Source organism: Pristiophorus japonicus, chromosome 23, assembly GCF_044704955.1.
Source record: "Pristiophorus japonicus isolate sPriJap1 chromosome 23, sPriJap1.hap1, whole genome shotgun sequence".
In the NCBI taxonomy this organism is placed as follows: Eukaryota; Metazoa; Chordata; class Chondrichthyes; family Pristiophoridae; genus Pristiophorus; species Pristiophorus japonicus.
The window spans coordinates 10,192,455-10,336,633 of NC_091999.1; positions in this window are offsets into that span (position 1 = coordinate 10,192,455).

The following is a 144,179-nucleotide window of genomic DNA, read 5'->3' on the forward strand; positions in this document are numbered from 1 at the left end:
TTTACTATTTATAGAACTATTGAAGACTTTTGAATTCCCGTTTATTTTATCTGCCAACCTAATTTCATTTTCACTCTTTGCCCCTCTTATTTTCTTTTTCACTTCCTCTCGGAACTTTCTGGATACAGCCTGATTCTCCCTTGTATTCTGAACATGTTACAGGCTCTTTTTCTGCTTGAGCTTACTCTCGATCGCTTTTATCATGCAGGGAATGGTGCTTTTAATTGTCCTAACTTTCTTTCTCACGGAAATGTTCCTCGCCTGTACCGAACCAACTCCACTTTAAAGTCAGCCTATAGTTTGAATGCAGTTTTGACAGCCAATTTTGATTTAAATTTATCCGGGCCAGGTCGGCTATCAGCCAACTGAAATTGGCCTTCCGCAAATTAAGTACATTAGACTAGATTGCTCCCTGTCCGCTTCCATAGCGAATCTCAAACTTACGATGCTTTGATCACAGTTACCTAAATTTTTCCCGACTGAAACTTGGTCCACTGATCCCACCCATTCCCCAGGACCAGATTGAACAATGCCTCCTTCCTCGTAGGGCCGGAAACGTAGTATATTTAGTAGTTCATGGAATGTGGGCGTCGCTGGAAATGCCGGCATTTATCGCCCATCACTAATTGCCCTTGAGAAGATGGTGGTGAGCCGCCATCTTGAAAAATAGAAACATAGAAACATAGAAAATAGCTGCAGGAGTAGAGCATTCGGCCCTTCGAGCCTGCACCACCATGCAATATGATCATGGCTGATCATGAAACTTTAGTACCACATTCCTGCTTGCTCGCCATAACCCTTGATCCCTCCAGCCTGAAGAGCCACATCAACCTCCCTTTTCAATATATATAATGAACTGCCTTCACCAACTTTCTGTAGTCGTTAATTCCACAGGTTCACAATTCTCTGAGTGAAGAAGTTTCTTCTCATCTCGGTCCTAATTGGCCTTATCCTTCGACTGTGACCCCTGGTTCTCGACTTCACCAACATTGGGAACATTCTTCCTGCATCTAACCTGTCCAGTCCCGTCAGAATGCGATATGTTTCTATGAGATCCCCTCTCATTCCTTTAAATTGCAGTGACTATAATCCTAGTCGTTCCAGTCTTTCTTCGTGTAACAGGTCTGCCATCCCGGGAGTCAGTCTGGTGAACCTTCGCTGCACTCCATCAATAGCAAGAATGTCCTTCCTCAAATTAGGAGACCAAAACTGAACACAATATTCCAGGTGAGTCCTCACTAAGGCCCTGTACAACTGCAGGAAGACCTCCCTAATGCTATACTCAAATCCTCTCGCTATGAAGGCCAACATGCCATTTACCTTCTTCACCGTCTGCTGTACCTGCATGCCAACTTTCAATGACCGATGTACCATGACACCCAGGTCTCGTTGCACCTCCACTTTTCGTAATCTGTCACCATTCAGCTAATATTCTGCCTTCCTGTTTTTGCCGCCAAAGTGAATAACCTCACATTTATTTACATTATCCTGCATCTACCATGCATTTGCCCACTCACCTAACCTGTCTAATTTACCGTGCAGCCTCTTAGCATCCTCCTCACAGCTCACACGACCACCCAGCTTAGTGTCATCTGCAAACCTGGAGATATTACATTCAATTCTTTCGTCTAAATCATTGATGTATATTGTAAATAGCTGCGGCTCCAGCACTGAATCTTGCGGTACCCCACGTATCACTGCCTGACATTCTCAAAAGGACCCGTTTTTTCCTACTCTTTATTTCCAGTACTCTATCCAGGTCAATACATTACCCCCAGTATCATGTGCTTTAACTTTGTGCACTAATCTCTTGCGTGGGACCTTGTCAAAAGCCTTTTGAAAGTCCAAATACACAACATCCACTTGTTCTCCCTTGTCCATTCGATTAGTTACATCCTCAAAAAATTCTAGAAAATTTGTCAAGCATGATTTCCTTTTCATAAATCCATGCTGACTTGGACGGATCTTCTCAGTGCTTTCCAAATGCGCTGCTATTTCAACTTTAATAATTGATTGCAACATTTTCCCCACGACAGATGTCAGGCTAACCGGTCTATAATTCCCTGTTTTCTCTCTCCCTCCTTTTTTAAAAAGTGGGGTTACATTAGCTACCCTACAATCCATAGGAACTGATCCAGAATCTATAGACTGTTGGAAAATGAAGAAGAATGCATTCACTATTGCTAGGGCCACTTCCTTAAGTACTCTGGAATGCAGAATGTCAGGCACTGGGGATTTATCGGTCTTCAATCCCATCAATTTCCCGAACACAATTTCCGGACTAATACAGATTTCCTTCAGTTCCTTCTTCTCGCTAGACCCTCCTTCCCCTAATATTTCTGGAAGGTTATTTGTGTCTTCCTTAGAGAACCACATCAGTTTGTGTGCTGAGGGTACTGTTAGGGAGGGGTTGCCAGTGCTTTGCCCCAGTGATGGTGAAGGAATGGCGATATACTTCCAAGTCAGGATGAACGGGAACTTGCCGACTGTCCTTGACATTCTAGGTGATAAAGTCGCGGGTTTGGGATGTTCTGCCGAAGAAGCCTTGGCGAGTTGCTGTAGTGCACCTTGTAGATGGTGCACACTGCAGCCATGGTGCACCAGTTGTGGAGGAACTGAATGTTTAAGGTGGCAGATGGGCTGCCAATCAGACATGCTGCTTTCTCTTGGATGGTGTAGAACGTTTTGAATGTTGTTGGAGCTGCACTCTTTCAGGAATGTGGGGAGTATTCCATCACACTTTTGATTTGCGCCTTTTAGATGGTGGAAGTGCTTTGGGGAGTCAGGATGAGGCGCAGTCGCCACAAAATACCACGCCTCTGACCTGCACTTGTTGTGACCGTTATTTATGTGGTTGGTCCAGTTAGGTTTCTGGTCAATGGTGATCCTCAGGACATTGATTCCGTTCTGGTTATGCCCTCGTTTGCTCCAGATAGTCATTAGGTAGCGCAAATATTACTTTTCACTTATCAGCCAAAGCCTGAATGTCATCCAGGTCTTGTTGCAATTGGGCATGGACTGCATCATTCTTTGAGGAGTTGCGATGGCACTGAACACTGTGTAGTCATCAGCAAACATCCACACGCCACACTTCTGAACTTATCATGGAGGGTAGATCTTCGATGAAGTCACTGAAGAAGGTTTGGCCTAGGACACTGCCCTGAGCAACTCCTGCAGCGATGTCCTGGGGCTGTGATGATTGTCCTCCAACCACCATAACCATCTTTTTTTTGCTGGAAATGTCTCCAGCCAGAGGAGAGCATCCTCCTGATTTCCACTGATTTTCATTTGTTGGGTTCCTTAATGTCACACCAAGTCAAATGCTGCCTTAATGTCAGGGGCTTTCATTCTCACCTCATCTCTGGAATTCAGCTCTTTTGTCGATATTTCGAACAAGGATGTAATGATGTCTGGAGACGAGTGGTCCAAACTGGGCATCGGTGAGCTGGTTATTGGTGAGTAATTGCCATTTGATAGCACTGTTAACGATACCTTCCATCATTTTGGTGATGATTGAGAATAGCCTGCTGGGATGTTAATTGTCTGAATTAGATTTGTCCTACTTTATGTGGACAGGACATACCTCGGCAGTTTTCAAGATTGTTGTAGGTCTATCAGAAGAGCTTTACTCGAGGCTCAGCTAGTTCTGGAGCACAAGACTTCAGGCCGACAATCAGGATGTTGTCGGAACCGCTAACCTTTGCAGTATCCTGGGAGCTCAGCCTTTTTTTGAGATCACGCGGAGTGAATCGAATTGGCTGAAGATTGGCTTCTGTGATGGTGCTGACCCCAGGCCGATATGGATCATCCATTTGGCACTTTTCGCTGAAGATGGTTGCTAATGCTGCAGACTTGTCTTTTGCACTAACGTATTGGCTCTGCCATCTTTTCAGATGTGGATATTCATGGAGCCCCCATCTCCCGTTAGTGGTTTAATGCTCCACCACCATTCATGACGAGATGCAACAGGACTGCAGAGCTTTCATCTGATCCTTTGTTTGTGAGTTCGCTTAGCCTTGTCTATGGCATGCTGCGTCCACGTTTTAGCGTGCATTTAGTCTGTATTGCAGCTTCACTAGGGTGGCATTTCATTTTTATATACATCTAGTGCTGCTTTTGGCATGCTCTTCTACAGTCAACTGTGAACCAGGGTTGTTCCCCTGGCTAAATGGCAATGGTAGATTGAGGAATATGCCAGGTCATTAGGTTGCAGATTGTGGTGGAATACAATTCTGCTGCTGCGTCATGAGCTGCAAGACCTGTTCTGAATCTATCCCATCTCGCCTCTTGGTTATGCCAAACAACACGATAGAGGATGTCCCTGGTGTGAAGATGGGACCTCGTCACCACAATGACTTTGCAGTGACCACTGCTGCCAATGCTGTCATGGACAGATGCATCTGCGACAGGTGGATTGGTGAAGACGAGGTCAAGTTGTTATTATTCCTCTTGTGATTTCACTCGCCACCTCCGGCAGGCCCAGTCTGGTAGCTATGTTCCCAAGACTCGGCCAGCTCGGCCAGTAGTGGTGCTACCGAGCCAATCTTGGTGATGGACATTAAAGTCTCCCACCCAGATTCCATCTGATCAAGAAAGTTCTCCTGAACACTCAATGAATTTCTTCCCCCTCTCTGCCCTTTATGCTATTACTATCCCAGACTATATTAGTATAGTTCAAGACTTCCGTTATCACTACTCTATAGTTCTTGTACTTCTCTGTAATTTACCTGCAAATGCCGCCGTCTACATCCTTCCCACTATTTGGCGGCCTATAGAAAACACTCAGTAGTGCAATTGCAGCTCTGTTATTTCTTATATCTAACCAAAGAGAGTCTGTGCTTGACACATCCAGTATATAGCTTCCCTCCAGCACTGTAACATTCTCCTGTACTAATACTGCTAACACAACTCCTTTCTTTACTTCCCATTCCTGAACACCTATATCCAGGACTAATTAAAACCGAATCCTGCCCTTTTGTCATCCACTATCGCCACAACTTCATATTCTCATGTGACTATTTCCACCTGCTGCTCACCAACATGATTAACCAAGCATTGTGCGTTTATCTGTATGAGATATCCTTGTATTCTCTCTTCGTCTGACCACCACCGAATAACTTAATATTTCTTACTCTAGTGCTACCTGTATTCTTCCATCTAATGGTACATCTTGGTGCCCAACCCCCTGCAAAATTGGTTTAAAGCCTCCCAACAGAACGCGCAACCCACAAGCCCCCGGCTGGGGAATATTTGTCCCGGAAGTTGAGGTGCAACCTTCCTGCCTTTACTGGTCCCACTTCCCCTGGAGTGCGTCCCAATGTACCAGGAATCTAAAGCCGTCCCTCTTGCACCATCTTTCCAGACATGCATTGCTCTGCTCTCTCCTACTTTTGCTATATAAACTAACTCGTGGCACCGAGAGTAATTTGGAGATTATTACCATTGAGGTGATGCATTTCTAATCTCGTTCCGAGATCCTAAAATATGCAGGAATTCATCCCTCTGTCCACCATGATTAGGTTTTACAACAGCTGTCTACGTGCTCTGCAACACTGTTCCTGTGATCCCCACCACGTCCAGGTTTGTGAACTCTCTTCATACACTCTCTCACCGTGTGTCTGTAATCCCCATCAATGTGTAGATTTTTGAACTCTCTCTGTGCTCTGTGTTACTGTGTGCCTGTAATGCAAAACATGTTCAGGTTTTAGTCCGACTCTCACTGCCCCTTCCCCTTGCTCTCCCCCCCCCCCTGACTCTCCACGTCCCCACCCCTGCTCTTCCCCTCCCCGCGCTCTCCCGCTCTACTTCCTCCCACTGCTCTTTCCCTCTCATTGCTCGCCCCCTCCCTCCCTCCCTCCCTCTCCTTGCTCTTAACAGATAATGGAATAAGAGATTATGCGGACCAGGCAAGGAAGTGGACCTGAGTACACAATCGGATCAGCCATGATCGGATTAAATGGCTCAGCAGGCTCGTAGGGTCGTATGGCCTACGCCTGCTCCTATTTCTCATATTCTCATGTTCCCTCCATGCACTATATCAGTGCGTATGTTTAATCCGCACCATGATCAGGTTTTAGTGCGGCTCTCTCCCTGCTCTGAATCACTGTGTGTCTGTAATCCCCACTATGCCCAGGTTTTCGAACTCGATCCGTGCTTTGTGTCGCTATGTGTATGTAATCCCCACCATAATCAGATATTAGCATGGCTCTTTCCCTGCTATCTATGACAGCTTATGTGTATTCACCACCATAATTAGGTTTTTGTACGGCTCTCTCCGTGCTGTGTATCAGTGTACTGTGCGGCAGCTCAGTGCACAGTAATACACAGCGGGGTCCCTCAGTTGCAATTTTGCGATGTTGAACGGCTGATTTTCTCAGCACGATCGATCGAAGCGGAAATTCGGCGACCGGTAGCGTTTTCTTTATTCCCCTCTCTTGAAATGATTCTCTGAAGCAGGTATTTTGCAGCCTGCCCTGGGGACTGACAGTACCAGTGTACTGTGCACTGACAGGCACCTGGATATTCACAGCTTAAATAACGGTGTAACCGACAGTAGAAGTATCTAGAGGCGGACTCTGGGACACGAAGGAACTAGAAAATGGAGGATAAAAATTGAATAAGGTTGTTTATTTGACTGCTATTTACCCGCGGACAGTGGTCATTCAGAGGAAAATTCTGCCTCTCACGGTAATGGTATTTTCATTTGAAGCCTGCTACAAATTTATTCACTCTCAATGTCGAAAGAATAAGAACGGGAGTTGAGAACGTTTTTTAAGCAGCGAGTTGTTATGAACTGGAATTGATTGCCTGTGACGGTGCTGGAACCAGATTCAATTGTAACATTCAAACTGGAATTAGATCAATACTGGAAAAGAAAACATTTGAAGGGATATGGGGAAAGAGCAAGGGGCTGGGACCAAGTGACAGCACCTTCACGAGCAGGCACCTACACACTTGGTCGAATGACCTCCTTCTGTGCTGTATGATGTTATGATTTTTAGTACATTTATCTTTCTATTTTTCTTGGTGCCAGATAAACCCGAGGTAACATAGTAATTCTCCTCCTCACTTACAATGATGATTGACCCAGAGGAGTACGGCTGTGTTATGCCATTGAGCACAGCAAGATCCATCAAAAAGCAGTGTGGTTCATCAACACCGATTAAGCAAACTGAAATGTAGTGGGTTAAAGGCCAAGTGTTTAATCTAGCCTTATTCTTAACGGGAGCTCCTGCCTGCCTTTAACTATATTTCACTTTTCTTCCATCAATGGGGCAAATATTACGCCATTTAAATATAAGTTGAATTATTTACAGCTAGTTTCATTTTATTTCCACATCTGGGTCGCTGACTTTGTGCCGCTTGTGGTTTTCTTGCCAGCCTGAGAACTTGTTCCAAAGTCTCTCAGTTGTCGGTTAAGTTTCAGTGTGTGCAGCTTCCGCTGTGTTTTTACTGTTACTCAACGGGAACTGGCTCTTCAAATATTCTGACAATTGAAATTCCTCAGGCCCATTGGATGAGTCAATCCGATTTGCCCCGTGTGGTGTTTTCTCTGAGTTTTACATTCTACAGAATCTGCAGAAAAGGAACAGGTCAATCGACTCAACGAGTCAGTTTTGGTGTTTATACTCCACACGAGGCTCCTCCCACTCGAATTACCTCTTCCCACTCTGAACCCGTGTTCATCCATTCCTTTCTTCTCATGTGTTTTTCAAGACTCCCCTTAATTGCATCAAAGCTATCTGCTCCAACTTGTCCATGTAGAAACATGGGAACATATAAATTTACAGCGCAGAAGAAGGCCATTTCGGCCCATCGTGTCTGCACAGGCTGACAAAGCGCCACATGGCCCTTGGTCAGCAGCCCTAAAGGTTACGTATATACCTATGAACAATGACGGAAAGGAAAAGAGCACCCAGCCAAATCAATCCGCCTCACACAACTGCCACACCCCTTATATTGAAGCATTCTACACTACACCCCTTCCGGAGCCATGTTATCTCCTGGGAGAGGCAAAAACCAGAGAAAATCGCAGGACAATTTAGGGAGAAAAAATCTGGGGAACATTACTCTCGGGCCCATCCAGACGATCGAAATTAGTCCAGGAGATCAAGCTGGCGGTATTCTTTTTGCTGCAGTAGTTACCATAATATCTGTATCGTCCAACAAAAGGTCATCCAGTCTAATCCCAATTACCAGCTCGAGGTCCGTAATTCTGCAGTTTACCGCATTTTAAGTGTCCATCCAACCATCTCTTAAAAGTGGTGAGGGTTTCTGCATCCACCACTCTTCCTGGCAACGAGTTCCAGATCCGCACAACCCTCTGTGCAAAGAAGCACCTCCTCAAATCCTCTCTAAAACTTCCACCAACCTCTTTAAATATATGCACCTCGTTATGGAACCCTCCCCTAATGGAAATAGGCCCTTACTATCCACTATGTCCAGGCCCCTCAATATTTTGTACAACTCAATGAGGTCTACTCTCAACCTCCTCTGTTCCAATGAGAACAAACCCAGCCTATCCAATCTATCCTCATCTCTAAGATTCTCGGTTCCAGGCAGCATCCCAGTAAATCTCATCTTCACCTTCTCTACTGCAATCCGTCCTTCCTATAACAGAGCAAACAGAACTGCACGCAGTAACCCAGCTATGGCCTAACCAGAGTATTATACCATATAAGCATAACTTCACTGCTCTTATATTCTATGCCTAAGTCAATAAAGGCAAGCATTCCGTATGGCTTCTTAACGACCTTATCCGCCTGGCCTGCTGCATTCACGGATCTGTTGACAAGCACTGCAATGTCCCTTTGTTCATCTACACTATTAAGTGGCCTACCGCCTAATGTGCATATACTTTCCTTAATAGCCCTCCGAAAGTGCATCACCTCACACGTCTCTGATTTAAATTCTATTTGCCACTGCTCTTCCCACCTGACCAGTAGATTGCTATCCTCCTGTAGCCCATGACTTTCCTCCTCATTATCAACCACACAGCCAATTTTAGTGTTGTCCGCAATTGTATTAATCATACTCCGTACATTCAAACCTAATTCGTTGATAAACACCAAAAAGCAAGGGACCCAGTACTGAGCCCTGTGGAACACCACTGGAAACATCCTTCCAGTCACAAAAATATCCACCACTCATTACACTTTGCTTCCGACCTCCAAACCAATTTTGGATCCAACTTGCCACTTTGCCCTGTATACCATGGGTGGTAACCTTCATGGCAAGTCTACCATGTGGGACCTTATGAAAAGCCTTTCTAAAGTCCATATATACTGCATTGTACGCACTACCTTCGTCGACCCTCTTGATAACCTCCTCAAAAAATTCAATCAAGTTCGTCAAACACGAACTTCTCCTCATCAAATCCGTGCTGACTCTCGCTAATTAATCCTTGCCTTTCCAAATGAAGATTCATACTGTCTTTCAGGGATTTTACAATATTTTTCCCACCACTGAGGTTAGGCTGACAGGCCTCTAATTACTCGACCTATCCCTTTTTTCCTTCTTAAACAAGGGTAGTACATTAGCAATCCTCCAATCCTCCGGCACCATGCCCAGATCCAAAGAGGAGTGGAAAAAGATGGTCAAGGCCTCTGCTGTTTCCTTTTTTACTTTGCTCAACAGCCTGGGATGCATTTCATCTGGTCCTCTGGATGTATCTAATTTCAAAGCTGTCAAACCACTTAATACTTCCTCGCTCACTATATTTATTTCTTCCAGAGTATCACACTCCTCCTTGATAGCAGTATCTGCATTGTCCCTTTCCTTTCTGAAAACAAGTGCAAAGTATTTATTAAGAACCTGACCAACATCTTCCGCCTCCACACAAAGATTACCCTCATGGTCTCTAATAGGCCCTACCCTTTATATAGTTACTATCTTACTGTTAATATCTTTATAGAACATCTTAGTTTTCCTTAATTTTATTGGCCAATAATTCCTCGTACTCTCTCTTAACATTCCTAATAAACTTTTTAATGTTTCCTCTTAACTTTCTATAATCCTCTCAAGATTCTATAATATTTAGCTGTTAGGATATGATAAAAGCGTCACTTTTTTTCTTCATTCTCCCCTGTAAGTCCCTAGACATCCAGGGAGTTCTAGAATTAATTTTCCCAGCCTTTTTTTTTAAGGGCACATGTTTGGCTTGAGCTTTCCTGATCTCCTCCTTGAATGCTTCCCACTGTTCTGACACTGATTTATCCACAAGTAGCTGTTTTCAGTGCACTATGGTCAAATCACTCCTTAACTTAGGGAAATTTGCTTTACCCCATTTTGGAACTTTTATTCCAGGCGTATTCTTGTCCTTATCTATAACCAACTTGAATTTGACTGAATTATGGGCTGTGGCACCCAAGTGCTCTCCCACTAATACCCCTTCAACCTGCCCAGCTTCATTCCCCAAAACTAAATCTAAGACCACCTCCTCTCCTGTTGGGCTTGCTATATGCTGACTAAAAAAGTCCTCTTCAACGCATTTCAAGAATTCCGCACCCTCTTTACCCTTCACACTAAATTTGTTCCAATCAATATTTGGATAGTTAAAATCCCCTACTATAACTACCCTATGTTTTTTCGACTTCATAGCAATTTGGCAACATATTTCCTCCTCTATCTCCCTCCCACTGTTTGGGCGTCTATAATGCAAGCCCAGCAGTTTGATCGCCCCTTTTTTATTGTTCAATTCGACACATATGTCCTCATTTAATGATTCCTCTAACATATCATCCCTCCTCACCGCTGTAATAGTTTCTTTAATCAATACTGATATGGCAGGGGGATGGGAATCAATGCAGGGAGACAGAGGGAAACAAAAAGGAGGCAAAAACAAAAGACAGAAAGGAGATGAGGAAAAGTGGAGGGCAGAGAAACCCAAGGCAAAGAACCAAAAGGGCCACTGTACAGCAAAATTCTAAAAGGACAAAGGGTGTTAAAAGAACAAGCCTGAAGGCTTTGTGTCTTAATGCAAGGAGTATCCGCAATAAAGTGGATGAATTAACTGTGCAAATAGATGTTAACAAATATGATGTGATTGGGATTACGGAGACGTGGCTCCAGGATGATCAGGGCTGGGAACTCAACATCCAGGGGTATTCAACATTCAGGAAAGATAGAATAAAAGGAAAAGGAGGTGGGGTAGCATTGCTGGTTAAGGAGCAAATTAAGGCAATAGTTCGGAAGGACATTAGCTTGGATGATGTGGAATCTATATGGGTAGAGCTGCAGAATACCAAAGGACAAAAAACGTTAGTGGGAGTTGTGTACAGACCTCCAAACAGTAGTAGTGATGTTGGGGAGGGCATCAAACATGAAATTAGGGGTGCGTGCAATAAAGGTGCAGCAGTTATAATGGGTGACTTGAATATGCACATAGATTGGGTTAACCAAACTGGAAGCAATACGGTAGAGGAGGATTTCCTGGAGTGCATAAGGGATGGTTTTTTAGACCAATATGTCGAGGAACCAACTAGGGGGGAGGCCATCTTAGACTGGGTGTTGTGTAATGAGAGAGGATTAATTAGCAATCTCGTTGTGCGAGGCCCCTTGGGGAAGAGTGACCATAATATGGTGGAATTCTGCATTAGGATGGAGAATGAAACAGTTAATTCAGAGACCATGGTCCAGAACTTAAAGAAGGGTAACTTTGAAGGTATGAGGCGTGAATTGGCTAGGATAGACTGGCGAATGATACTGAAGGGGTTGACTGTGGATGGGCAATGGCAGACATTTAGAGACCGCATGGATGAACTACAACAATTGTACATTCCTGTCTGTCGTAAAAATAAAAAAGGGAAGGTGGCTCAACCGTGGCTATCAAGGGAAATCAGGGATAACATTAAAGCCAAGGAAGTGGCATACAAATTGGCCAGAAATAGCAGAGAACCCGGGGACTGGGAGAAATTTAGAACTCAGCAGAGGAGGACAAAGGGTTTGATTAGGGCAGGGAAAATGGAGTTCGAGAAGAAGCTTGCAGGGAACATTAAGACGGATTGCAAAAGTTTCTATAGATATGTAAAGAGAAAAAGGTTAGTAAAGACAAACGTAGGTCCCCTGCAGTCAGAATCAGGGGAAGTCATAACGGGGAACAAAGAAATGGCGGACCAATTGAACAAGTACTTTGGTTCGGTATTCACTGAGGAGGACACAAACAACCATCCGGATATAAAAGGGGTCGGAGGGTCTAGTAAGGAGGAGGAACTGAGGGAAATCTTTATTAGTCGGGAAATTGTGTTGGGGAAATTGATGGGATTGAAGGCCAATAAATCCCCAGGGCCTGATGGACTGCATCCCAGAGTACTTAAGGAGGTGGCTTTGGAAATAGCGGATGCATTGACAGTCATTTTCCAACATTCCATTGATTCTGGATCAGTTCCTATCGAGTGGAGGGTAGCCAATGTAACCCCACTTTTTAAAAAAGGAGGGAGAGAGAAAACAGGGAATTACAGACCGGTCAGCCTGACATCGGTAGTGGGTAAAATGATGGAATCAATTATTAAGGATGTCGTCGCAGTGCATTTGGAAAGAGGTAATATGATAGGTCCAAGTCAGCATGGAGTTGTGCAAGGGAAATCATGCTTGACAAATCTTCTGGAATTTTTTGAGGATGTTTCCAGTAGAGTGGACAAGGGAGAACCAGTCGATGTGGTATATTTGGACTTTCAGAAGGCTTTCGACAAGGTCCCACACAAGAGATTAATGTGCAAAGTTAAAGCACATGGGATTGGGGGTAGTGTGCTGACATGGATTGAGAACTGGTTGTCAAACAGGCAGCAAAGAGTAGGAGTAAATGTGGACTTTTCAGAATGGCAGGCAGTGACTAGTGGGGTACCGCAAGGTTCTGTGCTGGGGCCCCAGCTATTTACACTGTACATTAATGATTTAGACGAGGGGATTAAATGTAGTATCTCCAAATTTGCGGATGACACTAAGTTGGGTGGCAGTGTGAGCTGCAAGGAGGATTCTATGAGGCTGCAGAGCGACTTGGATAGGTTAGGTGAGTGGGCAAATGCATGGCAGATGAAGTATAATGTGGATAAATGTGAGGTTATCCACTTTGGTGGTAAAAACAGAGAGACAGACTATTATCTGAATGGTGACAGATTAGGAAAATTGAGGTGCAACGAGACATGGGTGTCATGGTACATCAGTCATTGAAGGTTGGCATGCAGGTACAGCAGGCGGTTAAGAAAGCAAATGGCATGTTGGCCTTCATAGCGAGGGGATTTGAGTACAAGTGCAGGGAGGTGTTGCTACAATTGTACAGGGCCTTGGTGAGGCCACACCTGGAGTATTGTGTACAGTTTTGGTCTCCTAACCTGAGGAAGGACATTCTTGCTATTGAGGGAGTGCAGCGAAGGTTCACCAGACTGATTCCCGGGATGGCGGGACTGACCTATCAAGAAAGACTGGATCAACTGGGCTTGTATTCACTGGAGTTCAGAAGAATGAGAGGGGACCTCATAGAAACGTTTAAAATTCTGACGGGGTTAGACAGGTTAGATGCAGGAAGAATGTTCCCAATGTTGGGGAAGTCCAGAACCAGGGGACACAGTCTAAGGATAAGGGGGAAGCCATTTAGGACTGAGATGAGGAGGAATTTCTTCACCCAGAGAGTGGTGAACCTGTGGAATTCTCTACCACAGAAAGTTGTTGAGGCCAATTCACTAAATATATTCAAAAATGAGTTAGATGAAGTCCTTACTTCTAGGGGAATCAAGGGGTATGGTGAGAAAGCAGGAATGGGGTACTGAAGTTGCATGTTCAGCCATGAACTCATTGAATGGCGGTGCAGGCTAGAAGGGCCGAATGGCCTACTCCTGCACCTATTTTCTATGTTTCTATGTTTCTATACCACAATCCGCCTCCAATTTTTTACACCCTCTCTATTTTGTCTAAAAATCCTGTAGCCAGGAATATTGATCTGCCAAATCTGCCCCTCTTTCTGCCATGTTTCTGTCATGGATATAAAGTCATATCCCCAAATGCCTACCTGTGCTCCTAGCTCATCCGCCTTACTCGCTATTGTAATGACTCAAGGGTCTGCTTATTGTAAACTCACTCAGGAGCAACCTGATCCATCTTTATTCTAGCTCAATTGAGCCTGCATGACGAAGACACCCAGCTTATATACAGGTGTCTAAGCAGACATGCCACATGCGTACAGCCCGATGTCTTCCGACCGCAGCGCCCTGTGGCGTGTGGTCACCCCCAAGCATTAACACATAACAGCTATACTCCTTGCATTAAAGTTTGTAACATTCATCACAGGAAGACCTCCTTCCTCACTACATAGTAAGCCCTGTAACCTCGGTCTTACAGATTCGCTTTCTAGATTCTTGCTATCCAATTTCTGCTTTACTTCCTTCGCTTTTGAATTCGTTCTCAGGTTCCCAATCCCATGCCAAGCTAGTTTAAACTCGCCCCAACAGCACCAGCAAATCGCCCCGCGAGGATATAGGTCCCGGCTCTGTTGTGGTGCAACCCATTCCGTTTGTACAAGTCCTATCTCCCGCAGAAGCAGTCCCAATGCGTCAAGAATTTAAAGCCCTCCCTCCTACACCAACTTCCAGACAAGTGTCAATCCTCTCTAATCGTCTATTCTTCTACTCATTAGCACATGGCACCGGTGGTAACCCGGAGATTACTACCTTTGAGGTCCTACCCTTTAATTTTCTTCCTAGCTTCCTGAATTCTTACTGTTTCCTATGTCGTTGCTCTTGATGTGGATCACGATCTCTAGCTGTTTACCATCCCCCCCAAAATGCCCTCCATCTGTTCTGTGATATCCTTGACCCTGGCACCAGGGAGGTGCAAAACCCTTCGGGAGTCACGACTGCGGCCGCAGAAACGCCTCTCTGTTCCCCTAACTATAGAATCCCCTCTCACTAGGCCTCTTTTGTTCCTCGTGCCTCCTAATTATATAGCTGAGCCACGCATTGTGCCTTGGAATTAGCTCGACTCCCCAGAGGCACCATCGTCCTTACCAGTACTCAGAAATGAATATCGGTTTAAAAGCGAGATGAACTCATGGGGGGATTCCTACGCTACCTGCCTAGCACACTTACCACATCTGTTGGTCATGCACTTCCCCTCTACCTGCACCCCTTTAAGCTGCGGGGTGACCATCTCCTGAAACGAACTATCCACGTAGCTCCCAGCCTCGTGGATGCACCGTATTAATGCCACCCGCTGCTCCAGGTCCGAAATGCGGCAGCGAGTTCCACATTCTGAATCATCTCAGTGTAAATAAATTCTTCCTAATGTCTTTATTTGTTCTGTTAGTGACTATCTTGTATTTGTGGCCCATTGTTCTGGTCTCACCCATAATGGAAACAGTTTCTCTACGCGCATCCCATCGAACCCTTCATAATTTTAATAACCTTTTTCAGGTCAGCTCGTTTTCTTTTCTTCTCCAAGAAAAGAGCTCCCGCCTGTTCAAACTTTCCACAAATGTGAGGATTTCAGCTGTGGTCTTTTTTCAGGAGTGTTAGAATTCCAAAGTTGAGAGAATGGCTGGAGCCCAATAACAGCCCGTCCCTCCAGTAAAGCTCACTCCCCTGGTATCAGGTTGTGCTTTGAACGGCCCAGAGACCGATGTCTCTACACCCGCGTCTGGCCGGTGAAGACAGATATTTCTCTCCTTTTCGCTGCACGTATCGGACCGGCCGCTGCTAATATCGGCTGGGCCAGTGCATGTATTGGACCCATCGCAGCAGATATAGTACCGGCCGCCACATGTAACGGATAGGCCGCTGCAGATAGAGCACCGGCCGCCACATTTAACGGACACGCCGCTGCAAGTATTGGACGGATCGCTGAATTGCTGCCTTCACTCTCCCATTACTTCATTCACACTGCCCGACTCTGAGAGCGATCCGCTGCCCAGAAGAAAGCTCTGTGCCCTCCCCAACTCCTACCCCCAATACCAACACTGCTCGCAGGGAGAGGCTTAACTCCCTCAGTCATGGTTAACACCGAGAGCGGAGTCCGCCTTGTCGACAATCTGTGCTCAATTACAGCAACTGCTGATCAGTGAGAGAGAGAATCTGAAACATTACTTGGACATCCTGAGGTTCCCGTTACACCAATGATGATGCAATTGGGGGTCAGACTACGACAGCCTGCCTGCATCATGGACGTCTTTCATCTCTTATCTCCAGACCGGAGACCCACCTCAATTCATATTCTACTCCTCGAAAACTGCAATGGAAAGGCTCTATTCGGTAACAGCTCTGTTTTACTTCGAAGGAGATAAAGGTGATATTGATCACAATACTAAACTGACGGTGAATATTAACTGGGAAAGCCTGTACCACAGCGTGGTTTGGATTCACTTACCGGCTGTGACAGTCACCACAGTCCCCGATCCATCCACATAATCATACTTCCAGTTGGCATTAGTATCCAGCACAGTGGCACAGGTCTCAGTCACCCCGACACAAAAACCACCGACACCTCAATCTGCCGGCCACACACCACCAGACATTAGGCGCTAGCCAACTATTCCAGTGATCAATAATCAACATTTGTTTTCTACAGTCCCCATCCATTCAATTTTTTCCTTGTGAGATTCTGAGCTCCTGGTAAAATTCCCTTGGAACACAGACCGGCGATAGGTGCTTCACATTAATGGAGAAAATATCAGGGAATGATAATAGAAAGCAGGAATTACACACTGAAATTAAACTAGATTACAGCGACAATATGATCAAACCTGCAATTTAGGATCCGGGCCCGGGGAATTTATGCTTTAATTGTATACAGGGTTTTGCTCAGGTCTCTTCCACTGTGATGTTCCTGAAAACACACTGCTTCACTTCGGCATAAAATCTCTCGGTAATCGGTGAGATGTTGGGACATGAGGTGCATGGCTGCGTCTGCGTTCCCGGTTCCAGCTGTTAGAACAGGATCCCTTCTGGTGTTGGGGACTTGCAATTGCGCTCAGTCAATCCCAATCGCCATTCATTGACACCAATGCCGGGAAAGGCATCACCGCCCGCACACACTCAGCATTTACAAAACTCAAACTGTTAACTGCAATAATCAAATCTGATTATAAATGAGACTGTGGGGCAGACGGTGCAAGGCGGAACTGCGTGTTTAACGACGCTTTTCACTGGTTTCTGTCACAATCTTCAGTGAGAGATTTTGTATCGCGGGAAGCCAAGGCCCATCACTGTGTATTATTGTTGTACTGAGCTTTACAGTAATAGATGGCGCTGTCGTCAACTCGCACATCCCTAATTTCCAGCGAAAATGTCTTTTTAGCCTCATTCGTCCTCATAACAAATCGCTCGTCGCTTGAGACCTGCTCCCACTCTGTCCCGGTCTGGGTTTGTCTGAAGAATGCCCCATCGGTAAAAGGATAAAGCCATAATCGACCATAGAAAACGCAGGTGATGGTGAGAGACTAACATTCCTGCCTGGTCACCGCTGGCGGGGTCTGTACCACTGACTGACTGAAAGAATCTGGAAATTAAACGGAGAGAGTTTAATGGATCTTCTGAACTGAACCACACAACGGAGCTAAAACCCAGATAAAGTCTGCAATTCGGAAGGACACAGCAGCTTTATATTAAATCCACACAATGTCTATCTGTCTGATCCGTACTCACGGGGGAAACAATTACACAGGGCGAAAACAAGCAGGATTCCCATCGCTGTTCTGCCAATAACGGATGGTTCATATGACGGGGCGCTGGAGATTGTAGCCCTGGACTGCTTTTGGAGACTATCGCTCAGAGCGGGACTGAAACACTGTAGAGGATGAAGTGATTTGTAGAGGGCAGTATTCCGGTGATCAGTGATGGGTTGCACGGTCCCACGATCTCTCGCTGTGATCTGTGTGAGAAAGCCATCGGTTTAACGAGGGACCTGCAGCTTTCTGTCGCTTCATTTTGTCTCTGAGCCCGATGAGAAAGCCCCGCCCACATTAGTCTGATGTTCAGGGGCAGAGTTCTTTCAGCCCTCCATGGCCGATTTATTAACTCACTGAATCAAATCCCAACCTCCATTCAGCCAGGAGCTGCCGTGTTGTTGGTACTTTCTGACTGCGGGTATCCTGAAGAGTGAGAGAATCTCTGAGTAGATTGGACACCGAATCCTGGAATTGCAGGAGGAGGACGCCGCTCATCAAAGAAATCAGTGAAAGATGGATTGAACCACGGGAAAGGAAAGAAGAAACTCTACTGGTCCCTGTGGAAACAGATGCATAATAAATTTACCTCCAAGGTGAACTATGACACGGCAAAATATACATTTTTACGGTGAGGAAAACAATTCTTTACACAGGCAGAGGAAAGAAACGTGGACTGATTGCATGAATTGTATAACAGCGGCTTTGACGACGTGACAGGAAACAGAGTCTTTGTGAACGGCTGTTTATCAGACTGCAGGAGGGTATATAGTGGTATTCATCAGGGTCTGTACTAGGACAACTGCTTATCTTGATGTATATTAATAACTTATACTTGAGAGTACAATCCATAATTTCAAGATTTGCAGCTAACACAACATTTGGAAATATAGTGAACAGTGAGCAGGACAGCGATGGACTTTAAGAAGATATAGACAGGCTGTTGGAATGGGTGGACACGTGGCAGATACAATTTCTCGATCCAATTTGACTTCCTGAAGCGACAGAGGACAGAGCTCCCGAGAAGACAGCTAGGGCCAGCCAAAGTGCCTTATGCCAGTCCAAGTGCATGCCTCCCCGCCGAATTGCTTTACCCAGTCCAAGTGCATACCTTCCCCAGCCGAAGTGCCTTAACCTAGTCCAAGTGCATCCTACCTCCAGCCAATGTGCTTTACCCCAGCGCAAGTGCATCCTACCGCCGCCCCGACCCCACCATTGATGGGGCATTGTGTACGCATTGTTAATAGGTTTATTGGGTATAAAGTGAATAGTGACAGTGTCGTGAATTCTGGATTTCATCCACTCCAACGACGTCCCTTGTCGGTGGTTAGAAGTACGTGATCCGTTTTCCCTGAGTTATCTTTCTACCCTCCGATCCTGCCGCACGCTTGTCTCTCCCTCCCCAATAACACTCTCTCTCGCTCTTTCCCCCAGTCTCTAACTCCCCAAGCCTCTCTCTCTTCCAGTCTCTATCTCCACAATGTATCTCACAGTCCCCTCAGCCTCTCTCTAGTTTACCCACCAGTATCTCTCTCTCTCTCCACAAGCCTCACTCTCTCACTCTCTCCCAGTCTCTCGCTCTGCCCCAGTCTATCTCTATCTCGCTCTCTCCCAGTCTCTTTCGGTCCCCCCAGTCTCTCTCTTCTTCTCCCGCCACCTGTCTGACTCTCTCTTCCACCCCCTTTCAGCCCCACTGCTTCACTGCCCGCCGCCGCCGTGCTCGGCCTCCCATCGCTGTTCGCCGGCCCTCTCGTCCCCCCTCAGCTGCTCTCGGTCGCCCGCCGAGATCAGGTCCACAATCTCGAGCCTCCGGTCCTGCATCTCCGCACCACGTGAATTGAATGATTCGGGGACGGGTGCAGTGGCGATGGTTGACAGATGCCCCACGTTGGGTGGAGGGGGGGCGAGTGGGGGCGATATTGACAGATGAATATCTTTCAAAATAAACTACAGTTCAAATAGTTAAATTTTATAAAGCTTCTTTCGGTTTTCCTTGATTTTACTTGCCTAAATCTTTGCAGGCCCTCTCTTTGCTCGTTTAATTTCACTCTTGCACTTTCTATATTCCTGCAGGGATTCTGCAGTATTGAGCCCTCTACAACCGCCATAAATTTCCATTTTGTTGCATTTTCTACCCTGTATGCCCCTTGACATCCAGGGGGCTCTAGATATGTTTTCCCACCCTTTTTGTTTAAGGGACAATGCTAGTTCTGAACTCTCACGATCTCCTCCTTGAATGCCTGCCCCCGCTCTGACACTGATGTACCTTCAAGTAGATTTATCCATTTCACTTTAGCTGAATCACATCTCAGCTTAGATATATTGGCTTTTCTCCAATTGGAAACTTTGATTTCTTGTCAATCTTTGTCCCTTTCCATAACTACCCTAAATCTAACTGATTATAATCACTACCATGAAAATGCTCTCCGACTGATACCCCTTCCATCTGCCCAACTTAATCTCCTGAAACTAAGTCCAGAACGCCGACTCTTGTTGGGCTTGCTACATACTGGCTAAAAAGGTTCTCTTGAATGCATTTTAAGAATTCTGCTCCTTCTATGCATCTCACATGAATTCTATCCCAGTTAATATTAGGCCAGTTGAAATTCCCGACTATAACTGCCCTATTATATTTGCATTTCTCAGAAATTTGCCTAAATATTTGCTCTTCTCTCTCCTTCTGACAGTTTTGCGAGTCTATCGTACACTCCCAGCGGTGTGATTGGCCCACTGTTTTTTCAGTTGAACCCATATGGCCTCATTTGATGATCCTTCTATCATATGACCCCTCCTCACCGCTGTAATTGCCGCTTTAATTAATATTACGACACCCTCCGCTTTTATAAGTTGAAGAAATACATTTCTGCATTCGTTTGGCCGGCCTCCTATCTTCCCTTGGAAAAATCCGCCTTATTTTTGCGCTTTTGTCTCGATCAACATAAAACACAGAACCTGTTTTGTGCGCTGTCTGTACTCGTACAGATCGGGGTTACTAGACCTCGTTGTATCGCTGCAGTCTATTTTCACAACACCCGTTCAGTCACATGGAGCGCAGTCTAAGTCTGTGGCACCGAATCTGCCTGAATGTCCCCTGAAATAAAAGTGAACTTTGAATACATTACTGAGTTAGAAGGTTTATTAACATGACATTAGTGCAAACAGAAAAATGGCATAGCCATCTCTACCGAACACTAGCCACAATATAACGAGGTGGCGGTATGGCATGTGCTCTATTAGAGCTACACCTAAAACCCCTTGGACCAGGTGTTCTATTTCCCCTAGCAATAATTTATACTGATAAAGTGAGCAACGCCTCGATAGGAAGGTGGAACAAAAGGCGAGGAAGTATCGAGTGCAATGCCATTTCTGCTAATATGAACCGAATATTTTAACTGGGTAACAGCATTTTAAATATTCCACTACTTCAGTTCACTTTCTGCTGAAACCCTCGTCCGTGTTTTTGGTATGTCTAGGCTCGACTATTTCAATTCACTCCGCGCCGACTTCTCATCTTGCACCCTCAGGAACCTTGAGTGCGTTGAAAACACGCCAGCCCATGTCCGAACACCCTCCTGATCACGTTCATCCATCATACCTTGCTCACTGACCTACATTAACTCTTGGTTTGACAACGCCTAGATTGTAAAATCCTTAACCTTGTTTTCAAACCGCTCCATGGCCTCGCCTCTCCCGACCTCTGTAATCTCCTCCAGCCTCACAACATTCCGGGATCTCCACACTGCTGCAGGACTCCTGTTGGAAATAAAAGCAGATTAAAGAGATTTGGATAGGTTAAGCGAATGGGCTAAGGTTTGGCAGATAGAAGAAAATGTCGGAAAATGTAAGGTCATTCACCTTGGGAAAAAAAACAGTAAATCTGATTATTATTTGAATGGGGAGAAATTACAACATGGTGCGGTGCAGAGGGACCTGGGGGTCCTTATGCATGAATCACAAAATAGTAGTTTGCAGGTGTAACAGGTAATCAGGAAGGCGAATGGAATGTTGGCCTTCATTGCGAGAGGGATGGAGTACAAAAGCAGGGAGGTCATGCTGCAACTGTACAGGGTATTGGTGAGGCCGCACCTGGAGTACTGCGTGCAGGTTTGGTCACCTTACTTAGGGAAGGATATACTAGCTTTGCAGGGGGTACAGAGACGATTCACTAGGCTGATTCTGGAGATGAGAGGGTTATCTTATGATGATAGATTGAGTAGACTGGGTCTTTACTCGTTGAAGTTCAGAAGGACGAACGGTGATCATATAGAAACATTTAAAATCATAAAAGGGATAGACAAGATAGATGCAGGGAGGTTATTTCTACTGGTCGGAGAGACTAGAACTAGGGGGCACAGCCTCAAAATACGGGGGAGCCAATTTAAAACCGATTTGAGAAGGAATTTCTTCTCCCAGAGGGTTGTGAATCTGTGGAATTCTCTGCCCAAGGAAGCAGTTGAGGCTAGCTCATTGAATGCATTCAGATCACAGATAGATAGATTTTTAAGTGTCGAGGAAATATTTAGCTTAAATTCACTCAGGCGGAGACTTTCAGAACTGCACTTCGAGAGAATTTATTTTAAAATGCGAGATATATCTCGGAGAGCCTGCTTGGACCGTACCAAGGCAAAAACTCTGAATTCTACAGAAAACTTGTTCCATCTTTATACAGAAAAAAAAAGGAATTCTATCTCTACAATTGACAACTACATTATTCAGGAACATTACCAATTCTAAACAGGGCACAAAGGTCAGTTTACACAGCCCAACAGTATCTTGTCTCGTCATTATTCAATCTTTTCGAGGGTCAGCAGGATCATCACTAAAAGCCCCTCTTATCTGTTTTCGCATATCAGAGAAATCAGTTTGTCCAGGCAATGGGGGTATCTTAACATATACAAATACCAGATGTACAGCCTTCATGTTACCTGTTCTTTTCTAACAAAGAAGAGACATCAAGTATTTTCTGGCCTTGCAGGATTCTGCAGTCTCAGCACAGAATTAAACTTACTAAAAGGAAAAGAGAAATTTAACCCCTTCCTATATCGTGAACTAAAGTTCTTCCACAACTCCCTCCTTGTTGATCTTTTATCTTTAATGGTCAACATGCTTTCCTTCTTAGATAGAAAAGGGAGGTTCATACCTCTCGGGGTAAGGTCTCATCTCTAAACATTCTTTTTCATTATAGTCATCTAACTGTCCCTCTATTCTGTTTAACCTTCCTTTCACGATCACATTTTTCTGCTCTATTTTTTCTACTAGGTTCATTACTTGTCCTAACAGGGATCTTACTTTCAGCCCCATTCCACAGACAATTAGCAGCAGAATCAGCAAAATTACACCAAGTACTACTATCGGGTGTATTGCCAGTTTTAATACTGCTGTTGCCCTGGGGGACCAGCCTAGGAATATGTCCCACCAGTGATGCGCTGTTATAGAGGTAACTGTGTTTGCTATTCGTACTAATTGTCCCTTTTTAAAACTCATTTCTATCTCAAATTGGTGAATATCTCTGCCCCGCTTGGACAATGCCTTTTCTATTTCTTTGTCATTTTGTATTAAATTATGCAGTCGGGTTAAATTAATTGTAGGGGGTAATGGTTCAATTCTGTGCACCGTTAAATACTTCTCCACATTTTTCCATTGCCCAAAAGTATAAGTTCTTTTTTCTTCTGGGTTATATAGAGTGTAAACTCCTTTCACACAAGTATTAATAGGAGGTATATATAAAATCCCGTCTAAGTAGACGGGTTTATTTCCTGTTAGGCAAACTTCGTTTTGGCCTATCTCTTAGACCTCTGTGTCATTGGCTTGTTTTAGTTCCCACTTGCATATTCCTGTCGAGTGCTGTAAAGAACATGGTTCGTGGATGGCGGTTCGGTAAGGACAAACCATCCCGAATGGCCATTTAACACATCCCCTGTCATGATGTGTTAGATTCCTTTCATCGACCCAGTCCCCTTTAAATTTTGGATACCAAAATTTCTGTCCGAATAATTGGGGTATTACTTGATACTGACACCAAATTTCCTTCTTAGTCATACTTATTATTTCCATTGTGATATTACATCCGTCTATATCACAGCTAGTGTATTTTTCTTGAGGTTTGAGGGCAAGATCTGGAAACTTATTTCGTTGCTTGATTCCCAGTAACCTTTCCCAGGTCTCAGCGTGGAAAGATAGTATTTTCCTTTCTAACTCGGCTCTCAATAACTGTCTGATAGTCTCCTTAAACATGCAGCTGGTGTACCAATTTACCCCTTTCTGTTCCCTCATCAGGTTTTCTATTTCCTTTTCTATTTCTTTACTTTGCCTCCATGTCATTTTGTCTGTTATGTAGCCAGATACCTGTAGTTGCTGTAGCCCTTCATCCCACGCATTTCTCAACTCTATACTCTCTCCTATTAGTCCTCCTACAACCTGGATTTTGTTTTGCAGGGTTTCTATATCTATTGTGTTCAAGGCTCCCATTCCTACTCCTACCCCACCTAATACAGTTCCCAGCACGTCTCGCTTTTTTCTCAAGGATCGGTCCAGTGTGACTTCAACACTGGTCGTGTTGCAACCATCCCTCTCCCTTAGCGGATATAGGATTTGTATGGTTAAATTTACTATACCTGGGGATCTTACTACCGATATGCAGGTGGTCAATATCCGTTTTAAATGGCCCGGATCTCTGGGGGAATGCCTATTTTTATTATGTGTCCACTGTTTAATATATGTTCCCCCATGTAGTATTTTTGTACGGTTCATGCACTTTACCCATCCTCTGTTTTCTATTTTAAAATGACAATCTTCTTCGGGGTCACAAAACGTGCCATTAGTTTCTTGGCTCTCAGCTATTTCTCCTTTCCATATTTTACCTTCTTTTATAAACCTTTCTTCTGTTTTAACTCTTCCCACTGCCAGAAGAATTAACATACCCAGTGTCCCCTGATAGTTTTGCCAGGAGTCCTTCCTCATCTTCCTCCCTTTGTTTTCTTCTATAATGCTCCTGAACCAATTCGTTAAAATAATAGCTTACTAGTACAATAGTAACAGTGATCCACAAGATAAAGACCCAAATTGGTATACAGGCAAGTTCTGACATCTAGCTTGATACTTCGGGGTATTATGCTCTTAGTCCAGTCTGGCTCGGTAGAAACAAAAGGGGATGAGTACAGTTCTTTTCGGGGTGTGTCCGCCCTAGCTCGGTATTTCTTCTTCTTGCTGTGTTTCGTCTGGAAGGTAGTATTTACATTGGGTGGCGAGTATCCAATTTGGATGTTTTTCCAGTTTCAGGGCGGTTCTTGTTGTGAGGATTATCTGATATGGTCCCTTCCATCTAGGAGAAAAAGATTCCTTGTTTAGAGTTTTCACTAATACTTGCTCTCCCGGCCTGAAAGGGTGCATGTTTCCCTCTGACGGAGGTATTTGGGTCTGTTTTATTCGCTCATGCAGGCTTCTCGCTATTTCACACATGGCCTGAGCATATTTTAGCGACTTTTCGTCATTCCAAATTAATGCTACCTTTTCTGCTCCTAGTGGCGGTTTTACACCAGTAGGCATTGGCCTTCCTAATAAGGCTTCATGGGGTGTCAAACCAGTATTTCGGTTCTTTTGGTTTCTTATGGTATATAGTACCAATGGAAGGGCATCTGGCCATTTTAGTCCTGTTTCTTGACATACTTTAGTAAGGGTGGATTTTATCACTCCATTGACTCTTTCCACCATGCCTGAGGACTGAGGTTGATACGGTATGTGCAATTTCCACTGGAAACCTAGCGCTTCGGCTAGATTCTGCACTATTTTTCCTGTAAAATGTGTTCCTCTGTCACTGTTGATTCCCATAGGTATCCCATATCTTGGCACTATTTCTTTAAATAGGATCTTCACTACTGTTCGGGCATCATCCTTCCTTGTTGCATATGCCTCTACCCACCTTGTAAATATATCTACTATTACTAATAGATACTTAAAGCCTAATACTGGAGGCATGTGGACAAAATCAATTTGCATATTTTCAAAGGGCATGCTTGGTTGGGGTAGATGGTCATATTCTGCGGGCGTCTTTCCTCTATTGTTTCGTTGGCAAATTTGGCAGGTTTTAGCAATTTTCTCAATATTACTGTTATTCCTGGTGCATACCATTGCGCATTGATAGCATGTATCATCCCTCCTTTGCCCATGTGAGCCTGACCATGAGCTAGGCGAGACAAGGGCAAAAACAAAGACCTGGGACATACAGTTTGTCCGTCAGGATGGGTCCAGATATTATTTTTTAAAAAACATCCTTGTTTCTCCCATGTTTTTCTTTCCTGCACTGTAACTTGTTGCTGTGCTATTTCAAGTTGTTGGGCGCTCAGTGTTGGCAGAGGGGAGACTGAGGCTGCCTGTAGGCAGCACGTCTGTTCCAAAGCGGCTCGTCGGGCCGCCTCGTCGGCCCTCCTATTTCCTATTGATACTTCATCTTCACCAGTTGTGTGGGCTGCGCATTTAATAACAGCAACCCTTTTTGGCAATTGAATGGCATCTATCAGGTTAAGCACTAATTGTGAGTGCTTAATATGCTTCCCGCCAGAGGTGATGAAGCCTCTGTTTTTCCATAGTTGTCCAAAATCATGGACTACACCAAATGCATATCTTGAATCGGTATATATATTAGCAGATTGATTTTTAGCTAATATACATGCTCTAGTTAGGGCGAACAATTCAGCTGCCTGTGCCGAGGTTGCGGGGGGCAAGGCAAATGCCTCAACAATTTCATATCGGTTCACAATAGCATAGCCTGCCAGGAGCAAATTGTCTGATGGTCTGTGAGACGACCCATCTGTATAAAGAATGACATCGGGATTGTCCATTGGTTCCGTAAGCAAATCTGGTCTAGGCATGGTAGCCATCTCCACTGTTGACAGACAGTTGTGCTGGTCTGGGTCCTCTATTTCTCTAGTGGAGCTGGTAGGAACAAAAACAACAGGGTTTACTGCAGGCGCACGGCGAAAAGTGTAGTTAGGGTGTGACAACAGCAGCACCTCGTAGCCTGTCCTTCGGGATGCTGTGAAATGCTGAGTTGCTGCGGAATTCAACAATAACAGCACCGCATGCGCGGTGATAACAGTGCATGGATAGTCCAATACAATTGGTACTGATTTTTCCACCATGACCGCAATAGCGGCTACAGCACGCAGACAAGCAGGCATTCCTCGTACTACTGGGGGGAGCATTACCGAATAATAAGCAACTGGTCTATTTCCCCCACCATGTTCTTGGGTTAACACTGCTGTTGCGAATCCTTCTTTTTCATTCACATACATTTGAAAAGGTTTCGAATTGTCTACAGTATCCCACCATCCCTAGAAAAGATAAGACATCCTTCTTTGTCCTTGGTGTGGGGGTGTTTTGGATGGTTTGAATTCTTTCAGGTCCCAGCTGCCTCTGCCCCTGGGATATACGAAACCCTAGGTACTGCACTTGGACTTGGCAGAATTGTAACTTTTGCAGTGAAACCCGATGCCCTCTTTCACATAGGTGCTGTAAAAGCTTTAGAGAGTCTTGCATACATAGTTCGGAAGTCCCAATGCTGGAGCGTTAGTAATATCATTTTTTAACTGTTTAAATCCTTCTTCCCTCTCAGGGGTCCATTCCACTTTAGGTGGGGCTTCTTTTAGGGCAGCTGATCGTAGAGCCGCATCCCATTCCCGATAGTCGGGGATCCATTCAAACCCGTGGCTGGAGGCCACGAGAAGATCGTCAGCGTATTGTAATAGCACCGACTGATCTGATAATGAGCAGTCCTCGAGGTCTCTTTTTACGGCTGCCGCATAAACTGCGGGGCTTTCGGTATACCCCTGGGGCAGCCTAGTCCACGTATACTGTTGTTTTTTATACGTGAAGGCAAACAAATATTGACTTTCCTCTTTTAAAGGGATGGAGAAGAATGCCGAACACAGATCTACTACAGTAAAGACAGTAGCTGTGGGTGGGATTGCGGATAGTATGATGTTGGTGTCCGGTACCACAGGGGTGATAGGGACTACTATCTTATTTATAGCTCTTAGATCTTGTACAAATCTCCACTCATTTGGTCTATTAATCTTCGGGATAGGCAGTATCGGCGTATTACACGGGCTCTGTGTCTTTTTCAGGACGCCTTGCTCTAACAGTGCTAAGATGACTGGCTCTATCCCTTCTTCCGCCTCCGGTGGCAGTCTGTACTGCCTTATACTTGGTAATACAGCATTTTTTATCAACTGTACCCTATGGGGCACCGCAGAATAGACTTGTCCAACATGGTTTTTATGTTTAGCCCAGAGTTCGGGGGACAGTTGACTCAGTGCCATTGGTAAGTTAGGGCTAGTTTGTCCGGGGGGTTGCTGTTTTTCAAACGTAGCATCGTGCCCTTTTCTCTCCCAGTGGAGAATTCCTCTGTCACGGGTGATAAATTCTACCCGTATATTCTGCAGTTCTATCATCGCCCATGGTTGATAATCTGGTCGCTGTCTTTTCTCTTCTATGTCTAAGATCATCCCGCCCATGTCTTTAGGTTTTGCTGGGGGCTTTACAGCCAATGTCAGATGGGGTGTCGTATTTTCTTCTTTAAATTGTTTTTGTTGTAAGGCTGTTAGCTCCACGGCCACCCCCAACCCTTCAGGTCCGAAGTAAATGCTGGGAGTGGCCTTTATCACTTCATTTTTATTTAAGAATGGTTGTATAAGGCGCTGATAATTGTCAGCCTTTTGTCGAGTATATCAGGCGGTACAGTGAAGCTGGACTGCCTCATAGCTTGTCAAGATGATATACAATAGTTCTTTAGTATTTGGATTAGTTTTAATTTTTCAGCTTTCTACTAATTCTTTTATTATGGGGGAGTAGAAGTTGCCACTCAGTTGCCAATTGTAAAGGGCAGTATTCTCTTCACCCTCTTCCTCTCTCTCCTTTTCTTTCCCTTGAAAGAATTGGTGAATGTTATTTGAAGGAATCTCCATAAACATCCCTTCCTTTGTGCAATATATTATGGCTCCCAGCTTGCACAAAGTCTGTCTTCCTAATAGGGGGAGAGGCGTCGTTTTTGAAATTATCAGGGTCTCGCCATTGACTTGTTGTCTGTCAATTGTCAAATTAGTAGGTTTAGATAAGAAATCTTTCAAGGGGACGCCGCCCACACCCATACTTAAAATAGAGGTGTTGCTTTCGGGTAGTCCCACAGAGGGCGGTACAGAGGACATAGTGGCGCCGGTATCCACCAGGAACTTTACATAAGTGTTTCCTACTTTTAGTATTGCTAAGGGATTTTCTTCTATGTCCGTTGATAAGGGAAGAGTCGCTGCCTGTACCGTTATGCCTCTGGGGCATCCCTATGCTGATTGATACGGATTGGGATTAGAAAAGGAAAATTGAGGGGCCGGTGGAGGTGGAGGTTCGGAAAAGTTCCCTTGCGACCCTCCATTCTGTTTGGGCGGGCATCTGCAGTCGCGAGCCCAATGCCCTATTCTTCCACAATTTCTACACTCATCTTGAGAGCGATCTCGCTGTGACCACTGTCCTCTTCCTCTTCCTCTACCCCTAAATCCCCCTCGATTCTGCGCCTGCCCTCCGCCTCTCTGCTGGTAATATTGACCTGTCGCTTTGGTTTTACTTACGTAATTGAACAATCCCTCCCTGTCCATGTTTGCCAAGACAGTGACTGTCTCTTTCCAGGTTTTTCCTTGCCAATCTAAAACTTTAATTTTGTAGGTCTTTGCATGCTGTGGTAACATACAATTTAACAAGGTTTGCACTGCCAAAGGTTCATCTTTTACCCCTTGCCAAGAGGACCCATATGCTGCCTGCAGTAATAATTTCACATCTCCGGGGAGGGGGTTATAAACGGTACAGGTTTTCTCAAGCCAGTTGTGAAAGGCTACTGGCTTCTTAACAGGATTAGGGGCGGCTGATATTTTTTTTTAAAACAATTCTCCATATAATCTTTATCCCAAGTGGGGTCCCCTGTCCCATTTTTGGTGGTCTGTCTCCATTCCTCAATTAAGGACAATTTAAAACTTCCTCCATGTGGCCAATCCCCATCAGACCAACCGTATAAATCGCTACTAAACGTTACCGCGTATCTGTCGTCTCCTGTTTCTTTAATTACAGTGTCCGCCGGCGAGCCGGGCGGCACAATGGGATCTCCTACCTTCTCTCGTTGCTTTACTACCTTACTGATTCTTTTCTCAGTCTTAGGATGTACTTTCATTCTTTCAGTTGAGAGGTCGTCCTTCTTTCCTTTTCTAGGAGCTGGGCGCGAGCGCCCTGCTCGACTAGAGCCGTTTCCCATTCTTCCGGGTGCAACGTCTCGCGATCTTTTCTGAAATGAGAGTTAGGACAATCCTACAAAATATACAATAATTTACAAAGCGCTCACCGGTGTTCTCTTTTCTGCTCAGCTCGGGGTCTCCTTTTGCCTTTTTGTTATTTTAGCTTCTTTGCGGTAGCTACCTTATGCCTCACCCCCCAGGGGATCTCGGCGGCCCGTCCCCCTTTTAGCTAGGACGGCCTAGGCACCTTCCTCCTTTCAGCTAGGAAGGTCCTTAAAATTCCTCTTTTCTTTTTAAAAGTTAAATTTAGTTCTTTTGGATCTCGTTTTTTAGAGATCCTGCCGACTACGCCAGAATCTGTCGAGGAAATATTTAGCTTAATTTAACTCAGGCGGAGACTTTCAGAACTGCACTTCGAGATAATTTATTTTAAAATGCGAGATATATCTCGGAGAGCCTGCTTGGACCGTACCAAGGCAAAAACTCTGAATTCTACAGAAAACTTGTTCCATCTTTATACAGAAAAAAAAAGGAATTCTATCTCTACAATTGACAACTACATTATTCAGGAACATTACCAATTCTAAACAGGGCACAAAGGTCAGTTTACACAGCCCAACAGTATCTTGTCTCGTCATTATTCAATCTTTTCGAGGGTCAGCAGGATCATCACTAAAAGCCCCTCTTATCTGTTTTCGCATATCAGAGAAATCAGTTTGTCCAGGCAATGGGGGTATCTTAACATATACAAATACCAGATGTACAGCCTTCATGTTACCTGTTCTTTTCTAACAAAGAAGAGACATCAAGTATTTTCTGGCCTTGCAGGATTCTGCAGTCTCAGCACAGAATTAAACTTACTAAAAGGAAAAGAGAAATTTAACCCCTTCCTATATCGTGAACTAAAGTTCTTCCACATTAAGCAATAAGGGAATTAAGGTTTATGGGGAGCGGGCGGGTAAGTGGAGCTGAGTCCACGGCCAGATTAGCCATGATCTTTTTGAGTGGTGGAGCATGCTCGAGGTGCTAGATGTCCTGCTCCTCTTCCTAATTCTTATGTTCTTATGTAAATGCGTTTGATCCATAATTACTGGTCAGAAATGCCCCCAAACAAACCAAATGCTGAGTAGCCATATTGTCGCCGTCCACTCTGTAAAAGTGGTGTTGGATATTTGAAAACACCCGTTCTAATCCCCACTCCCAGTTATCTGCTGTCGGGTATCAGGATTCTATCACTTCACTCCCTTGTGTCCCCAGAGTGCCGTAAGACGGTAGGTGGTGAGCTGGCTGTCAGTGAATGGAAATAGCCAAGCTGGTCCACATTCAGAGTCCTTAAAGGGAAATGGTTCCGCTTTCAGAGACTGGCGTGGGAATGACATCCTTCTATTTAGTGTAACCAGGAAACACGAGGTTGTTAAAGGTGACAGAAAATATTGCAGCAGGAGAGACATTCTGAAGAAAATGGGCGTTGGGGTAACTCTGAGCTTGGGGCATGTTTTAAAGGGCACAATCAATGCCTTGTGAATTCTGTTCATTTTGTATAAACTCTCTCTGACTCAGCAACATACTGATCAAATAAGCCTTGTGCACAAGCAGTGATCAAAAGAGGCGTGAAAATTACAATGGAGATGTGTAAACGGCTGCACACTCTTACAGTAAGGCATGGAAAAGTATTTTGGATGAGATATTCAAGCGAGGCCCCGCCTGCTCTCTCAGGTGGATGTAAAATATCCCATGGCATTAGTCGAAGAAGAGCAGGAGAGTTATCCCTGGAGTCCTGACCAATATTTATACCTCAATAAGCATTACTAAAGCAGATTATGATCATTATCTGGATGCTTTTTGTGTGAGCTTGCTGTGCGCTGATAGGCTGCCACGATTCCTACATTACAACAGTGACTGCGCTGCAAAATGTATTTAATTGGCTGCAAAATGCTTTGGGATGTCCGGGGTCGTGAATGGTGTGATACAAATTAAAGTGTTAGATTTTATTCCGTATACTCGGTGAGTAAATGCTCCACAGACACAATTGTGAAAGTTAATTTTATTATAAATACGATGTGAAATCACAAACTAATATAATTGCACAAGGCGACCTGACCTGTCCTTGTTGAATGTTGTCTTTTTTGCTCTCATTCAGGAAGTTGAATTATTGTTTATTTGTGTAAGAGTGCCGTCTGTTGAACATTAACTGGAACTCGTAGTGTGAGTCTTTGTTTGGGATCCGCTGCATCTCCTCAGCAGTGTGGGCTCCATGGCACAGAAATACACGGCGCTGTCGGGGATAAGAGCTCCGGGGATATTTAACGGAACCATTTTGTTGTCTCTGACCAAAACAGCAAAGAACCTGACTGGTAAATCTGGGGATTGATTTCCCATCCCGAGCTTTTTCTCCTCAGTAAGTATCTTGGAGTTTGCCTGGGATTCTGGATGTACCAGAAGAGAGTTCGGGCTTTGTATGTTGTCGAGTAACTACAGTTCATTATTATGGTCTGCTCTTCCTGTACCATTATATGAGGCGGATCCTGGGACACTGAATCTTTGCCACTCGTTCCAGCAACAAAATACAGAATGTGTTAAAAGTCCCGGATTGAATATAACCCATGGGCACGCACTGGCCGTTTAAAGATAGACTCGCTGGCAGCACGGTCATTATTATCAGTAAGGCACAGGGAGAGCACATGATGCCGAGTTCAGGGTTTGACAGCAAAGAGCGGAATGTTTAAATTTGTTGGCACTTCTAGTGTGGTATTAAAGAATGAACTCAGATCAGAGCATGCTTCACTTATTGGGAAACTGAGGGGTGTTTCACATTGACAGGATTGGCTGGTCTCTCAGAGCTGACGACGGTTTTGCACCAATCAGTGTTAGTTGGAGACCAATTACTTTCTCTGCCTGTTTCTCTTTCTGTCTCTCTGGCTTTCACTGCGTCTCTGTCTCTCTTTTTGTCTCGGTGTCTATCTGTCTGTCTCTCTGTCTCTGTCTGTCGTTAGTTCTGTATCTCTCTCTCTGCATATCGTTTTCCATAAAGGTGCCGTGTATAGAAAACCTATTTGTCTCAATCTTTCTTTTCAACACAACAAAATGATCAATTAATAGATGCAGTTATAATCGATAATAGACGATAACCGAAGCTCATGAACATGTTTGAAATGGCCGCGGATACTATAGAAATCCCACGATATATTAGACAGGTGTGAAACATGAGACAAATCTGCATCCTCTGTATGTGGTGCGGTACCTCAGAGTTGGAATTGGTGTGTTTTCATACCGTTTTGAGTGAGGTTCATTCATGAGTCATATCTTGGGCATTGCAAATAGACAATGGATATCACCAGGACTTACACTGAAGTTGTCATTAACACCGTGTATATACATATCTGCATTATATTGTATAATAATAAAACAAGAAGAATATGACAGCATCACGCAACAACATCCATCAGCAAATTGAGAATTCAAAGATTTCTCAGGTAGAGTTAAATATAAACTTTACATCGCCACCAGAAGGAGCGCCCTCAACGTGTTTGCCTGTTAACTGCTGCTTGTGGATGATGAACACCGTTCGACCCATTATAATTTATCCTTTCTGAGCCCAGTCCCCCTAATTTCCTTTATTTGTTGATAAATAATTCCTTGATGTTAGACTTTGTCACTTTGTCCATTTCAAGTGAAGATCACTCTCTGTGTGACCCGGAATCTCTTCATCTCAGTCCTAAAGTTACCTTTTATTAGTTTGAACCTGGATATACTTGTCCTAATGCCACTGTATAATTTAAGCAATTTCACGGATTAACACTTTTCAATATCACATTTTGCCGTACATATTTATGTAATTTTTTGTTTACGCTGGAATTCATAGACATTCCTTCTCTCACTCTCTCTCACTCTCTCACTCTCTGGTTCTCTCACTTTCACTCTCTGCTTCTCACAGTCTCTACATCTGTTTCTCTCGCTCTCTCTACATCTGTTTCTCTCGCTGTCTCTATATTTTTTCACACTATTTTTCTCTTTCTTAATCTATCATTGTCCTTTTATTAGTTTCTCTCCGTTTCACAGTCCGTGTTGCTGCATTTGTTTCCCTCTCCATTGCTTTCCCACTGCTTCTCCCACTGTTCTTATCATCTGTCCCACTGTTGTCTTCCTGTAATTTCATCTATTCCCCTCCACATCTATCTCTCATTTTTCTCACTTTCTCTTAATTTCTCTCTCCCTGTCTCCCCCTTAATTTCTCTCCCTGTATACCTATGTATAGATTTCCTGTCTTTCACTTTCCGGGAAATAATTTTTCGGTGCATAAATATAGATAGGTCCCGACTGCAGACCTCATCCAAACAATGTGAAACAGGGAACAGCAGAAGCAATCTGTGCAATAGCATAGGTCTACAAAGGAGAGTCAGAAGGAGAGCAGCAAATGGCTGCTTTGCAAGCTGCTGCCGGAGACACAATATTGAGTGAATTCAAGGCTTTGGTTAACTGCACAAACCGCGCAAAACTGCTCAGCTGCAGGGCGATGGTTGGGTCGAGAGGTCTGTTTTCGAACTGCTTCTGCTTACTGAGCAATTGACAGGGAATAAGCAGATTTGGAGGGAAAAGAAGGGATTGCAGAGCTTCAGAAATAATGAGCACGTTTAAGCAGCTCTAATCTACGGTGTTCAAACACAATATCTGGCACATATGTTTTTATCGATAATCAACAATCCCTAAATCCCCTCAATGCCCTTATTCGGAACAAGTTACGCCAGCAGAGTGCGCCAATATCAAAGGTGGTCATTGGAAAGTTACGTGATGCAAACACAAGTGGCAACAGCGATCGAAGCCTGAGTGACATCACAATGCGGCTGCCCGCTGCAGTGAATGGGTGGAGCAATGGAATAGGCCACGATTTAATTGTCGTCTTCTCAATCTCTGCCTCATTCAATTCATATTTGCTGTGACATGTTGCTAATAATCCTGGTGACTGTGTTGGACCTTAAATATTGCATGATATTAAACAACACAGGTTAACTGAATGATGCATAGCGCTTGTGCAGGGTCTCGGTGCAATTAGTAATCGCAAATATTAATATGGTGGTCAGCTGGGTAGATGGGAGAATAAACATACTGATACAGATAGGCGCAAGTTTAGTTCACTGCTGGTTAACTTCCTGTTCTTTTACTGCCCAATCGTCACATGGGAAACATAGAAACATAGAGAATAGGTGCAGGAGTAGGCCATTCGGCCCTTTGAGCGTGCACCACCATTCAACATGATCATGGCTGATCATGCACTTCCGTACCCCATTCCTGCTTTCACTCCATACCCCTTGATCCCTTTAGCCATAAGGGGCACATATAACGCTCTTTTGAATATTTCTAATGAACTGGCCTCAACAACATTCTGTGGCAGAGAAGTCCACATGCTCACAACTCTCTGTGTGAAGAAGTTACTTGTCATCTCGGTCCTAAATGGCTTACGCCTTATCCTTAGACTGTGACCTCTGGTTCTGGACTTTGACAGGCGGACTTTGTATAGATCCAGGAACTTAGTCTCTGTGAACAATTGTCAGCAGTGGGTTCGGTGCAGTTAGATTCTGTTTGTACAACTCCGGATATTTCATACATGAAACCGACACAGCCTCCAAGCTGGATAATTACCAAAGTAGCAGCAATGAAGGGTGTCGAAATCTCTGCCGGCAGCTAACACCTCTGTAAAGTACGGTTAACTCAAGATAAGCGTCCTGAGTGTGGAGATTGGGGGAACTCTGTGCTTGGGGTATCTTTGAAAGAGCACATTCGTGACCTTGTGAAATCTGTTGCTTGTGTACAAACAGTCTCCGAACCAGCATCATACTCTGATGAAATAAACCCTGTGTACAGACCCCGATCACTGGGTCCGGGAAATTAACAGGGGAGATGTGTAAACGGATGCACAATACTGGAGGCAGGTACCAAAACAGCATCAAAGGACAAAGGTTAAATTAAGGCGACAGAAATGGATTTGTGACTTTCATTTTCAGTATAAATACGAGTGTAAATCAATTAATAAAATTCTCCAAGTGGATTTAGCATGCTCATGTTCAGAGTTGTGTTTGGTCACCATTTTAAGACTCTCACTGTGGAGGCAAAATTTTCGCTTCTGTTTAGCAGTGTGAGAGCGCCCTCTGGTGAGTACTGACTTGAATTCTCAGTATGGGTTTTTGTACGGGGTTCATTATATCTCTGCTTCAATGTGGGCTTCATGGCACAGAAATAGACGGCGGCATCGGAGACAAGCGTCCCAGCGATATTTAAAGGTACCGTTTTATTTATTGTGTTCATAGCAGCAGAGAACCTGTTTGGTAAATCTGGAGACTTGTCTCCGCCTTCTGAGCTATATCTCTTCAGTAAATATGTCGGAGCTTCCCCCGGATATTGGACATACCAGAACAGAGTTGAACCAGCTTTCGAGTAACTGCAGCTCAGTACTATATTCTGCCCTTCCTGAACCAATAATTGAGACGGATTTTGGAGCACGGTATCATCGCCATTGTTTTCTGTAACAAATCAGAGAATGTATCAAACGTTGTGCGAGTGAATATCTCCCATGGAACACAAACTTGCCATTTAAACATAGACTCACCAGGCAGCACGAACATTATTATTAGTAAGAAACGTGTGGAGCACATGATGAATTTTGTAGAGTTCGACAGAAAATACACAATGTTCTCATTATTCTAATCGTTTATTAAGGACTAAACGTAGATCAGGCGCAGACTTCACTGATTGGGAGACTGAGGGGTGTTTCCCAGGACAGGATTGGTTATTCTCTCAGAACCGACAATATTGTGCATCAATCAGTGCCTGTTTGTCTTTCTGTCTCTGTTTTTCTCGGTGTCTCCACCTCTCTCTTTGTTTCGTCGATGTAAAGGGAAAGTCGTGTCTGACTAAATTGATTGAATTTTTTAACGAGGTAACAAGCAGAGTCGATGAAGCAGTGCGTTTGTTGTGGCCTACATGAATTTTAACAAGGATTTTGACACGTGGCAGGCTGAACAAAAAATTAATACCCCATCGGTTCCAAGGGGGAGTGGCAAATTGGATCAAAAACTGACTCAGTGGCAGGACGCAAACTGTAATAGTTGACGGGTGTGTTTGCGATTGTAATGCTGTTTCCAGTTGGGCTCCAAGGGGCTCAGTGCTCGGCCCGTGCTGTCTGTAATATATATTAATGATTCAAACCGAAATGTAGGGGGCATGATAAAGAGGTTTGCAAATGATACAACATTGTCCATATGGTTGACAATGAGGTGGTTAGCATGTAGGAATGTATCGATGGACTAGTCAGTTGGGCAGAAAAATGGAAAATGGAATTCAATTAGGAGAAATGTGAGGTAATGCTATTGGGAAGGTGCAACATGGCATTGGAATACATAACAAATGGAAGGATACCGAGAGATGTGGAGGAAGGGAGGGACTTTGGAATCATAAGACGGGCCTACATCCTCTGTATTTGGCGTGATTCATTGGAATTTGAATCTTTGTGTTTACATGCTGTTTTGACAGAGCTTCATTCATCAGTTGTGTCTTGGATATTAAAATAAACAAAGGGAACACAGAGTGATAAGATTTAAGCTGAAGTTCCATTAACGCTGGGTAAATGTATTTCTGCATTAAAGTGTATAATAATATTAGAAATAAAAATAACAAGAAAAATGAGACATAATCGTACAAAAACATCCATCGTTAATTCGAGAATTCCCTGCTTTCCCATGTTGCTGACTGTTTAGCTCACATCGCCACCAGAGGGAGCTCTGGCATGTGCCTGCGGCTTCACTGCAGAAAGTCAATCGCAAGATCACAAGGTCATGGCGAATGAGGAACGCCATTTGTCTGATCACAATCTTCCAGAAACTCGACACCCTAAAATATGCTTTATTTGTTAAGTGAGGGGCTTACAAATCTTGATATGAAATGTGATTCGCAAATAAATCAAAGAAAGTTAACATGCAGTTAAAGCAAGCCCTTTGAAAGACAAATGGTATATTAACCTTTATTGCACGGCGTTAGAGAATAAAGGTTAGGAAGTCTTGTTGCAATTAAATTGAGTTTTCGTGACACCACACGAGGAGTATTGTGTTCAGTTTTGTTCTTCTTATCACAGGAAGGATGTACTTGCCATACAGTCAACGAAGGTTCCCTAGTTTTATTCCTGAAAAGAAAAGGTTCCTCTATGAGGAGAGATTTCGTGGAATCGGTCTACATTCTCTGCCATTTTGAAGTTTAAGAGGTGATCTCATTGAAAGGTATGAACCTTTTAGAGATCTTGGCAGGACAGCGGCTGAGAGGCTGTTTCCCCTGTCTGGAGAATCTCGAACATAAGAACATAAGAACATAAGAATTGGGAACAGGAGTAGGCCATCTAGCCCCTCGAGCCTGCTCCGCCATTCAATAAGATCATGGCTGATCTGGTTGTGGACTCAGCTCCACTTACCCGCCCTCTCCCCGTAACCCTTAATTCCCTTATTGCTTAAAAATCTATCGATCTTTGACTTGAAAACATTCAATGAGCCAGACTCAACTGCTTCCTTGGGCAGAGAATTCCACAGATTCACAACCCTCTGGGAGAAGAAATTCTTTCTCAACTCAGTTTTAAATTGGCTCCTCCGTATTTTGAGGCTGTGCCCCCGAGTTCTAGTCTCCCCCACCAATGGAAACAACCTCTCTGCCTCAATCTTGTCTATCCCTTTTATGATTTTAAATGTTCTATATGATCACCCCTCATCCTTCTGAAGTCCAATGAGTAAAGACCCAGTCTACTCAATCTATCATCATAAGTTAACCCCCTCATTTCTCGAATCAACTTAGTGAATCGTCTCTGTACCCCTTCCAAAGCTAGTATATCCTTCCTTAAGTAAGGTGACCAAAACTGCACGCAGTACTCCAGGTGCGGCCTTACCAATACCTTATACAGTTGCAGCAACACCTCCCTGCTTTTTACTCCATCCCTTTCGTAATGAGGGCCAACATTCAATTTGCCTTCCTGATTAACTGCTGCACCTGCAAACTAACCTTTTGGGATTCATGCACAAGAACCCCCAGGTCCCTCTGCACCACAGCATGTTGTAATTTCTCCCCATTGAAATAATATTCCCTTTTACTGTTTTTTTTCCCAAGGTGGATGACCTCACACTTTCCGACATTGTATTCCATCTGCCAAACCTTAGCCCATTCGCTTAACCTATCCAAATCTCCTTGCAGCCTCTCTGAGTCCTCTACACAACCCGCTTATCCTCTAATCTTAGTGTCATCTGCAAATTTTGTTGCACTACACTCTGTCCGCTCCTCTAGGTCATCTATGTATATTCTAAACAGTTGTGGTCCCAGCACTGATCCCTGTGGCACACCACTAACCACTGATTTCTAACCGGAAAAAGACCCATTTATCCCGACTCTCTGCCTTCTGTTCGCCAGCCAATTCGCTATCCATGAAAATACATTTCCTCTGACTCCGCGTACCTTTATCTTCTGCAGTAACCTTTTGTGTGGAACCTTATCGAATGCCTTTTGGAAATCTAAATACACCACATCCATCGGTACACCTCTATCCACCATGCTCGTTATATCTTCAAAGAATTCAAGTAAGTTCGTTAAACATGATTTTCCTTTCATGAATCCATGCTGCGTCTGCTTGATTGCACTATTCCTATCCAGATGTCCCGCTATTTCTTCCTAACTGATAGGTTTCAAGCATTTTCCCCACTACAGATGTTAAACTAACCGGCCTATAGTTACCTGCCTTTTGCCTGCCCCCTTTTTTAAACAGAGGCGTTACATTAGCTGCTTTCCAATCCGCTGGTACCTCCCCAGAGTCCAGAGAGTTTTGGTAGATTATAACAAATGCATCTGCTATAACTTCCGCCATCTCTTTTAATACCCTGGGATGCATTTCATCAGGACCAGGGGACTTGTCTACCTTCAATCCCATTAGTCTGTCCAGCACTACCTCCCTAGTGATAGTGATCATCTCAAAGTCCTCCATTCCCACATTCCTATGACCAGCAATTTTTGGCATGGTTTTTGAATCTTCCACTGTGAAGACGGAAGCAAAATAATTGTTTAAGATCTCAGCCATTTCCACATTTCCCATTATTAAATCCCCCTTTTCATCTTCTAAGGGACCAACATTTACTTTAGTCACTCTTTTCCGTTTTATATATCTGTAAAAGCTTTTACTATCTGTTTTTATGTTTTGTGCAAGTTTATCTTCGTAATCTATCTTCCCTTTCTTTATTGCTTTTGTAGTCATTCTTTGCTGTTGCTTAAAATCTTCCCAATCGTCTAGTTTCCCACTAACCTTGGCCACTTTATACGCATTGGTCTTTGATTTGATACTTTCCTTTATTTCCGTGGTTATCCACGGCTGGTTATCTCTTCTCTTGCCGCCCTTCTTTTTCACTGGAATATATTTATGTTGCGCATTATGAAAGAGCTCCTTAAAAGTGCTCCACTGTTCCTCAATTGTGCCACCGTTTAGTCCTTGTTTCCAGTCTACTTTAGCCAACTCTGCCCTCATCCCACTGTAGTCTCCTTTGTTTAAGCATAGTACTCTCGTTTCTGACACAACTTCCTCATCCTCAATCTGTATTACAAATTCAACCATATTGAGATCACTCATTCCGAGAGGATCTTTTACGAGGAGATCGTTTATTTTTCTAAGGTTTGTAAGAACTGAGATCATAATAAATATGAACAGGAAAAGGCCATTCGGCCCCTCGAGCCTGCTCTGCAATTCAATAAGATCATGACTGATCTGAGCAGGGGCTCAGCTCCACTTTCCTGCCTGGCTCCCATAACCCTTTATGCCCGTTTCGCCCAAAAATCTGTCTCTCTCTGCCTTAAATATATTCAATGGCCCAGCCTCCACGGCTCTCTGGGGCAGAGAATTCCACAGATTTACAACACCCTGTGAGAACAAATTCCACCTCATCTCATGGGCGAGCCCTTATTCTGGAACTATGCCCCCGAATTCGAGATTCCTGCATGAGTGGAAACATCCTCTCTGCATATAACTTGTCGAGCCCCCTCGTTATCTTCTACGTTTCAAGAAGATCATCTCTCATTATTTGAATTCCAATGTGTATTAGCCCAACCTACTCACTCTTTCTTCATAAGTCAACCCCTTTATCTCAGGAATCTCGTGAACCTTGTCTGAACTGCCTCCAATGCAAGTATATCCCTCCATAAATAAGGCGACCAACAATGTATGTAGTGCTCTAGTTAGGTGTGGCCTCACCAATAACCTGTGCAGTTGTAGCTGGACTTCTCTGCTTTTATACTCCAACCCTTTGCAATAAAGGCCAACGTTCCATTTGCCTTCCTGATCACTTGCTGTACCTGCATACTAACCGTTTATGTTTCATGCACAAGGACCCCCAGGTCCCTCTGTACAGCAGTGTTTTGTAATTTTCTCCATTTAAATAAAAATTTGCTTGTTAATTATTTCTGCCAATGTCGACAACCTCTCACGTTCTCATATTATACTGCATAATCTCAGGTCCTCGTGGATCCGGGAACAGTATCCTCGCAAGGGTGGCGGGGTTGCTCGTGCTGATGGGGAGGGTTTAAACAAGCTTGGCCGGGGGATGCGAACCTGAGAGTCGATTCGGAATAGAGATAAGCAACGCTGGAATTGAATAGCAGCAAATTTTAAAGTGAATTTGAAGGCAGAGGAAACAAAGACTGGAAAATAAACCGAGTTTTCCAGTGCTCAAGGATGTATAGTCAAAGCAACGAGTGTACAGAATAATGCATTTGAGATGACAGCACAGATAGACACTTGAAGTATGATATTATAGCTATTACTGTTACATGGCTGAAAGAAGGGCAGATATTTCAGCTCAACATTCCTGGTTCTGCATTTCCAGACGGGAACGAAATGGGGATAAATATGAGGAGGGTTTGCAGCATTGATTAACCAAACAATTACAGCTGCGAGGAGGGATGATATGCTAATAGGATCAAAAATAGGGCCATATGGGCTGAATTTAAGAGAACAAATGGGCGATCACACTGCTGGGAGTGCACCATAGATCCGCAAACAGTAAGAGAGAGATAGCAAATGTGCAGGTACATTTCTGGATCCTGCAAAAACTATAGGGCAGTAATAGTAGGGTACTTCTACTACCCTAATATTAACTGGGATAGAATAAGTATGAAAGGTATAGAGGGTGCAGATTTGCTAAAATGCATTCAGGAGAGTTTTTTTTAGCCAGTGTGTAGTACGCCCAGGAAGGGAGGGTTATGCACTTAATTTTAGGTGGAAGGGATATCAGTGGAAGAGCATTTTTGTGCTTTGATAATAATTCAGGTATATTTATGGTCGCTATTGAAATGAACAAATGCAGAGCAGGAATTACAGTTCTTAATTGGGGGAAAGCCAAAGTGGACTGGAAACAGCTACTTGAAGGTAAATCATTGTTAGAGCAGGGAGAGGCATTCAAGGTGGAGATCCTGAGAGTTCAGAATAAGTTTGTTCCCTGAAAGAAAAAGGGTGGGACTAACAAATCTGGAGCACCCAAGATGTCAAGCGGAATATAGAGTAGGATAAAAAAGGGATATTTATGACAGATACCGAACGCTCAATCGTGCAGAAACTCTGGAGGAGTATAGAAAGTGCAGGGGTGAAATTAAAAAGGAAATTAGGAAAGCAAAGAGAGAGCATGAGAAAAAGATTGGCAAGGAAATGCCAAATATGTTTTATAAATATATTAAGAGCAAGAGGATAACTAAAGTGTAGGGCCTATTAGAGACCGTAAAGGTAATCTGAGCATGGAGGCAGAAGACGTGGTATTGTTCTTAATGAATACTTTGCGTCTATTTTCACAACATAGGTGGGCGAAATAGACATTATAATCTGGGAGGGCGAGTGTGAAATATTAGCTGAAAACATCATAGCGGGAGAGGAATTGTTAAAAGGTTTAGCAACTTTGTGAATGGATGAATGCCCAGGCCCGGATAAAATGTATCCCAGACTGTTAAGAGAAGCAAATGATGAAATAGCAGAGGCTCTGACCATCATTTTCCTAACCTCTCTGTCTACATGAGTTGTGCCAGAGGACTGGTGGACTGCTGATTGTGTACTTTTCTTTAAAAAGGGAAAAAGCGACAGACGGAATAATTACAGGACAATAAGCCTGACCGCGGTGGTGGGACAATTATTGGAACAAGCTTTGAGGGAAAGGATAATTTTTCTTGGAGAACTCAAGGACAGTCAGGGTGAGTTTGTTAAGGGAAGATCGTGTCTGACTGACAAGATTTAGTGTTTTGAAGAGCTACCAAGGAGAGTCGATAAGGTTAATACTTTTGGTGTAGTGTATATGGATTGAGGCAAGGCTTTTGATAAAGTCCCACGTGGCAGTATTGTCACGAAAGGAAACGCCCATATGATCCAAGCCAAAGTGGCAAGTTGGATCCAAGTTTGGCTCAGAGGCAGGAAACAAACGGTAGTGCTCGTTTGGTGTTTTCTGTGACTGAAAGGCTGTTTCCAGTAGGGTTCCACAGGGGTCAGTAGTAGGTCTCTTGCTTTATGTGATATACATCAATGATTACGATTTGAATGTAGGGGGTATGATTAAGAAGGATGCAGATGATACAAAAGATTGTGAGTGTGATTGATAATGAAGAAGAAACGTGTAAACTGCAGGAATATATCAATAAACTGATCAGGTGGACACTACAGTGGAAAATGGACTTCAAACCTGAGAAGCATGAACTAAGAAATTTGGGGAGGGCTAACAAGGCAAGGGTATACACATTAAATTGTAGGAGTCTGAGAAGTGTAGAGAACCATAGGGACCATGGGGTGCATGTCCACAGATACCTGAAATAGGAGCCCAAAACCAAAAGGATGTTAACAGGCATACAGTATAGTGCAGGGAGGTTATGCATGAACCTTATAAAACACTAGTTAGGCCACAGCTAGAATACTGCGTACAGTTGTAGTCTGTTCACCACATGACAGGAACGTGATTGCACTTGAAAAGGTACAGAGGAGATTTTCGAGGATGCTGCGTGGACTTGAGAATTTTAGCTATCAGAAAAGATTGGATAGGCTGGGTTTGATTTCTTTGGAGAATGGAGGTTGAGGGGAGACCTTTTTGAAGTGTATACAATTATGGGACCTCGATAGTGTGATTAGGCGCACCTATTTTGCTTCGAAGGGCCAACAACCAGGAAGCAGAGATTTAACGTAATTGGCAGAAGGTTTAAAGGGAATTTGAAGGGAAATGTTTTCATCCAGTTGTGATGATGGTTTGGAACTCACTGCCTGAAAGGGGGTAGAGGCAGAAACCCTCATCGCACTTCAAAACTACTTGGATGTGCATTTGAATTTCCACAACCTCAAGGCTACAGACCAGGAGCTGGAAAGTGGATTAATGCCGGATAGCTCTTTTTCAGCCTGTGTAATAGGCCGAAATGGCCTCTTTCCGTGCTGTAAATTTCTATGATTCTATGATAATCGCTCGGCCATGTAGGTCTGTGGTGAGGAGCAATTTCTTCATTTAGTAGTTTTTGAACCTTTGGAGTTCACTACCTAAAGATCTGTGACTGCTGAATGGTGGAGTATGTTCAAGATTGTGATCTATGGATTATTGGGTCCTAATGGAATCAAGGGATATGGGATTTGGTGGGAAAGTTGATTTGATGTGCAAGTTCAGCCATGATCTTCTTGAATGGAGGAGCTGGCTCGATGGGAGGTGTGGTCGACCAGTGTTCCTATTTCTTATGTTCTCACTAAAGTAATTGCATGCTTATGGATTCCTCCAACTTTTACCAGAGCCCTTTCCAACTGTTTATCTCGTGATCTCTTCCTGAATTTCTCGATCTGTGTTTCTCGCCCTATTTCTCCCTCAATCTTTTTCACTGTATCTATATCTATGTCTCCGTCTCTCAGTTAATTACAGATTTGAAAAGCAAATGAGACGACCTGACCTCACGTACTGCAATCTTTCAAGAAGGCAGCTCATCACTAACTTCTCAAGGGCAATTAGGAATGAGCAACAAGTGCTGGCATTGACATCGACGACCCGGTCCCGTGAGAGAGTGTTTCTATGCAGTGAAAATATCCAGTGTTTTTTGGGGATTCCATTCGCAGGAGATTACATTCAATTAGTTGACGGTTACTGTTATAGAAGGCAAGAGTAATCAATGCTCTGTAGCTATTGGAAACAGCGCATGTCACCTGTATCCCGGCCCTGTCGCAACAACATATCTGAAACCTTACCCGGTTCACTTAAAGCCCTGCACATCCAAAACTCATTTTATGAGCTCTATTTGAATGGTGGAGAAATACTGGTGTTATCCCACATAATCTTCTCAGTCCCATCAGATATAATTGATCTCCATCCTTTTTTGCCCCCACAGTTGTCACAACCACGTCCCAGAGGGAGATAGGTCAGTGCTTAATAGACAGGGGAGGCCACTGCTCTCTGTTTGCGTGGAGTTACTTTAATTAACCACTGGTACTACATGAGTTAACGATAAACTTGGCAGCTATTGTTCAAGACAATAAATGATAAACTGAGCAACCAGAGGGCGTGTTAATTGGTATAAAGCATCCGCACTTGCATTCTTCTCTGGCCCTCAGTGAGGATATAACAAAGAATTATCATCATACCTGAAAATGTTATCATCGATTGCACATCAGAATATCCCCGAAGTAATTGAGTTTCCAATAATATTCTCAATCCACGAGGATAAACTCGAAACGTGCATAAACCTGGAAAGCGGCATGAAAGAAATTGTTGCTTTCTCTTTTTTGATTTCAGGTAAGTGTTTTGTGCTTTCGCTGTTGAAATATATTTATTGCTGCTAATTTTCCACCTCCTTTCTATCAGCAGTTATCAGCGGCGAGGCTGTGATCCATCAACCACAGCAGGTGTTTGCACATGAGGGAGAGTCGATTGAAATCCAATGCAATGCAAGCACCAGCGGCAGTGAGCGTATCATCTGGTACAGACAACTACAGAAACATGGCCTGAAATGCATCCGATCTGCTATTCAGGGCAACACCACTGATAGACGATTCAGACAATTCATTGCCCCAACAAGAAGTTAGAGCATTCTCGGTGTGCATATAACTGCGGTTGCAGACGCTGGATCAGTTAGGCACCGTGAAACAAAGTCTGAGCGCTCCAGTACAATTACTCCTGCTGGTTTCTATTAGATAATCGCTACATCGCTCATCTCCTCTGTTGCCATGCTGCTGGTTTTGACTGCTCAGTGAGGTAAATTTCCACAGTTTCCCATCCTCCTGTAAGGAAAAGATTAATCAGACTATGCTGAATGCGTTGACTACTTTGTGTGGTGGAGTAACACAGGCATGTGTGATGTAAGGTATGGGTGATATTGAGATTGAATCAGTTACAAACACCCAGCGCCAGGAATGTCCCGTTAGCGAGTCACTATCAGAAAGTGTTGAGGTTCATCTCACTGCCCTCCATAAGGAATAGAGAAACTCGTTGGTTCTGACCACAGACGTGTCCGGATATGAACTGCAGATGAAAAATATACATTTCCAGCCAATCCAAGAACAGCAAATCCACGTGACTGAGACTTTAACAGGGAGGCGCTGTCTTTACTCAGCCGCCTGTTCAATATCTTCACTCGGTTTGGGCTCTTGTGATGCGAGCTGTGTGCCGCTTACTTCTTGACATTGTAATTGCCAGGATGTATTATTTGGTACAAATGAAAATATTCCCCGTTATTCTGCTGCAGCTAACATGTAGGTACAGGAGCTGAGCTCAATATCCCGTAGTGTTTTTTCAGTCAAGTTGCTCCAGTGTTTTATTATCTCAATGTTTTTACAGATCGGTGTCTCTCGGACCAAGTGCTGCAGTCTCCCGCTGTCGTAAGAGCCCGGATCGGTGATTCACTGCAAATTAACTGCAGCTATGACACTCCCAGCTTTTACGCCATGCACTGGTACAAACAGAAATCCAGTCAGGGAATCGAGTGGGTAATAAGACGGGCATCGGCTGGCAGGGAAAGAAGGGATCGATTTGAAATGGATCTTTATACTGCAGAGAAACGCGGCCAATTGATCATTACAAGCACGGAGAGCTCGGATACCGCTGTGTATTACTGTGCGATAGACTCACACTGATACGAATTGCTGCAGTCTCTGTACAAATACCTTCCTTTTGTTTACAGTCCCGCAACAGCTGCAGCAATCTCTGTAATGATGCAGGCAGGCAAAGTGGGTCAGAGGGAGAGCAGCAGATGGAAGCTGTGGGCGCGCCTGCCGCAGGCAGTGTGTCTGCAAGGGTTGTCCCTACAATTTCCGTTCAACAGCGGGTTTCATCAGAGATATTGACAGTCACAACATAAAGTATCGCTATGTGGAGCCAGTCACACAATGGGTGCAGTCTTTGGTGTGTGGGATGCATCAGCATTGCCAAATAGTTGGATTATATTCACTGGGCTCGAAACGCTCACACTTATTGCTTTTCATTTTGTGCCATTGTGTGACCATACATCGAGAACATTCGATTCATTCTCCTGCAACATTCATGTTCAGACTGAACTCTCCGCTCTGTGCGGTAGGTTTGCTCTTGTCGATATTTCGAATGAAATAGTCAACGCATTCAAAAAGATTCAGAGTGTGATTAGTGAAAACAAATTTCAGCTAATATTTACGCATAGAACAGGGGAAACCTTCCCCTATGTGACCCCAGCAGAAGATTAATGGAACCAGAACCCGCGTCAATCACCACAGACTGATTGGTGACTGTGAGTGAAATAAACTGAACATCTACCTTTATTTCAGGCCGATATATTGCCAGATCGAGATAATATCAGACCGCCATCATCCGAATGTGTTGCAAAGTGTTCCGGAGGGGAACATGACCCCTCCCCCAAATACATGCTGAAACGGTTCTACATCAGCCTGAACTTAACATGGGGCGCCATTCCGCTGTGCTGATATCAATAACATGGGATGAAATATGGTGGTTATTGAGATGGACATAGAAACATAGAAACATAGAAAATAGGTGCAGGAGTAGGCCATTCGGTCCTTGTGGCCTGCACCGCCATTCAATGAGTTCATGGCTGAACATGCAAATTCGGTACCCCATTCCTGCTTTCTCGCCATACCCCTTGATCCCCTTGTAGTAAGGACTTCACCAAACTCCTTTTTGAATATATTTAGTCAATTGGCCTCAACAACTTTCTGTGGTAGAGAATTCCACAGGTTCGCCACTCTCTGAGTGAAGAAGTTTCTCCTCATCTCGGTCCTAAATGGCTTACCCCTTATCCATAGACTGTGACCCCTGGTTCTGGACTTCCCCAACATTGGGAACATTCTTCCTGCATCTAACCTGTCTAAACCCATCAGAATTTTAAACGTTTCTATGAGGTCCTCTCTCATTCTTCAGAACTCCAGTGAATACAAGCCCAGTTGATGCAGTCTTTCTTGAAATGTCAGTCCCGCCATCCCAGGAATCAGTCTGGTGAACCTTCGCTGCACTCCCTCAATAGCAAGAATGTCCTTCCTCAGGTTAGGAGACCAAAACTGTATTCCACGTGTGGCCTCACCAAGGCCCTGTACAACTGTAGCAACACCTCCCTGCCCCTGTACTCAAATCCCCTCTCTATGAAGGCCAACATGCCATTTGCTTTCTTAACCACCTGCTTTACCTGCATGCCAACTTTCAATGACTGATGTACCATGACACCCAGCTCACGTTGCATCTACCCTTTTCCTAATCTGTCACCATTCAGATAATAGTCTGTCTCTCTGTTTTTACCACCAAAGTGGATATCCACATTATACTTCATCTGCCATGCATTTACCCACTCACCTAACCTATTCAAGTCGCTCTGCAGCCTCATAGCATCCTCCTCGCAGCTCACACTGCCACCCAACTTAGTTTCATCCGCAAATTTGGAGATACTACATTTAATCCCCTCGTCTAAATCATTAATGTACAGTGTAAACAGCTGGGGCCCCAGCACAGCACCTTGCGGTACCCCACTACTCATTGCCTGCCATTCTGAAAAGTACCCATTTACTCCTACTCTTTGCTTCCTGTCTGACAACCAGTTCTCAATCCATATCAGCACACAACCCCCAATCCCATTTGTTTTAACTCTGCACATTAAGCTCTTGTGTGGGACCTTGTCGAAAGCCTTCTGAAAGTCCAAATATACCACATCAACTGGTTTTCCCTTGTCCACTCTACTGGAAACATCCTCAAAAAATTCCAGAACGTTTGTCAAGCATGATTTCCCTTTCACAAATCCATGCTGACTTGGACCTATCATGTCACCTCTTTCCAAATGCGCTGCTATGACATCCTTAATAATTGATTCCATCATTTTATCCACTACCGATGTCAGGCTTACTGGTCTATAATTCCCTGTTTTCTCTCTACATCCTTTTGTAAAAAGTGGGGTTACATTGGCTACCCTCCACTCGATAGGAACTGATCCAGAATCAATGGAATGTTGCAAAATGACTGTCAATGTGTTCGCTATTTCCAAGGCCACCTCCTTAAGTACTCTGGGATGCAGTCCATCAGGCCCTGGGGATTTATCGGCCTTAAATCCCATCAATTTCCCTTGCACAATTTCCCGACTAATAAGGATTTCCCTCAGTTCCTCCTCCTTACTAGACCCTCTGACCGCTTTTATATCCAGAAAGTTGTTTGTGTCCTCCTTAGTGAATACCGAACCAAAGTACTTGTTCAATTGATCCGCCATTTCTTTGTTCCCCGTTATGACTTCCCCTGATTCTGACTGCAGGTGACCTACGTTTGTCTTTGCTAACCTTTTTCTCTTTACATATCGATAGAAACTTTTGCAATCCGTCTTAATGTTCCCTGCAAGCTTCTTCTCGTCCTCCATTTTCCCTAATCAAACCCTTTGTCCTCCTCTGCTGAGTTCTAAATTTCTCCCAGTCCCCGGGTTCGCAGTTATTTCTGGCCAATTTGTATGCCTCTTCCTTGGCTTTAATACTATCCCTGATTTCCCTTGATAGCCACGGTTGAGTCACCTTCCTTTTTTTTTTTAGCCGGGTTTCACTCCATCTCTATGCGTGTGTCCTTCATTCCAGCTTTCAACATTAAACGCATTTTTGCAAATGACAGCTTTACAAAACGAAAAATTCCTTCCATCTTATTTGCTTTAATATTTTCAATATCAGCAAATAATTCTAAAGTCTGGTAGGGAGATATTGTGACGATGAGTTGCAGACAATACAAGACGTGGAGTGGGAAGTCTTTGCTGAACTGCATGAACGTAAACACAGATTTAAACAGATTGCAAATGTTGATGAATTTAAAGGAATTGAAGCATCTAAGGAAGAACATTAGGCCGTGTCCCGAGGGAGCAGCGAGATATATTTGAGCACATCGCACTCTCGTGGATATGATGAGAACTGTCAAGCTATTCAGATTTTGGATGAAAAAAAGACAGTGAGTGTATCACTTGAGCAGTTTGCAGTGCCCATTTATGGGGAGATGCGTTGCACTGATGGTAATGGTGAATGTCAAGCCTTGTAAATTAAAACTTATGTGGACAGAAATATTAATCAGATGAATAGGAGGTTGGAAATGTCAAAGTTTCCGCTGGAAAATTTGATCCTTTCTGATTTGCACAATAAACAACAACCCTAAACCCGAAGTCACAGCAATTGACATCCATTTCCTTTCAGTTCAACTTGTGCCATATGCTTGTTATCTTTGTGCACAGGCTCTCGAGGGTCAGTATGTTTTTACTATCGCACTCCCCGATTCCAGCGCAAATTAGGTACATCCCAGGCCTGCCGCAAAAAGGCTCAAACTCTCTCCTGTTATTTTCAAGTGCTTCCATCCAAAACCAAATGCTGCCTTTACTCATTTTATGGTCTCTATTTGATTCGGGGAGACATACCAGCGTTAAGCTGACTGATCTTCTCAGTCCACATGAGACACAGTAGATATCCATCCTTTCTGTCCCCACTACTTTCCAAAACAACTCCCAGTTTCTGAATTGTCTGTGTCTGACACACTGACCCAGACAGTCCCCCATCAGCTGGAGCGGAGACCTTCATTCTCCTGTGCCTAGGGTGGGTTAGAACCCTGATCCCAGAGGATGAAAGTTCAATGTCTGACCCAATAGCCTACCAGTACTGCACGAGTTAATAGTAAACTTAACAGTTTTTGCTCAGGAGGTTAAATGAATAATGGCGATACCAGAAGGCATGTCAGTATGAATGAAGCGTCAGCACTTGCATCGTTCCCTGACCTTCTAATGAAGATATACGGTATTGGTAGCATCATAACTGGTATTACCGATTACACGTCAGAATAACGCGGAATAATTCGATTTTACAGCAGTATTCTTGATCCACCGTGCGCTGAAATCAGGAAAATGCTATGAATGAAATTTAACTTTTCACTTTTTTGATATTAGGTGAGTGTTTTGTGTAGAAAAGCGTTAATCATTCAAATATATTTCTTTTCTCTAGTTTTCCATCTATTTTGTTTTGGCAGTTATGGACGGCGCGGCTGTGATCCACCAACCACAGCAGATATTTGCACAAGGGCGAATCGATTGAAATCCAGTGCAATGCAAGCACCAGCGGCTCTGATGACAACGCCACTGACGGACGATTCGAACTCTTCATTGACCCAACAAGGAGTTACAACAATTTCGGTATGGACAACAGCGTGGTCTCAGAAGCTGGAATTCATTAATGTGCAGTGAGGCACCATGAGACAAAAGCTGGGTGCTGCAATACATTATCTCCTGCTGGAACCTATCAGATAATCTTATCACCCTTCCTCTGATCCCCTAAATATGTTGACTGATTTGTGCTGTACAGTTCCATTCATTCGAGAAGGAAAAGGTTAATCATATTTTCCTTAAAGATATTGAGTCTTTTGTGCAGTACTTTTCCACAGGCTCTATTCATCTTGCAAGGGCATGGTTACTCAGACTGACCAGAAGACTAATAATTTTTTCTTGCTACTGATTTCTGATCATGTTGTAATTAATTTAATTCACATATTGGTGGATTTTATCGAATTTACCACATCCTTCTGTTCAAATCCCTCAGGAGCCGCTGTGCTTCGTCATCCCCTTATCTATTGGATGCCGTTTTTTTCTAATAGTAAATATGCAGCTATTTTAATGGGAGACTCCTGGAATGATAACATAAGTAAATTAACTATTTCCCTTCACTGCCCCTACTACAGCTGCTAAAGAGTCAACATTGGGTTTAATTCCCATCCAGTTCCATGTTATGAGGAGAACAACTTCACTCTGGTCCGCGCTGCTTGCTGTGAGTTATTGAATTGGAGAACAAATGGAGCTGGGAGATGATTCGTTGAATTGGAGAACATAGGACACGTGAGCTGATAGGATAACACCTGTTAACTCTGCCAGGAATGAACCAATCAGCAATGACACCGGATATGAATCAACGTCTTTGCAACTCTTGACAAAAATAATTTCAGGTTCAACACGTTCTGTTCAAATCTGCCAGGTACTATCTGTAAACATGTTGGGTGTGACTTTTTACTCCGCCATCACAGCTGCAGCTCTCTTAACTGGTAAAATTAAAATTTACACAATCTTCCTCTTCCAGGTGTCATTGACATCCTTTTAACTGTGCTTTAACTCTATTTGCAATGTACTCCATCACATGATGATTTAGTTATAATTAAATGATTAAAAACATTAAAATTCTGTATTTATACATGTCTGCAGGTGTTAGTGGTGCAGACTCTGTCTCGCAGCGGCCGGTAACAGCGATGCAGTTTGAAGGCGACTCTGTGACAATTGATTGCAGCTATTCTACCACTGCTACTTCGTATTCCTTACAGCTGTACCATCAGGACCGGGACAAAGGTCCCAAAATCCTAATCTACAGTTCTTCCTATGGGAATGTTGTGAGAGCACTGGGCACCGGGGCTCGATTTTCTGCATCTCTCGACATTTCGAAAAGCGAGGGGAACTTCACCATCGGCAGCCTGCGTCTGACTGACAGCGTAGTGTATTACTGCGCACTGAGAGACACAGTGATAGGAACCGGAGGGTGCCTCGTACAATAACCCTGCTGCAATCTGACATGGTGAGCGGAATAGTGGGCAAAGTGGGGAGAATGGGGGAATGTCAGTACTTATCGCAGGAGAGTGTCCATGCAAATCAACCAAATGACTAGCTACCCAACTAACAATACAGAACTGGCATAACGTTAATTATTTTAATCATAATAATCTTGCAGTTAATTTCATAATAAATTGTCTAATTGCACAATGCTTCCAATCTCTGGTCATGTCATGGACACATCAACTTTCAATCTTCGTGAACTGTATATAAAGCAAGTTCTCAGTCAGTGTTAGAATCGCACTGAGGCCTGCTGCTCCAGTTGAGGCACCCTCCGATTCCTATCACTGTGTCTCTCAGTGCGCAGTCTCCCGCTGTGGTAAGAGTACGGATCGGTGATTCGCTGCAGATTAACTGCAGCTATGTCACTCCCAGCTTTTATGCCACGCACTGGTACAAACAGAAATCCAATCAGGGAATCGAGTGGGTAATAAGACGGGCATCGGCTGGCAGGGAGAAAAGGGATCGATTTGAAATGGATCTTTATACTGCAGACAAACCTGGCTAATTAATCTTTACAAGCACGGAGAGCATTGATACCATTGTGTATTGCTGTGCGATAGACTCACACTGATAGGAATTGCAGCAGTCCCTGTACAAATACCTTCCTCTTGTTTACATTCCCATAACAGCTGCAGCAGTCTCTCCAATGATTCAGGGCAGGCAAAGTGGGTCAGAAGAGAGAGCAGCAGATGGAAGCTGTGGGCGGGGCGACCGAAGGCAATGTGTCTGCAAAAATTGTCTTTACAATTTCCATTTAACAGCGGGTTTCATCAGAGATATTTACAATCACAACATAAAGTATCTATATGTGGAGCCAGTCACATAATGGGTGCAGTCTTTGGCGTGAGGAAAGCTGCAGCATTGCTCAATAGTTGGATTATATTCAACAGGTTGGAAACCCTCACAATGATTGTTTTTCATTTTATGCTGGATTGTGATGATACATCGAGAGCATTATGTTCATTCTCCTGTAACATTCATGTTCACACTGAACTATCCGCTGTGTGCAGTAGATTTGTTCTTGTCGATATTTCTAATGAAATAGTCAACGCATTCTAAAAGATTATGGGTTTGATCAGAAAAAACAAATTTCAGCTAATATTTATACAGAGAGACCAGGGGAAATCTTCCCACTGTGTGTCCCCAGCAGAAGGTTAGTGGAACCTGAACCCCTGTCAACCACCCCAGTCTGACTGATGACTGTGAGTGAAATAAACTGAACATCTACCTTTATATTCAAACCGATATATCGCCAGTTCGAGATTATAACACATCGCCACCATCCGATTGTGTTGGTAATTTTTCGCAGGGGAACATGACCCCTTTCCCAAATGCCTGCTGAAACGGTTCTACCTCTGCCTGAAATTAACAGCAGGCACTACTCTGCTGTGCTGATATCAATGACATGGAATCAAATATGGTGGTTATTGACACGGGACGAACTCCTTATCCGGGTTTCACTCCTGTCTCTATGCATGTGTCCTTCATTCCAGATTTAATATTAAACATATTTTTTTAAATGGCAGCTTTACAAAACGACCAACTCCTTCTATCTTATTTGCTTTAATATTTTCATATCCGCAAATAATTCAAAAGTGTGGTATGGAGAGATTGTGACGATGATTTGCAGACAACACAAGAGGCAGGGTGGGGGCGGCAGGGGTTGGGTGAAGCCGGAGTACGTCTTTGCTAAACTCCACGAATGTAAATACAGATATAATCAATTTCCAAATTTTGATGGACTGAAAGGAATGAAAGTGTCAAATGAAGAAAATTGGATCGCGGCACGAGGGCGTAGCGAGATATATATGAGCACGGTGCTCTCTAGTGGATATTATGAGAACTGTCAGACTGGCTGAAAACAGTGAGTGCATCAATTGAGCAGTTTGCAGCGCCCATTTTTGGGGAGATGTGTTGCGCTGATGGTGATGGTGAATGTCAAGCATTGTACATCAACAATTATGTGAACAGAAATATTAATCAAATGAATTGGTGCTTGGAAATTCAAAGTTTCTGCTGGAAAATTTGATGCATTCTGATCTGCACAAAAAACAACAACCCTAAACCAGAAGTCATTACAATTTACATCCATTTCCTTTCAATTCAACTTGTGCCGAATGCATGTGATCTTTGTGCACAGGCTCTAGAGAGTCACTATGTTTTTCCTGCCGCATTTCCCGATTCCAGCACAAATTAGATATATCCCTAGCCTGCCGCAACAAGCCTCAAACCCTTACCTATTATTTTCAAGTCCTTCCCATCCAAAACCAAAAGCTGCCTTCACTCGTTTTACGGTCTCTATTTGAATGGGGGAGAAATACCAGCGTTAAGCCAACTGAACTTCACAGTCGAAATTCCCCACTACATTCCAAAAGAACTCCCAGAGGGTGAATTGTCTGTGTCTGACACACTGACACACCCAGTCCCCCATCAGAGAGACCGGAGACCTTCATCCTCCTCTGCCTGGGCGAAATTAGAACCCTGATCTCAGAGAATGGATGGTCAATGTCTTCCCCACCAGTACTGCACGAAGTTAACAGTAACTTTAACTGCTTTTGCTCAGGAGGATAAATGAGGAATCGGGAAATGTCAGTACGGGATAAAGCGTCAAAACTTGCATCGCTCTCTGACCTTCAGTGCAGATGTAAGATATATGTCGCATCATAACTAGTAGAAAAGTAGACAATCGATTGCACGTTAGAATAACCCGGAATCACTCGATTTTCCAGTAATTATCTTGATCCACCGTGCGCTGCAATCAGGAAAACACAATGAATGAAATTTAAACATTCACTTTTTTGGTTTTAGGTGAGTGTTTTGTGCAGAAAAGTGTTAATCGTTAAAACATATTTCTTCTCTCTAAAATTTCCAGCGCTTTTGTATTGGTAGTTATGGGCGGCGATGCGAGCACCAGCGGCTCTGTTGGCAACGCCATTGATGGACGATTCAAACTCTTCCTTGATACAACAAGGAGTTACAACATTTTCGGTATGGACAGCACAGTGGCCTCTGACAATGTAGTGTATTACTTAGCAGTGAGGCACCGTGGGACAATAGCTAGGAGCTCCAGTACATTATCTCCTGCTGGTTCCTATCAGACAATCGTAATACCCTTCCTCTGCTCCCTCAATGTGTTGACTGCTTTGTGACGTACAGTTCCATTCATCCGAGAAGGAAAGGATTAATCAGATTTTCCTTTAAGATGTTGCCTCTTTGTGCTGTACATTTCCACAGGCTCTATTCATCTTGCAAGGGGATGTATACTCAAACTGATCTGAATATTATTAATTTTATCTTGCTACTGATTTCTGATCATGTTGTAATTAATTTCATTCATATAATTGGTGGCTTCTATCGAATTTACCTCATCCTTGTGTTCAATTCCCTCAGGACCCGCTGGCCTTCTATATCCCCTTATCTATTGGTTGTCGGTATTTGTAACAGTAAAGGAGCAGCTATTTTAATGGGCGACTCCGGGAATCATAAAATAAGTAAATAAACTATTTTCCTTCACTGCTCCTACTTCACCTGCTAAAGACGCAACATTGGCTTTAATTCCCATCCAGTTCCATGTTGTGGAGAACAAAGGAGCTGGGAGCTGACTCGTTGAAAAGGAAAGCAAAGGACACGTGAGCTGATTAGATAACACCTGCTGACTCTGCCAGGAATGAACCAATCAGCAAAGGCACCGGATATGAATCAACATCTTCACAAATCTTGACGAAAATAATTTCAGGTTTCTGTTCAAATCTGCCAGGCACTCTCTGTAAACATGTTGGGTGTGGCTTTTTTCTCAGCCGTCACATCTGCAGCTCTCATAACTGATACAATTTAAAGCTATACAATCTTCCCCTTCCAGGTGTCAGTGACAAGTTTTTTATTGTGTTTTATCACGATTTGCAATATATTCCATCACATGATGATTTAGTTACAATTAAATTCTGATAAAAGTTTAAAATTCTATATTTATACATGTCTGCAGGTGTTAGTGGTGCAGACTCCGTCTCACAGCCGGTTACAGAGATGTAGTTTGAAGGAGACTCGGTGACAATTAATTACAGCTTTTCCACCACTGCTGGTTCGTATTCCTTACAACTGTACCGTCAGGACCGGGACAAAGGTCCCCAAATCCTAATTTACAGTCCTTTCTTTGTGGATGCTGTCAGAGCAGTGGACACAGGTGCTCGATTTTCTGCATCACTGGACAGTTCGAAAAGTGAGGGGAACTTCACCATCGGTGGCCTGCGGCTGACTGACAGTGCGGTGTATTACTGTGCGCTGAAAGACACAATGATAGGAACGAGAGGGTGCCTCGTGCAATATCCCTGCTGCAATCTGACATGGACAAAGGAATAGTGGGCAAAGTGGGGAGAACTTATCGCAGGAGAGTTTCCATTTAAACCAAATAAATAATTAGCTACCCAACTAACAATACAGAACAGGCATAAAGTTTATTATTTTAATCATAATAATCTTGCAGTTAATTTCATAATAAATTGTCTGATTGCACAATGCTTCCAATCTCTCTTCATGTCATGGACACAACCACTTTCAATCTTAGTGAAATTTATATAAAGCAAGTTCTCAGTCAGTGTCAGAATCGCACTCAGACCTGCCGCACCAGTCGGCAGGAGATGAAATAAACGGAGGGGCACATTCTGTAACGATTTAAGAGACTATAGATGCGTCAAAAACCTTCAGAACAACGAGATCGCCCATGAAATGTGACCCCGTGAGACTCAGCTTCCACCCTTAGCGGCTGGCCAGGGTGCTGATTGTACCAGAACATATAATGTGCAGCACCGCTGCTGGTTTTCAAGCTGCAAGTTAGTATGACATTACTTTCCTCTTCAACCATCATTTCAGGAATTAGCTGTTGCACTGTGTCTTGGTGGCTGCAGACTGACATCAAACAATAGTAGCAGTAATCATCCTCATCATCATCACTTGACCAATAATTACATCTGGGTTACAGCATTGAAAGGAAGACTGGAGTTTTAGCGGGAGACCTTCAGTTACTGAGATGTGATTATAAATGAAGAGGAGCAGTTTGAGACCGTTCCACATGATGATCCCTGAGTCTGTAACTGCACAGTCCGGGAAATTCTCTGTCGGAGCAGATAAATAGACAGGGCCCTGCTGCACACCTGATCCAAACAAAGCCAGTGGAAGCAATCTCTCCAATAGCACAGGGCTACAAAACAGTGTCAGAAGTAGAACAGCAAATGGATTAGTTGTGTGCAGCTGCCACAGACACAAAACTGAGTGAATTCAAGGCTTTGATTATCCACACAAACTGCGTGGCGCCACTCAGCTGCACTCGGAGTGCATTGGCGGAAAGGGTGATGGTTGGCTCGGGAGGTCTGTGGTCTAACCGCTTCTGCTTACTGAGCGAGTGACTGGGAATAAAGAGAGTTTGGGGGGAAAGGAAGGGATTGTACATCTTCAGAAATAATGAGCAGCTTCAGTCAGTTCTAATTTGCAGTATTAAAACACAATATCTGGCACATGTGTTTTATATAGAATCAACGAACCCGAATTCCCCATAATGACCTTATTCTGAATAAATTACGCTAACAGAAGGCGCCGATGTCAAACATGGTCATTAGAGAGTCACGTGATGTAAGCACGTGTAGATGGGAGAATAAACACACTGACACAGATAGGCGCAAGTTTAGATCACTGCTGGTTAACTTCCTGTTCTTTTACTGCCCAATCTTCATAGATAGATTTTGTACAGATCCAGTACATCAATCTCCGTTGATAATTGCCGTTTGAGCAGGGGCTTCGGTGTGGTTAGATTGCGAACGTACAACCACGGATATTTACTACATGGAATGGTATCGGCAGAAACCGGAACAGCCTCGAAGCTGGGCAATTAGCAAAGTAGCAGCTTTGAAGGGTGTCGACATCTCTGGTGGACGCTAACTTCTCTAGAAAGTACGGTTAAAGTAAGATAAGCGGTCTGAGTTGGGTGGACGGGGTGGCCCATTACTGTGCCGTGAGGCACAGCGTCAGTTAAAAGCAACGTCTTCGTACAAAAGCCTCAGCGAACATTATCAACTCCATTAATTCATCATTGTTGCGTTTATTTGTGGATTTAATTTGATCACAAAGTCACGGCGATAAAAACCTGTTCGGTCGCTAGATCATAGAGTTGTTTTCGTGTCCTTCTCTTTGTCCAAATCAGCACAAAAGCGGTGTGGGGAATCTGGAGAATTTTCTCGGTGCTTACCAGCGATATTGAAGTACCAATAGAGAGAGGAGAACGTTTGGATCTGGAGAAACTACAGTTCAGTGTAAGTTTGATCTTCCAGAACCGTTAATTCAGACGGATAAAGGGACACTATGTCTCAGCTACTCGTTCCTGAATCAAAATATAGAATGTCTTAAAAGTCTGTGACTAAATATAACCGATGAAGAACATGCTGATCATTTAAGCAAAATTCACCTGGCAGGACGACCATTATCAACAGTAATTAACGTAGGGAACACATGGCGTCCGGTTTAGTGTTCGACAGAACAAAGCAACATGTTGATGCTATGGTGATCCTTCTCGTTTGGTATTAAATGGTAATCTGAGAACAGGGGCAGGCATCACGTAATTGCAGACTGAGGGGCGGTTTCCAGGAACAGTGTTATAAATCACCCAGCACTCTGATAACCGCACAGGTTTGGCGATTAGCCCCGCCCAAACCCCGACCGCTACCTCGGGCCGGGCAGGTTTCTAGACGGTCTCTGCTGATCTTTGCGGCACAGTGTCACCATAGGACATGGGCTCTATTCTATCTTCACCAACAACGCCTTTAAACATAGTTATATTTCCCGTTGCCATAAGTTGCATTGAATAAAGTGAGCAACTTTTCGATAGGAATATCTAACGATTGGTGAGGGAGTATCCCGCGCAATTGTGCTGCTGGTAAATGGGACCAAATGAATTATTTGAAGAACAGAATTTTAACTCCGCCCCTACTTCAGCTCATAGTCGGGTGAAACCCTCATCCATGCCTTCGATATCTCTAAGCTCGACTATTCCATGCTCCACTGACCGGCCTCCCAGCGTGCACCCACCGTAAACATTAGCTCATCCAAAGCTCTGCTGCCTGTATATTAACTCGTGCCAAGTTCTGTTGACCCCATCACGTCTGTGCTCGCTGACCTACATTGGCTCCCAGTTGTACAACGCCTCGTGTTTAAAATTTACCTTCTTTTTCGAAAATCTTCACATTATCTCGCTCCTCTCTGTCTCTGGGCCCTCTCCAGCCCTACAACCCTCAAAATCTCTGCACTGTGGAATAGAGAACAAAGATGAAATATATTTGGTCTACAATTACCGATCAGAAAAACTGCACATAAGCCCGAGGCTGAGTAGCCAAATTGACGTTGTATACTCTTTAAAAGGCGGTTTGGATGTTTGGAGACATACTTTCTAATCCCCACCCTCAATAATCTGCTGTCCTCTCTCAGGATGCTCTCACCGCACTTCCTTATTTCCGCACTCGTGCTGTGAGACCGGTCAGTAAGGAGCTGCCTACCAGTGAATGGAAATACGCTCAACTGGGCCACAGTCAGTGCCCTGAGAAGGGAATGGTTAAAATTTTTGAGATGGGGAGTGGGAACGAGCCTCTTGACTGTTTGTTACAAACCGGAAGCTGCTGCGAGCCTCTTGTCTGTTTGTTGCAAACCGGAAGCTGCGGGATTGTTAATGGTGATAGGAAACATTCCAGAATTAAAGAGACTTTCTGAAGGACGGTGGAGATTTGGGGAACGCTGCGCTTGGGGCTTGTTTGGAAGAGCGTCGTCACGACCTTGTGAAATCTGTTGATTGTGTATAAACAAACTCCGACTCAGCAACATACTCTGATCAAATAAAGTATGTGTACAGGCCACGATCACTGGGTCCTGGAAACTAACAGAGGAGATATGGAAACAGATGCACAATACTGGAGGCTGGTACCGAAAGAACATCAAAGGATAAATGGTAAATTAAGGCGACAGAAGTGGATTTATAAGTTGATTTTTAATATGAATACGAGTTTAAATCAGTTAATAATATTATACAAATGGACCTCACATCTGCTTGTTCAGAGTTGTGTTTCGTCACCCGTTTAAGAAGGTCACTGTGACTTTCACATTGGAGGTTAAATTTTCGCTTCTGTTTATCAGTGTGAGGGCGCCCTCTGGTGAGCACTGATTGTAATTATCAGTATGAGTTTTTGTACGAGGTGCTCTATATCTCTGCAGCATTGTGGGCTCCATGGCACAGAAATAAACGGCGGCATCGGAGACAAGCGTCCCGGCGATATTTAAAGGAACCGTTTTATTTGTTTTGTTCATATCAGCAGAGAACCTGTCTGGTAAACCTGGAGACTTGTCTCCGCCTCCTGAGGTATATCTCTTCAGTAAATATCTCGGAGCTTCTCCGGGATATTGTACGTACCAGAACAGAGGTAAACCAGCTCTCGAGTAACTGCAGCTCAGGATTGTGTTCTGTCCTTCCTGAACCGTTAATTCAGGCGGATCCTGGAGCACGTTATCTTCGCCATTGATTCCTGTAACAAATCAGAGAATGTATCAAAACTTCTGCGTGAATATAACCCATGGAACTCAAACTGGTCTTTTAAACATAGACTCACCGGGCAGCACGAATATTATTATGAGGAGGAAACATGGGGAGCACATGGTGAATTTTATAAAGTTCGACAGAAAATAGCAGAATGTTCTCAATATTCTAGTCGTTTATTCAGGATCAAACGTCGATCAGGCTCAGACTTCACTGATTGGGTGACTGAGGGGCGTTTCCCAGGGACAGGATTGGCTACTAACTCAGAACCGACAATTGTGTGAACCAATCAGTTGCAGACCAATTACTTTCTCTGCCGATTCCTTTTGCTGTCTCTGTCTTTGTCGGTGTCTCCACCTCTCTCTTTGTTTCGGCGATGTTAAGGGAAGGTCGTGTTTGACTAACTTGATTGAATTTTTTGAGAAGGTAACAAGGATTGTCGATGAACCAGTGTGCATGAATTTTAGCAAGGATTTTGACAATGTGCCACGTGGCAGGCTGAAAAAAAAGTAAAAGCCCATGGGATCGAGGGGAGAGTGGCAAATTGGATCAAAAATTGGCTCAGTGGCTGTAAGCAAAGTGTAACAGTTGGCGAGTGCTTTTGCGATTGCGAGGTTGTTTGCAGTGAGGTTCCACCAGGCTCAGTGCTCGGTCACTTGCTGTCTGTAAAACATATTAACACTTTATGCTTAAATGTAGGGTGCATGATAAAGAGGTTTTCAGATGATACAAATATTGGCCTTGTGGTTGACAGTGAGGAATATATCGATCAACTGCTCAGTGGAGCAGAAAAAGGGATAATGGAATGCAATCAGCAGAATTGTGACGTCATGCTATTGGGGACGTGCAACAAGAAAATGGATCGCATAAAAAATGGAGGTGTGGAGCTACGGAGGGACATAACAACATAAGAAAATAAGAAATAGGAACAGGAGTAGGCTATATGGCCCCTCGAGCCTGCTCCGCCACTCAATAATATCATGGCTGATCTGATCATGGACTCAGCCCCACTTCCCCACCCATTCCCCATAACCCCTTATCCCCTTATCTTTTAAGAAATTATTTCTATCTTAAATGTATTCAATGTCCCATCTTCCACAGCTCTCTGAGGCAGCGAATTCCACAGATTTCCAACTCTCCTAGAGAAGAATTTCTCCTCATCTCTGTTTTAAATGGGCGGCCCCTTATTCTAAAATCATGCGCTCTAGTTCTGATCTACCTCATCTCTGAATCAACCTTGTCAAGCCCCCTCATAACCTTATACGTTTCGAGAACACCACATCTCATTCTTCTGAATTCCAATGGGTAGCGGCCCAAACGACTCAACCTTTCCTCACAAGTCAACCCCCTCATCCCCTGAATTAACCTAGTGACCCTCCAGAACACGTATATCCTTTCTTACATATGGAAAACAAAACTGCACGCAGTATTCCAGGTGTGGCCTCAGCAATAACTTCGATTGCTGCAGTAAGACTTCCCTGCTTTTATACTCCATCCCCTTTGCAATAAAGGCCAAGATAACATTGGCCTTCCTGCTCATTTAGTGTACCTGCATAAGATCCTTTTGTGTTTCATGCACAAGTACCCCCAGGTCCCACTGCACTGCGGAACTTTGCAATCTTTCCTCATTTAAATAATAACTTGCATTTTGATTTTTTTTCTGCCAAACTGCATGACCTCACACTTTCTAAGATTATACTCCATCTGCCAAATCTTTGCCCACTAACTTAGCCTGCCTATGTCCTTTTGCAGATTTTTTGTGTCCGCCTCACACATTGCTTTTCCTCCCATCTTTGTATCGTCAGCAAACTTGGCTACGTTACACTCAGTCCCTTCTTCCAAGTCGTAAATATAGAATGTCAATAGTTCGGGTCCCAGTATTGATTCCTGTGGCGCCCTCCTAGTTACGGGAGTGTTTGTCCATAGATCCTTAAAGGTTGAACGATAGGCCGATAAGTTCTTAAAAGGCATATGGAATGTTTTCCTTTATTAACCGTGGCACAGACTAAAAGAGCAGTGAAGCTATGCTAAAACTGTATACAAAACTAGTTTGCCCACAGCTTGAGTATTGTATACAGATCTGGTCACCACATTACACGAAATATGTAACTGCATTCGAGGTCGTACAGAGGAGATTTTCAAGGATGTTGCCAGGACTGTAAATTTTTTAGCTATGATGTAATATTGGAGAGGCTGGGTTTGTTATCTTCTTTCGACCAGAGGAGGCTGAGGCAAAATTTAATTAAGGTGCATAGAATTATGAGGAGCCTCGAGACAGTAGATAGCAGAGGGTCAATACCAGGGTGGGGGGGAGACAGGATCAAAGTCGTTGGTAGAAGGATTGGAGGCGAGCTGAGCTAATGTAAATTCACCGAGATGGTGGTGGGGGTCTGAACGCACTACCAGAAAGGTTGGTAGAGGCAGAAACCCTCCTCACTTTGAAAAAGTACTTGCATGTTCATTGAAAGCTGTGAACTACAGGGTTGTGAAAATAATGCCGAAAATTAGGAATAGGCAGGCTCGCTATTTGTCAACACGATGGGTCGAATGGCCACCCTTGTATGTTGTAATTTATGATTCTATGATTCTTCCGTGTCTGTGTGTGTCACCCTCTTCCGTTCGCTCTCCCTGCTGTGTGACAATGTGTCTGAATTTGAATCCCTAGCTTCAACACAACAAGGTGCTCCATTGATAGTATCAGTTATAGTATATAAAACATTGCTGAAGCACAGTAATATATTTAAAATGCCAGCAATCACAGCAAGATCCAAACGTGATGAAGCACGAATCATGATACGGTTCCACACCCTCTGTATTTGCCGCCGGTTCCTCAGATTTGGAATCGGTGTTTGTTCATGTCGTTTTGAACATACGAACAAAAGAATTAGGAACAGGAGTAGGCCATCCAGTCGCTCGAGCCTGCTCTGCCACTCAACAAGATCATGGCTGATCTGGCCGTGGACTCAACTCCACTTACCCGCCCGCTCCCCCTAACCCTTAAGTCCCTTATTGGTTAAAGATCTATCTATCTGTGATTTGAATACATTCAATGAGCTAACCTCAACTGCTTCCCTGTGCAGAGAATTCCACAGGTTCACAACCCTCTGGGAGAAGAAATTCCTTCTCGGTTTTAAATTGGCTCCCAGTATTTTGAGGCTGTGCCCCCGAGTTCTAGTCTCCCCGATCAGTGGAAACAACCTCTCTGCCTCTATCTTGTCTATCCCTTTCATTATTTTAAATGTTTCTCTAAGATCACCCCTCATCCTTCTGAACTCTAACGAGTAAAGACCCAGTCTACTCAATCTATCATCATAAGGAAACCCCCTCATCTCCGGAATCAGCCTAGTGAATCATCTCTGTACCCCCTCCAAATATAATATATCCTTCCTTAAGTAAGGTGATCAAAACTGCATGCAGTACTCCAGGTGCGGCCTCACCAATACCCTGTACAGTTACAGCAGGACCTCCCTGCTTTTATACTCCATCCCTCTCGCAATGAAGGCCAACATTACATTCGCCTTCCTGATTACCTGCTGCAACTGCAAACGAACTTTTTGGAATTCATGCACAAGGACCCCCAGGTCCCTCTGCACCACCGAATGTTGTAATTTCTCCCCATTCAAATAATATTCCCTTTTACCTTTTTTTTTCCCAAGGTGGATGACCTCACTTTTTCCGACATTGTATTCCATCTGCCAAACCTTACCCCATTCGCGTAACCTCTCTAAATCTCTTTCCAGCCTCTCTGTGTCCTCTACACAACCCGCTTTCCCACTATTCTTTTGTGTCATCTCCAAATTTTGTTACACTACACTCTGTCCCCTCTCCCAGGTCATCTATGTATATTGTAAACAGTTGTGGTCCCAGCACCGATCCCTGTGGCACACCAATAACCACCGGTTTCCAACCCGAAAAGGACCCATTTATCCCGACTCTCTGCTCTCTTTTAGCCAGCCAATTCTCGATCCATGCTAATACATTTCCTCTGACTCCGTGTACCTTTATCTTCTGCAGTAACTTGTGTGTGGCACCCTATCGAATGCCTTTTGGAAATCCAAATACACCACATCCATCGGTACATCTCTATCCACCATGCTCGTTATATCCTGGAAGAATTACAGTAAATTAGTTAAACATGATTTCCCCTTCTTGAATTCATGTTGCGTCTGCTTGATTGCACTATTCCTATCTAGATGTTCCGCTATTTCTTCCTTAATGTTAGTTTCAACCATGTTCCCCACTACAGGTTTTTAATTAACTGGCAGAAAGTTACATGCCTTTTTTCTGCCCCCTTTTTTAAACAGAGGCGTTACATTAGCTGCTCTCCAATCCGCTGGTACCTCCCCAGAGTCCAGAGAATTTTGGTAGATTTTAACGAATGCATCTGCTATAACTTCTGCCATCTCTTTTAATACCCTGGGATGCATTTCATCAGGACCAGGGGACTTGTCTACTTTGAGTCCCATTAGCCTGTCCAGCACTATCACAATAGTGATAGTTATTGTCTCAAGGTCCTTCCTTCCCACATTCCCGTGACCAGCAATTTTTACCATGGTTTTTGTGTCTTCAACTGTGAAGACCGAAGCAAAATAATTGTTTAAGATCTCAGCCATTTCCACATTTCCCACTATTAAACCCCCCTGCTCATCTTCTAAGCGACCAACATTTATTTTAGTCACTCTTTTCCATTTTATATATCGGTAAAAGCTTTTACTATCTATTTTTATGTTTTGCGCAAGTTTACTTTCGTAATCTATCTTTCCTTTCTTTATTGCTTTCTCAGTCATTCTTTGCTGTCGTTTAAAATTTACCCAATCTTCTAGTTTCCCACGAATCTTGGCCACCTTATATGCATTGATTTTTAATTTGATCCTCTCCTTTATTTCCTTGGTTATCCACAGCTGGTTATCCTTTCTCTTACCGCCTTTCATTTTCACTGGAATATATTTTTGTTTGAGTACTATGAAAGCGCTCCTTAAAAGTCCTCCACTGTTCCTCAATTGTGCCACCGTTCAGTCTGTGTTCTCAGTCTATTTTAGCCAACTCTGCCCTCATCCCACTGTAGTCCCCTTTGTTTAAGCATAGTACGCTCGTTTGAGACACTACTTCCTCAACCTCAATCTGTATTACAAATCAACCATACTGGGATCACTCATTCCGAGAGGATCTTTTACTCGGAGATCGTTTATTATTCCTGTCTCGTTACACAGGACCGCGCTTCATTCATCAGTTGTGTCTTGGATATTAAAAATAAACAAAGGGAATTACCAAAATTTAAGCTGAAGTTGCCACTAATACCGGGTATTTCTCGTTCTGCACTAAAGTCTATCATAGTAATGGTAAAAAAACAAGAAAATGTGTCATAGTCATTCAACAACATCCACCTGCACTTTGAGAATTCCGTGCTTCCTCAGGCAGATGGCTGTTTACCTCACTTCGCCACCAGAGAGAGCACCGGCATGTGCCTGCGGTTTCACTGCAGCAAATCATTCGCAAGATCACAAGGCTGTGGAGGATGAGCACGTTGTTCGTCCGATCAAAATTTAATCTTCCAGAAACTCGACATACTAAAATATGCTGTATCTGTAAAAAGGTGCTTATGAATCTTAATATTCAATGTGATTTGCAAACGAATCACAGAAAGTTAACATGCAGTTACAGCAAGCTTTGGAAGGCAAATAGTATATTCATCTTTATTGCAAGGCATTAGAGGAAAAGAGTTTGGAAATCTTGCTGCAAATAAATTGAGTCTTGGTGAGACCATACCGGGAGCACTGTGTTCAGTTTTGTTCCCCCTATCGGAGGAAGGAAGTACTTGCCATCTAGTAAACAAAGGTTCGCTAGCTTTAATTCGTGTAATGAAATGGCTCTTCTCTGCGGAGAGGTTTCATGGAATTAGTTTATTTTCTCTGCTGTTTAGAAGAATGAGAGGTGATCTCATTGAAACGTATGAGCTTTTTAGTGGTCTTGATTTGATAGTTGCTGAGATGTTGTTTCCCTTGCCTGGAGAATCCAGAACTAGGGTTCATAAGAACATAAGAACATAAGAAATGTGACCACGAGTCGGCCATTTGGCCCCTCAGACCTGCTCCACCATTCAATAAGATCATTGCTGACCTGATCATGTGCTCAGCTCTACTTCCCTGTCCGCTCCCCTTAACCCTTCAGTCCCTTATCGTCCATAAGTATGTCTATCTGCATCTTAAATATAATCAATGGCCCAGCCTCCACCGATCTCCTGGGCAGAGAATTCCACAGAGTTAGAACGATTTGAGAGAACAAATTCCTCCTCATCCCAGTTTTAAATGGGCGACACCTTATTCAGAAACTATCGACCCTAGTTTCAGATTCTCCCTGAGTGGAAACATCCTCTCTGCATCTACATTTTCGAGACCCCTCAGTATCTTATATATCTCAACAAGAACACTTCTCATTATTTTGAACTCCAATGAGTATAGGCTCAACCTTTCTTCATAAGTTAACCCCTTCATCTCAGGAATCAATCTCGTGAAAATTGTCTGAACTGCCTCCAATGCAAGTATATCTCTCCTTAAATAGAGGAGACCAACACTGTACGCAGTACTCTAGGTGTGGCCTCACCAGAAATCTGTAGAGTTGTAGGAGGTATTCTCTGCTTTTATACTCGACCCCCTTGCAATAAAGGACAACATGCAATTTGATTTCCTGCTATTTTGCTGTACCTGCATACGAATATTTTATGCTTCATGCACAAGGACTTCCAGGTTCCTCTGCACTGCAGCAATTTTTAATTTCCTCCATTTAAATAAGAATGTGATTTTTTATTATTTATATCCAAGTGGATAACCTCAAACTTTCCTACATTATAAGTCATAGTCTCAGAATCCTTGCGGATCAAGGAACAATATCCTTGCACGGATGTTGCGGGTTGCTCGTGCTGATGGGGAGGTTATGAATCATCTTGGCAGGTGGGTGGGAATCCGAGAGTAGATTCAAAAGGGAGATAAACAACGCTGGAATTCGATAGCAGCAAATGTGAAAATGAAATTGTCGGCAGGGGAAACAAAGGCTGGCAAATAAATGGAGTTGGCACTGCTAAAGGGTGTATATTCAAAGGAAGTGTGTACGGAACAATGCAGATGAATTGAGAGCACAGGTAGACACTTGGGAGTATGATATTATAGCTATTACTGACACATGGATGAAAGAAGAACAGGTATGTCAGCTCAACATTTCTGGTTACTGGGTTTTCAGACGTTACAGAGCGGGAGATAAAAAGGAGGAAGGGGTGCAGCATTGAATTAAAAATCAATTACAGCTGTGAGGAGGGAAGATATGTCGAAGGATCATCCAATAAGACGATATGGGTTGAATTTAAGAACGAAAAAGGGGCTGGGAGTGCACTGTAGATCCTCAAATAGTCAGAGAGAGACAGAACAGCAAATGTGCAGGCACATTTCTGAGAACTGCAAAAACTATTGGACAGCAATCTTAGGGGATTTCTACTACCCTAATATTAACTGGGATAGAATAAGTGTGAAAGATATAGAGTGTTCAGATTTCCAAAAATGCATTCAGGAGAGTTTTTTTCAGCTAGTATGTAGCAAGGCGAGGAGTGGAAGGGTTCTCCACTTAATTTTATCGAACGAAGCTGGGCAGGTGGAAGGGATATCTTTGGAAGAGCATGTTGGTGATAGTGACCAAAATTCAGTTAGATTCGGGTCGTTATGGAAAAGGACGAAGATAGACAAGGAATAACAATTCTCAATTGGGGGAAAGCCAAAGTGGATTGGAAATAGTTACTTGAAGGTAAATCATTGTCACAGCAGTGAGAGGCATTCAAGGTGGAGATCCTGAGAGCCAGATTGTTGCATTAACTAAAAAGAGTGGCACTAACATATCTAGAGCACCCAGGATGTCATGCAGCATAAAGAGTAAGATGCAGAAAAAAAGGAACGTTTATAACAGATACCATGGGCTCAATATGTCAGAAGACCTAGAGGAGTATAGAAATTGCAACCGTGAAATTAAAAAGGAAATTCGTAAAGCAATGAGTTGAAAAAATGATTGGTAGGTAAATCTAGGAAAAGCCAAATATATTTTATAAATACATTAAGACAAAGAGGATAAAAAAAAGAGTAGGGCGTATTAGAGACAATAAATGTAGTCTGTATGTTGAGACGGATGTCGTTGGTGTCATTCTTAATGAATACTTTGCGTCTGTTTTCACAACATAGAGGGGTGAAACAGACATTACAATCAGGGAGGAGGAGTGTGAAATATTAAGTAAACTTTAATAATCACAGCGAGAGAGGAATTGTTAACAGGTTAAGCAGCTTTGAGAGTGTATCAATATCCAGGCTCGGATGAAATGTATCCCAGGCTGTAACGGAAAACAGATGTGGAAATAACAGAGAGTCTGACCATCATTTTCCTAACCTCTCTGGCTACAGGGAGGACTGGAGGACTGCTCATGGTGCACCTTTGTTTCAAAAGGGAGAAAGGAACAGATAGAATAATTACATGCCAGTAAGCCTAATCTCGGTGGTGGAAAAATTATTGGAAGAAACTTTGAGGGACAGGACACATCTTCATTGAGAAAGACACGGATTAATCAAGGATAGCCAGCATGGATTTGTTCAGGGAAATTCGTGTCTGATTAATCTGATACAATTTTTTGAGGAGATTATAAGAAGGTTCAGTCACGATAGTAGTTTTGATGTCTTGTATTTGGATTGAAGCAAGGCTTTTGATAAGGTCCCACATGGAAGATTATCACGAAAGTAAACCCCCATATGATTCAAACCAAAGTGGCAAGTTGGATCCAAGTTTGGCTCAGAGGCAGGAAGCAAACGGTAATGATCGTTGGGTGTTTTGTGTGACTGAAAGGCTGTTTCCAGTGCGGTTCCACAGCAGTCAGCAGCAGGTCCCTTGATTTTTGTTGGAACTTCGATGATTTAGATTTGAATGTAGGGGCTATGATTAAGAAGGTTTCAGATGATACAAACATTGTTCGTGTGGTTGAGAATGAGGAAGAAATATGTAACCTGCAGGAATATATCGATGAACTGGTCAGGTGGAAACAACAGTGGCAAATGGAATTCAATCCTGAAAAGCGTGAGGTAATCCATTTGGGGAGGTCAAACAAGGCAAGGTAATACGCATTAAATGGTAGGAGACTGAGCAATGTAGAGGAACATAGGGATTTTCGGGTACATTTGCACGGATCCCTGAATGTAGCAGCCCATGCATATAACATGGTTCAGACGGCATACAGAACACCTGCCTGATTAGAAGGGTACAGTTACTTGCCTTACTGCGTGAACTGTATAAAACACTAGTTACACCACAGCCAGAGTACTATGCACAGTTCTGGTCACCACATTACATGAACGTGATTGCACTCGAGAGCGTACAGAGATTTGCGAGGATGCTGCCTGGACTGAAGAGTTTTCGCCAGCAGGAAGGATCCGATAGGCTGGGTTTGATTTCTTTGGAGAAAGGAAGCTGAGGGGAGACCTTATTGAGGTATATAAAATGAAGGGGGCCTAGATAATGTAAATATGCGCACCTATTTCGCTTAGTGGAGGGGTCAATCACCAGCGGGCATAGATTTAAATTAATTGGCAAACGGTTTAGTGGGGATTTGAAGGGAAATGTTTTCACCCAGTTGGGGTGGTTTTGAACTCACTGCCTGAAAGGTGATAGGAGCAGAAACCCTCATAGCACTTAAAAAGTATTAGGATGTGCTTTTGAATTTTCGAAACTTAAAAGTCTATGGGCCATGTTTTGGAATGTGGGTTAAGGCTGGATAGTTCTTTGTCATTCAATGCGGAAACAATGGGCCGAAATGGCGTCTTTCCGTGCTTTAAGTTTCTATGATTCTATGATTCTATGATAAGGGATCAGACATTTAGGTCTGCAGTGAGCAGCAATTGCTTCACTCAGAAGGTTGTGCAACTTTGGTATTCTCTAACGCAGAGACCTGTGGATGCTGAATGGAGCAGTATGTCCAAGACTGAGATCTATAGATTATTGGGAGTAATGTAATCAAGCGATATGGGATTTGGGCGGGAATGTGGATGTGATGTGCAAGTTAAGCTATGATCTTATTGAATGCAGGAGCTGGCTAGATGGGAGGTGTAGTCTACCCCTGCTCCTTTTTCTTATATTCTTGCGAAAGCAATTCCATGCATGTGGATTCTTCTAACTGTTCCCAGAGTCCTTTCCAACTGTTTATCTTGCGGTCTCTCGCTGGATTTCTCTCCCAGTATCTCAATCTGTGTTTCTCGCCCTATTTCTCCCTCAATCTTTTTCACTGTATCTATAACTATTTTTCTCTCTCTGTCTCTTCGTTAATGACAGATTTGAAAAGTAAGTAGAAAGGCGTTACCTCACGTACTACACCCTTTCAAAAAGGCAGCTCATCACCAACTTCTCAATGGCAATTAGGAATGAGCAACAAATGGTGGCCAAGCCATCGACCCCCCTCGCCCATGAAATAATAAAAACAACGAATGGGCCACCAGGTAGTGCTCTTTTACGTCAATAGTTTGTATGCAGTGAAAATATCAAAGTGTTTTTTTTTGCATTCCTTTCCCGGGAGATTACATTCAATTAGCTGACGGTTAATGTTGTAGAAGGCCAGTGTAGTCAATACTGTGTTGCCATTGCAAACAGCGCATGACACCGATATCCCGCCCCTGCCGCAACAACATATCTCCAAAATCCCCCCATTAATTTCAAGCCCTTCCAATCGAAAACTCACTTTATCGGCTCTATTTAAATGGTGGAGAAGTACGAGGTTTAACACAGCTAACCTGTGCAGTCCCATCAATACAATAGAACTCCGTATTTTCTGCCCCCTCAGTTTTCGAAACCAAATCCGAGAGGGAGATCGGTCAGTGTTTATCCCACTGCCCAATCAGACAGAGGAGACCTCTGCTCTCAGTTTGGATGGAGTTACTTTTGTTAACCGTCAGTACAGCATGCGTTAATGGTAAATTTGGCGGCTTTTGTTCAAGAGGATAAATTTTATACTGTGCAACTAGAGAGCGTGTCAGTAAGAATAAAGCATCAGCACTAGCATTCCTCCCTGGCTCTCAGTGAGGACATAATAGATACTTACCATCATACCTGAAAATCACATCGTCGACTGCACATCAGAATAATCCCAAAATAATCGAGTTTACAATAATATTCTTAATCCATTAGGATAAACTAGGAACTTGCATAAATTAGGGAAACGCCATGAATGTAATTATAATTTTCACTTTTTGATTTTAGGTGAGCATCGGTGCACTGAAAAGCATTCGCTGTTAAAATGTATTTATTGTGTCTAATTTTCCACCTCCTTTGTATTTGCAGTTTTCGGTGGCGAGGCTCTGATCCAACAACCACAGCAGGTGTTTGCACAAGAGGGGTGATCGATTGAAATCACGTGCAATGCAAGGACCAGCGGCTTTGATGGTATATTATGGTACAGCCAACTGCAGAACCGTGACCTGAAATTTATCATATCTACTGTCCTGGCCAACGCCACTGATGGACAATTCAAATTCTTCATTGACGCAATAAAAAGTTAACAGGTTATAACATTCTCGTTATGGACAGCAACGAGGTCTCAGAGGCTGGAATATATTACTGTGCAATAGGGAACCATAAGACAAAGGCTGGGCGCTCCAGTACAATAACTCCTGAAATTTCTTATCAGAAAATCTTAGCACAGTTCCACAGCTCTCCTGAATGTGTAGTCTCCTGTGTTGTGTACAGTTCCATTCATCCAGTAAGGAACGGGTTAATCAGAACTACAAGCTCGATTCATCCTGCAAGGGAAGGGTTCATCACACTGACCTGAAGTCAATTCAAGTTCTACTGCTACTGATTTCTGTGCATATTGTAATTAATTTCTCTCATATTATAGGTGACTTTTGTCGGATTTACCATACACTTGTGTTCAAATCCCTCAGAATTGAGAGGCCTTCTATATCACGCTTTCTATTGGCTATGGGTAGTTCGAATAGTAAGTGAGCAATTTTTAATGGGAGTCGCCTACACTGATAACAGAAGAGCATTAACTATTTCGCTTCACTGCCTCTATCTCACCTGTTAAAGGGCCGACATTGGGGTTTAATTCCCGTCCAGTTCTCTGTTGTGAGAACAATTTCGTTCCGTTTATCGCTGCTCGCTGTCATGTACTGAATTGGAGAACAGAGGAACTGTGAGCCGATTGCATCAATTGGAGAACAAAGGAGCTGTGAACTGATTCGACGAATTGCAGAAAAAAGACCCGCCTGCTGACACGGTCAGGAAACTCTTTTGAGTTTGTAACGGTCAGGAATGAACCAGTCGGCAAAGACACCGGATATTAATCATCATCTTCCCAACTCTTGATTAAAATTATATCAGGTTCAGACCGTGCTGTTCCAATCCGCAAGCAACTCTCTGTAAATATCTTGGGTGTAACGTGTTTATTCAACTATCACAGCTGCAGCTCTCTGAACTCGTACAGTTTACAAGTTACAAAATCTTCTTCCAGGTGCCATTGAAATATTTATAACGTTGTTTTCTCTATATTTGCAATGTATTCCGTCACATAATGATTTAGTTACAACAAAGTGATGAAAAATGGTTGAAGTTCTGTATTTCTCAATTTCTGCAGCTGTTAGTGGCGCAGACTCAATCTCACAGGGGCTGGTGACTGCGACACAGTATGAAGGAGACGCGGTGACAATTAATTACAGCTATTCTTGCGATTCCTTACAGCTGCACTGACAGGGCGGCGAAAAAGCACCACAATCTTAATCAACCTCCCATCGTACGGGAATGTTTTCAGAGCAGAGGGCGTGACTGCTCGATTTTCCACATCTCTCGTTACTTCGCAACTTGAGGGGAATTTCACCATCAGCGACTTGTGGCTGTTTGACAGTGCGGTCTATTACTGCGGGCAGAAATTGACACAGGGGCAGGAACCAAAGGGAGCCTCGTATAAAACCGCTGCCGCAATGTGACATGGTCAAGGGGACAGTGGGAAAAGCGGGAAGAAACCTGGACTGTCAGTACTTATCGCAGGAGAGTATCCATCAAAATCAAACAAATGAGTAGCTTTCCAGCTTTCAATACTGAATTGGAATAATGTTTATTATTAATAATAAGCTTGCTGTTACAATCATAATAAGTTGTTTGATAGACAATGCTTCCAATCCATGTTCATATCATGGGCACCTCAATTTTCAATCTTAGTGAAACAGATAAATAAACAGTTCTCATTCAGTGTCAGAATCGCAAGCAGACCTCACGTTCCAGTCGGCAGGAACATAGCTTAATGGTTAGGGGCAATTCCGAAATGAATTTAGAAATCATTTGAGGGTTTCAGAAAAATCAGAACAACGCGGCCTCCCCTGAAATGTGACCCACAACCTAAATCCTGGCGGCTGCACGGGGTGCTGACGGTACCAGCAGACATAATGTGTCGCACCACTTGCTTTCAAGGTTCGTGTTACATCACATTGCCTCTTCAACCGTCATTTCCAGAACTGGCGGTTCTACCGTGTCTTGGTGGTCTACTTCTGACATAAAATAATAGTAATAGTGATTATCATCACTGTCACCACTTGGTCAATAATAACATCTGGGTTGCAGCAGTCTGGGGAGAATGGATTTTTACTGGGAAGGAAATCCTTACTGAGAAGTGATATAGTGATGTGGAGCGGCGCGGGATGGTCTGCATGATCCTCCCTGAGTCTGATACACTGCAGTCTGGAAAATCCTCTGTCGGGACGGAAATACAGAACCCCGCTCCACTGTACTTCTGATCCAAGCAATGGCGAAGAGGGACCAGTGGCAGCAATCTCTCCAATAAAATAAGGCGGGTCAGAGCAAGAGCAGCAAAGGGAAGCTGTGGGTGGGGCAGCCACAGATACACAATTGAGTGAATTCAACTCCCTGTGTACCCGCAGAAACTGCGCAGCGCCAATCAACTGAAATCGCAGCTGATGTAATGGAAAGGGTGTTGGCGTCGTGGAGAAGTCTGTGGCCAAACTGATCCTGCTAACTGAGCAAGTGACTGGAAATAAATAGAGTGGGAGGGACAAGAAATGATTGCACAGCTTCAGAAATATTCCTGGTTGAACCGCTCAAATCTAGAGTTTTGAGACGCAATATCTGGCACAGGTCTTTTATATATGATCCATAAAACATAAATCCCCTCAATTATGTTATTTTAAATCGAATTGAACAAAATCCGCCAGCAGACGGCGCCAAACTCAAGTGTGGGAATTAGAAAGTCACGTGATGCAAACATCAATGCCAACAATGACCGCAGGCAAAGGAAGTCACAAATGGGTCGCCCCCTGCAGCGTGTGGGTGGAACGGTGAGCTGGACAGGTCGCGGGTTACCTCTGTCCCTCTCAATCTCTGCCTCATTCCATTCCAAGTTACTGCGAGTGATTCAATCAGACTTATTTCTCATAATACAGGCGGCTGTGCAGTAAGTACTGAATTATAAGAAAAACCCCAGTTAGCAGACTGATGCAAATAATTTGTGCAGGCAATCTGAACTATCCATACAATTAATAGCTGGGTTCATGGGAAGTTACATACACACACACACAAGTTGTAATCGATACTGTGTAAGCTCATATTCTACTGTTCTCCTTTCTTCACAGGCGATTTTGCGCGAATCCAGTAGCTCAGCCTCCGATGACAATAGAGGTGTTTGCAGGATGTTCGCTGCAGTACGATTGCGAATATACAACCCCGGATATTGACATCGTGCAATGGTGTCGGCAGAAATATAATTAGAAAATATCCACACTAATGGGAGGCGAAATATCAGGACAATATTAGGTGGCTGCAAGCAAGTGTAGAAAGAACATTTACCTAAGTGTGCAGGACGTGCGGTCAATCACTCTGCAGTGATGTACAGCGTCAAAAGGCCCCGGACATAAATTTCAGCATGTATTTATAGTTGCATAATAACATAACAACTTAAGACATAGGAGCATTAGTAGGCCCTAAGGACTCTAGCATCTGCTCTGCCATTCAATAAGATCATTGCTGATCTGACCATGGACTCAGCTCCACTTCCCCGCTCGCTCCCAGTAACCCTTTATCCCCTTATCATTGAAGAAACTGTCTACATCTGCCTCAAATTTATTCAATGTCCCAGGTTCCAGAGCTCTCTGAGGCAGCGAATTCCACAGATTTACAACCCTCTGGGAGCAGAAATGTCTCCCCATCTCTGTTTTAAATGGGCGTCCACTTATTAAAAGATCATGACCTCTAGTTGTAGCCTCTCTCATCGGTGGAAACATCCTCTCTGCATTCTCTTTGTCAGGCCCCCGCATAATCTTATGTTTCGATAAGATCACCTCTCATTCTTTTGAATTCCAATGAGTAGAGGCCCATCCTAATCAACATTTCCACATAAGTCAACCCCGTCGCCGGAATCAACCTAGTGAACATTCTCTGAACTGCCTCCAAACATGAGATCTTTCATGCTTTTCTCTCTGGGGTTAGTTTAATCAGAAAGTGACGAGGATCAAATTCTGTCAGTTTGCGAGATGAAATACGTGCTTGCATTCGTGTCCTTATCCTTGTCCAAATCTGCAGAGAATTAATCTGGGAAATACAGAGAATTATAAACCTGCCCGGAGTGATAACTCCTCTGGAAGTTTCTCAGAGCTTACCAGGTGTGCTGATGTAGGAGCAGAGGAAGGACAAACTATCGGATCTGGAGAATCTACAGATGAGTATTATGGTCTGTTCATCTTACCGTTAATTCAGATGGATACTAGCACACTGCGTCTGCGCCCCTGGTTCCTGTAACAAAACACAAAATGTGTGAAAGTTCATGGATTGTACGTAACCCATGAAGCACATACTGAGCATTTATACATATACTCACCGGGCAGCACGACAATTATCAGCAAGGCACATGGGTCGTACATGCGGAGCCCTTCTTAGAGTGCGACAGAAAATTGCAAATTTTTAATAAAATGTTGAATCTTCTCGTCTGATATTAAAGAGTAAACTGAGATCCGGAGCATGTTTCCCTTATTGGGAGACTGAAGGGGCGTTCTCAGGGACAGTGTTATAAATCATCCAGCGCTCTGATAATGGCAGAGGATAGAAGTTCTGAGGCCCCCGGCAGGGTTTTTTTTACTGTCTCTGCCGATCTTTCCTGCACTCTGTCTTCACCGCACAGAATAGGTGGCGGCGTCTGTTGCTCAAGCGTCTCAAGCATTCAGAGCACTGCGCTTCTCTGTTGAACTGAACCGAGCCGCGATCCTGCTCTGATCACTGGTGCCAGTTGCCAGGTGCTGCACGGTTCGCTTCGAGTATTGCCTGTACCATTGCAGGATCAGTCCTTAGACTGTGGTGACGCAGTTGAACGATGCAGTATCTCCCTCATTTAAAACCACTGAATTAGGAAACTGCGATATGTCTTTATTGCCCATGGCACCTAAGACGGGTATGTAGATATTAATATGATATAAAATAATATCATCTGATAGAATATATCTTATGAGAAGTAGATATAACATAATAGAATATACAATAAATTATTATATCATATAATTAATACAATGTAAATAATATAGTATAATTTTATAACGTGAAAAATTAGAATGTAGCATAATATAACCTCATACAATATAACATAATATTGCATAAAATAATACAACGTAATTAAAATAAAATATAACATAACATAAAATAATAATATATAAACAATAAAATATACATTTAAGATGTAAAATATTACCAACGATGGATTGTGACCACACGGACAGGAAGGGGAGAGTAAGAAATTCAGGGAGATAATCACTAAAGTAAAGACCAGCCTCATGTCAGATCCTTTCGACTTTTGTAAAGGAACCGCCAGCGGATCAAGGCCGGGACAATTCCTGGAGAAGGCAGCGCTGTTGTGTATGAATCTGAGCCCAATATCCCACTGTGCCCAGCACAAACGGGCCTCTGGGACTCAAGAGGTGAACCTGTGAGGTCGGCTCGGGGCTCAGCATTAATGGGGGTTGGGGGACGGGTACCGCACATGTGTGGGACATCCACGCGTGATTCTGAATGAAATAGGCAGAGCGAGATCACAAATAGTGAACAATGTCTACGAGTTCAGCTTAAAGAGGACCCGGCCACCAGATGGCGCTGACTGACCATTGTTTCCCACGCGGGTCACGTTTCATCAAAACAAACAGACTGATTTGTTTTTGATTAAAATGGGGAATTCCTCCTCCCCTCTCAGATTTATGTTCACTTATGTTATATATTCCACTTACAGTTGAACAGTTCCACACATTACTTGACTGTAAATGAGTTTGTCAACTTAAATTGATAGTTTCAATAAATATATTTATCATCTATAATTACAATTCATTATGCGTTGGTCTTGTGTTATATTATCCAACATCTGATTTCACCCACAAAATGGAAACCCAACTCAGAGATGAAGTTTTTTGTCGCTAAAATAATAACTCTGGAAATCCTTGCTCGAGCCTGGAAATCACACATTTTTTTTCGAGAAGTGGAGTTACATTGATCCTAAAGGTACAGTATTATTGAAGTAATTTCCTTAGAAATGTGTTGTCTGTGTTGTACAGCTGAATGCTGCAATTAAGCAAATGGCGTGAACAGATATTAAATGAGTTTGACCCTGTCAATGTGAACTTACCTTGTATAGTGACTCTGGACACTGGCGAATATCCCACTGGTTCTTCACTGCATTCCTTGTGCACGTGGGGCATTTATTCCGCTCTCTTTTAAATTCACCACCAGCTATTTAAACACCATGCGTAAAGTATTTATGTTCTTCATTGTCCCTTCTCATGCACAATACTTTACACTTTCTTGATTAAGTTACATCTGCCATAATCGTCTTTATTTTTCCTGTCTTGCGTGGGTAAGTCCATTCATCGGGACCGCTATTGTTAATTTCTCTCCATTTATTCCACAGCCCCCGGTGCCTGATCAGCGACTCTGTCTGTCTAACACATGGACCACCCCAGTCACCACCAGAAATGGAGACGCTTTAATCCCTTTTGTCAGGGCCGGTTTTGAACACAGAATACCAGAGCATGATAGGATTGCTAACGACCCATTGCCAGGACCCACCATAGTGAACAGACACCAATTGCTTCTGATGTTTGCAAAGTGACACCAGACTAAATATCGGGCACGTCGGATTGAAACACGTTAGCCATTTGGTTTTTGGATACAAAAGATCCACGCTACAAGGACCAGACACGTTTATCAGTTGCTGTCAAATTATAACATCGGTTATCGATCTTACCAAACATACAGACAGACTTGCAGACAATCGACTGCGCTGGAATTTTCAGAACCAATATCTTGCAATACAATACGTCCAATCGGGACATTCAGGTTCTTATTTCCATGTAAGTATTCTGACTTAAGAAGACGTGGACTGGAAAATAAACCTGCTGAACGTGCTGCGTGTTTGTCTTTTATTAGCAGGGGTCTGTTTTGAGGACGGAATATCCCAAACCGAGAAGGTGACGGCCGTGGAGGGACAGTCAGTTCAAATCCAGTGCGATGGGACCACCAGCTGCAGTGATAGGGTTTTTTGGCACCGGCAATTACCAGGCCGGACACCGGAATTTACTGTCTCTGCCTATCAGACTAATACAACCGACGAGAGTGGACGGTTCGATTCGTTTGTTGACAAAAAGAATGGTTATAATATTTTCGGTGTGCTGAAAGTCACTGCTTCCATCTCCAGGCTGTTGACTGCGCGAAGGTGCATAGTGATGTAAACGGTGACACATCCAGCACAATAAGTTTCATTCCTCTCAATCATCGAGATCAGTATATTTATTCTCATTATCCTGTGTCTCGCTTTGGAAAACAAAGATTCAGAATTGTATTACTGTCATTTAGTGTCAGCTGACAAAATATACAGGATTACAGTAATGGTGAATGAGTTAGCCACATTAAAGGACCGGATTTAGTCAGTAACCGTGATTTCACTGGGATACATCAAATATAGTGGTGTCATATTATTAAATAATCATTTAGGAAGCTATCAGGGATGGCCAATAAGTTCTGGCCTTGCCAGCTTCGAAGACATCCAGCGAATGAATTAAAAATAACTTTGCATAACATTATATGGCGTTTTCAGTTTTATTATTGAGTGTTACTTCAAATGACATAAATTAAAATGGAAGTTACTACAATATTTAGATCCGTGGGGGTTTAATTTTTCCCTACAGTAAACATCCTCTTCTCATTAAAATAAATAGGAAAGCAATCCAAATAATTCTGTGAGAGAATACTTCGTTTGACAAATACGATAAATACACATGTATCCAAAACCACCACCAGGTGGAGCGCCTGTCAATCAGGAGTTTTCACGTTGATATAGAACTTAAAGCACAATCAAAAAATTGCCGTTTTTCTTTGCATGAGACATCGAAAGCATCGAGACCAGAGACCTTATGAACTTACGGTAACGAGGTAAATATTCATTTAAAGGAGTAAAGGGGGAGTAGAATTTAGGGGTTCAGTTTCATAAAGCTTGGAACAAGGTGTAAAATTCTATGATTCCAAGATCGCGATGACTATTTCAGATTGAAATGCGACACAGATCAAATTTTTCTGAAAAATGTAATCAGTTATTACACATAGATGTCAGAGGCATTCCAGGTTGAAGAGTTCATTGTTTTGAGAGACAGTCAATCCGCGCCTGGGCTGGGAATGATGTCAGGTGACAACATCCCATAATGCACCAATTGATGAGAATGTCGCCCATCAGTGGCACACTGTATGAGGCGAATGTAAAGCTCTCCACTCACATCCCTGTCATCATCATTAAAATTCTGGGATTCGGCCGCACGGTCCAGTGTGGAAATCAGACCCAAATTGATCCGATTTTGTCTATCTTTATCGTCATCAACAGGAACCTCCGCAAGGACCATTTTCCAGTTGGAGCAATGGTGCTGTTCATGTTGTGTGAGTTTATTTATCCGATCAGACGCCTGACTTTAGCAATTTCTTATTATCTTGTGTTTGTTGAGTAACTATATTTTTTTCACAGTCGTTCGGTGCGAGAATCGGAGCTCACATCCTCAGCATGTGGTGTCACGGGAAGGACAACGGGCTGAACTGGACTGCCGGCTCTCCTTTGGTGCAGCTTGGTACAAACAAGTACTGACAGGGCCGGCCAAATTTATCGGCTCCATATACCAGGGGAATGAGACCACAGGTCGCTTCAAACTGTCCTTTGACCGAGCGAAGAAGTCCAACTCCATCTCAATAGTTAGCACCGCGGCCAGAGACGCCGGAGTGTATCACTCTGTGGTGCAGACAGGGTGAGGGGAAGAGCGGCTCCAGCTGCACAATATCTTGTTTGTTGTCGTCTTTCTGCTGCACCATCACTCTTTCCCCGAATCAAGTAATTTAGAAATGCCGGTGTTGTTCAGAAATGTTACTTTCACATGTTTAAACTTCCACCTGGTAAAATTACGACATAGAAGAGCTATAACTACCAACATAGTGCATCGAACCATATTAACTAAGGTGTTTTATGTTTGGTTGTACAATACAGAGTGAACAGATAGATAGATAGATAGATAGATAGATAGATAGATAGATAGATAGATAGATAGATAGATAGATAGATAGATAGATAGATAGATAGATAGATAGGCAGATAGACGGGTAGATAGATAGATAGATTAATCCAGTATTCCCATAGCCAAGCATTTTATTACATTCTCCTTGGATGTATCTTCCGTTTAATTCTTATTCCTGCTTTGGCAGCAGCTCCATGTCACTCGGTGAGATTTGAAATATCGGTGTATCGGGAAACTGAAAGACAAACCATATTGCTTCATGACAAAACACCGACAATTCACCAATCAGGCTCCTTAGTATGCCAGCTCCATCTTCAGAAACGAACGAGTTGAGCTCACGTTTAAAGTGTCTATGGACCGTGAGAAATTCTGCACCACTCTCACCATGAACGCGGCGGGGCTATCAAATGTCGCGGTGTATTGCACTGCAGTGAGAAATAGTAAAATAAAGAGGTGAGGAACCTATATCAGAACTCAATCATCGCAGGGACTGAGGGAACAACGGCTGTCAGAATCCAGTGTGATACAATTAAAATCAGCAAGAGGTTACTTCAGAAAAGTAAAGCACGTCATCAGTGCTATTAGTTTTAACAGATTAAAAATATGATTCATTGTTTCGTTGGAAATGCAAGTTTTGTTTTCACAATTTCACCAAAATTACATCCTGATCCAGGCAGAAGCTTAACTTACCCGGTGCTGTGCTTGCCCTGGGAGTCTTTATTTGGATAGTACAGGGGTTGGGGGGCGGGGGGTGGGGGTGGGGGTGTCGTTATTGTGTATCTAGCCCATGCTGTAGCTGCCCTGGCACTCTTTGATGGGACAGTATAGCGGCAGGTTTTCTCTGTATCGAACACGGGCTGTAACTGCCCTGCGAGTGTTTGAAGGGACAGTGTTAAGGGAGATTTATCTTAATCAAAAGCTTGCTGTACCTGCCCTGCGACTGTTTGATGAGAGAGTGTGGAGGGAACTTTACCCGACCTCCAATTCGTGCTTTACCTGTCCCGGGATTGTTTGATGGGACAGTGCACAGAGAGCTCTACTCTGTACATAACCTGTGCTTCACCTGCCCTGGGAGTGTTTGACGGGCCAATGAAGTGGGAGCTTGACTCTATATCTTACCCGTGCTGTACCTGTCCTGGAAGCATTTGGTGGGACAGTGTAAAGCGAGCGTTACTCTCTATCTAACCCATGTTGTTCCTGTGAGGGATTGTTTTATATGAAATGTTGATGAGCAACTTATGCTGACAGTATTTTGATTCAAAATTCAGTTTAATCGTCAAGAGCTAAACGTTAATCCCCTTTGATTCATGGAGTTACTCTGCTTGGTCTCCATATTGCGTGATTAGGAATGTCGAATGACTTCCATTTTTATGAAATTAATATTCCACCGTTATGAATAGTGCTATATTGACGTGAAGTCCATCTAGTTCAGGCAGTTAAATTAATATTTGTGTTGGTGACCTGGAGATAATAAAAAACATAAACATGAAATTTCTGAATTAATGTAAATACCGAGAAAGCAAAACAAGTACATTAAAATGGCAGAAGTTGCAGTCATAATTCTTAACAAACTAATAACAGCTATAACCTGGCATAATAATAATGCAGCATAATCACGCAGCAGTGTTCTTTATAAATTGATAAATAATGTTTCACAGAGCGGATTCACTCTACGTCCTGTCGCCAAGAATGGTGCTCCAAAACCTCATATTTCTCCAAAACTTACAGATCCGACAGTTTAACGGGTGACAGCTGGGGATTCCCGGAAACACTTTTATGTCTTATCACCGCACATAGTTTTGTATTTAGGGCAATAGTCTATGCACAAACAATAGGTGTTACGGAGTGGGACAAGAGAATGACAGTGAACCCGCGATATTTCTGTATCTTATGTTCCAATGTCACTGCGAGGTCCGATTGGGGAGGGTAACAATTCATCAATCCAAAATTATACTTCACTGTGTCATAAACAGACAGTTGTGTCGATCTTGCACTAGGACCTGCATCCGTTTTTAGTGCACAAGGGCATGTATCTATTTATATTACACAAAGCCCTGTCTCAGTTTTTACTCTACTAGACCATGTCTTTATTTTTATTACATTAGATCCTGTCGCTGTTTATATTACACAAGACCATGTCTCTGTTTATATTCCACTGACTCTGTCTCAGTTATTACTATACTCAACCACGCCTCTCTTTATATTACATTGGATCCTGTCGCTATTTCTCTTACGCCAGGCCTGATATCTGTTTATATCACACGAGACCAAGTCTCTATTTATATTGCACGAGGCACTCTCTCTGTTTATATTAAATTAGGTCCTATCTCAGTTATTATTGCATTCGACCGTCTCTGTTTATATTACGCCATGCCCTGTCACTCATTATATTACACCAGACCACGTCTCTGTTTATGTTGCATTAGGCCCTGCTCAGTTATTGCTGCACCAGATCCTGTCTCTGTTTATATTACAGTAGACGTAGTCTCAGTTATTTATGCACTAGACCATGTCATTGTTTGTATTACACTAGACGCTGTCTCTGTTTTTAAACCATTGTCTATCAGACCTTCGCTCCCTGTTTCCCTGAAGTTTGACTGCACGTCCTTTACCACCTCATCGGATTCCTTCAGCGCCTCCTGGCGAGGGGAACATCTCCAGATGTTTCTAATCAGACCCGAGTACTGTCCGGCATTTTTTTGCTGGTGCTGCGCTCTTTTTCCTCTAAACACCTGGAGTTCACACATGATGTCTCCTGTGATTTAATAGGACAGTTGGTTAAGGGACGGAAGAAGTAACGACTGTTAGGAAGGGGGTGGATTGACTTGTTTGAGAATAGGTGCAGATGATGATTAAATTATTTCCCTGCCCAATCCCTCTTCCCCGACACCCCCTATCTGGGACCGCCCTCCACCCTAATCCCATTTTATTTTGCTGTCGTGTTCCCGCTCGGTAAGTTTCAGGGAGTGATTAAGCCCATCAAGTCTGTAATTCCGTTATCGCTTCTCACACCCTTTAAAACACTCTTTAGAGACTCATATCCAATTTACCTATTGATATAACTCGTGCAGTTATTCCACAGTTTCAGCTGCTTCTGTGAAAAAATTGATTTTATCATCACAAAAATGTATCTTTCGCCGGATTCACTCGGTTGACATCCGGGACATGGAGGGCTGCGGCTCCCACAATTTCAATCGGCAGAGAAAAGGCGCTATCTGTGACACGGGTCCCGCTGCACTCTGGCAGAAATGTTCACACATGCGCACCTCACCAACCTTTCCAGCGACAACTCTATATTTCTCTCTTTTTTTTATCGATTAAGATACCGGAGTTATTTTCGTGTAAATTGACGTGTTTCAATCGAGCCATTTTATGTAAAGGAACGGAAGCCATTCACAACGTGTTACGTCACACAAAGATGGCGGACTGTACGTCACAAAATGTTGGCCGCCGGTGTGCCTGGCAGTGGATGACGACACAATTATTTTCCACGTTACAGCGCCATGATTGACTGTTTCTCCCATTGATTAAGGGTCAGGGGTCACGGGCCGTTTGCTGCAGAGTACAAGAGTCCCATTTGGTGCGGTCTGTGACCCCTGACTCAGGGCTGAGACTATGGAATATCAGCTCTTGAAAGGGCCTAGCACAGCCCGAGTTTTTACTGTTAGTTCTGATACTTGATGGGACTTTGAATAAGAATAAGAATGTGAATAAAATTAAATTTAACTCTTTAAGTATTCCTTCATTCAGTAGGTTGTTGAACAGCAAATGATCATAGTGGCTAATAATCGACATTGTGAAGTAGGATCAGTTATCCTCAAGTCGAACATGTTATTATATAATGTGATTTTTAAAATGGAGACGATATTGATTTTATTTATTTCTGTATCCCAACATAATAAAGCAGCAGGAATATAGCAGTAACTAATTCATCCGATCAAGCCTTTCCATCATTCTAAAAAGCTACTGCCAATCTCTGGCAGCAAACAGAAATACATGCCATTGCCTCTTACAGCAAACTAATGGGACTAAATGTGAATAGGTCCCCTTTACCCGATGGCCTGCATCCTATGGTCTAAAGGGGTGGCTGCAGAGATAGTGGATCCAATGCTTGTAATCAACCAAAATTCCCTGGATTCTGGCGAGGCCTCAGTGGACTTGAAAACCGCAAATGTGATGCCCTTATTTAAGAAAGGAGAGACACAGAAAGCAAGATACTATATCCCAGTTAGCCTAATATCTGTCAAATGCTACAGTCCATCAATGAGGACCGAGTAGTAAGTCCTTTAGAAAATCAGAATGCAGACAAGCAGAGGCAGCATGATTTCATTAAAGGGAAATCATGTTTGACAAATTTGCTCCAGTTCTTTGAGGAAGTAACGGTCAGGGTGGATATAGTGGAACCAATAGATGTTGTGTTTTTGGATTTCCCGAAATCATTCAATACGCTGCCACATAAAGAGTATTGCATAAGATAAGAGCTCATGGGTTTGGGGGTAATATATTAGTGTTCATAGTGGATTGGATGACTAACAGAAAGTAGAGATTCAAGATAAACCGGTCATTTTCAGGTTGGCAAACAGTAACAAGTGGGGTGCCAAAGGGATCAGTGCTGGGGCCTCATCTATTTACAATTTGTATTATATACTTGGATGAAGGGACCGAGTGTCATATAACCAAATTTATTAATGATATAAAAATAAGTTTGAAAGCAAGATGTGTGGAGGAAGCAAATAATCTACAAAGGAAAAGAGATAGACTAATTAAGTAGGCAACAATTTGACCAATTGAGTATATTTTGCAAAAATGTGAAGTTATCGAATTTGATAGGAAAAATAAAAAGAGAATTATTATTTTAAATTTGGAAAGATTACAAAATGCAATGGTACAGAGGTATCTGGGGGTCCTGGTACAGAAAGCTCAAAAACGTTAGCATGCAGGTACACCAAGTAATTAGGAAGGTAAGTGGAATGTTACCCTTTATTTTAAGGGGGATAGAATATAAAAGCAGAGAACTCCTGCTACAAATGTACAGTGTATTGGTGAGACCACACCTGGTGCATTGCGTACAGTTTTGTCACCTTATTTAAGGAAAGGTACACTTGCATTGGAGACAGTACAGAGATGTTACAGGAGATTGATTCCTGAGATGAAGAGGTTGTCTGGTGAAGAAATGTTGAGCAGGTTGGGCATGTACATTTGGAGTTGCGAAGACAGAGTTGGTCTATGAAAACGTATATAACTATGAGGGGGCTTATCACGGTACATGAAGAGTGGATATTTCCCCTAGTGCCGGTATCTAGAACTCGGGGGCATAGTTTCCGAATAAGTGGTCGCCCATTTAAACATAGAAACATAGAAACATAGACAATAGGTGCAGGATTAAGCCATTCGGCCTTTCGAGCCTGCACCACCATTCAATATGATCATGGCTGATCATGCAACTTTACTACCGCATTCCTGCTTTCTCTCCATACCATTGATCCCTTTAGCCTCAAGGGCCACATCTAAAACACTTTTGAATATATCCAACGTACTGGCCTCAACAACTTTCTGTGGTAGAGAATTCCACAGGTTCAAAATTCTCTGATTGAAGAAGTTTCTCCTCATCTCGGTCCTAATTGGCTTACCCCTTATCCTTCGACTGTGACCCCTGGTTCTGGACTTCTCCCACATCGTAACATTCTTCTTGCATCTAACCTGTCCAATCCCGTCAGAATTTTAAATGTTTCTATGAGATCCCCATAATTTTTCTCAATTCCAGTGAATATAAGCCTCGTCGATGCAGTCTTTCTTCATATGTCAGTCCTGCCATCCGGGCATCAGTCTCGTGAACCTTCGCTGCACTCCCTCAATAGCAAGAATGTCCTTCCTCAGATTACATTAACATAGTTGTACACAATATTCAAGGTGTGGCCTCACCAAGGCCCTGTAAAACTGCAGTCAGACCACCCTGCTCCTATACTCAAATCCTCTCCCTATGAAGGCCAGCGTGCCATTTGGCTTCTTCACCGCCTACTGTAACTGCATGCCAAATTTCAATGACTGATATACCATGACACCCAGGTCTCATTGCACCTCCCCTTTTCCTAATCTGTCACCATTCGGATAATATTCTGCCTTCCTGTTTTTGCCACCCAAGTGGATAACCTCACATTTATCTACATTATACTGCATCTGCCATGCATTTGCCCACTCACCTAATCTGTCCAAGTCACCTTGCAGTCTCTTAGCATGCTCCTCACAGCTCACACTACCAACCAGCTTAGTGATATCTGCAAACGTGGTGATATTACATTCAATTCCTTCCACTAAATCATGAATGCATATTGTGAATAGCTGGTGTCCCAGCACTGAAACTTGTGGCACCCCACTAGTCACTGCCTGCCATTCTGAAAAGGACCCGTTTATTCCTACGCTTTGCTTCCTGTCTGCCAACCAGTACTCTATTCACGTCAATTCATTAGCCCCAATACCATGTGCTTTAATTTAGCACACTAATCTCTTGTATGGGACCTTGTAAAAACCTTTTGAAAGCCCAAATACACGACATCCACCGATTCTCCCTTGTCCACTCTACTAGTTAAATCGAAAATAAGGAGTAATTTCTTCTCTCAGAGAGTCATGAATCTTTGGGTTTATCTTCCTCAGAGTGCTGTGATGTCTCGTTCATTGGATATATTTAAGGTGGAGATATACAGACTTTTGAACGATAAGGGAGTCAAGGATTATGGGGATCGGGCGGGGCAGTGGGGTTGACGCCAAAATCAGATCTGCCATCATCTTTTTGAATGGCAAAGCAGGCTCGAGAAGCCAAATGGACTACTCCTGCTCCTATTTCTTATTTTCTTATGTTTTATGTTTTCCTTTCTTATTAATTGTCGTGAGTTCGCTGTGGATCCCAGAATTTATTGGCCATTCCCCAGATTCCCCTTGATAAGCTGATGGTCGTCCTTTTTCTTGGACTGCTGTATTACTGCTCTTTGCACTCGTTTGATACAATTGACTGGCTTACTGGGCCACTTCACCGAACAGTCAAGAGGCAACCATGTTGTGTATGGCACTGGAGTTCCATACGGGACAGAGCCGGATAAAGTAACAGTTTTCCTTCCTAATTAAGGGCGTTAATCATGCAGTTGCGGTTTTACCACAATCCGAGTTTCACGATCATTTTTACCAATAACTGCTTCGTATTTATTTGCAAAATATCTGAATTCAAATTTATAAACTAGCAGAGTAGAAGTTGAACAATCGCACTCTAGATTATTAGCTCACACCTAGTGATTATTTGTTGAGTTACAGAACGCACAGGCCTTAAAACGTCATTTTTGCTGCATCAATCAGTCGATATGACAGTGTCAAGAGTATTATAAATAGAGAGTTGGTTTAGTGCAGTCATAACTCAGACCGGTTCTAATATAATGTAAAACGAGATATTTAAGGAGAGACAGATGGAGAGGCATAGATAGAGAAACAGATTGAATTAAACAGAGGGGAAGAGAGTGAGAGATAACGAGAGAGTGAAACAGTGCAAGATTGAGACAGAGAGAGAGAGACAGAGCGAAGAATAGAGAGAGAGAGAGCGAGAGAGATGCAGAAAAAGGGACATTGTGAGAGACAGAGAGACAGACAGAGAGGGAAATCGGCAGACACAGACGCGGAGCCAATGAGATATATACAGTGAGAATCAGATGGAGACGAGAGACACAGAGATAGTGAAAAAGATAGACAGTGAAATAGAGTGACAGAGAAAGGATCACAGCGAGAGAAATAGAGTGATCAGCTGAGGCAAATGTTTTACATAGTTAAACGATAAAAAGGAAGAAGAAATATCAAATAATTATGGATAACGACTAGAGACAAGGCGTGAGATGGGGCAGGCATGCATGGAAAGGGCATTGAAAAAAATGTGCCACAGATGCCTTTGCGCAGTGTTTTTCTATTTTAAAAGTTCTTTAAATTCACCAGCTCATGTAATTAAACCGGTGAACGTCACCGATTCTTGTTAAGCATTTTGTTTTATTTGACTTTTAAGAAAGTCCCTGTGAATCTCACTGTGGAGGCTGAATTATCGCTTCTGTTTAGCAGTTTGAGAGCGCCCTCTGGTGAGCACTGTGGAACTCCCAGTGTGGGTTTTTGTACGGGGTCCGCTATATCTCTGCACCAGTGTGGGACTCATGGCACAGAAATAAACGGCGGTGTCTGAGATCAAGGCCTTGCTGATCGTTAGCTCAGTAAACTTAGTCGTTTTATGAAACGCAGAAGAGAATCGGTCAGTGAAGTCGGGGTTTCGCTTTACGGCCGTTCCAATAAGGTAAAACACGTACTGTGGGGGCTGCCCGGGGTGTTGACTGTACCAGAACACATAAGGACTAGGTTTGCTGGTTTTCAAGGTGCAGTTTAGTGTCACATTACATTCCTCTTCAACCATCATTTCGAGAACTGACTGTTCCACTGTGTCTTGTTGGGTCCATTCTAAAATAAAATAATAGCAATTGTAATCATCGCATTATCACTTTACCAATAATAACATCAGGGGCAGAATTATTATTTTTACAAAGGAAATACTTACTGAGAAGTGATATAATGATGAAGAGCGGTGCGAGACGGTTCTACATGATGCTCCCTGAGTCTCTAACTCTGCAGTCCTGGAAATTCTCTGTCGGAGCAGCAATACAGATCCCTGCTACACTGCACTGCTGGTCCAACCAATGTGAAGCAGGGAACAGCGACAGCGATCTCTCCAATAACACAGGGCAGGCAAGGCGGGGCAGAGCGAGAGCAGCAAATGGAAGCTGTGGGCGTCGCTGTCACCATAAGTGTTTTCATACGTGGGATCCATCTGTGAGAACAGAATTCAGAACAATGTCTCCTTCTCAAATTATACAACTCTTCCTCTCGATAAGAGCTGCGTTAATTTCACATTTATTACAAACTCGGGGCAAGGAGATTGGCGACAGGAATTGCAAAATTATTACATTATTCGACAGTTACCGAAAATTTCATCAGTGAAATAGGTTAAAACTAGGTGCTGAAATAAGCGATGGGAAAGAGAACAAACTGTGAGGAAAAGTATACCATTACTGAGCTGAAATGTGAAATCAAAAGGAATTTCATCCTAATTTATATTGAATAATATAATTGCAGATTGATCACTGTCCTTTGACTGAACTGGCCGTTTTCGGATCCGATTTGACTATTACCCAATCTGTTCAGACTTTGATCAGTGAGGAGAAGTTGCACGAGAGGGGAGTTATCCTCCAAACTATGGCCCGTAGCACAGCAATAGATTCTGGTATCCACAAACTCTGCCTGGCCGAAGCCCAGTGTGCTCAGACATTGATCCCGGTTGGTACGGATCTTAAATCGGATTGGTGGCATTCTTCTTTAAATCCACAATGGATGTATCTCGGGGCCGCGCTCACCAATCGGCTATACCAACAGATGTTGTCGGTCATGCGGAACACGCACTGGATTCTGACAGGATTTGGTTCCGCTGCGAAATCACAGGCAGGTAGAGAAATCTGGGCCAAACTCGGAGCAACTTTCGACAAAATTTAAGAATTACATGGAATCTACAGCATAGAAACAGCTCATAGAATCAGTGGATATTGGGAAATAGAGAAGAGAAAGATTTAAAGAAAGTGAGTATGGAACAGATTTCGAAACATAAGGTAGAGGAAAAGAAAGTGAAAGTGTGAAAGAAAGAATGAAAAAGACAAAGAGACAAAGCTTTTCAATAATGAGAGTGTAGAGGACAGCAAATGAGAAAAGGGGGAACGAGAAATGAAAGAACGTGATAAGCAACGAGAGAAGGACAACGCGAATAGGTAAAACATGTTCTTTCCTTTACATTCACTCACATTTCAGTTCTGCCTATTTAGCCAGTTGAATTGTCTGAAACAAAAGTCTCACATAATAACCCGCTGGAAACCACCCTATCGATGAATTCACACTTTCCTCTACCCATTATCCTGAATTCCTCAGAGTCACTGTCAGAGGGCGCCGGGGTCACATGTTTCTCACCGTTACCACCCGGAAATTCTAGAGACAAATCATGCAGTAACACTGCCCAAGGCAGCCCAGCCCACAGCTTCCATTTGCCGCTCTCGCTCAGACCCACCTTGCCAGCCCCGTGTTATTGTAGAGATTGCTGCCGCTGCTCCCTGTTTGCATTGGTGCAATCAGCATTGCAGTGGCGCGGGGATCTGTAATTCTGCACCCCCAGACGATTTTCCGCACTGCAGAGTTACAGACTGAGGGAGCATCATGCGGAACCGCCTCACAGCAGTCCTCATCAATATATCACTTCGCAGTAAGTCTTTCCTTGTCAGTAAAAATCCATTCTCCCCTGGACTGCTGTAACTCAGCTGTTATTATTGGTAAAATGACATTGATACTTATTTTGATTTGAATTATGGTGATTATGATGATGAAGATGGTGAAGATTACAATAATTTTATTTTAGATTGGAGCCACCAAGACAGAGTGGAACAGTTGCTCCCTGAAATGACAATTGAAGAGCAAAGTAATGTCACACTAACCTGCACCTTCAAAACACGCGTTACTGCCCCTTATGTGTAATGGTACATTCAGCACGCCGGGAAGCCTCCACAGTGCGTGCTTCATCTTCTCGGAGGCGATGTATACAGGAAAAATGATATCACTGATCGATTCTCCTCTACGTTTACTAAAATTAACAAGATTACCGAGCTCACAATCGGCAAAGCCCTGATTTCCGACACCACCGTGTATTTCGGTGCCATGGAACCCACACTGCTACAGAGTTATCGTGCATCCCTGACAAAAACCCACGCTAAGATTTCCAGTTGCTGCGCACCAGAGGGCCCTCCCACACCGATAATCAGAAGCAGTAATTCAGCCTCCACAGTCAGAGTCACAGGGAGATTCTTCAAAGGTGAATAAACAAAACCAGCAACTAGTCTGTCCTCCTGCTTCTGTCTTCCCCCTTGAAGGCAGCGTCGGAGTGACACAATCTCCATGATTCAGGTCTGAAAATACATATTCCATCGGGGAAAGGACAAACCATCGAGTGTTTGCAATTGAGAACCTAAACATGTTGCAAATTCGAGAAAAGAGCAAACGTGTTTCATGCAGAATCATCACTGCCATCAATTTACCAGTAATAACACCTGGGTTACAACAGTCAGGGTGAGGATGGATTTTTTTGGGGGGAATGTAATATTACTCAGAAGTGATATAACGAAGAGGAGTGGTGTGAGGCGGTTCTGCATGATGCTGCTGAGTCGGGATCTCTGCAGTCACGGGAATTCACTTTCGGAGCAGAAATACAGATGTTAACCCAACTGCATTGTTGATCCAAACAATGTCAAACATGTAACGCCGGGAGCAATCTCTCCAATAACTCAGGCCAGGCATGGTGTGTCAGAGTGAGAGGAGCAAATGGAAGCTGTGAGCGAGGCTGGTAAAGTGGGAGGCAGAATAAATAAATAATCACCTGACACCTTCCTCTGATCCATCTGCACCTCGTCTCCTTCCATTCTGCTGAAACATGTCAATCATTCCAAATTTTATTCATATAACAGGTGGCGTTTTTATAATTTACCTTATCGTTGTCTTTGAATAGCCCAGGAACGTCTGGCTGTCTATATTAACCTATATATCACCAGCGGGTAGATCTAATGGTCAGTGAACAGCTCTGAATTCCTTCTGATACCTGCACAACAGTAATTGTTTCCCTTTACTGCCCCCAGCTTACAGATTGTACCAGTTTAGACAATTGAGACGCCGTTGCATCTGAAAACAGTGAACGATTTTCCATCCAAAGAACGTGAAATTTATATTTCTATCAGTTGAGAGACCTGTATTCATCAGTTAATGACGTCAGCAAGTAGATTGCAACGACGGAATGTGGCTGTGCTGATTGTGTACAGAAGTGGATGCAAGATATGAAAAACAAACTGTCTCTCCGGGATGAGTGGGTGCCACTTGTTATATGATCTTTAGGAATTGTCTGACAGATTGTTAAATGTGTGAGCGCATTGTTGAGACGTAATTAATCCAATTCTGGAATAGTTTCCTTCGAGTCTGTTCGTCGTTCATCTCAACACGTTGACAACTGAAAGGCATCGAACAGGAAATTAGTGGTGCATGCAATTAAGGTGCAGCAGTTATCATGGTTGACTTTAATATGCATATAGATTGGGCTAACCAAACTGGAAGCAATACGGTGGAGGAGGATTTCCTGGAGTGCATAAGTGATGTTTTTTTTAGACCAATATGTCGAGGAATCAACTAGGGGGAGGCCATCTTAGACTGGGTGTCGTGTAATGAGAGAGGATTAATTATCCATCTCGTTGTGCAAGGCCCTTTGGGGAAGAATGACCATAATGTGGTGGAATTCAACATTTGGATGGAGAATGAAACAGTTAATTCAGAGACCATGGTCAAGAACTGAAAGAAGAGCAACTTTGAAGGTATGAGGCGCGAATTGGCTTGGAGGGATTGGCGAATGATACTTAAGGGGGTGACTGTGGGTGGGCAATAGCTGATTTTTAGAGACCACATGGATGAATGGATGAACTACAACAATTGTACATCTTTCCCTGGCGTAAAAATAAAAAAGGGAAGGAGGCTCAACCGTGGCTATCAAGGGAAATCAGGGATAGTATTTAAGCCAAGGAAGTGGCATATACATTGGCCAGAAATAGCAGCGAACCCGGGGACTGGGACAAATTTAGAACTCAGCAGAGGAGGAAAAAGGTTTTGATTACGGCAGGGAAAATGGAGTACGAGAGGAAGCTTGCAGGGAACATTAAGATGGACTGCAAATGTTTCTATAGATATGTAAAGAGAAAAAGTTTAGTAAAGACAAACGTAGGTCCTCTGCATTCAGAATCAGGGAAAGTCATAACGGGGAACAAAGAAATGGCAAACCAATTGAACAACTACTTTGGTTTGGTATTCACTAAGGAGGACACAAACAACCTTCCGCATATAAAAGGGGCCAGAGGGTCTAGTAAGAAGAAGGAACTGAGGGAAATCCTTATTAGTCGGGAAACTGTGTTGGGGAAATTGACGGGAATGAAGGCCGATACATCCCCAGGGCCTGATGGACTGCATTCGGAATACTTAAGGTGGTGGCCTTGGAAATAGCGGATTCATTTACAGTCATTTTCCAACATTCCATAGACTCTGGATCAGTTCCGATGGAGTGGAGGGTAGCCAATGTAACCCCACTTTTTAAAAAAGGAGGGAGAGAGAAAAGAGGGAATTATAGACGGGTCAGCCTGACATCGGTAGTGGGTAAAATGAAGGAATCAATTATTAAGGATTTCATAGCAGCGCATTTGGAAAGAGGTGGCATGATAGATCCAAGTCAGCGTGGATTTGTAAAAGGGAAATCATGCTTGACAAATATTCTGCAATTTTTTGAGGATGTTTCCAGTAGAGTGGACAAGGGAGAACCAGTTGATATGGTGTATTTGAACTTTCAGAAGGCTTTCGACAATGTCCCACAGAAGAGATTAATGTGCAAAGTTAAAGCACATGGGATTGGAAGTAGTGTGCTGACGTGGATTGAGAACTGGTTGGCAGACAGGAAGCAAAGAGTAGGAGTAAATGGGTACTTTACAGAATGGCAGGCAGTGACTAGTGGGGTACCGCAAGGTTCTGTGCTGGGGCCCCAGCTGTTTACCTTGTACACTAATGTTTTAGATGAGGGGATTAAATGTAGTATCTCCAAATCTGTGAATGACACTAAGTTGGGTGGCAGTGTGAGCTGCGAGGAGGATGCTATGAGGCTGCAGAGTGACTTGGATAGCTTAGGTGAGTGGGCAACTGCATGGCAGATAAAGCATTATGTGGATAAATGTGAGGTTATCCACTATGGTGGTAAAAACAGAGAGACAGAATGTTATCTGAATGGTGACAGATTAGGAAAAGGGGAGGTGCAACGACACCTGGGTGTCATGTTACATCAGTCATTGAAGGTTGGAAAGCAGGTACGGCAGGCGGTTATGAAAGCAAATGGCATGTTGGCCTTCATAGCGAGGGGATTTGAGTACAAGTGCAGGGAGGTGTTGCTACAGTTGTACAGGGCCTTGTTCAGGCCACACCTGGAGTATTGTGTACAGTTTTGGTCTTCTAACTTGTGGAAGGACATTCTTGCTATTGAGCGAGTGCAGCGAAGGTTCACCACACTGATTCCTGGGATGGCGGGACTGACATATGAAGAAAGACTGGATCAACTGGGCTTGTAGTCACTGGAGTTCAGAAGAATGAGAGGGGATCTCATAGAAACGTTTAAAATTTTGATGAGTTTAGTCAGGTTAGATGCAGGAAGAATGTTCCGAATCTTGGGGTAGTCCAGAACCAGGGATCACTCTAAGGACAAGGGGTAAACGATTTAGGACCGAGATGAGGATAAACTTCTTCACCCAGAGAGTGCTGAAACTGTGGAATTCTCTACCACACGAAGTTGTTGAGGCCAATTCACTAAATATATTCAAAAAGGAGTTGCATGTAGTTCTTACTACTAGGTGGATCAAGGGGTATGGCGAGAAAGCAGGAGTGGGGTACTGAAGTTGCATGTTCAGCCATGAACTCATTGAATGTCGGTGCTGGCTCGAAGGTTCGAATGACCTACACCTGCACCTATTTTATTTGTTTCTATGTTTCTAATATCCCAAATTTGCAGATGAAACTAGGCTGGTTGGCAGTGTGAGCTCTGAGGAGGATGCTAACATGCTGCAGCTTGACTTGGACAGGTTAGGTGAGTGGGGAAATGTAGGGCAGATGCAGTATAATGTGGATAAATATGAGGTTATCCACTTTGGTGGCAAAAACAGCAAGGCAGAATATTATCTGAATGGTGACAGATAAGGAAAAGGGGAGGCGCAGCGAGACCTGGGTGCTATGGTACATCAGTCATTGAAAGTTGACATGCAGGTACAACAGGCGGTGAAGAAGGCAAATGGCATGTTGGCCTTCATAGCGAGAGGATTTGAGTAAAGGAGCAGGGAGGTCTTACTATAGTTGTACAGGGTCTTGGTGAGGACAAACCTTGAATATTGCGTACAGTTTTGGTCTCCTAATCTGAGGGAGTACATTCTTGCTATTGAGGGAGTGCAGCGAAGGTTCACCAGACTGATTCCCGGGATGGCGTGACAGACATATGAAGAAAGACTGGATCGAGTAGGCTTATATTCAATGGACTTTAGAAGAATGAGAGGGGATCTCAGAAACATGTAAAATTATGACGGGATTGGAAAAGTTAGATGCAGAAAAATTTTCCCGATGTTGGGGAATTCCAGAATCAGGGATCACATTCTAAGGATAAGGGGTAAGCCATTTAGGACCGAGATGAGAAGAAACTTCTTCACTCAGAGAATTGTGAACCTGTGGAATTCTCTACCACAGAAAGTTGTTGAGGCCAATATGTTAGATATGTTGAGAAGGGAGTTAGATGTGGCCCTTACAGCTAAAGGGATCAAGCGGTATGGAGTGAAAGCAGGAATGAGGTAGTAAAGTTGCATGATCAGACATGATCATATGGAATGGTGACGCAGGCTCGAGGGGCCGAATGGCCTACTCCTGCATGTATTTTCTATGATTCTATGTTTCTATGCTTAAATGGGCGACCACTTACTCTGAAACTATGCCCCCGAGTTCCAGATTCCCGAACTGGGGAAACAATCCGCTCTGCATCACCGTGTTAAGCCCCCTCAGAATCGTGTACGTTTCAATGGACCACCTCTAAGTCTTCGAAACTCCAATGAGTATATGCCCAACATGCTCAATCTTTGTTTATAAGACAACCCCTTCATCTCAGGAATCAATCTCATGAAATATCTATGAACAGCCTTCAATGCAAGTAGATCCTTCGTTAAATACGGTGACCAAACTGTACACAGTGCTCCAGGTGTGATCTCACCAATAACCAGTACAGTTGTAGCATGAGTTGTCTGCTGTTATATTCTATCCCCCTTACAATAAAGGCCAACATTCCATTTGCCTTCATTATTACTTGCTGTACCTATATGCTAGCGTTTTTGAGTTTCCTGTACAAAGACCGCCAGAACCCTCTGTACCACGGCATTTTGTAAGTTTTCCAAATCTAAGATACTAATTAGCTTTTTATTTTTCCTACCAATGCCGATAATCTCACATTTTCGCAAAATATACTCAATTGGTCAAATGTTGCCTCCTTAATTAGCCTATCTATGGTCCTTTGCAGATTATTTGCTTCCTCCACACAACGTGCACTCCCACTTATTTTTGTGTCATTAGCAAATCTGGTTATATGACACTCGGTCCCTTCATCCAAGAAATTAATACAAATTGAAAATAGTTGAGGCGCCAGCAATGATCCCTTTGTCACCCCACTAGTTACGGTTTGCCAACCAGAAAATGACCCATTTATGTCGACTCTCTGCCTTCTGTTAGGTATCCAATCCACTATGAACGCTAATATATTACCCCCAACCCGGTGAGCTCTTATCTTGTGCAATAATATTTTATGTGGCAGCTTATCGAATGCAATCTGGAAACCCAAATTCACAACATCTACTGTTTCCGCTATATCCACCCTGCCCATTACTTCCTCAAAGAACTGGAGCAAATTTGGCAAACATGATTTCCCTTTCATGAAACCATGCTGTCTCTGCTTAGAAACATAGAAACATAGAAAATAGGTGCAGGAGTAGGCCATTCGGCCCTTCTAGCCTGCACCGCCATTCAATGAGTTCATGGCTGAACATGAAACTTCAGTACCCCATTCCTGCTTTCTCACCATACCCCTTGATTCCCCTAGTAGTAAGGACTTCATCTAACTCATTTTTGAATATATTTAGTGAATTGGCCTCAACAACTTTCTGTGGTAGAGAATTCCACAGGTTCACCACTCTCTGGGTGAACAAATTCCTCCTCATCTCGGTCCTAAATGGCTTCCCCCTTATCCTTAGACTGTGTCCCCTGGTTCTGGACTTCCCCAACATTGGGAACATTCTACCTGCATCTAACCTGTCTAACCCCGTCAGAATTTTAAACGTTTCTATGAGATCCCCTCTCATTCTTCTGAACTCCAGTGAATACAAGCCCAGTTGATCCAGTCTTTCTTGATAGGTCAGTCCTGCCCTCCCGTGCATTATGACTGCTTTATGATTTCCTAAATGACCTGCCACTTCTTCCTCAATGATGGCCCGCAGTATTTTGCCAATGACAGATATTAGGCTAACTGGGATATAGTTTCCAGCGTTTTGTCTCTCTCCTTTCTTCAATAGGAGCATCACATTTGCGGTTTTGCAGTCCACTGGGGCCTCACAAGAATCCAGGGAATTATTGTAGTTTACGTGCACTATCTCTGCAGCCACCTCCTTTAAGACTGTAGGATGCAGGCCATCTGGTAAAGTGGACTTATCCACATTTAGTCCCATTAGTTTGCTGGAAGAGCCAATGGTATTTATTTCTGTTTGCAGCCAGAGATTAGACGTAGATTTTTAGAATGATAGAAAGGCTTGAGCGGATAAATTAGCGACTGCTAAATTTCTACTGCTTTATTATGTTTGGATACAGAAATAAATATAATCAATTTTGTCTCCATTTTCAAAATTAATAACATGTATAATAACATGTTCTCCTTTAGGATAAATGATCCTACTTCACAATGTCGCTTATTAGCCGATTTGAGGAATTGGTCATAAACAACCTACTGAATCAAGGAATACTTAAAGAGTTAAATTTCATTTTCTTCCCATTCTTATTCGAAGTCCCATCAACTCTCCGAAAGTATCGAAACAAACAGAAACAAGTCGGGCTGTTCCAGGCCCTTTTAAGAACTGGTATCCCATTGTCACAACCCTGAGTCAGGGGTCACAGACTGCACCAAATGGGGCTCGTGAGCTCTGCAGGAAACGACTTGTGCCCCTTGACCCTGAATCAATGGAAGAAACAGCCAATCATGACGCTATAACGTGGAACACGACTGTGGAGTCATCCACTGCCAGGCACACTGGCAGGCAGCATTGTATGACGTACAGTCCATCATGTTTGTGTGACGTGATACGTTGTGGTTGGTTTCCGTTCATGTACATACAATGGCTCGATTGAAACGAATAGTTACGTCAATTTACACGAAAATAATTTCGGTATCTTAATCGATAAAAGAGAGAAATATACGGTTGTCGCTAGAAAGGTTGCTGAGGTGCGTATGTGTGAACATTTCTCCCAGAGTACAGCGGGACGCGTGTCATAGATAGTGGCTTTATCTCCACCAATGTGAACTGTGGGAGCCGCAGCTCTCCATGGCCTGGACATCAACAGAGCAAATCCGGCAAAAGAAACATTTTTGTCGTGAGAAAAGCAATTCTTTACACAGAAGCAGCTGATACTGTGCAATAACTACACGAGTTATTTTAATAGGTAAATTGGATATGAGTCGCTAAAGAGGAGTTTAAAGGGTGTGAGGAGCGAGAACGGAATTGCAGACTGGATGGACTTATTCACTCCCTGAAACTTACCGAACCCGGTGTCAGTGGAAACAGGACAGCCAAATAAGATGAGACTAGAGTGGAGGACGGCCCCCGAAAGCGGGTGTAGGGGAAAAGGGATTGACGCAAAGACATAATTTAATCCTCATCTGCACCTATTCCCAAACAATTCCTTCCACTCCCTATTTAAGAGTCGTTAATGTTTCCCTCCCTTAAACAACTGTCTGAATAAACCTCAGGACACATCATGCCAGAACTCCAGCAGTTTAGAAGAAAAGGAGTGCCGCACCAGCAAAAAAGCAGGATGGTACTCAGGTCTGATTAGAAATATCTGGAGATGTTCCCCTCGCCAGGAGGAGCCTAAGAAATCCGATGAGGCGGCAAAGGACACGCAGTGAAACTTCAGTGAAACAAGGTGCGAAGGTCTGAGGGACAATGGTGGGAAAGCAGAGACAGCGTCTAGTGTAATACAAAAAGAGACAGGGTCCAGTGCATTAATTACTGAGACTGCGTCTAGTGCAATGCAAAAAAAGACAGGCTCTAGTGCAATATAAACAGAGACAGGGTCTCATGTAATATAAGCAGAGACAGCGTCTAGTGTAATACCAACAAAGACAGGGTCTACTGTAATATAAACAGAGACAGGTTCTATTGTAGTATAAACAGAGACAGGGTCTAGTGCATTAGTAACTGCGACTGGGTCTAGTGCAATACAAACAAAGATAGCCTCGAGTGTAATACAAACGGAGACAGGGTCCAGTGCATTAATTACTGAGACTGCGTCTAGTGCAATACAAACAAAGACAGGCTCGAGTGTAATATAAACAGAGACAGGGTCGAGTGTAATATAAACAGAGACAGGTCTACTATAATACAAACAGAGGCACGGTCTAGTGCATTAATAGCTGAGACTAGGTCCAGTGTAATATAAACAGAGATAGGGTCTGGTGCAGCGATAACTGAGCAGAACCTAGTGCAACATCAACAGAGACAGGGTCTAGTGAAACATCAACAGATACAGCGTCTAGTGTAATACAAATAGAGACAGGGTCTAATGTAATATAAACAGAGACAGGGTCTAGTGCATTAGTACCTGAGACTGGGTCTCGTGCAATACATCAAAGACAGGGTCTAGTGTAATATAAATAGGTACAGCGTCTAGTGTATTACAAACAGAGACAGGGTCTAGTGTAATATAAACAGAGACACAGTCTAGTGTAATTTAAACAGGGACAGGGTCTTGTGTATTATAAAGAGAGACAGGGTCCAGTGTAATATATACAGACACAAGGTCTAGTGTAATATAAACAGAGAAAGGGTCTACTATAATACAAATAGAGGCAGGGTCTAGTGCAGCAATAACTGAGCAGGGCCTAGTGTAATATAAAACGGAACAGGGTCCAATGTAGTATAAACAGAGACAGGATCTAGTGCATTAGTAACTGCGACTGGGTCTAGTGCAATACCATCAAAGACAGGGCTAGTGTAATATAAACAGAGACAGCGTCTAGTGCAATATAAACAGAGACAGTATCTAGTGTAATACAAATAAAGAGAGGGTCTAGTGTAATATAAACAGATTCACAGTCTAGTGTAATATAAACAGGGACAGGGTCTAGTGTAATATTATGAGAGACAGGGTCTAGTGTAATATATACAGAGACAGGGTCGAGTGTAATAGAAACAGAGACAGGGTCTAGTGTAATATAAACAGAGGCAGGGTCTAGTGTAATCTAAACAGTTACAGGGCTTGGCGTAATGTAAACAGAGATCGGGTCTGGCGCAGCAAAAACTGAGCAGGGCCTAGTGCAACATAATCAGAGACAGGGTCTCGTGTAATATAAACAGTGACAGGGCTTGGTGTAATGTAAACACAGACAGGGTCTGGTGCAGCAATAACTGAGCAGGGCCCAGTGCAACATAAACAGAGAGAGGGTCTAGTATAATATAAACAGAGACAGGGCCCACTGTAATATAAACAGAAACAGGGTCGCGTGTAATACAAACAGAGACAGGATCGACTGCATTAATAACTGAGATTGCGTCTAGTGTAATATAAACAGAGATAGGGTCTGTTGCAGCAATAACTGAGGGGGGCCTTGTGGAACATAAACAGAGACGCGGTCTAGTGTAATATCAACAGTGACAGGCCCTGGCGTAATGTAAACAGAGACACGGTCGAATGCTGTAATAACTGAGTTAGGACCTAATTTATTATAAACAGAGACAGGGCCTCGTGTAATATAAACGGAGACTTGGTCTCGTGTAACGTAAACAGATATAGGGTCTGGGGTAATATAAGCAGTGACAGGGTCCAATGTACTATAAAGAGAGACGTGGCAACTTCAACTTAAATCTTGGTGATTCCCTTTGTTTATTTTTAATACCAAGACACAACTGATGAAAGAAGCTCCGTCAAAACAACATGAAAACGCACACATTCCAATTCTGTGGAAAAGATGCAGATACAGGGGGTGTGGACCCGACTCATGATTACTACTGAATGACTAAACGTTTGAATCTTGATGTGAATGCTGCCATTTAAAATATTTCACTGCGCTTTAGTGATATTTTATAAATTATAAATTATACGATCAATGGAGCACCTTGTTGTGTTGAAGCTAGAGATTTAGGCAAATTGGAACAAGTCAGGGAGAGCTAACGGAATACAGTGACAGACACATACACACCGTATTCAGAGAATCATAAATTACGACATACAAGGGTAACCATTCGACCCCTCGTTTTGACAAATAGCGATGCTGCCTGTTCCCAATTTCCGGCATCATGTACATAGCCCTGTCGGTCTCGGCTTTTTCACTAACATCCAAGTACTTTTTAAATGTGATGAGGGTTTCTGCCTCTACCACCCTTTCTGGCAGTGAGTTCCAGATCCCCACCACCCTCTAGGTGAATTTACTTTTCCTCCTCTCCCCTCGAATCCTTCTACCAACCATTTTGATCCCATGCCGCCTGGTTAATGACCATCTGCTAAGCGAAATAAATTCTTACTATCTATTGTATCTAGGCCCCTCATAATTCAATACAACTAAACTAAATTTCCCCTCTGACTCCTCCGGTGGAAAAAAAACTACCTCGTCCTATCCAATCTATCCTCATAGCTAAAGAACTTCCAGTCCTGGCAACATCCTTGTAAATCTCCTCTGTACGCACTCGAGTGCCATCACCTCTTTCCTTTAATGTGGTGACCAGATCTGTATGCAGTACTCAAGCTGTGGGCTAACCAGTTTTGTTCACAGTTCTAGCATAGCTTCACTACTCTTTTATTCTTATGTTCTTATTCTATGCCTCGGCTAATAAAGAAAAGCATTCCATATGCCTTTGAAGTACCTTATCGGCCTTTCCTGCAACCTTTAAGGATCTGTGGACATACAGCCCAGTAACTAGTGGGGTGCTGCAAGGATCAGTGCTTGTACACCAACTATTGACAATCTATATTAACGACTTGGAAGAAGGGACTGAGTGTAACGTAGCCAAGTTTGCTCAGGATACAAAGATAGGAGGAAAAGCAAGGTGTCAGGCGGGCACAAAAAATCTGCAAAAGGACATTGAGAGGCTAAGTTATTGAGCAAAAATTTGGTAGATGGAGTATAATGTTAGAATGTGTGAGTTCAAGTACGTTGGCAGAAAAAAATCAAAGTGCAAGTTATTATTTAAGTGGAGAAAGATTGCAAAGTGCCGCAGTAAAGCGGGACCTGGGGCTACTTGTGCATGAAACACAAAAGGATAGTATACATGTACAGCAAGTAATCAGGAAGGCCAATGGTATCTTGGCCTTTATTGCAAAGGGTATGGGGTATAAAATTAGGGAAGTCGTACTACAGCTAGATAAGGCATTGCTGAGGTCACACCTGGAATATTGCATGCAGTTTTGTTATCCATATTTACGACAGGATATACTTCTTCTGGAGGGAGTTCATAGAAGGTTCACTGGACTGATTCCGGGGATGAGGGGATTGACTTATGAGGAAAGGCTGAGTAGGTTGGGCCTCTACTTATTGGAATTAAGAAGAATGAGAGGTGATCTTATCGAAACGTATCCGATTATGAGGGGGCTTGACAAGGTGCATGCAGAGAGGATGTTTCCACTGATGGGGGAGACCAGAACAACAGGGATCAATTTTCGAAGAAGTGGCCGCCCACTTAAAACAGAGACAAGGAAACATTTCTTCTATTAGGGGTTGTAAATCTGTGGAATTCGCTGCCTCAGAGAGCTGTGGAAGCTGGGACTTTGAATAAGTTTAAGACAGAAATAGTTTCTTAAACGATAAGGGGATAAGTGTTTATGGGGAGCGGTCGGGGATTTGGGGCTGAGATCATGATCAGATCAGCCATGATCTTATTGAATTGCGGAGCAGACTCGAGCGGCCATATGGCCGACTCCGGTTCCTATTTCTTGCATTCTTATGACCCTCCGTACCTCCACACCTCTCAGAATCCTCCATTTGTTATGCGATCCATTCTCTTGTTGCACCTCCCCAAGACCATGACTTCACACTTCTCCTGATTGCATTCCATGTTCCATTGTTCTGCTCAACTGACCAGTCCATCGATATATTCCTATAGTCTAAAATTTCCTCCTCACAAGGCCAATGTTTGTATTATCTGCAAACCTCTTTATCATGCACCCTACATTTAAGTATGAATTATTAATCTATAATTACAGACAGCAAGTGACCGGGCACTGATACCCGAGGAGCCCTACTGGAAACAACCTTCCAAACGCAACAGCACTCGCCAACTATTACACTTTGCTTCCTGACACTGAGCCAATTTTTGATCGAATTTTTGATCCCATGGGCTTTTACTTTTTTGTTCAACCTGTCACGTGGGACCTTGTTCAAATCCTTGCTAAAATTCATGCAGATGACATCAAACACATGGGTTCATCGACAACCCTTTTTACCTTCTCAAAAAATTCAATCAAATTCGTCAGACACGACTTTCCCTTAACATTGCTGAAACAAAGAGAGAAGTAGAGACACCGACAAAGTCAGAGACAGAAAGAGAACTCGGCAGAGAAATTAATTGGTCTACAACTGATTGGTGCACACAATTGTCGGTTCTGAGAGTAGCCAATCCTGTCCCGAGGAAACGCCTCTCAGTCACCCAATCAGTGAATTCTGTGCCTGATCGACGTTTCATCCTGAATAAACGACTAGAATATTGAAAAATTTCTGCTATTTTATGTCGAACTTTATACAATTCACCATGTGCTCCCCATGTTTGTTCCTCATAATAATGTTCGTGCTGCCCGGTGAGATACGTTCAACTGGCCAGTTTGAATTCGATTGGGTTATATTCCCGCGCAGAAGTTTTGATAAATTCTCTGATTTGTTACAGGAATCAATGGCGAAGATAAGGTGCTTCAGGATCCGCCTGAATTATCGGTTCAGGAAGGACAGAACATAATACTAAGCTGCGGTTACTCGAAATCTGGTTCAACTCTGTTCTGGTACATCCAGTATTGCGGAGAAGCTCCGAGATATTTACTGAAGAGATATAGCTCAGAAGACGGAGACACATCTCCAGGTTTACCAGACAGGTTCTCGGCTGATATGAACACAATAAATAAAGCGGTTCGTTTAAATATCACCGGGTCGCTTGTCTCCGATGCTGCCGTGTATTTCTGTGCCATGCAGCCCACAGTGCTGCAGAGATACAGCGGACCCCGTACAAAAACCGATACTGAGAATATCAGTTAGTGCTCACCAGAGGGCGCTCTTACACTGATAAACAGAAGCGGAAATTTGGACTCCACAGTGAAAATCACAGGGACTTTCGTAAAAGGGTGACAAAACACAACTCTGAACAAGAACAGGTGATATCTACTTGTAGAATTTTATTAATTGATTTGATCTCGTATGTTTACGAAAAATGTATTTTATACATGCATTTGTTTCGTCTTGATTTACACTTTATCCTTTGATGCTCTTTTGGTACGTGCTTCAGTTGACACATCTCCCATGTTAGTTTCCAGGACCCAGTGTTCGCGGTCTGTAGACAAGGTTTATTTGATCAGAATATGTAGCTGGGTCGGAGCTTTTTATACCCAATCAACAGATTTCACAAGGTCGTGACTGTGCTCTTTAAAACAACCCCAAGCACATAATTCCCCAATGCCAACGTTTTTCAGCAAGTCACTTCAATTCTGGAATGTTTCCTGTCACCATTAACAATCGTGCAACTTGCGGTTTGCAACACACAGACAAGGGGCTCGGTCTCACTCCCTGTCTCAAAAATTTGAACCATTTCCCTCTTAAATCATTGATTGTGGCCCAGTTCAGGGTGTTTGCATTCAGTGCTAACCAACTCTCCACCTACCAGCCTGACAGCACCACTTGGGACACATGGAAGTGAGATGAGAGCTTCCTGAGACATGACAGCAAATTATTGATGGTGGGGATTAGAACGGCTGTCTCCAAACATCCAAACCACCTTTTAGAGAGTGGACAGCGTCAATTTGGCTACTCAGCATCTGGCTTACGTGGAGCTTTTCTGACAAATAATTGTACACCAAACACATTTCATATTTTTTCTCTCTTCCACAGTGCAGAGATCTTGAGGGTTGCAGGGCTGGAGGAGGGCCCAGAGATAGAGAGGAGCGGGGATTTGCAAAAAAGAGAGTACATTTTAATGACGAGGCTTTGTCGGACTAGGAGCCAATGTTGGTCAGCGATCACAGATGTGATGGGTGATGGAACTTGGCACGAGTTTTGATACGGGCAGCAGAGTTTTGGATGAGCTAAAGTTTACTGCGTGTGCACGCGGGGAGGCTGGCTATTGGAGCACTGGAATAGATGAGTTCAGAGGTACCAAACGCAAGGATGGGGGTTTGACTGTAAGATAAGCTGAAGTAAGGGCGGAGTGAAAATGCCCAGGCCCGGATGAAATGTATCCCAGGCTGTTAAGAGAGGAAAATGATGAAATAGCACAGGCTCTGACCATCATTTTTATAACCTCTCTGGCTGCAGGTGTGGTGCTGGAGGACTGAAGGACTGCTAATGGTGTATCTTTGTTTAAAAAGGGAGAAAGGGAAAGATAGATTAATTACAGGCCAGTAAGCGTGACCTCGGTGCTGGGAAAAGTATTGGAAGAAACTTTGAGGGATAGGATAAATGTGCATTGAGAAAGATACAGATTAAACAAGGGCAGCCAGCATCGATTTGTTAAGGCAAGGTCGTGTCTGACTAACCTGATTTATTTCTTTTGAGGAGGTAACAAGGAGGGTCGATCAAAGTAGAACTTTTTATAAAGTGTATATGGATTGTAGCAAGTCTATTGAGAAGATGCCACATGGCAGAATTGTCATGTATGTAAACGCCCATGTGATCCATGCCAAAGTGGCAAGTTGTATCCACGTTTGGCTCAGAGGCAGGAAGCAAATGATAATGATCGTTGTGTACTTTTTGTGATTAAAAGGCTGTTTCCCGTGGGGCTCTGCAGGGGTCAGTAATAGGTTCCCTGCCTTTTGTTGTATATATCAATGATTTAGATTTGAATGTAGGTATATGAATAAGAAGGTTGTAGATGATACAAAACATTTTCGTGTGGTTGATACTGAAGAAAAAATATGTAAACTGCAGGAATATATCAATGAAATGGTCAGGTGGGCACGACAGTGGTAAATGGAAGTCAAACATGAGAAGCGTGAGGTAATGCATTTACGGAGGGCTAGCAAAGGCAAGTGAATCCACATTAAATGGTAGAGACTGTAGAGTGTGAAGAAGACAGGGACCTTGGAGTTCTTGTCCACAGATCCCTGAAGGTAGGAGCCCATGTATAAAAGGTGTTTAAGAAGGCATATAAAATACTTGCCCTTTTTAGCCGAGGCATAGAATACAGGAGCACGGAGGTTATGCGTAAACTGCATACAACACTAGTTAGCCCACTGCTAGAGTACTACGTACAGTTCTGGTCACCACATTACAGAAACGTGACTGCACTAGGGAGGGTACAGAGGAGATTTGCGAGGATGACGCCTGGACTGGAGAATTTTCGCCATGAGGAAAGATTGGATAGGCTGGGTTTTATTTCATTGCAGAAAGGAAGTTGAGGGGAGATCATATTGAGGTGTTTAAAATGATGGGGTGGGGGGGCTAGATAGTGTAAATAAACGCACCTATTTCGCTTAGTGGAGGGGTCAACAACCAGGAGGCATAGATTTAAATTAATTGGCAGACGGTTTAGAGGGGATTTGAGGGGGAAGGCTTTCATACAGTTGATGGTGAGGGTTTGGAACACATTACCTGACAGGTGGTAGAGGCAGAAACCATCACAGTACTTCAAAAGTACTTGGATGTGCATTTGAATTTCCACAACCTACAAGGCTACGGACCAAGAGCTGGAAAGTGGGTGAAGACTGGATAGCTCTTTGTCAGCCGGCGGAATGTGCCGAAATTCTCTCCTTGTGTGCTGTAAATTCTATGATTCTATAATTCACTGATAACATTTCGGCCATTTTGGTCTCCGGTGAGGAGCAATTTCTCCACTCACAAGATTGTGAACATTTGGAATTATCTAAAACAGAGGCCTGTGGTTGCTGAATGGTTGAGTATGTTCAAGACAGAGATCTATAGATTATTGGGCAGTAATATAATCAATAGATATGGTATTTGGGCGGGAAAGTGGATTTGGTGTGCAGGTTAATTCATGATCTTATTGAATGTCGGAGCTGGCTCGATGGGTGGTGTGGTCTACCCCTGCTGCTATTTCTTATGTTCTTACGAAAGTAATTCCATTCTGATGGATTCTTCTAACTTTTCCCAGAACCCTTTCCAGCTGTTTATCTGTCGGTCTCTCCCTGAATTTCTCTACCAGTATGTCTATATGTGTTTCTCGCCAGATCTCTCCCTCAATCTTTTCCAATGTATGTATATCTATTCCTCACTCAGTGTCTCTCAGTAAATGACAGATTTGAAAATCAAGTCGGAACAGCTCACCTCACGTACTGCAGCCTTTCAAGAAGGCAGCTCATCACCAACTTCTCAAGCATATTTAGGAATGAACAACAAATGTTGGCCCTGCCATCAACAAACCTGTCCCGTGAAATAATAATAACCACGAATGGGCCGGCAGGTAGTGCTCTTTTTCGGCGACAGTGTTTTTATGCAGTCAAAATATCCGTGTTTTTTTGGGATTCCATTCCCGGGAGATTACAGTCGATTAGCTGACGGTTACTGTTGTAGAGGCGAGAGTAGTCAATACTATGTAGCCATTGCAAACAGTGCATGACACCTGTATCTCGGCCATGCTGCACCAACACATCTGAAACCTTCCCCCGTTCATTTAAAGCCCTTCCCATCCAAAACCCATTTTACGAGCTCTATTTGAATGGTGGAAAATACTAGTGATAACACAGCTAATCTTCTCAATCCCATCAGATATAATAGATCTCCATCCTTTCTGCCCCCACTGTTTTCTAAACCGTTCCCAGAGGGAGATAGGTCAGTGTTTGACCCACAGCCCTATCAGACGGAGGAGACTTCTGTGCTCTGTTTGGGTGGAGTTACTTTAGTTACCCGCCAGAACTGCATGAGTTGACGGTAAACTTGGCAGCATTTGATCAAGACAATAAATGATAATCTGAGCAACCAGAGCGCGTGGTAGTTATTTAAAGCGTCAGCACGTGCAATATTCCTTGCTCCTGAAGTGAGGACCGAAAAGAGTGCCATCATTATACCTGAAAATGATATCATCGATTGAACATCAGAATATCCCCGAAGTAATCGAGTTTGCAATAATATTCTCGATCTATCAGGGTAAACTAGAAACGCGCATAAACTTGGAAACTGCCATGAATGGAATTGTTACTTTCACATTTTTATTTTAGGTGAGTGTTTTGTGCATTCGCTGATAAAACATATATATCGTGATTAATTTCCCACCTCGTTTTATCCGCAGTCATCTGCAGCGAGGCTGTCATCCATCAACCACAGCCGGTGTATGTACAAGAGGGAGAGTCGATTGAAATCCAGTGCAATGCAAGCACCAGCGGGAGTGAGCGCATCATCTGGGACAGACAACTACTGAACCATGCCCTGAAATGTATCATTTCTGCTATCCAGGGCAACACCACTGTCAGACGATTCAGAGACTTCATTGCCCCGACAAGAGGTTACAACATTCTCGATATGCACGGAACCGCGGTATCAGACACTGGAGTAGTTAGGCACCGTGAGACAAAAACTGAGCGCTGCAGTACAATACCTCCTGGTTTCTATTAGATAATCGCTACATCGCTGATCTCCTCTGCTGCTGGTTTTGACTATTCTGTGAGGTACATTTCCACAGTCCCAAATCCTCCTGTAATGAAAGGGTTAATCAGACTATACTCAATGTGTTGACGCCTCTGCGTGGTACAGTAAAACAGGCTACATTCTGTAAGGTACAAGTGATATAGAGATTGACTCGGTTACAAATACCCAGCGCCAGGTATGTCCCGTTAGAGAGTCACTATCACAAAGGGTTGACGTTTACCTCACTACCCTCCATAAGGAGGAGAGGAACTTGCTGCTCCTTCGACAACTGACTTGTCCGGATATAAACCACGCATGAAAAATATACATTTCCAGCCAATCTCAGAACAGCAAATCCACGTGATTGAGACATTAACTGGGAGGCGCTGACTTTACTTAACCGCATGTTCAATGTCTTCACTCGGTTTGGGGTCTTGTGATGCGAGCTGTGTGTCGCTTTCTTCTTGACATTGTAATTGCCAGGATGTATTATTCGGTACAAATGAATCTATTCCCCGTTATTCTGCTGCTGCTAACATGTAGGTACAGGAGCTGAGCTCAATAACCCGCAGTGTTTCTATTTATGCAAGTTGCTTCTGTGTTTTAATATCTCAATGTTTTTTTAGGTCGGTGTCTCTCGGACCAAGTGCTGCAGTTTCCCCCTGTGATGACAGTCCGGATCGGTCATTCGCTGCAGATTAACTGCAGCTATGACGCTCACAGCTTTTACGCCATGCACTGGTACAAACATAAATCCAGTCAGGGAATCGAGTGGTTAATAAGGCGGTTATCGGCTGGCAGAGAGAGTAGGGATCGATTTGAAATTGATCTTTCCACTGCAGACAAACGCGGCCAATTGGTGATGACAAGCACAGTGAGCTCGGATACCGCTGTGTATTACTGTACGATAGAATCACACTGATAGGAATTGCTGCAGTCTCTGTACAAATACCTTCCTCTTGTTTACAGTCGCTTAACAGCTGCAGCAATCTCTGTAATGATGCAGGGCAGGCAAAGTGGGTCAGAGGGAGAGCAGCTGACGGAAGTTGTAGGCGGGGCTGACACAGGCAGTGTGTCTGCAAGGGTTGTCTCTACAATTTCCATTTAACAGCGGGTTTCATCAGAGATATTGACAGTCACAACATAAAATGTCTGCAGGTGGAGCCAGTCACACAATGGGTGCAGCCTTTGGTGTGAGGAAAGCATCAGCATTGCCTAATAGTTAGATTATATTCACCGGGCTGGAAACGCTCACAATGATTGTTTTTCATGTTATGCCGGTGTGTGACGATACACCAAGAGCATTAGGTTCATTCTCCAGTAACTTTCATGTTCACTTTGAACTATCCGGTAGATTTGCTCTTGTAGATATTTCAAATGAAATAGTCAACGCATTCTAAATGATTGTGAGTGTGATTAGAAAAAACAAATTTCAGCTAATATTTACACAGAGAGACGAGGGGAAACCTTCCCCTTGTTTGTCCCCAGCAGAAAGTTAATGGAACCTGAAGACGTGTCAAGCAGCCCAGTCTGATTGGTGACTGTGTGTGAAATAAACTGAACATCTACCTTAACATTCAAGCCAATATATTGCCAGTTCGAGATAATATCACGCCGCTTTCATCAGATTGTGTTGATAAATGTTCGGAGGGGAACATGACCCCTCCTGCAAATGGCTGATAAAACGGTTCTACCTCTGCCTGAACTTAACATGAGGCGCCTTTCCCCTGTGCTGATATCAATGACATGGGATGAAATATGATGGTTATTGACATGGGACAAACTCCTTATCCTGTCTCTATGCGTGTGTCCTTCATTCCAGCAGTTAGCGCATTTCTTTCAAATGGCAGCTTTACAAAACGACCCATTCCTTCCGTCTTATTTGGTTTAATCTTTTCATTATCAGCAAATAATTCTAAAGTGTGGTATGGAGAGATTGTGACGATGAGTTTCAGACAATGCAAGGCGTGAGGAGGGCGGGGGGTGGCGGAGCGGGGTCGTTTTTGCTGTACTCTACGAACTTAAACACAGATATAACTAGATGCCAAATGTTGATGGATTTAAAGGAATTAAAGGATCTAAGGATCCCAAGGGAGCAGCGAGATATATATGAGCACGTCGCCTTCTCATGGATATGTCACTGTCACGCTGTTCGGATACTCGGTGAAAACAGACAGTGAATGTATCAATTGAGCAGTTTGCAGCGCCCATTTTGGCGAGATGTGTTGGGTGAGTGTCAAGCCTTGTACATCAACACTTATGTGGACAGATATCTAATCAGATGAATTGGAGCTTGGAAATTAAAAGCCTCAAACCCTTCCCGGTTATTTTCAAGTCCTTTCCATCCAAAACCAAATGCTGCCTTTACTCATTTTATGATCTCTATTTGAATGGGGGAGACATACCAGCGTTAAGCCAACTGATCTTGTCAGTCCACATGAGACACAATAGATATCCATCCTTTCTGTCCCCACTACATTCCAAAACAACTCCCAGAGAGTGAAATCTCAGTTTCTGACACACTGACCCATCCAGTCCCCTGTCAGAGGGAGTGGAGACCTTGATCCTCCTCTGACTGAGCTAAATTAGAACTCTGATCCCAGAGAATGAATGGTCAATGTATGACCCACCAGTACAGCATGAGTTAACGATAACCTTAACTGCTTTTGCTCAAGAGGATAAATGAGTAAAAGCGACACCAGAGGGTGTGTCAGTACGAATAAAGCGTCAGCACTTGTATTATTACCTAACATTCAGTGAAGATGTAAGGTATAAGTAGCATCATACTTGGTAGAAAATAATACAATCGATTGCACATCAGAATAACCCGGAATAAATCGATATTCTAGTAATATTCTTGATCCACCGTGCGCTGAAATCAGGAAAACACAATGAATGAAATTTAAACTTTCAATGTTTTGATTTTGGTGAGTGAATTGTGCAGAAAAGCATTAATCGTTAAAACATATTTCTTCGTTCTAATTTTCTGTCTCTTTTGTATTAGTAGTAATGGGCGGCGAGGCTGTGATCCACCAACCACAGCTGATATTTGCACAAAGGAGAATCGATTGAAATCTAGTGCAATGCCAGCACCAGCGGTTCTGAAGGTATATTCTGGTGCAGATAACTACAGAACCGTCGTCTGAAATTTAGCATATTTACCATACTGGACAACGCCACAGATGGACGATTCAAATCTTCATTGACCCAGAAGAAGTTAATACATTCTCAATATGGACAGCACCGCGATCTCAGACGCTGAATTTTATTACTGTGCAGTGAGGCATAGTGAGATAAAGGCTGGGCGCTCCAGTATAATATCTACTGCACGTTCCCATCAGAAAATCTAAACATCCTTTCTCTTCTCTCATGAAGGGATAGACTCATTTGTGGTGTACAGTTCCATTCATCGAGAAGTAAAGGATTAATCTTATTTACGGCAAAATGGTAACTCTTTTGGGCTGTGCATTTCCACATGCTCTATTCTTCTTGGAAAGGAATGGTTATTCAGACTGAGCTGAATACTATTAATTTAACTTGCTACTCATTTCTGATCATGTTGCAATTAATTTCATTCATATAATAGGTGGCTTTTATCGAATTTATCATGTCCTTGTGTTCAAATTCCTCAATACGCGCTGGCCTTCTATCTCCCCTTTTCTATTGGTTGTGGTTATTTCTAATAGTAAGTGAGCATCTATTTCAATGGGAGACTCCCAGACTGGTACGAGAAGTAAATTAACTATTTCCCTGCACTGCCGCACCTCATCTGCTAAAGAGCCAAACATTGGGTTTAATTCCCGTTCAGTTGTCTTTTGTGAGGAGAACAATTTCATTCCATTCCGCGCTCCTCGCTCTGATGTCATGAATTGGAGAACAAAAGGAGCTTGGAGATGATTCGTTGAATTGGAGAGCATAGAACACGTGAGGTGATTGGATAATACCTGCTGACTCTTCCAGGAATGAACCAATCAGCAACGACACCAGATATTAATCAACATCTTCGCAACTCTTGACTAAAATAATTTCAGGTTCACCCGTTCTGTTCAAATTTGCCGCATACTATCTGTAAACATGTTGGGTGTCACTTTTTACTCAGCCGTCACAGCTGCAGCTCTCTTAACTGGTAAAAATTAAAGTTACACAATGTTCCTCTTCCAGGTGTCATTGCCAACCTTTTAACGGTGCTGTCTCTGTATTTGCAACGTATTCTGTCACATGATGATTTAGTTATAATTAAATTATGAAAACATGTTCATATATTTCTGCAGGTGTTAGTGGTGCAGACTCTGTCTCAAAACGGCCGGTTACACTGATGCAGTTTGAAGGAGACTCGGTGACAATTAATTACAGCTTTTCTACGACTGCTGGTTCGTATTCCTTACAACTCTACCGTCAGGATAGGAATAAAGGTCCCAAAATCCTAATCATCCGTCCTTCCTTTGGGGATGTTGTCAGGGCACCGGGGCTCAATTTTATGCATCTCTCGATACTTCGAAAAGGGAGGGAAACTTCACCATCGGCGGTCTGCGGCTGACAGACACAGTGATAGGAATCGGACGGTGCCTCATACAATAAGACTGCTGCCTTCTGACATGGTCAACGGAATAGTGCGCAAAGTGGATAGAACTTATCGCAGGAGAGTCTCCATGTAAACCAAACAAATAGACAGCTACCCAACTAACAATACAGAACTGGTGTAAAATGTATTATTATTATTAATAATAATCTTGCAGTTAATTTCATAATGCATTTTCTGGTTGCACAATGCTTACAATCTCTGTTCATTTCATTGACACATCAACTTTAAATCTTAGTGAAAAGTATATAAAGCAGTTTCATATTCAGTGTCAGAATCGCACTCAGACCTGCCGCTCCAATTTGCAGGAGATGAAATAAATGGAGATATACTTCCAGTAACGTTTAACATTAAAACATAGGAACATAGAATATAAATGCAGGAGTAGGACATTCGGCCCTTCGAGCCTGCACCATCATTCAATAACATCATGGCTGATAATTCCCTCAGTTCCCCTTTTCTGCTTTCTCTCCATACCCCTTGATCCCCTTAGCTGAAAGGGCCATATCGAACTCACTCTTGAATATATCCAATGAAGTGGCATCAACAAAATTCTGCGGCAGGGAATTCCATAGGTTAACAACTCTCTGAATGAAGACGTTTCTCCTCATCTGAGTTCTAAATGGCCGACCCCTTATCCGAAGACAGTGTCTCCTGGTTCTGGACTTCCCCAACATCGGGAACATCCTACCCACATCTAGTCTCTCGCGTCGCATTAGAATCTTGCATGTTTCTATGAGATCCCCTCTCATCCTTCTAAAATCCAATGTATAAAGGCCCAGTTGATCCAGTCTCTCCTCATATGTCAGTCGAACCATCCCGGGAATCATTCTGATGAAGGTTCGCTGCACGCACTCAATTGCAAGAACGTCCTTCCTCAGGTTAGGAGACAACAACTGAACACATTATTCCAGGTGAGGCCTCACCAAGGCCCTGTGCAACTGCAGTAAGACTTCCCTGCTCGTTTACTCAAATCACCTAGCTATGAAGGCCAAGATACCATTTGCCTTCGTCACCACCTGGTGTACCTGTATGCCAACTTTCAATGACCGATGAACCATGACACGTTGCACCTCCCCATTTCCTAATGTGCCACCTTTCCGAAATTATTTTTTCTTCGCGTTTTTGCTCTCAAAGTGGATAACCTCACATTTATCCACATTATACTGCATCTGCCATGCATTTGTCCACTCACCTAACCTGTCCAATTCAGCCTGCAGCCTCCTAGCTTCCCCCTCACAGCTCACACCGCCACCAGTTGAGTGTCATCTGCAAACTTGGAGATATTACACTCAATTCCTTCATCCAAATCATTGATGTATATTGTAAAGAACTGGGGTCCCAGCACTGAACCCTGCGGCACTACACCATTCACTGCCTGTCATTCTGAACAGGATCCGTTTATCCAGACTCTCTACTTCCTGTCTGCCAACCAGTTCTCTCTCCACTTCAGTATATTATCCCCAATACCATGTGCTTTGTGTGGGGCCTTGTACAAAGCCTTTTGAAAGTCCAAATTGACCACATCCACTGGTTCTCCCTTGTCCACTCCACTAGTCACATCCTCAGAAAATTCTAGAAGATTTGTCAAGTATGATTTCCGCTTCATAAATCCATGCTGACTTGGACCGATCCTGTCACTGCTTTCCAAATGCGCTGCTATTTCATTCTTAATAATTGATTCCAACATTTTCCCCACTACTGATGTCAGCCTAACCAATCTATACTTAACCGCTTTCTCTCTCCCTCCCTTTTTAAAAGGTGGTGTTACATTAGCTACCCTCCAGTCCATTGTAACTGATCCAAATTCTATAGCTTGTTGGAAAATGATCACCAATGCATCCACCATTTTTAGGGTCACTTCGTTAAGTTCTCTGGGATGCAGACGATCAGGCTCCGATAATTTATCGGCCTTCAATCCCATCAATTTCCCTAAGACAATTTCCTGCCTAAAAAGGATGCCCTTCAGTTCCTCCTTCTCACTATTCCCTCGGTCCCCTAGTTCTTCCGGAAGGTTACTTGTGTCTACCTTAGTGTAGACAGAGCCAAATTATTTGTTCAATTGTTCTGCCATTTCTTTGTTCCCCATTATACATTCACCTGAATCCGACTGCAAGGGAACTACTTTTGTCTTCACTAATCTTTTTCTCTTCACATATCTATAGAAGCTTTTGCATTCAGTTTTTATGTTTCTGGCAAGCTTGTTCTCGTCCTCTAATTTCCTCCCTCTTAATTAAACCCTTTAGGAGACCATAGAGGCGTCAAAAAACCTTCAGAACAACGAGGTCTCCCCTGAAATGTGACCCCGTGAGATTCAGGATCCACCCTTAGTGGATGGCCAGGACGCTGACTGTACCAGAACACATTATGTGCAGCACCGCTGATTTTCAATGTGTAGGTTAGTATGACATTACTTTCGTCTTCAACCATCATTTCAGGAACTGGCTGTTCCACTGTGTCTTGTTGTCTCCATACTGACATGAAATAATAGTGGTAGTAATTATCCTCGCCATCATCACATGACCAATAATAACATCTGGATTACAGCAGTCAAAGGGATAATGGATTTTTAGCAGGAGGACAATACTGACTGAGAAGCGATTGTAAATGACCAGGAGCAGTGCGAGACGCTTCCACATGATGATACTTGAGTCTGTAACTGCGCAGTCCGGAAATCCTCTGTCGGAGCAGAAATATAGACAGGGCCCAACTGCACACCTGATTCAAACAATGCCAAACAGGGAACCGAGGAAGCAATCTCTCAAATAGCACAGGCCTACAAAGGAGGATCAGAAGGAGAGCAGCAAATGGATTATTTGTGTGCAGCTGCCGCAGACACAAAATTGATTGAATTCAATTCTATGTATAACCACACAAATTGCACAGCGCCGCTCAGCTGTACGTGGAGCACATGGGGCAGAAAGGGCGGCGGTTGGGTCGAGAAGTCTATGGTCTAACTGCTTCTGCTTACTGAGCAAGTGACAGGGAATAAACGGAGTTTGGGGGAAATGAAGATATTGCACAGCTTCAGAAATAATAAGCAGCTTTATTCAGTTCTAATCTATAGCGTTGAAACGCGATATCTGGCACATGTGTTTTATATATAATCAACAAACCCGAAATCCCCACAACGAACTTATTCTGAATAAATTACGCCAACAGAGGACGCCAATATGAAAATGGTCATTAGAGAGTCACGTGATGCAAATACCAATGGCAACAGCGATCGAAGCCTCAGTGATGTCACATTGGGGCCGCACCCTGCAGTGCGATGGTCGAAAAATGGAACAGGACACGGTTTATTTATCACCTTCTCAATCTCTACCTCATTCAATTCAAATCTCTGTGACATGTTGCTAATAATCCTGGCGAGTGTGTTGGACCGTAAATGTTGCATTATATTAAACAACACAGGTTAACTGATTAATGCAAACAGGTCGTGCAGGGTATCGGTGCAATTCGTAATCATAAATATTAATATGATGGTCAGCTGTGTAGATGGGAGAATAAACACACTGGCACAGATAGGCACAAGTTTGAATCGGTGCTGGTAAACTTCCTGTTCTTTAACTCCCCAATCTTCACAGGCGAACTTTGTACAGATCCAGCAAATCAGTCTCTGTTGACAATTGCTCTGTCAGCAGGGGGTTCAGTGAGGTTAGATTGTGAACATACAAACCCGGATATTTGCTACATGGAAATCTATTGGCAGAAACCGGCACAGCACCCAAGCTGGATAATTAGCAAAGTGGCAGCAGTGGAGGGTGTCGAAATCTCTGGTGAACGCTAACTACTCTAGAAATACGGTTAATTCAAGATAAACGGCCTGAGTGGGGTGGATGGGACGGCCCATTATTGTGCCGTGAGGCACTGGATCAGATAAAAGCAAAGGCTTCGTTCAAAAACCTCAGTGAGCATTAGCAGCTCCATTACTTCATCGTTGTTGTGTTTATCTATGGATTTAGCTTGATCCCAAAGTCACGGAGACCGAACACTGTCAGGTTGCTAGATCATAGAGTTGTATTCGTATCCTTCTCTTTGTCCAAATCAGCAGAGAAGCGGTGTGGGAAATCTGGAGAACTTTCTCGGTTCTTACAAGCGATATTGAAGTACGAACAGAGAGAGGAAAAACGATCCGAAATGGAGATTCAGTTTAACGGTCTGATCTTCCAGAACCGATAATTCAGACGGATCAAGGGACACTGGGTCTGCGCTACTCATTCCTGAATCAAAATTTAGACTGTCTTAGAATTCTGGGACTAAATATCACCCATGAAGCACATGCGAATCATTGAAGCAAAGACACACCGGGCATGATGACCATTATCATCAGTAAGTAATATGGGAGCAGAAGGTATCTGGTTTAGAGTTCGACAGAACATAGCAACGTTTTGATGCTATGTTGATCCTTCTCGTTTGGAATTAAAGGGTAAACTGAGACCAGGGGCAGGCTTCACATATTTGCAGACTGAGGGGCGGTTTCCAGGGTCAGTGTTATAAATCACATAGCGCTCTGTTAACGGCACAGGTTGTGAGCGATTAGCTCCACCCCAACCCGCATCCCCACCCCGAGCTGGACAGGTTTCTGTACGTTCTGTGCTGATCTTTGCCGCACTGTGTAACCGTACGACATGGGCTTTATTCTATCTTCATCAAAAACCCCTTTAAATACAGTTATATTTCCCAGTGCCACACGTTGCACTGAATAAATTGAGCAACTTTCCGATAGGAATATCTAACAGATGATGAGGGAGTATGCCCTGCAATTGTGCTGCTGGTAAACGGGACCGAAGGAATTAATTGACTGACAGCATTTTGATTCCGCCCCTGCTTCAGCTCATAGTCCGATTAAACCCTCATCCATGCCTTTGATACCTCTAAGCTAGACTATTCCATGCTCCACTGACCGGCCTCCCAGGGTGCACCCACCGTAAACGTTAGCTCATCCAAAGCTCTGCTGCCTGTATCATAACTCTTGCCAAGTTCTGTTGGCCCATCACGTCTGTGCTCGCTGACCTACATTGGCTCCCAGTCTGACAATGCCTCGTGTTTAAAATTTACATTCTTGTTTAAAAATATCCACATTGTCTCGCTCCTCTCTATTTCTGGGCCCTCCTCCAGCGCTCCCAGCCTCAAGATCTCTGCACTGTGGAAGAGAGAAAAAAATGAAATATGTTTGGTCGACAATTATGTCAGAAAGGCTCCACATAAGCCCGATGCTGAGTAGCCAAATTGAAGTTGTATACTCTCTAAAATAATTTTTGGATGTTTGGAGTCATACGTTTTCATCCCCATCCTCAATAATCTGCAATCATGTCTCAGCATGCTCTCACCGCACTTCCTTGTGTCCTCAGTCGTGCAATGAGGCCGGTAGGTGGGGGACTGGCTACCAGTCAATGAAAACACACTGAGCTGTGCCACAGTCTGTGTCCTAAGAAGGGTATGGTTAAAATTGTAGAGACAGGGAGTGGGAACGAGTCACTTGGCTGTGTGTTGCAAACGAGAAGCTGCGGGATTCTTAATGGTAACAGAAAACATTCCAGAATTAAGAGACTTCCTGAAGGACGTTGGAGATTGGGAGAACTCTGTGCTTGGGGCTTGTATGGAAGAGGGTAGTAACGACGTTGTGAAATCTGTTGATTGTGTATGAACAGACTCCGACCCAGCAACATACTCTGATCAAATAAAGTCTGTGTACAGGCCAAATCACAGGGTCTTGGAAACTAACAGAGGACATGTGTAAACAGATGCACAATACTGGTGGTTGGTACCGAAAGAGCATCAAAGGATAAAGTGGAAATTAAGGTGACAGAAGTGGATTTATAAGTTCATTTTTAGTACAAATACGAGTTTAAGTCACTTAATAAAATTCTACAAGTGGACCTCACCCCTTCTTGTTCAGAGTTGTGTTTTGTCACCCTTTTAAGAAGGTCCCTATTACTCTCACTTTGGAGGTTAAGTTTTCACTTCTGTTTGTCAGTGTGAGGGCGCCCTCTGGTGAGCACTGATTTTGGAATTCTCAGTTTGAGTTTTTGTCCGGGGTCTGCTATATCTCTGCAGTAGTGTGGGCTGCATGGCACAGAAATACACGGCGGCATCGGAGACAAGCGTCCCAGCGATATTTGAAGGAACCGTTTTATTCATTTTGTTCATATCAGCAGAGAACCTATCTGGGAAACCTGGAGACTTTACTCTGCCTTCTGAGCTATATCTCGTCAGTAAATATCTCGGAGCTTCCCTGGGATATTGTATGTACCAGAACAGAGTTAAACCAGCTCTCGAGTAACTGCAGCTCAGTATTGTGTTCTGTCCTTCCTGAACCGTTAATTCAGACGGATGCTGGAGCACATTATCTTCACCACTGACTTCTGTAACAAATCAGAGAATGTATCAAAACTTCTGCGCGTGAATATAACCCATGGAACTCAAACTTGCCATTTAAACGTGGATTCACCGGGCAGCACGAACATTATTATTAGGAAGAAACATGGGGAGTACATAGTGAATTGTATCGCGTTCGACAGAAAATAGCAGAATGTTCTCAATATTCTTGACGTTTATTCAGGATTAAACGTCGGTCTGGCGCAGATGTCACTGATTGGGTGACTGAGGGGCGTTTCCCAGGCACAGGATTGGCTATTCTCTATGAACCGACAATTGTGTGAACCAATCAGTTGCGGACTAATTACTTTCTTTGTCTATTTCTTTTTCTGTCTCTCTCTTTGGCTATGTCTCTACCTCTCCCTTTGTTTCGGCGATGTTAAGCTAAGGTCGTGTCTGACTAACTTGATTAAATTTTTTGAAAAGGTGACAAGGATTCTCGAGGAACCAGTATGTTCGATGTCGTCTACATGAATTTTAGCAAGGATTTTGAAAAGGTGCCACGTGGCAGGCTGAACAAAAAGTTAAAGCCCATGGTAGAATGGCAAATTGGATCAAACATTTGCTCAGTGGGAGAAAGCAAAGTGTAATAGTTGGCGAGTGCTTTTTGGGTTGGATGGTTGTTTCTAGTGAAGTTCCACCGGGCTCAGTGCTCGGTCACTTGCTGGCTGTAATATATATTAATACTTTATGCTTAAATGTAGGGTGCATGATAAAGAGGTTTGCAGATAATACAAATATTGGCCTTGTGGTTGACAGTGAGGAACAAAGCCTTAGACTGTCGGAATATATCGATCAACTGGTCAGAAAAATGGAAAATGGAATGCAATCGGGAGAAGTGTGAGGTCATGCTATTGGGGAAGTGCAACAAGAAAATGGATCGCATAACAAATGGAGGGTACTGAGAGGTGTGGAGGTACGGAGGGATATAAGAACATGAGGGGGTTACCTTATGATGATAGATTGAGTAGACTGGGTATTTACTCGTTGGAGTTCAGAAGGATGAGGGGTAATCTTACAGAAACATTTAAAATAATGAAAGGGATAGACACGATAGAGGCAAAGAGGTTGTTCCCACTGATAGGGGGGACGAGAACGAGGGGGTACAGCCTCAAAATATGGAGTAGCCAATTTAAAACCGAGTTGAGAAGGAATTTCTTCTCCCAGAGGGTTGTGAATCTGTCAAATTCTCTTGCCAAGGAAGCAGTTGAGGCTAGCTCATTGAATGTATTCAAGTCACAGATAGCTATATTTTTAACCGATTAGGGAATTAAAGGTTATGGGGAGTGGGCAGGTAAGTGGAGCTGAGTCCACGGCCAGATCAGCCATGATCTTGTTGAATGGCGGAGCAGGCTTGAGGGGCTAGATCGCCTACTCCTGTTCCTAATTCTTATATAACATAAGAACATAAGACATGGGAACAGGAGTATGCCACGTGGCCCCTCGAGCCTGCTCTGCCATTCAATCAGATCATGGCTGACCTGATCATGGACTCAGCCCCACTTCCCCGCCTGCTCCCCATAAACCCTTAACCGCTTATCGTATAAAAAACTGTTTCTGTCTTAAATGTATTCAATGTCCCAGTTTCTACAGCTCTTTGAGGCAGCGAATTAAACAGATTTACAACCCTCTGAGAGAAGAATTTCTCCTCATCTTTGTTTTAAATGGGCGGCCCCTTATTCTAAGATTATGCCCTCTAACTCTGATTTACCCCATCTCTGCATCCACCTTGTCAATCCTCCTCATAATCTCATACGTTTCGATAGGATCACCTCTCATTCTTCTGAATTCCAATGAGTAGAGGCCCAAACGACTCAAACTTTCCTCATAAGTCAACCCCCTCATCTCTGGAATCAACCGAGTGAACCTTATCTGAACTACCTCCAGAGAAAGGATATCCTTTCTTAAATATGGAAAACAAAACTGCACGCAATATTCCAGGTGTGGCCTCAGCAATACCTTCTATAGCTGTCGGAAGACTTCCCTGTGTTTATACTCCACCGCCTTTGCAATAACGGCCAAGATAACATTGTCCTTCCTGCTCATTTGCTATACCTGCATAAGATCCTTTTGTGTTTGATGCAGAAGTACCCCAAGTCTCCGCTGTACTGCAGCACTTTGCAATCTTTCTCCATTTAAATAATAACTTGCCTCTTGATTTTTTCTGCCAAAGAGCTATCGCAGAACTGTATACAAAACGAGTTAGTCCACAGCTTGAGTTCTGCATACAGATCTGGTCACCACATTACAGGAAATATATAACTGCATTTGACAGCGTACAGAGGAGGTTGCCAGGACTGGAAAAGTTTTAGCTATGAGGAAAGATTGGATAGGCTGGTGTTGTTTTCTTTCGACCAGAGGAGGCTGAGGGAAAACTTAATTAAGGTGCATAGATTTATGAGGAGCCTAGATATAGTAGATAGGAATGACCTACTCCCTTAGCAAAGGGTCAATAACCAGGGGTGATAGGATCAAAGTGGTTTGTAGAAGGATTAGAGGCAAGATGAGGAAAAGTAAATTCACCTAGAGGGTGGTGGGGGTCTGGAACTCACTACCAGAAAGTGTGGTTGAGGCAGAAACACTCATCACTTTTAAAAAGTACTTGCATGTTCACTGAAAGAGCCGTGCCTGACAGGGTTGTGTACATAATGCCGGAAATTGGGAACAGGCAGGATATCTATTTGTCAACACGATGGATTGAATGGCCACCCTTGTATGTTGTAATCTATGACTCTATGATTCTACCGTGTCTATGTGTGTCACTCTCTTCCGTTCGCTCTCCCTGCTGTGTTACGATATGCCTGAATCTCTAGCTTCAACACAACAAGGTGCTCCATTGATAGTATCAGTTATAATATATAAAACATAACTAAAGCTCAGTAACATATTTAAAATGGCAGCACTCACAGCAAGATCCAAACGTTTATTCATTAAGCAGGGATCATCAGACGGTTCTACACCCTCTGTATGTGCTGCGGTTCCTCAGAGTTGAATCTATGTCATTGCATGTTGTTTTGACCGAGCTTCATTCATCAGTTGTGTCTTGGATATTAAAAATAAATAAAGGGAATCAACAAAATTTAAGCTGAAGTTGCCATTAACGCAGGGTTTTTCTCTTTCTGCACTAAAGTGTACAATAATAATAGAAAAAAAAACAAGAACAATGTGTCATAATCGTTCAACAACATCCACCTGTCGTTCGAGAATTCCGTGTTGCCTCAAAAGAGTTTTCTCAGGCAGATGGCTGGTTACCTCATTTCGCCACCAGAGGGAGCTCCGGCATGTGCCTGCGGTTTCACTGCAGTAAATCAGTCACAAGATCACAAGTTTATGGAGGATGAGTAACGCCGTTCGTCCAATCATAATTTAATCTTCCAGAAACGCGACACACTAAAAGATGCTTTATTTGTTAATAGGTGCTTATTAATCTTGATATTCAACGTGATTTGCGTACCAAGCACAGAAAGTTATCATGTATTTACAACAAGCTTTGGAAGACAAATGGTATATTAATCTTTATTGCAAGGCGTTAGAGGATAAGAGTTAGGAAATCTTGCTGCAAATAAATTGACTCTTGGTGATACCATACCGGGAGTACTGTGTTCAGTTTTGTTCTCCTTATCGGAGAAAGGAAGTACTTGCCATATGGTCAACGACGGTTCCCTAGATTTAATTCCTGTCAAGAAAAGGCTCTTCTATGAGAAGAGGTTTCATGGAATTATATTATCTGCCTTTTAGAAGAATGAGAGGTGATCTCATTGAAACGTATGAGATTTTTAGAGATCTTGATTTGATAGATGCTGGACGGTTGTTTCCCTTGCCTGAAGAATCCAGAACTAGGGTTCATAAGAACATAGAACATAAGAAATATGAGCACGAGTAGGCTTTTTGGCGCCTCACACCTGCCCCACCATTCAATAAGATCATTGCTGACCTGATCATGTGCTCAGCTCTACTTCCCTGCCCGCTCCCCTTAACCCATCACTTCCTTACGGCCCCAAAATATGTCTATCTCCATCTTAAATATATTCAATGTCCCAGCCTCCACAGATCTCTTGGGCAGAAAATTCCACAGATGTACAACTATTTGAGAGAACAATTCCTCCTCATCTCAGTTTTAAATGGGCGCCACATTATTCTGAAACTATGGATCCTAGTTTGAGATTCCCCCAGAATGGAAACGTCCTCTCTGCATCTACATTGTCGAGACCCCTCAGTGTCTTATATATCTCAAAAAGATAAAGTCTCATTATTTTGAACTCCAATGAGTCCAAGCCCAACCTGCTCAACCTTTCTTCATCTTCATCTCAGGAATCAATCTCGTGAACATTGTCTGAACTGCCTTCAATGCAAGTATATCCCTCCTTAAATATGGAGAAGAAAACTGCACGCATTACTCTAGGTGTGGGCTCACCAGTAATCAGTACAGTTGTAGGAGGAATTCTCTGCTTTTATACTCGACCCCCTTGCAATAAAGGCCAACATTCAATTTGCCTTCCTGCCTATTTGCTGTAACTGCATACTAACCTTTTATGCTTCATGCACATGGACTCCCAGGTCCCTCTGCACTGCAGCATTTTGCAATTTCATCCATTTAAATAAGAATTTGCTTTTTTATTATTTCTGCCCAAGTGGATAACCTCACACTTTCCCACATACTCCATAGTCTCAGACTCTTTGCGGAACCGGTAACAATATCCTCGCACGGGTGGTGGTGGTTGCTAATGCTGATGGGGAGGATGTGAATAAGCTTGACACGGTGGTGGGAACCCGAGAGTAGATTCAGAAGGAAGATAAGCAACGATGGAATTTGATAGCAGCAAATGTGAAAATTAAATTGTAGGCAGGGGAAACAAAGGCTGGAAAATAAATGGTGTTTGGTACCGCTAAAGGGTGTATACTCAAGAGAAGTGTGTACGGAATAATGCAGATGAGATGAGAGCACATATAGACAGTTGGGAGTATGATATTATAGCTATTACTGACAAATGGTTGAAAGAAGGGCAGGTATGTCAGCTCAACATTCCTGTTTACTGGGTTTTCAGAGGTGACAGAAAGGAAGATAAAACGGAGGAGGGGTTGCAGCATGGATTAAAAATTCAATTACAGCTGTTAGGAGGGAAGATATGCAGAAGGATCATCAAGTAAGACCATATGGGTTGAATACAAGAACTAAAAAGGGGCAATTACACTGCTGGGAATGCACTGTAGACCCTCAAATAGTCAGCGAGAGACAAGAGCAAAACGTGCAGGCACATTTCTGAGAACTGCAAAAACTATTGGACAGTAATCTTAGGGGATTTCTCCTACCCTCATATTAACTGGGATAGAATAAGTGTGAAAGATATAGAGTTTGCAGATTTTCAAAAATGCATTCAGGTGAGTTTTTTTAGTCAGTGTGTAGCAAGCCGAGGAAGGGAGGGTTCTGCACTTAATGTTATCGAACGAATCTGGGCAGGTGGAAGGGATATTTTTGGGAGAGCATGATGGTGATAGTGATCAAAATTCAGTTAGATTAGGGTCGTTATGGAAAAGGACAAAGATAGACAAGGAATAATAATTCTCAATTGGGGGCAAGCCAAAGTGGATTGGAAACAGCTAATTGAAGGTAAATCATTGTCAGAGCAGTGAGAGACATTCAAGGTGGAGATCCTAAGAGCAAGAATGTTCCTTTAACGAAAAAGAGTGGGACGAACAAATCTTGAGCACTCGTGATGTCAAGCAGCGTACAGAGTAGGATAAAGAAAAAAAGGGACGTTTATAACAGATACCCAGGGCTCAATATGGCAGAAAACCTGGAGGAGTATAGCAAGTGCAGGGGTGAAATTAAAAATGAAATTATGAAAGCAATGAGATGAAAAAAAGTTTGGCAGGTAAATCTAGGAAAAGCCAAAGAAGTTTTGTAAATACATTAAGAGCAAGAGGATAAAAAAGAGTCGGGCCTATTGGAGACCATAAAGGTAATCTGTATGTTGAGACGGATGCCGTCGGTGTGATTCTTAATGAATACTTTGCGTCTGTTTTCACAATATAGAGGGGTGAAACAGACATTACAATCAGGGAGGAGGAGTGTGAAATATTAAATAAACACAGCGAGAGAGGAATTGTTAACAGGTTTAGCAGCTTTGAGAGTGGATCAATACCCAGGCTCGGGTGAAATGTATCCCAGGCTGTAACGAAAAGCACATGTGGAAATAGCAGAGGCTCTGACCATCATTTTCCTAACCTATCTGGCTACAGAGAGGACTGGAGGACTGCTCATGGTGTACCGTTGTTTAAAAAGGGAGAAAGGGACAGACAGAATAATTACATGCCAGTAAGCCTAATCTCGGTGGTGGTAAAATTATTGGAAGAAACTTTGAGGGACAGGACACATCTTCATTGAGAAAGACACGGATTAATCAAGGATAGTCAGCATGGATTTGTTAAAGGAAGTTCGTGTCTGACTAACTTGATACAAATTTTCGAGGAAATAAGAAGAAGGTTCAATCAGGGTAGTTGTTTTGATGTAGTGTATGAGGATTCAAGCAAGGCTTTTGATAAGGTCCCACATGGAAGACATGTCACAATAGTAAACGCCCATATGATCACAGCGAAAGTGACAAGTTGGATCCAAGTTTGGCTCAGAGGCAGGAAGCCAACCGTAATGCTCATTGGGTGTTTTGTTTGACTGAAAGGCTGTTTCCAGTACGGTTCCACAGGGGTCAGTAGGATTCTATGATTCTATGATAAGGGCTCAGACATTTAGGTCTGCAGTGAGGAGCAATTTCTTCACTCAGAAGGTTGTGAAGCTTTGGTATTCTCTACCCCAGAGGCCTGTGGATGCTGAATGGTGGATTATGTTCAAGACTGAGATCTATAGATTATTGAGCAGTAATGGAATCAAGGGATATGGGATTTGGGCGGGAATGTGGATTGATGTGCAAGTTCAGCCATGATCTTATTGAATCCAGGAGTTGGCTAGATGGGAGGTGCAATTTTCCCCTGCTCCTAATTCTTAAATTCTTACAAAAGCAATTCCATGCATGTGGATTCTTCTAACTTTTCCCAGAGCGCTATCCAACTGTTTATCCCGCGGTCTCTCACTTAATTTCTCTCCCATTATCTCTATCTGTGTTTCTCGCCCTATCTCTCCCTTAAACTGTTTCACTGTATCTATAACGATGTTTCTCCCTCTGTCTCTTAGTTAATGACAGATTTGAAAAGTAAGTAGGAAGACGTCACCTCATGTACTGCACCATTTCAAGAAGGAAGCTCATCACCAACTTCTGAAGGGCAATTAGGAATGAGCAACAAATGCTGGCCTTGCCATTGACGCCCCTCTCCCATGAAATAATAAAAACCCCGAATGGGCAGCCAGATAGTGCTCTTTTATGTCAATAGTTTTTGAGCAGTTAAAATATCCAAGTGTTTTTTTTTTCGGATTCCTTTCCTGGGAGATTACATTCGATTAGCTGACGGTTACTGTTGTGGAACGCCAGTGTAGTCAATACTGTGTTGCCATTGCAAACAGCGCATGACACCTATATCCTGCCCCTGCCACAACAATATATCTCAAACCTTCCCGCATTCATTTCAAGTCCTTCCCATCCAAAACTCACTTTATCGCCTCTATTTAATGGTGGAGAAGTATTAGCTTGAAACCAGCTAACCTGTGCAGTCCCATGAGATAAAATAGATCTCCGTTCGTTCTGCCCTCAAAGTTTTCGAAACCAAATCCGAGAGGGAGATAGGTCAGTGTTTACCCCACTGCCCAATCATACAGAGGATCCCACTGCGCTCTGTTTGGGTGGAGTTATTTTAGTTACCTGCCAGTACAGCATGAGTTAATGGATAATTTGGCGGCTTTTGTTCAAGAGGAGAAATGATAATCTGTGCAACCAGAGGGCGTGTTCGTTAGAATAAAGCGTCAGCACTAGCATTCTTCCCTGGCCCTCAGTGAGGAAATATAAGATACTTACCATCATACCTGAAAATCATATCATCGACTACACCTCAGCATAACCCCGAAATAATGGAGTAGTCCAATAATATTCTTGATTCAGTCGGATAAACTAGGAACTGGCATAAACTAGGGATTCGTCATTAATGGAATTGTAGTTTTCACTTTTCTGATTTTAGGTGAGTGTCGATGTGCTGAAAAGCATTCGCTTTTAAAAATAATTTATTGTGTTTAATTTTCCACCTCCTTTGTATCTGCAGTTTTCGGTGGCGAGGCTGTGATCCACCGACCACAGCAGGTGTTTGCAGAAGAGGGGGGATCGATTGAAATCCCGTGCAATGCAAGCACCAGCGGCTCTGATGGTATATTATGGTACATCCAACTGCAGGACCGTGGCCTGAAATTTATCATACCGACTATCCTGGCCAACGCCACTGAAGGACGATTCAAATTCTTCAGTGAAGCAATACAAAGTTAAGAAGTTAAAACATTCTCGTTATGGACAGCAATGCGGTCTCAGAGGTTGGTGTATATTAGTATGCAGTGAGGCACTGTGAAGAAAGGCTGGGCGCTCCAGTACAATATCTCCTGCAATTTCCTATCAGACAATCTTAGCACCCTTCCACAACTCTCCTGAATGGGTAGTCCCCTTTTTTGTGTAAAGTTCCATTCATCCAGTAAGGAAACGGTCAATCAGAACTTCTTGCAAGATTTTGACTCATTTGTTCTGTACAGTTTGACAAGCTCTATTCATCGTGCAAGGGAAGGGTTCATCACACTGACCTGAACTCTATTAATGTTCTACTGCGACTTATTTCTCTTCATATTGTAATTAATTTCTCTCATATTATAGGTGACTTTTGTCGGATTTACAACATCCCTGTGTTCAATTCCCTCGGGACTGATAGGCCTTCTATATCACGCTTTCTATTGGCTATGGCTAGTTCTAATAGTAAGTGAGCAATACTTTTAATGGGAGTGGCCTACACAGATACCAGAAGAGCATTTACTATTTCGCTTCACTGCCTCCATCTCACCTGTTAAAGGACCGACATTGGGTTTAATTCCCGTCCAGTTCTCTGTTGTGAGAACAATTTCACTCCATTTAGCGCTGCTCGCTGTGATGTACTGAATTGGAGAACAGAGGAACTGTTAGCCGATTGGATCAATTGGAGAACAAAGGAGCTGTGAACTGATTCGACGAATAGCAGAACAAAGGACCCGTGATCTGATTCGATATCACCTGCTGACACGGTCATGAATGAACAATCGGCAAAGACACTGGATATTAATCAACAAATTCCCAAATCTTGGCTAAAACAATTTCAGGTTCAAATCGTTCTGTTCCAATCCGCAATCAACTCTCTGTAAATATGTTGGGTATGACGTTTTTATTAAATTTCCACAGCTGCAGCTCTCTTAACTGGTAAAGTTTACAAGTTACACAATCTTCTTCTTCCAGGTGTCATTGAAATACTTATAACGTTGTTCTCTCTCTATGTCCAATGTATTCTGTCACGTAATGATTTAGTTACAACAAAGTGATGAAAAAAGGTTGAAGTTCTGTATTTCTCAATTTCTGCAACTGTTAGTGGCGGAGACTCGATCTCACAGGGGCTGGTTGCAGAAACGCAGTTGGAATGAGACGCGTTGACAATTAATTACAGCTTTTCGACCACTGATCATTTCCATTTCTTACAGCTGTACCGGCAGAATGGCGAAAAAGGACCCACAATCCTAATCTATATCCTATCGTATGGGGATGTTTTCAGAACAGATGGCATGCCTGCTCAATTTTCCACATCTCTCGATACTTGGCAATGTGAGGGGAATTTCACCATCGGCTACTTGCGGCCTTCTGACAGCGGGGTGTATTACTGCGGGCGGAAACTGACACAGGGGCAGGAACCGAAGGGAGCCTCGTAAAAAAACGCTGCTGCAATCTGACAAGTTGAAAGGGACAGTGTGAAAAGTGGGGAGAAACGGGGACTGTCAGTAGGTATTGCAGGAGAGTGTCCATCAAAATCAAACAAATAAGTAGCTATCCAGCTTACAATCCAGAACTGGAATAATGTTTATTATTAATAATAATCTTGCTGTTACTATCATAATAAGTTGTTTGATGGACAATGCTTCCAATCCATGTTCATATAATGGTCACCTCAACTTTCAATCTTAGTGAAACAGATGTAAAACCAGTTCTCATTCAGTGTCAGAAACGCAATCAGACCTCACACTCCGGTCATCAAGAAAATAAGTTAATGGTGGGGGCAGTTCAGGAATGAATTTAGAAATCATTTGAGGGTTTCAAAAACATCGGAACAACGCATCCTCCCCTGAAATGTGACACACAACCCATATTTTGGCGGCTGCACGGGGAGCTGATGGTACCAGCACATATAATGTGCCACACCACTTGCTTTCAAAGTTCGTGTGACATTACATTCCCTCTTCAACCGTCATTTCTGGAACTGGCTGTTCTACTGCTCCTTGGAGGTCGACTTCTGACATAAAATAATAGTAATAGCCATTATCATCACTGTCATCACTGGATCAATGATAACATCTGGGTTGCAGCAGTCTGGGGAGAATGGATTTTTACTGGGAAGGAAATGCTTACTAAGAAGTTATATAATGACGAGGAGCGATGTGGGATGGTTCTACATCATCCTCCCTGAGTCTGATACACTGCAGTCTGGAAAATCCTCTGTCGGGACGGAAATACAGATCCCCGCTCCACTGTACTTCTGATCCAAGCAATGGCGAAGAGGGAGCAGCGGCAGCAATTTCTCCAATAACATAAGGCTGGTCAGAGCAAGAGCAGCAAACGGAAGCTGTGGGCGGCGCAGCCGCAGATACACATTGAGTGAATTCAACTCTCTGTGCACCTGCAGAGTCTGCGCAGCGCCAATGAACTGCAATCGCAACTGATGGAGTGGAAAGGTTGTTGGCAGGGTGGAGAAGTCTGTGGCCAAACTGATCCTGCACACTGAGCAAGTGACTGGAAATAAATAGAGTGGGAGGGACAAGAAGTGATTGCACAGCTTCAGAAATATTCCTATTTAACCAACTCAATACTAGAGTTTTGAGACACAATATCTGCCACTGGTGTTTTATATATGATCCAAAAAACTTAAATCCCCTCAATGACTTTAATTTAAATCGAATTGAACAAATACCGCCAGTAGACGGCGCCAAACTCAAGCTTGGTTATGAGAAATTCACATGATGCATACATCAAAGCCAATAATGACCGCAGGCAAAGGAAGTCATAATGGAGTCGACCTCTGCAGCGTGTGGGTTGAACGGTGAGCTGGACAGGCGGCGGGTTACCTCTCCCACTTTCTCAATCTCTGCCTCAAGTTACTGCGAGTGATTCAATCAGACTTATTTCTCATAATACTGGTGGCTATGCAGTAAGTACTGAATTATATGAAAAACCCAGGTTAGCAGACTGATGCAAAGAATTTGTGCAGGCAATCTGAACTATCCATACAATGAAGAGCTGGGTTCATGTGAGGTAACATACGCACACACAGATAGACAAAAATTGTAATCGACACTGTGTCAGCTCCTGTTCTACTGTCTTCCTTTCTTCACAGGCGATTATGTGCGAATCCAGCAGCGCAGTCTCCGGTGACAATAGAGGTGTCATCAGGGTGTTCGGTGCAGTCAGATTGCGAACATACAACCCCGGATATTGACATCGTACAATGGTGCCGGTAGAAACCGTCAGAGCATCCAAGCACAATAATTAGAAAATATCCGCACTATTGGGAGTCGAAACATCAGGAAAATAATCGGCGGCTGCAAGCAAGTGTAGAAAAAACATTTATCAATTTGTGCAGGACGGGCGGTCAATTACAATGCAGTGAATTACAGCGTCAGATAAAAGCAAAAGCCCCAGACATAAATCTCAGCATGTATTTATAGTTTCATAAGAACATAACAACATAAGTAATAGGAGCAGGATTAGGCCAGACGGCCCCTCGAGTTTGCTCTGCCGTTCAATAAAATCATGGCTGATCCGATCATGGACTTAACTCCACTTCCCCGCCCGCACCCCATAACCCCTTATCCCCTTATCATTTAAGAAACTGTCTATTCTGTCTCAAATTTATTCGATGTCCCAACTTCCACAGCTCTCTGTGGCAGCGAATTCCACTGATTTACAACCCTCTGAGAGAAGCAATTTGTCCTCATCTCTGTTTTAAACGGGCGGCCACTTATTCTAATATCATGCCCTCTAGTTCTATTCTCCACCATCAGTGGAATCATCCTCTCTGCATCCAGCTTGTCAAGCCCCCGCATAATCTAATGTTTCGATAAGATCACCTCTCATTCTTCTGAATTCCAATGAGTAGAGGTCCAACCTAATCAACATTTCCTCATAAGTCAACACCCTCATCGCCCAGAATCAACCTCGTAAATATTCTCTGAACTGCCTCCAAACATGTGATCTTTCGTGCTTTTCTGTCTCGGCTCAGTTTGATCACAAAGTGATGGAGACCAAATTCTGTCAGGTTGCTAGATGAAGTCCGTGCTTGCATTCGTGTTCTTATCCTTGTCCAAAAATGCAGAGAATGTTCTCGGAAATGCAGCGAATTATTACACTGCCCCGAGCAATATCTTCCTGGAAGTATCTCGGAGCTTACAGGGGTGCTGATGTAGCAGCAGAGGGAGGACAAACTCTCAGATCTGGAGAACGTACAGCTGAGTATTATGGTCTGTTCTTCTAACCGTCAGTTCAGACGGATCCTAGGACACTGAGTCTGCGCCCCAGGTTCCTGTAACAAAACACAGAAAGTGTGAAAATTCATGGAGTGTACATAACCCATGAAACACATACTGAGCATTTAAACATAGACTCACTGGGCAGCAAGACAATTGTCAGCAAGGAACATGGATAGTACATGGGAAGGAGCCCTTCTTAGAGTGGGACGGAAAATAGCAAATTTTTTATAATATGTTGGATCTTCTCGTCTGTTAATAAAGAATAAACTGAGATCTGGAGCAGGCTTCCCTTCTTGGGAAACTGAGGGGGCGTTCACAAGGACAGTATTATAAATCACCCAGCGCTCTGATAACGGCAGAGAATAGGAGTCTTGAGGCCCCCGGATGTTTTTTTTACTGTCTCTGCCGATCTTTGCTGCACTGTGTTATCACTGCACAGAAATAGGTGGCGGCGTCTGTTGCTCAAGCGTCACAAGCATTCAGATCACTGCGCTTCTCTGCTGAACTGAACCGAGCCTTGATCCTGCTCTGATCGCTGGTACCAGATGCCACGTGCTGCATGGATCGCCTCGGGTATTGTCTGTACCATTGCAGGATCGGTCCTGCTACTGTCATGATGCAGGTCAACGATGCAGTTTTTCCCTCGTTTAAAACCACTGACTTTGGAAACTGCGATACGTCTTCTCTACCTGTGGCACCTAAGAGGGGTATGTAGATATTAATATGATATAAAATAACATCATGCGATATAATATATCATACAGAAGTTGATATAATATTATCGAATATGCATTGAATTATCATGTCATATAAGTAATGCAATGTAAAAATATAGTATAATTTTATAACGTAATAAAGTAGAATAGAACATAATATAACCTAATACAATATAGCATAATACAACATAATATAATACAATGTAATAAAATACAAAATAACATAACATAAAATAATAATATATAAACAATAAAAAATACATTTAAGATGTAAAATATTTCCAACAGATGGATTGTGACCACACAGGCAGGAAGGGGAGAGTAAGACATTCGGGAAGATAATCACTAAAGTAAAGTCCAGCTTCATGTCGGATCCTTTTGACTTGTGTAAAGTAACTGCCAGCAGAGCTACGCTGAGACAAGTTCCTGGAGAAGGCAGCGCTGTTGTGTATCAATCTGAGCCGAATATCCCACTGTGCCCGGCACAAACGGGCCTCTGGGACTCAAGGGGTGAACCTGTGAGGGAGGCTCAGAGCTCAGCATTGATGGGGGTTGGGGGACGGGTACCGTGCATGTGTCGGGACATCCGCGAGTGATTCTGAATGAAATAGGCAGAGGGAGAGCACAAATAGTGAACAATGTCTGCGAGTTCAGCTCAAAGAGGGCCCTGTCACCAGATGGCGGTGACTGACCATTGTTTCCCACGCGGGTCACGTTTCATCAGCACATACAGACTAATTTGATTTTGATATTAATTAATAGGAAATTCCTCCTCACCTTTCAGATTTATGGTCACTTAATTTACATCGTCCACTTACAGTTGAACAGTTCCACACATTACTTGACTGTAAATGAGCTTGTCAACTCAAGTTGATAGTTTTGATAAATATATTTCTCATTATTAATTACAATTCAGAATGCGTTGGTCTTGTGTTATATTATCCAACATCTGATTTCACCCTCAAAATGTAACCCCAAATCAGTGATGAAGTTGATTGTAGCTAAAATAATTACTCTGGAAATCCTTTTGCAAGCCTGGAAATAACAATTCTTTTCGAGAAGTCGAGTTACATTGTTCGCAAAGGGTACGGCATTATTGAGGTAATTTCCTTGCACATGTATTGTCTGTGTTGTACAGCTGAATGCTGCAATTAAACAAACGGCGCCAACAGATATTAAATCAGTTTGACCTGTCAATGTGAATATCGCTTGTATAGCGACTCTAGATACTGGCGAATATCCGACCGGTTCTCCGCTGCATTCCTTGCACATGTGGGGTATTTATCCCGCTCTCTTTTAAATTCACCGCTAGCTATTTAAACACCACTCGTGAAGTATTTATGTTCTTCATTGTCCCTTCTCATGTACAATACTTTACACTTTTCTAGAAAAAGTTACATCTACCATAATCGTCTTTAGTTTTTCTGTCTCGCGTAGATGGGTCCATTCATCGGGATCGCTACTCTTAATTTCTCCCCATGTATTGTGCAGCCGCTGAAGCCTGATCAGTGAATCTTTCTGATACACGGACCACCTCAGTCACCAACAGAAATGGAGACGCATTTATCCCTTTTGTCTGGACAGGTTTTGAACGCAGAATACCACAGCATGATAGGATTGCTCCGGACCCATTACCAGGACCCACTATATTGAAGAGACACCAATCGCTTCTGACGTTTACAAAGGGACACCAGACCAAATATCGGGTGCGTCGGTGAGAAACTCGTCAGGCATCTGTTTATTGGATACAGAAGAAGCTCGTTATAAGGATCAGACACCTTTGCCAGTCGCTGGCAAATTATAACATCAGTTATAGATCTGACCAACCATACAGACATATTTTCAGACAATCGATATCGCTAGAATTTGCAGAACCAATACCTTGTATTAAAATATGTCGAATTGGGACATTCAGATTCTTATTTCCATGTAACTATTCAGACTTAAGAAGACTGGATTGGAAAAAAACCTGTTGAACGTGTTGCGTGTTTGTCTTTTTTTAGCAGGAGACAGTGGTGAGGACGGAACATCCCAAACCGAGCAGGTGACGGCGGCGGAGGGACAGTCTATTCAAATACAGTGCTATGTGACCACCAGCAGCAGCGATATGGTTTTGTGATACCGGCACCGGAATTTACAGTCTCCGCCTGTCAGACTAATATAACCGATGAGTGGCGACGGTTCGATTTGTTTGTTGACAAAAAGAGTGTTATATTATTTTCGGTGTGCTGAAAATCGCGGCTTCAGACTCCGGGCTGTTTACTGCATGAAGATCCGCACTGAGACAAACGGTGATACATCCTGTACAACAACTCTCATTCCTCTCAATCATCGCGATCAGGATATTTATTCTCATTATCTTGTGTCTCCCTTTGTAAAACAAAGATTCAGAATTGCATTATTGTAATTTAGTGTCATCTGACAAAGATATACAGGATTAAAGTATTGGTGAATGAACGGATTTAGTCATTAACTGTGATTTGACTGGGATACATCAAATATGGTGACCTCATATTATTAAATAATCATTTAGGAAGCTCCAGGGATTGCCAATAAATGCTGGCCTTCCAAGCGACGCAGGCATCCAGCGAAGAATTCAAAATAAGTTTGTATAACAGTATATGGCGTTTTCAGTTTTATTATTTAGTGTTACTTCAAATGAATTAAATGTAAATGGAAGTTACTACAATATTTAGATCTGCGAGGGTTTAATGTCTCCCTGCAGTAAACATCTTCTTCACAGTAAATAAATAGGAAAGCAATCCAAATAATTCTGGGAGAGAATTCTTCGTTTGACAAATTCGACAAATACACATTTATCCGAAACCACCACCAGCTGGCGCGCCTGTCCATCAGGAATTTTCACGTTGATACAGAACTTAAAGCACAATCAAAAAATTGCCGGTTCTCTTTGTCAAAGACTACGAAAGCATCGTGTCCGGAGACCATATGAACCTTACGGTAACGAGGTAAGTATTCACTTAAAGGAGTAAAGGAGGAGTAAAATTTAGGAATTCAGATTCTGAAAATTTGGAACAAGCTGGAAAATCCTATGATTCCAAGATCGCGATTACTATTTCAGATTGAAATGCGACACAGATCAAATCTTTGTGAACAATTTAATCTGTTGTTGCACATAGCTGTCAGAGGCATTCCTGGTTCAAGAATTAGTTGTTTTGAGAGACAGCGAATTCACGCCTGGGACTGGGAATGACGTCAGGTGACAACATTCAATAATAGGCCGATTGGTGAGAATGTCGCCCATCAGTGGCACACTGTATGGGGCGAATATAAAGCTCTCCCCTCACATCCCCGTCACCATCATTAAAATTCTGGTATTCGGCAGCACGGTCCAGTGTGGAAATCAGACCATAATTGATCCGCTTTTGTCCACCTTTATCGTCATGAACAGGAACCTCCGCAAGGACCAATTTCCAGTTCGATGGTGCTGTTGATGTTGTATGAGTTTATTTATCCGATCAGACGCCTTGGCTTTAGCAATTTCTTATTACCTTGTGTTGATGAGTGACATTGTTTTTTCACAGCCGTTCGGTGCGAGGATCAGAGCTCACATCCTCAGCATTTAGTGTCTCGGGAAGGACAACGGGCTGAACTGAACTGCCGGCTCTCCTTTTGTGCTACGGATATCGCAGCTTGGTAGAAACAAGTACTGACAGGGCGGCCAACATTTATCTGCTCCATATACCAGGGGAATGAGACCACAGGGCGCTACAAACTGTCTTTGACCGAGCGAAGAAGTCCAACTCCACCTCGATAGAAGGCACTGTGAGCAGAGACGCCGGAGTGTATCACTGTGTGGTGCAGACATGGTGAGGGAAAGAGCGGCTCCAACAGCACAATATCATGTTTGTTGTCGTCTTTCTGCTGCAAAATCAACCTTTCCCCGAATCAAGTTCTTTAGAGATGCCGGTGTTGTACAGAAATCGCACTTTCACATGTTTAAGCATCCGTCTGCTAAAATTATTACATTTTATAGCTGTAACAACCAACATAGTGCATCGAACCGTATTAACTAAGGTTTTCTATGTTTGGTTGTACAATACAGAGTGAATAGATAGATCGATAGATGGAAAGATAGATAGATAGGCAGATAGATAGATAGACAGGCAGATAGATCGATTAGTCCAGGATTCCCATATCCACCCATTTTATTACATTCTCCTTGGATGTATCTTCAGTTTAATTCTTATTCCTGCTTTGGCAGCAGCTCCTTGTCACTCGTGGGAGTTGAAATATCGATGTATTGGGAAACCGAAAGACAAACCATATTGATTCATCACAAAATTACATTCACTACAAATGACTTTGCATTGTGCTACTGACAGTTCACCAATCAATCTCCCTAGTATCCCAGCTCCACATTCAGAAAGGAAGTAGTTCAGCTCAAGTTTAAAGTGTCTATTGACCGTGAGAAATTCTGCAACACTCTCACCATAAACGCGGCGGGGCTATCAAATGCCGCAGTGTATTGCACTGCAGTGAGACAAGGTAAAACAAAGAGGTGAGGAGCCTGTATCAGAACTCACTCATTACGGGGACTGAGAAGACCACGGGTGGCAGGATCCAATGCGATACAAGTAAAATCAGCAAGGGGGTACTTCAGATAAGTAAAGGACTTTATCAGTGCTATTAGTTTTAACAGAATAAAAATTAGATTCATTGTTTAGTTGAAAATGCAAGTTTTCTTTTCACAATTTCACAAAATTACCCCCTGAAATAGGCAGAAGCTTAACTTACCCCGTGCTGTGCTTGCCCTGGGAGTCTTTAATTCGATAGTACAGAGAGTGGGGGGCGGGGGACTGGGGGCGGAGTGGTGGGGAGTGGTTACTGTGTATCTAACCCGTGCTGTACATGCCCTGGGAGTGTTTGATGGGACAGTGTAGAGGCAGGTTTAGTCTGTATCTAACACGGGCTGTACCTGCCCGGGGAGTGTTTCAAGGGACAGTGTTGAGGGAGATTTATCTGAATCAAAAGCCTGCTGTACCTGCCCTGCGAGTATTTGATGAAAGAGTGCAGAGGAAACTTTACTGTGCATCTAACTCGTGCTTTACCTGTCCCGGAGTGTTTGATAGGACAGTGTAGAGAGAGCTCCATTCTGTATGTAACCTGTGCTTCAGCTGCCCTGGGAGTGTTTGAGGGGCCAATGAAGTGGGAGCTTTACTCTGTATCTAATCTGTGTTGTACCTGTCCTGGGAGTGTTTGATGGGACAGTGTAAAGTGAGCGTTACTATCTATCTAACCCATGCTGTTCCTTTGTGGGATTGTTTTATATAAAATGTTGATGAACTTGATGAGGAATTTATGTTGATTGTGTTTTGATTCAACTTTCAAATTCATCGTCAAGTGCGAAACGTTAATCACTTTGATTCATGGAGTTACTGTGCTTGGTCTCCGTATTGGATGATTAGGAATGTCGAATCACTTCCATTTTTACGAAATTAACATTTCATAGTCATCAATAGTGATATTATTCACGTGAAGTCTATCTAGTTTATGCAAATGAACGCATATTTGTGTTGGTGACCTGAGCATAGTAAAACACTGAAACATGACATTTCAGAATAATTGTAAATAGCGAGGTAGCAAAACCAGGACAATAAAATGGCAGAAGTTACAGTCATAATCTTAACAAAATAATAACAGGAATAACCTGGCATAATAATTATCCAGAATAATCATGCAGCAGTGTTCTTTATAAATTGAGAATTAATGTATCACAGAGCGGATTCCCTCTGCCTCCTGTCACCACTGGATGGTGCTCCAAAATCTCATATGTGTCCAACATTTACAGATCCGAGTTTCACGGTTTCAACGGTGACAGCTGGGGATTTCCGGACACACTTCTGTGTCTTATCACCGCACATAGGTTTGTATTTTGGGCAAGAGTCTATACACAAACAATAGGTGTTACGGAGCTGGACAAGAGAATGACAGTGAACCCGCAGTGTTTCTCTATTTCAGGGTCCAATGTCACTGCGAGGTCCGATGGGGGAGGGTAGCAATTCTTCAATCCAACAGACAGTTGTGTCGATCTTACACTAGGCCCTGTATCAGCTTTTACTGCACAAGACATGTATCTATTTATATTACACAAATCCCTGTCTCAGTTGTTCCTCTGCTAGACCATGTTTCTATTTATATTACATTAGATCCTGTCGCTGTTTATATGACACGAGACCATGTCTCTGTTTATATTCCACTGACAGTGTCTCAGTTATTACTGTGCACGACTACGTCTCTCTTTATATTACATTGCATCCTGTCGCTGTTTATATTATGCCAGACCCTATATCTGTTCACATCACATTGGACCAAGTCTCTATTTATATTACACGAGGCCCTGTCTCTGTTGATATTGAAATAGGTCCGACAACTCACCAACCTTTCCAGCGACAACTGTATATTTCTCGCTTTTAGCGATTAAGATACTGAAATTATGTTCGTGTAAATTGACATGTAAATTTCAATCGAGCCATTTTATGTAAATGAACGGAAGCCATTCGCAACGTGTTATGTCACACAAACATGGCGGACTGTACGTCACAAAATGTTGCCCGCTGGTGTGCCCAGCAGTGGATGACGCCACAATCCTTTTCCACGTTACAGCACCATGATTGGCTGCTTCTGCCATTGTTTCAGGGTAAGGGGTCACGGGCCGTTTGCTGCAGAGCATAGAGTCCCATTTAGTAAGGTCTGTGACCCCTGACGAAGGTCTGTGACCGCGGGATATCAGCTCTTCAAAGTGCCTAGCGCCGCCCGAGTTGTTTCTGTCAGATTTGATACTTGATGGGAATTTGAATAAGAATAGGAATGGGAAGAAAATTAAATTTAATTCTTTAAGTATTCCATCATTCAGTATGTTGTTTAACAGCAAATATTCATATTGGCTAATAATCGACATGTGAAGTAGGATCATTTATCTAAAGTCGAACATGTTATTGTAAATGTAATTTTGAAAATGGAGACAATATTGATTTTATTTATTTCTTGATCCCAGCATGATAAACAGTAAGAATGTAGCCGCAGGTAATTCATCCGCTCAAGCCTTTCCATCATTCTAAAAATCTACTGCCAATTTCTGGCAGCAAACAGAAATGAATTCCATTGCCTCTTACAGCAAACTAATGGGACGAAATGTGGATAAGTCCCCTTTATCCCGATTGCCTGCATGTTATGGTCTTAAAGAGGTTGGCTGCAGAGATAGTGGATCCAATGCTTGTAATCTACCAAGATTCCCTGGATTCTGGCGAGGCCCCAGTAGACTGGAAAACCGCAAATCTGATGCACTTATTTAAGAAAGGAGAGAGACAGAAAGCAGGAAACTATATCCCAGTTAGCCTAATATCTGTCATTGTAAAAATGCTGCAGTCCATCATTGAGGACGTAGTAGCAGGTCTTTTAGAAAATCAGAATGCAGAAAAGCAGCGGCAGCATGGTTACATGAAAGGGAAATCATGTTTGACGAATTTGCTCCAGTTCTTTCAGGAACTAACGCGCAGGGTGGATATAGAGGAACCAGCAGATGTCGTGTATTTGGATTTCCAGAAAGCATTCAATAAGATGCCACATAAAAGATTATTGCACAAGGTAAGAGCTCACGGGGTTCGGAGTAATATCTTAGCGTTCATCGTGGATTGGATGACTAACAGAAAAGCAGACAGTCGAGATAAATGGGTCATTTTCAGGTTGGCAAACAATAACTAGTGGTTTGCCAAAGGGATCAGTGCTGGGGCCTCAACTATTTACAATTTGTATTAATTACTTGGATGAAAGGACCGAGTGTCATATAACCAAATTTACGAATGACACAAAAATTAGTTTGAAAGCAAGTTGTGTGTCGGAAGCAAATAATCAACAAAGGAACAAAGATGGGGTAATTTATTAGGCAACAATTTGAACAATTGAATATATTGTGGAAAAATGTCAGGTTATCCACTTTGGTAGGAAAAATGAACAGCTAATTATTATTTTAAATTTGGAGAGAATACAAAATGCAATGGTACAGAGGGATCTGGGGATCTTTGTTCAGGAAACTCAAAAACGCTAGCATGCAGGTACAAGTAATTAGTAAGGCAAATGCAATGTTGGCCTTTATTGTAATGGGGATAGAATATAAAAGCAGAGAAGTCCTGCTACTACTGTACAGATTATTGGTGAGACAACACCTAGTGCATTGCGTACAGTTTGTTCTCCTTATTTAAGGAAAGATACATTTGCATTGGAGGCAGTTCAGAGATGTTTCACGAGATTGATTCCTGAGATGAAGGGGTTTTCTTCTGAAGAAGGTTGAGTAGGTTGGTCATGTACTTATTGGAGTTCCAAAGACAGAGGTGTTCTATTGAAACGTATACGATTCTGAGGGGACTTAACACAGTACATGCAGAGTGGATAGTTACCCCAGTGCGGGTATCTAGAATTCGGGGGCATAGTTTCAGATAAGGGGTCGCCCCTTTAAACATAGAAACATAGAAAATAGGTGCAGGAGTAGGCCATTCGGCCCTTCGAGCCTGCACCACCATTCAATATGATCATGGCTGATTCTGAAACCTTCGTACCCCATTCCTGCTTTCCATCCATATCCTTGATCCCTTTAGCATTAAGGGCCACATCTAAGTCCCTTTTGAATATATCCAACGTACTGGCCTCATAAACTTCCTGTGGTAAAGAATTCCACAGGTTCACAATTCTCTGAGTGAAACAGTTTCTCATCATCTCGGTCCTAATTGGCTTACCACTTATCCTTACACTGTGACCCCTGGTTCTGGACTTCCCCAACATCGGAACATTCTTCCTGCATCTAACCTGTCCAATTCCGTCAGAATTTTAAATGTTCTTCTCAATTCAAGTGAATAAAAGCCTCTTCGATGCAGTCTTTCTTCATATATCACTCCT